Genomic DNA, 144,179 nt, shown 5'->3' on the forward strand with positions numbered 1-144,179 from the left:
TTAAATGTTTACTGCAGACTCCGGCTCTCAGCAGGCTCGCAATCAAGCTCCTTGCCTGCATGTGTATTTATATAGTCCCCAATGTTCCCCTAAATACAGGGACACTGGAGGTGTTCAATACATGTGCACTGAATGGATTGTATACACTACAGCACTCATCAGATTGGTACAGTCATCAAATATTTGTGTTGGGAAATGAACACATTAAAAAGATGTATACAAGGTACTCTCTGTTCTCAAGCTGCCCCAAATTGGGAGTGTGTAGGAGAGAATTATATAAACAAAGAATTGCAATACAATGCCATTCGTGCTAGTATATACCAAATGCTGAGGCCATCGCGCCTTTCCACTGGCCCAAAAGGAGGAGTGTATTCTCAAGTGGATGTGAGGGGTGAAAGCGCGCCAGGGCAGGCACAGAAGAGCCTGCAGTGGTTTGGGTGGAGCACAGGGTGCCAGAGAGGGGTTTGATGGAAAGTGGAACTCATACGCTAAGGTGAGGTCAGACTGCATTTCATGTCAGTGCGTCTGGGCTTCATGTTTCTGGCTCTGAGGAGCTCCCAGAGGCTTTTGGCTGTAGAGTGTAATCAGTTTAATAGTTTAATAGTAACTTGATCAATTTGTTTACCAGAAAGGAAACACTGGTATGAGATGGAGGGATTGCATGGGATAGGGTGCAGGAGAAGAGACTGGCAGAACCTAAACTGGCGGTTAATTCAGTGATCATCTTTAACTTTCAAAAATACAAAACCTACTGAAGCCCTTTCTTCAGTAAGGTCCTGAGACTCTAACAGTTTAATATCCTTTATAAAAGAACGTGTCTGCCCTGAAAGACAGCAAAGCAGGGATTTCCTATATTTTGATGCACAGTGTGACCTAGCTAGTGCTTGAGCTGATTAGCACTAGAAAGGGGAAAACAGAGGGCAGTGGCCTGGGTCCCAAGGATTCTCTGGATTGTAGCAGAAACAAAAGTCTGGAACAGCACCTTCCCAGGGCTGGCTTGAGGCAGGGGGGCGTGGATTCCTTTCTAACTAGGAAAGTTCCAGGCGTCTAAGAGGAAGGAGGAAAAGATACTTAGTTCTGAATTAACAAGTGGAACTCCTTTTCTTATAGAAACAATGTTGTAAGAAGTGGTTAGGTTAATGGCTGGCCTCTTTAATAAGCAGCACCAGTACTGGGCAGCCAGATGGCTCAGTTGGTTGGAGCGCCAGCTCTGAACAACAGGGTTGCCACATGGGATGGTGGGCTGCGCCCCCTGCAACTAAAGTTTGAAAACTGCGACTGGACTTGGAACTGAGCTGTTCCAAGTCCACAACTAGACTGAAGGACGATGACTTGGAGCTGATGGGCCCTGGAGAAGCACAGTTCCCCAATATTCCCCCTCCCCCCCCAAAAAAGCAGCACCAGTGCCTGAAATTCAGTCCATTTGCAACTTCATTGTCTTATGGATATTTCAGTAACAACTAGACTTTTGGAACAGAAAATGACCTGTGAATAAAGTGGAGATTACCTGTGGTTAAGAGTGTATAAAGATATTAGTTCATCAGATATAAATTCAAGATTGTGTTGAGAATTCCATGTTGCTACAAAAGACTAGGATAGAAGGTATCACCCATCATAGTAGCTTGGAGACATTTCTATTTGAAATAAATTACAGTTTTCTTTAAAATTAGAACTTTATTTGTGGCATCAAGATTTTTTTAAATTTCATACTTTAAAGTATTCAATAAATTTTGATACATTAATCTTGATATATATTTACCATATCAGAAGATTTTAAAAAACAAGGTCAAATGTCTTATAATCAAAATGAATTGTTTAACTTGATAATTACATGAAATAATTTCAGCATTATAAATAAAAAATGAAAACATACCATTTAAAATTGAGTTAGGATGAAATGCATTTGTAGTACAATTTTATGTCTATGTTAAAATTTGATTACAGAGAAAATATAGGCTAAAATTATATGCTTATAATTTCTAGAAAAATATGATGTCCTTTAAGAAAACAACCTTACTTACTTTCCAGCCCCAGAATACATTTGAGATACTTTTCTATCTGGGGTGAGGGGCTGTGTTGCTTGATCCAGATTTCTTCCAGACTGTCAGCCCACATCTGAGAGACAGCGTGGAAGATGGTCTGTGGCTGGGGGCTGGTGGGTGGAAGTCTGGCCTCATTTACACCCGTTTTATCTGAGTCACCAAATGGGGATCATCCAAATAATATCAGTCAGATGAGAAGCAAGCTTTCTATTTTCTCAAGCTCTGATATATGCTTTGGTATACCACAGAAGTGATATTTAAACAATCACATGATAAAATCCCGTTTCAACAAAAATAATTTTCACATTTTCTACATAATGAGGACAATCCAACATGCACTGGCCCGTTTTAATTACTTTGCTGATGTGGAGAAAATGAATTCTGATGGTAAGCTCCATGTATAGATAAGCTAATCTCCATATATATATATGTATATATATATATATATATACATATATATATAGTAAGCTCCATATATATATGTGTGTGTATATATATATATATATATATATATATATATATATATGTCTGTGTATTCAGTATCAGATATGTTCCTGCTTCCTTATTTATTAGCAGTCATTCTATTTTTAAATAATGAGATTTTTCTTTGGGAGTGTAGTTACTGTCCACACCTGATTTGACAAAATCTGATGGTGAGCACAAAGCATCTTTTGATTGTATGATACTTTACAGAACACCTCTCTGGAACAACAATCTTACATGATGATGAGAGGGGTCATGGTGATTCTTATTTGACAGATGAAGAAATAGGAGCCCAGAGAGGTTAAGTAAGTTGCTTCAGTTTAAACAGTAAGTGATAAAATTAGGAATACACCTGGTGGTCTTGCCTGAATGCTGGTTAGCACAGGTGGAGATAAAACACAGGTGCACTGATCTGAGTTCACTTCCGTAAGCTGAGCTGTTGACATGGTGTTTGGAAAGTGGTTTTGCTACTGTCACATCTGAGATCTCTACTAGGTACTGGCAGGTACCCATCATATTATATCCCAACCAACTTAAACCAATAGCCAGAGCACTTTTTACAACTCTCAGAGTGTATATACATATATGTATTTAAGAAGATTCATAACATATAATTATTTACAATTATTCCTAAATCACCAAGATACCATATTGAGAAATAGGTTTAACTGTTTGTAAGAACATTTTCTATATAACCATTCCAATACAGGTATGAAACATAAATACAGTCTTGGCACACTTTATCTTGGCAGGTACACTGGAACACTTTCCCTTTTGCCTTATTCTGCTCACCCCTATTTTGATTGTTTACAAATTCATTTACACACCTGTAAGTTCCTTGAGAATGAGAACTGAACTAGACTGTCTGGAAGCTGACAACTCTCCCCCCGGAGCCTAGCACAGTGCTATGTGTATAGCAAGCATTCAATAAATCTTTGTGGGATCTACATACATGGTTTTTATGTACTTCAATTTGATTAAAATAGGATTCTATCTGTAGCATTTTGCTGAAGAGATTTGGATTCATAGTAAAAACATCATTTTCATAGTAAACAGTATTTTTAAAAGCATAAGAAATATGGTAATAAATTTAATACAAATTATGCATTATAACTAGTCTTTGGTTATTTTTTAGCTAATTATTTGGTTTTTTTGACTAACGTAAAATACTAAAAATATAAAAAGGCCACTACAGAAATTAGCTTAAGGTGTAAACATAATAAACCCTGTAAACATATAGTTACTACATAATTGTGCAAGTGTGAAGAATGACTAGTAAAGGCAAGTACTATACATTTAACTAAGTTCTTCAAGGCATATTTAGAAATACTGCTTAGTGGAGCTTTAGTTTAACATTGAAAGAAGGAATTCTTTAAACTAAAACACGAGAGAGTGATGACTATACCAATGAACCATAAAGCTATACAGACAAGAGGATGGCGTTAATACTTTTCATCCTTTGCAAATCTGAATTTGCTTCACATGTCTTATACACCACTTTGTTTAGTAAAACCACATTTTAACAAAAACCAAATATTTCTAAAATGAAGAAGTAAACAATTTTTTTTGCCAGTGAGTCAGTTGACTAAAAATATAGTTAACACACTTTCCAAAATTTATCCAAAACTCTGGCCAGTAAGGTGCATTAGGCAGGTCTACAAAATAATAATAAATGCAGGCAGCACTAAATATAGTGTAGTTTACTCAGTATTAAAGTATTCTTTTCCAAATTTCAGTTTTCCTTCTCAAAAAGCATCAAACTTTTCACACATGACACTTGTCACAAATATTCACAGTTATAATTTCAGTAGTTTAAAAAAGGACTGCCTGGCAAATATTGCAAAAGAGGTAACTGTTAAAGACACAACTCACTATTTCAGGCACAGAGGACTTAGGTCCTGGATGTGAACTCTAAAGATAGAATGAAACAACTGTGTAAATGCAACACATTATTTTAAAGTGGATGAAATAATGGTCAAGTTGCGTTACTGTTTCTTCTAATGCTTTTATATGGTTTTCTCCAATATTTGGGAAGAATCAATGGCTAAGTTTTAATAGTTCCCTGGAAAACTTTAAGTCAAAATTTTGCTTATAAAAAAGTGGCAGTAAAACACCGTAAATTGTTATCTGTAATCTAATCAACTCCATCAAAACCCTGAGTGTTCTCAATTGCCATCTGAAGTTTATCCCATAATTCTTCAAATGATTCATAGGGTGGCAAGTCCAAGCGATTAAAGCTGAAAAACAGAAAGGAACTGGTTATGACAAAGCAAGTATCACCATGACAAACAGTTTAACGCAGCTATTCATGATGTTTTATCACTGGGGGAGAGGGAAGATACAGGACTGGACTCTAGGTATGGACTCTCCCCATGCCTTCTTGGTAGACACCTCTCGTCCCCACCTTGACCTCCAAATGTCTGGGTTCCACTGCCATTTTAACCTCCAAAAGGGAAAGTTCTAGCCCCTCTTGGGATGGCCTATCATTTATGTGATGGAGGCAACATATGGTCAACAGTTTAGATGGACCTCTCCAACGTGCAACTACCTGGATGTCAAGCCCAGTCTACCTGGTTAAGAAACACCTGTTCTTGGATTGTGTCACAGCTGCCACTGACACAGCACAGAGGAGTAGGCCTTCTGCACCTACACCGACTGTTAAACTTTGCTCTGAGAGCTTGTTCTCTCAGGGTCTAAGAAACTGCTCACCATGTATGGGCTCTTGGCAGCTTTTCAGGGGTACCCCACTGTTCAACTGTAAATGACTGTGGTCCATTTGAGCCTATAAGGAAGAAGAGTTGCTTTAGTTTCATTTACTCTTTACAAGAAACTCTAGGCATTTCACAACTCATTTTTTCTAATGGAGACCATATACAGAGAACTAATCTAGTTTCTTTAAACTCAAAAGAAGTGAAGGTTGTCCTGTGCTTGATGGTTTTCTTGTCCAGTCACGAAAGGAAGGCTCCTCTTCTATCTGTTCCTTTGTGACCACTATATCACTCTGTCCCCGAGGTGACATGTCCCAAGGTACTTTTGCTGTTTCCTAGCCCTGCAAGTCCTTATACCACCTCCTTCATAGGTACACAGAGAAAATGATCTTTTTCTTCTTTTTTTGAGTCCCACTGAAAAAAGCCTCATTTTTTTCTGATCAGATCTTACTGCACAAAATTGAAACAATAAATATACAATAAAGGATATATAATTACCTCAAAATTCCACTAATAAATCTGAGTTAACATCCTTTCATGAATGTTTTTGTGCATGTGTGTATACACAGAATTTTATGTGCATGTGATCCTATTGTACATGCTATGTTTTTCTTTAATTATGGACATTTTTTTAGAAACTCTTTTTTTCCTTTGGTGTTTTTCACTTAGCTCTTTCTTTTCCAATTCTCAACGTCCTCCAATTGCCCAGGTAATTAATGCTGCCAACCCAATGTGTAAACCACCTATACTTTTCTTCATGTCTTATTATTATATATAAATATATGCATTAAACTTATCACACAACACCCAGCACAATTATGTTCACAGTTAAGATTTCAATACTTTTGTCACTATTTGTTTTTTATAATATGAAATCATATCAATTTCCTTGCCTTTTGATTTTCTCACCTAAATTAACCATCAGGAAATCTCCCTCTAAGTCAATCGATATAAATTTAATATACATTTTATTGGCTAGATAATACTGCATTGTAATATTAACATTTTGAAGTAATTTTTACTTCTCTTTAGAAATACATAAGAATTTGAATATTCTAACACTAACAACTCTGGTTTCTTGTGTGGGATATTTCCGCCAAATTCCAAACAGTTTGTGACATCAGTGGATGGCTGTAGGCCTGAATCCATAAAAGAGGCAAGTGGAGCTAGAGCTGGAAAAAGGTGTTTGCCGTGCAGTGATTTTCTCTGTGAACTGGCTAAAGCATAAGAGAAGAGACTGGAAAGGGATTCAGGCAAAACCACTAGAAAGATAAATGCTAAGAAACATAATTAGGCAAGGAAAGAGCACATTGGTTAGTGGCAACCTCCTGTTCTCATTCTTCTCACTGAGAGTGGTTATTCTAGGTGGAGACGTGGCAGCTGCTTGACAAGTTCTGCAAACAAATATAAATAAAGCTCAACAAGAGGAGGAGGTAGAGGGGGTTGGCAATCCCATCAGACAGCAACAGTTTTCGATTTGCCTGAAAAACTCAGCGTAGCAGCTACCCAGGCAGCAGTCCCTGACTTCTAGTTCCCAGAACAATTCTAATCTTTGTTGCTCTGAGTAAAGCGCCAACCTTAGCTACACCTTCTCTGAAAGATTTGTTCTCTTTGTATCTTTAAAAGCAAGTAAGTCTCATTCCAATAAACAATATGTTAACAGACATGAGACAGCAACATGAGACACGTTGCTGTGATCTGTATCAGAAATAGAATTTTTTTTTCAAAACACACCTCTAGTGTTATGAGGTAAATCGACCAGAAAATAATTTGATAGGATATACAGAATTTCACTTGATGGAACACTTAATTAATAGTAACTATTCTGAATAGCAAGAGGTATGTGCGTTCTGACCCCCAGTCCGGCCATTTCCCACAAGACTGAGAAACAGTAGCCTTATGAGATTCTCTACCCTCCACACACAAGGATTTACACACACACATGATCAAATAAGTTTTGAAAACTCTGCTTCCCCCCCATAATAAAGGTTCTGAACAAGTCCCAAAGAAATATATTTAACTTCGCTTAGTCCAGTATTTCCGCATATGTATTCTACTATGATATTCTGTTGTTTGTTGTATACTTGTTGACATTATGTGGAACTTTACATGCTTCTCTAAACTCTCTCACTTCAGGCAATGCTTTTTCTGTAATGGAATGCGGAATTTAAAAATTCAAGAATGGCTTCAAATAAGTCAGGGGGATGTAATGTACAGCATGGGGAATACAGTCAATAATATTGTGATACAGTGGTATGGTGTCAGATGGTTGCTAGGCTTATCATGGTGATCACTTCTTTAGGAATAAAAATGTTGAATAACTATGGTGTACACCTGAAGCTAATATAATATTGTATGTTATATTTGCAATAAAAAAATAAAATTCAAGAACGGAAAGTAACCCAAGTGATTTCATGTTTCCTGTTTTCTCCTTTGCTATCTGATTATAGGGTGTCCATATATTTTGGACCTATATATTTTGACCTACTGTACTGTATCTAATTATATCATTTAAAAATCTTACTTATTTTTTATTAAGCTAAATGTCTATATAAATGATAGAGGCTTGAAGACTCAGCAGCCATGGAAAAGACAACTGGTATCACTCCATTTTTTAATATGTATGGAAAATGCTTACCATATAGTTCAGCAAATCCATTCATAGGCACGCGAGATGTGCCAGTGACAAACTGAAGTAATCTTATTCTTTTTTCTGAATCCATCATTAAAACAGCCTGAATAAGATCAAAACATAATGTTTTTGGAATTATCATTGGAAAAAAAGGTAATAAAAATATGCTGAAAAATATGCTATTAGAATGTGGTTAGAGCATTAATGATCACTTTTTAAATTTGCATGTTTCTTTCAAATGTTTATGGGTAATTTACAAAGTTCTTGAAAACTTCATTTCCATGGCTACATGGTAACTCTTTAGAATGGAATTATAGCCTAATGAAGTAACAAAAAAATGTCTTCTTAGATATGATTTATGGCTTTTAAAGAAATTATATTTATTGATATTGTTAGGTGGCATATACATTTCTCTATAAGATTGAAAATAACATTTAAAGGAGCCATGTAGGCGATCTAGAGAATACACAGCAGGTTATTAAAAGTTCTCTTGAAGAGTCTGTACTTTAGTAAGGAACTAAGTGCCTATCTCAGCTATCACTGCCATTGACTACATTCTGAACATTTTACTTACTAATCTATAAATGTGTGTGGGGTTGGGGCCATACCCAGAAGGTATATGAATACAATACAAAATCAAAGATAATTTTTACTGGGCTATATTTTGTCTCATTTATAAGAGAAGTTAACGAGTATAGTTAAATAGGATTGAATCTATCAAAAGTAATTCGTGAAAATAGAAGCTTTCAATTACCTTCCAAAACCACTGGATGACTTGATGATTGACATTGTAGCCATTTTTGTACTTGGTGTGTTCTCTCCAATCGTTCACATCGACATCTCCCAATCCGCACATAAGAAGCTATGTAATAAGAAATGTCAAACTGTAGACAAGAAAAACAAGTACAAAAGTCCCGTTTTAACATAAAAATAATGTTTCTTACCTCTAGTTCATTTTCATCAAAAATTTTGATGAGATCCTGTGGTATTAGTTCAAAAAATCCCTAAAAGAAAGAATGCATTTAAAAACCTGGTTAGCAGGGTCAATGGATAATCCTTTACGTTAGCTCCTGGGTGCTATTAGCAAAATTCCACATCCACATAGATTCCTACCATACACATTCGTGGGCTCTACACTCAACTGAGATTCAATATTGGCAAGAAAATATATATGTCTATAGTCTGTTTTCTCATTGATTCCTCAAAGTGGCAATTTTAAAACTTCCCCGTATTTTGCAAGCCTCCCCCTTGTCCATGTCACCTCTTCTTTATAGCAGATAAATTCTATTTGAGAGAGAAAATAGAGGTGACCAAGCAGGATGGAATTCACTCAACCTTCCGCTTCCCCATGTACCATCCAGCACCAACATCCATCATGGCCTCCATCCCATTGCAGTAGAGAGAGGTACCACTTCCTTTCTGTGCTTCATCTGCTTCCTCAAGGAGGTCATGTCACTAAATCTCCTTCTCTTTATTAGCTCACTCTTTATGCATTTAAATTTGTTCCAGCCATATCTACCTTAAAAACTAAAGAGCAAACACGTCTTTCTTCTCTTCACAGCCCAGTTCTTGACAGTGTTAAACGTTATGCAATCTACTTGCTCACCTCCTGTCTCTCCCTCAACCCACTGCAATCTGACCTCAATGCCACTGCTTCACTGAAAATATCCCAGGAAAAGTAAAAAACAACTTTGAGGCTAAATCTGATAAACACTTTCCAGTCTCATGTCTCATTTGACCTTTCTGCAGTATGGTATTGTTGAAAACACCTTTATTCTTGTAACTTTTCTGTTGATGAGTTTTCTCTTATGTCTCTGTCTGCCTTTGCTAATTTCCTCTGAAGTTTCCTTTTTACTGTCCATCCCTTAAATGTTGGGGTTCCCAGGTCTCTATGTATGGCCATTATGTATGGCCAAGAAGGTCCACTTTCACATTCTTGTTCTTTCGAATTTTTCATCTTACCTAATCCATACCTCCACTACATATCCACAGATGATTCCCAAATGTATACTAGCATCCCAAATACCTATCCTTTAAATAACCCTATGCTGTGGATCTCCCTCCTGAATACCACTAAAATGTGCACACAGCTCTCCTCCCAGCACCACTATCTTCGTTCTGTCTTTACCATTCTTCACCTGGATTACTGTAACATTTTCCCAACTAGCCTCTCCTGCTAGTCTTGCCCTCCTCTAATTCACTGCATATCACTTCCAGAATGATCTGACTAAAATGTAAATTGAATCCTGATGTTTTATTGTTTAATAGCCTTTAATGCTACCTTTCTTCCCCTCAGTGGACTTCTGAGAAAACTCTAACAAACAGGCCCTCCACATTCTGGTTTTGGTCAACTTTCCAGGCTTAGCTTTACCTCTTGCATGCTCTTATCCAGTACAGGAATTGCTTGCATTTCTTCTAACCTGTGCACAGTCTGTCTGTCATATTGCTAGACTTCACACATGCTGCTCCCTCTGCTTGGACCTGCCAATCCCTCTCGTCCTTCCTTGCCCCTTCTTCAACTCTCTCTGCTCTGGTTTCTTCCTCTCTTCTGTGCTTCCCTAGTACTTCAGGCTTGCCTCTGTCCGTTTTACTTTTTAGATTTTTCTGCTCCTTGAGAGTAAGACCTATGTCTTTTGCCTTATATAGCACCAGAGACATAATCAGTGTTCAATACTGAATAAATGAAAAAGTATGTGATAAATATTTCACAGAAGATTTTAAGTTAGCTTAAGAAATGAGTGCTCTGGGAATAGCCTAAATGTCCACCAATTGGGGAAGGTTAAATAACTTATGAATTCATATTATGAATAAAATACAGACAAAGAAAGGCAGCTACATATCTTGGCATGTAAGGATCTCTAATAAATATCTGACAAGAGAAGAAAGCAAGTCACAAACCAACATGTGTAGTGTGATCCTATTTAGGAAAAGAAATAAATGGTATATTCCACTATCCCTATAGCACTGGTTCCTTTGTTCACCTAATGTTACTTAAAGTAAGGGGTGTGAGACTGGGGAAAGGTGAGGGGCAGTGATAGGTGTGAAGGGCGACCATCAAGGTTTATTGCATGGACTTCTTTTTTCCTTTTTTTGCAATTATTTTTAACTTTATTTATTTATTTATTTATTTATTTTTATTAGTTTCAGGTACACAAGACAAAGTAATACTTAGACGTTTATCATTTATATCCTTCACACTGTGTGAACCTCCCTCCCCACATCCACTATTCCTCTGACATCGCACAGAGCCATTACATTTCCGCTCTCTCTATTCCTAATGCTGTACTCCGCTTCTTGTAAGTACATACATACATATATATATATACACACATATATATAAAATTATAGTTGGCATTCATTATTGTTCAGTGACTGAATTCTAACAGTGAATATGTATTCATTTAATATTTTCTTAATATAAAAATATATTTTAAATCGTTTTGAAAAGCATGTCACATACTAATTTTTCACTGATGTGATAAAGCCTAATATTGAAAACTTATGTATTGTACTTTGAAATTACAGAAGAGCAAATGAGACATGAGTACCTCTTTAAAAGCAGCCATTTGCTTCTGGATTCGGTTCACAAATCGCCATTGTATTACAAGACTAAAAGAAACAAAACATTTCATCTTTTTCACTTGAACCAAGAAAAAAATCTTAAGCTATATTGATTATGGTTAGAAACAAAAAAATAAAGGCTAGCTGAACCCAAGGGAAAAATTAAATATGAGTGGTAATAGGGCATTGTTTTAAGAAAAGAAAAAGAACATTGAGACTCTGGCTTTGGGGAAAGAGAAAGAAGGTACAGTCTTCGCAGAAAGAAGTACAAAACTATTTCCAGTAAAGTATTTACTAAATACGGTAAAATAGTGACTAACAAAATACTTACTAAATATATTCCTTTTTGTTCTTATTGGTGACAACTATTTCCGATCCACCAATTTTCAACTCATGTTGATGTGTCTAAAATTAAGCATGATACCTTGATATGTTATTTTAGTGAAAAAAATAAAGTGTACATATTATAGTTATACCAGAAACCTGGTGTTTTAAATTAAATCCATTCAAAAGCTAAGAAAACTTAAAATATTAGTTTTACTAAAATAAATATGAACTAAGTCAAATGTCAAAGAAAGAAGAAATTCTTGCTGAGACAGCTTTTGTTAATGGAAAATAAATTTTAAAATAGAGCACAGAAGTATGTTGAGTATATGCATAATTTCACATCTAAATTTAAGTTATAACATTTGTTTCACAATTTATGTACCATTTTAATTAATCAAAATTTACAAACCTGCCCAAAAAGTTCTTCATCTATGACAAACCTAAGGTCCAACTCTGTTGGATCATTTTCAAGAATCCATCTTAATGAATTGTAATATTCACTATCCTAGACGGGAAAAAAATTGCATATTTAAAAATTGTGTATAAAAAGAAGATACCTGAATCTGCAAAGAAAGTATGTTGAGGGTCTGAATAATTGGACAAAAGATGAAAAATTCATTGAACATTTTTTTCATACAAACAAAAGTATTATAAAAAAAGATGGGTGACTAGTAAATGTGAGAGTAAAAATGCATAAATCAATAGAGTGGTATCTGCTTAAAAGTTTAAAAATCTATCTCTGTGTGGAAGCAGTAGAGGTACAGATTTTATTATCCAGTTAAAGGTCAATAAAGCAGTTTTCAGATGAATCCTAACTTCCATAGATACCCAGGAGCACCTAGCACCTTTCTCATATGGCCTATAAGACTGTGTGCGAAATGTTGAAATAGCTATGAAGAAACTGTTATTTACCTGGCCCAAGTTAGAGAAAAATCTCAAACACAGAATCTCAACCAACCAACTCAAATAACCTCAATCTTATGATTTATAAAGAATTATACTATTCACACTGATTGCACGTCACAAGAAAGGGCATAAAAAAAATGAACTTGGAACCAAGGAAGAGATCTTGGAATCTAAGTTTGAGGATACTCAGCATAGGTTATAATCACAGATTTAATCCTTGTATATCTGTTTCTTTGCCGTGGCCTAATCTCAAGGCTTGTCTTTGAACTACTATTTTGAAAACATGCTGTACATCATTAAAGATCACAATTCAAATATTGATGCAAGAAATACATAAAAATGTTGTATAGCATGCTGAAGTATTTAGGGAGAAGTTTACTGATATCTACAACTTTCTTTGAAATGCATCAAAAAATAAAATGTTTTGATGGACAGAGGGGTGGACAGGTGAACAAGTACGTGATCAAGTAAGTACAGATTAAAAAGCCTACTGTGGGATCTGGGTGGTGGATATACATATGTCCATAGTAACAATTTTTAAATTTTATTATATGTTAGAAATTTTTCATAATAAAATGTTGAGGGAAAACGTTCATTTGTATTTTGGAACATTATAATTTATTAATTTCTTCATCATTAAAAGCTAATTCTTTAAATAAAAGAGTCATTAAAACATTCAGTTGCCTGTTAAATAGTCTGTCTATATCATAAGTGAGAAACACATACCACTGATTCCATATCATGAAGAGTTATTGGTTTGTGTAGCATCATCTTGTAAAATGGGCGGATGAAAAAACCTTGCAAAAAAACAAATGTATTTAAAATGATTACCAAGTGAAAGAATTCAGATAATTATAATTACATTATATAATTATATAGAATTACACATATAATTACATTATAATATAATTATATTTAATATAAAAAAGTTTTAAGCTTAATACTAACCATCCAGGAGTTTGCCATGATAAACTGCCATTCCAGCTACCCGGCCAATAAATTTGAAGTAGGAGAGGTGATCTTCATTACACAATCCAGAGTTTGGATTTATCTGTAGGGTATAATTATCCCTGTAAAGACAACCACATTTAAATGCTCCTCTCTAAATTTCATATAAAAATTTTAATATGACAAATAATTATAAATTATCTCCCTCTTTTTGCATTCTTTACTTCCATTAGAACCATATAAAACCACTAGATTGAATGGTTTTAAAAACAGTGATTTCTGTCAAACGGTAGAAACAACCCAAACGTTCATTGAAAAATGAATGGAAAAACAAAATGTGGTATATACACATAATGGGATATTATTCAGCCTTCAAAAAGAAGGAACTTCTGGGGGCGGCTGGATGGCTCGGTTGGTTAGCCGTGTGAGCGCTCAACAACAAGGTTGCCAGTTCAATTCCTGCATGGGATGGTGAGCTGCACCCTCTGCAACTAAAGATTGAAAACAGTGACTGGACTTGGAGTTGAGCTGCGCCCTCCACAACTAGATTGAAGGACAACGACTTGGACCTGATGGGCCCTGGAGGAGCACACTGTTCCCCATTATTCCCAATGAAAATTAAAAAAAAAAAGAAGGAACTTCTGATGCATGCTATGACATGGATGAACCTTGAGGACATTATGCTAATGAATTAAGTCAGTCACAAAAGGACAATACTGTATGATTCCACATATGTGAGGTACCTAGCGTATGTGAGGTACGTAGGGTAGTCAAATTCATAGAGATCGAAAGTAGAATGGTTGTTGCTAGGGATTGAAAGAGTTATGTTTAATGGGTACAGAGTTTCAGTTTAGGATGATGGAAGAGTTCTGGAGATGGGTGGTGGTGACGGTTGCACAATGTGAAAGTACTTAATTCTACTGAACTGTACACTCACTTTAAAATGGTTAAAATGGTAAATTTTATGTTAGATATATTTTACCACAATTAAAAAAAAGTTATTTTGAAACAACATTAGTTATACTCTTGCTTTTCTGGTGCATTGTATGAATAACATACATTTTTCTTGCATCACACAACTCTGTTACTTTCAAAACAGTGATTTTTTTTCTCTCTCTGTAGTCATTGTAAAGGTACTTACGTAGCAGAATATTCAAACAACCCATAGTAAGGGTTAAACATCTCCTTTGAGATCAGGAAGAACCATTCTCTGGCGACTCCTCCATAATCTAATCCCTTTTCACCATCAAACTCAATCCACAGTCGAGCCTTGAGAAAGTCTGCTCTCTTGACACCCATGATTCTCCTGTAAGAGTCCTCAAGAACAGTTGCACGGCGAAGTTTCATTTCTAATTTGTTTGGAATGTCATTCTGAAAACCAAGAGAAGAAAGACCTATGATTTAAATCCATTCAACATGACAGTAAATTTATCTCTCATGAAAGTTATCAAATTCATTGTATTCTACCTTGTGCCCCAGACCCGTTTTCAGGTAAAACATGACTAGGAATATTGCCTATATTTCCTCTGTAGTATGAAAGAATTTATGCGTTTTCTCTAATCACTTAATAATATAGACTTCTGATTTTTATATCTGAAGAAGCAGTTACTGATGGTGGTAATAATGTAATAATGCTCGTGTGAAGGTGTTTCATGAACAGTCCTTTCCATATCGCGTTCCAGTGAAGTCCATTTTGTGACCTGTAGTCTAGCCAACTGCCTGCTACTTGTTGCTCACCCATCAGTTCAAGTTTTTCCCTACTTCCACCTTTCCTCCTTAGAGCCTATCGTGCTTCACGCATTAATAAGTGTTTACATTTACAGACTGTGCGGCCCAGCATTTTAATGGGTTAACTCATTTACTCCTCATAATAACAACAGGATGAAGCTACTATTATCTCCATTTTATGGATGAAGAAACTGAAGACAGAAGCTAAGAAAGGCTTAGTTCCTGAGTCTCTGCTCTTAATGAATGCGCTACATAGTTAAAGATAAGACAGAGGGAAAGGTTAAAGATAGCTCAAGACTTTGCAGCATTGGTTTTTAGTATTTTTATCTCCGTCTTGGTCTTCTGCTCTCTTATTATGATGTGTCCAGACATGAATGTTATTTTTTAAATCCTGCCTGAAACTTTTTGTTAAACTGAGGATTCAGATTCTCAGCCTCTTCTCCCATACTCGAGTCTCTCCCTCTGGAATGACTCCTTGTCTCTTTCTTTCATGTTTTTATTTCTTAATGTACCTTTGTTGCATTCTGGGTAATTTCCTCACAAATTCTCTCTCGATCACCAATATGATATGTTGTGATGGTTAAGAACATGTACTCTGGAGCTATACCACTTGGTTTGTATGTGGCTTTGCCACTAATAACCATGGGACTTGATCACATTGTTTAATCTCTCTGTACCTCAGTTTCCTAACCTGTAAAATATGATAATAACAGTCCTATCCTTATATAGTTATTGTAGAGATTATATGAATTAATATATATAACTTGATAAGAAGAATGCCTGGAATGTAGTGAGAGCTCAATGAATATTATTACTTTCATTATAATTTTTGTGTTCTGTGATCTGCTTATAGAGGCCTTGTTCCTGCTGCTTGGAAGACATCTACAGCTAGATACTGTAACATGTTTATAAGTATTCAGAATGACAAACGGAGGAGTTAGGACTTCTATTCCACCAGCATTTTTTCATTGAGAGTTAAAATATTTACCAGACCAATAACTCAACAAAGACTTAAAATCCCCAAAAATTCTAAGCAGAAAACAAATTTCCAGAACAATTTTAACATACAGTTACTGAAGATGAGTAAAAAGTTGCTGATGTTTTAGGACTTTAATTAGGCATAAAATGTTTGCACTAAACAACTATTATATTTCATTTTTGTTAAATTTTGAATGAAAAAAAATTGGGCGAGCAGGGGAAGAAAGAAGGGAGCGGAGAGGAAACGCGCGGTCGCGCGGTGGAATCAAGCCGGCGGCGGCGGCTGGCGGTAAACTGCAGCTCTAAAGACACAGGGAGATATAGAACACGCAGAACAGCGGGGAGACTCGTGGAGGAATTTGCCTGAAGGTGTGCGCGGATTACAAGCAGGGGAGGAGGCGGGACAGCGAAGTGGAAGCGCGCCCCCCCACCCCCACCCACGCGGAGCCGAGGCCGGCGGCGCCGGGACTACGGAACGCAGACTCCTGGAAGCGGAGCACAGGCCGTGCAGCGTTGCTGCGCGGCTCCCAGGTCGGACGGAGGCTCGTGGAAAGTTTGCTTTGAGGTGCACTAGGTGGGCGAGCGGGGGGGAGGAGCGTGCTCACAGAAAAAGTGGAGGGCAGCACCCGGGGCTCTAGAGTCCCACGGGAGCCCAGGGTGTGGCGGAGAGCGTAGGGTCCAGGAGGTGAGCTCTTTCCCTGCGTCCCACAGTTGATCGCTCCCGCCGGGGCGGGCAGCTCGTGGGCCCTAGGGCAGACAAAGAACTGAGACGCCACACCTGGGCCCCTCACCGCGCTTTTCGAATCCTCCCCCCGCCCTTCCAGAGACTCAAACTACCCCTAACTGAGAAACAGTGTCAGATTACAGAGAGGCGTCTGCGCTCAGGCGCTGGGAAGATTGGCAGCCGGCTCTGACCATCGGAAGAGGCTGGGAGGAGGGGATTTTCGCTGGACGAGGAGAGAGGAGACTCCCACACCCCCAGCCACCACCTTTTCAGGCCTGCGGGAGGAGTGTGAGTGGCTGGCCTGGGAGGGAGGAGACCCCTCCATCCCCAGGCCCCACCCTTTCTGGCTGGCCTGCGGCGGGGCAAGGGCAACCGCGGAAGCAATCCCTGAGTTCAGCAGTAAGCGGCAGTCGCAGCTCCCGGCTTTCAGCAGTTTAGAGATCTCCCGCCCGCCCCCTCCCACTCATCCTTGGAAGGAGGGCCCTAAGACTCAGGAGTACTGGGCACAGGGCTGTTGGAGCTACTCTCAGCGTGCATTTGTGCAGGAAAGGACAGAAACTGCATGGTCTCTCTGAAAACTGTCATCCAGACCCCTCAGCCCCTCGCATTTAAATCTACACTCCCAAATTCACTCTGGGCACCAGGTGACTAGCGATGCCTGCGCACTAGGCAGGGAACTCTTTGGCACAGCAGAGGACAACCTGGAGATCACCTGGTGGGCTTAAGCCAAGACTGGTGCTGCTTTCTGTTTTGCTTTGCTTGGTGGTCTTTATTTTTATTTATTTTTTTATTTTTATTTTTTATTTTTTATTTTTATTTTATTTTATTTTATTTTTTTTTTCTTTCTTTCTCTTCTTTTTTTTTTCTTTTTTCTGCTTGTTGTGATTTGCTTTGTTCTGTCTTTATTTCTTTGATATCTTTGCCTATGTAGAGTGGGGATTGTCGGTTGTATTTTATTTGTGAATGTACTTGATTTGTTTTCTTTGTTGTTGTTGTTGTTGTTGTACTTGCTAACTTTATTTGTGCTGAAACTGCCCTACCAGGGCCCAGCTTAAGAGGCACAAGATTCAACATATCCAGAAGCCAACTCTGGACCAAACCAGAGTACTACCGGGTTTGACCTACAAGTCACCCACGGAAGGAGGGCCCTAAGACTCAGGAGTACTGGGCACAGGGCTGGTGGAGCTACTCTCAGTGTGCATTTGTGCAGGAAAGAACAGAAACTGCATGGTCTCTCTGAAAACTGTCATCCAGATCCCTCAGCCCCTCGCATTTAAATCTACACTCCCAAATTCACTCTGGGCACCAGGTGACTAGCGCTGCCTGTGCACTAGGCAGGGAACTCTTTGGCACAGCGGAGGACAACCCGGAGATTACCTGGTGGGCTTAAGCCAAGACTGGTGCTGCTTTCTGTTTTGCTTTGCTTGGTGATTTTTTTTTTTTTTTGTTTGTTTGTTTGTTTTGTTTTGCTTTTTTGTTTTTTTGCTTTTGTTTTTGTTTTGTTTTGTGTTGTTTTGCTTTGTTCTTCTCTTTTTTCCTTTCTTTTCTTTTTCTTTTTTTTCTTTCTTTCTCTTCTTTTTTTTTCTTTTCCTTGCTTGTTGTGATTTGCTTTGTTCTGTCTTTATTTCTTTGATATCTTTGCCTATGTTGAGTGGGGATTGTCGGTTGTATTTTACATGCGAATGTACTTGATTTGTTTTCCTTGTTATTGTTGTTGTTGTACTTGGTAACTTTATTTGTGCTGAAACTGCCCTACCAGGGCCCAGATTAAGAGGCACAAGATTCAACATATCCAGAAGCCAACTCTGGACCAAACCAGAGTACTACCGGGTTTGACCTACAAGTCACCCATGGAAGGAGGGCCCTAAGACTCAGGAATACTGACCACAGGGCTGGTGGAGCTACTCTCAGCGTGCATTTGTGCAGGAAAGGACAGAAACTGCATGGTCTCTCTGAAAACTGTCATCCAGACCCCTCAGCCCCTCGCATTTAAATCTACACTCCCAAATTCACTCTGGGCACCAGGTGACCAGCGCTGCCTGCGCAATAGGCAGGGAACTCTTTGGCACAGCAGAGGACAACCTGGAGATTACCTGGTGGGCTTAAGCCAAGACTGGTTCTGCTTTCTGTTTTGCTTTGCTTGGTACTTCCTTTTTTTTTTTTTTTTTTTTTTTTCTGCTTGTAGTGATTTGCTTTGTTCTGTCATTATTGCTTTGATATCTTTGCCTATGTTGAGGGGGGATTGTCGGTTGTATTTTATTTGTGAATGTACTTGATTTGTTTTCTTTGTTGTTGTTGTTGTTGTACTTGGTAACTTGATTTGTGCTGAAACTGCCCTACCAGGGCCCAGCTTAAGAGGCACAAGATTCAACATTTTCCAGAAGCCAACTCTGGACCAAACCAGAGTACTACCGAGTTTGACCTACAAGTCACACACCCAGAGGGAATTCTCTGAAGGCACAAGAGCCCATAGAGGCCAAACCTCATTTAAGTGGCCAACCCTCACCCAGCAGAACACCCTGTGGTGAGCAGAGCCAAGTTTCACAACTAGACGGCCTAGGAGTTAAGCCCACCTACTCACAAGCAAAAAGCAATCAAAGTTCTTCTTGAACAGGACGATATACTAAACACACGAGCCTCCTGTGGAACACATGCAGAGAAGAACGAAGTAGTCCAAGTCAAATATAAAAGACACATACTACATAAGATAACCCAGCAAGAACTAAGAGCTCTAGGGGATCTTCCTAATACATCAAAGCAAACACAGAGAGTCAGTCAGAATGGGGAGACAAAGAAACATGTCCCAAATAAAAGAACAGAAGAAACCTCCACAACTGGAACCAAATGAAGCAGAGGTAACCAACATGTCAGAGACAGAGTTCAGAACACTGGTGATAAGAATGTTTAAGGAGCTTAGAGAAGACATAAAGAAGGATATAGAAATCATAAAGAACAACCAGTTAGAGCTAAAAAAGGATGTAGAAATCTTAACGAACAACCAGCTAGAACTAAAAAACACAATTACCGAAATTAAGAACTCACTTGAAGGAATGACCAGCAGGTTAGATGAAGCAGAGGATCGAATCAGCGACTTAGAAGACAAGTTAGCAGAGATCACTCAAACTGAACAACAGAAAGAAAAAAGAATAAAAAACAATGAAGATGGGTTAAGAGACCTCTGGGATAACATCAAGCGCAACAACATGCGCATCATAGGAATACCAGAAGGCGAAGAGAAGAAGCAAGGGATTGAGAACATATTTGAGGTAATAATGTCAGAAAACTTCCCTAACCTGATGAAGGAAACCAACATACAAGCCCAGGAAGTGCAGAGAGTTCCAACCAGGATAAACCCAAACAGGCCCACACCAAGACACATTATAGTTAAAATGGCAAAGCTTAAAGACAAAGAGAGAATCTTGAAAGCAGCAAGAGAAAGGCAGAAGGTTACATACAAGGGAACTCCCATAAGACTATCAAATGACTTTTCTACAGAAACATTGAAGGCAAGGAGGGAGTGGCAGGAGATACTCAAAGTGATGAAACACAAAGGCCTACAACCTAGATTGCTTTATCCAGCAAGGCTATCATTTAAAGTTGATGGAGAGATAAAGAGCTTCCCAGAAAAGAACAAACTGAAAGAATTTATGACAACCAAGCCAGCATTGCAAGAAATACTAAAAGGACTTCTGTAAATAGAAGAAAGATGAAAACAATTTACTACAAATCTAAAAATGGCAATAACTATGTACCTATCAATAATCACTTTAAATGTAAATGGATTAAATGCTCCAATCAAGAGACATAGGGTGGCTGAGTGGATAAGGAAACAAGACCCTTGTATATGCTGTATACAAGAGACTCATTTCAGATCAAAAGACACACACAGGCTGAAAGTGAAGGGTTGGAGTAACATATTTCATGCAAATGGAAGCAAAAAAAAAGCTGGAGTTGCAATACTTATATCTGACAAAATAGACTTTAAAATGAAAAAAATATTAAAAGACAAAGATGGGCACTATATAATAATAAAGGGATCAATCCGACAAGAGGACATAACCCTAGTAAACATCTATGCACCTAACATAGGAGCACCTAAATATATAAAACAGGTACTGATGGACATAAAGACAGAGATCAACAGCAACACTATCATAGTAGGGGACTTCAACACACCTCTGACAACAAGGGACAGGTCCTCCAGACAGAAAATCAATATGGAAACAACAGCCTTAAATGATACTTTGGAGCAGTTGGACTTAATTGATATTTTCAGAGCATTTCACCCCAATGCTGCAGAATACACGTTCTTCTCAAGTGCTCATGGAACATTTTCTAAAATAGATCATATGTTAGGACACAAGACAAGCCTCGATAAATTTAAGAAAATTGAAATCATACCAATTGTCTTCTCTGACCACAGTGCTATGAAATTAGAAATGAACTACAGGGGAAAAAAACCAGGAAGATACACCAATTCATGGAGGCTGAATAACATGTTGCTAAATAATGAATGGGTCAAGCAGCAGATCAAAGAAGAAATCAAAAGATATCTTGAGACAAATGAGAATGAGAACACGACGACCCAAAATCTATGGGATGCTGCGAAAGCAGTCCTAAGAGGGAAGTTCATAGCACTGCAGGCCTACCTAAAGAAACAAGAAACATCACTAATTGACAGTTTATCTTCACACTTAAGGGATCTGGAAAAAGAACAGCAAAATAAACCCAAAGGGAGCACAAGGAAGGAGATAATAAGGATCAGAGCAGAAATAAATGAAATAGAAACCAGAAAAACAATACAAAAGATCAATGAATCCAAGAGTTGGTTCTTAGAGAAGATAAACAAAATTGACAAACCTTTAGCCAGACTCATTAAAAAAAGGAGAGAGAGGACCCAAATTAATAAAATCAGAAATGAAAGAGGAGAAGTGACAACAGACACCACAGAAATACAAAAAATTGTAAGAAATTACTATGAGCAACTATATGCCAACAAATTTGACAACCTTGAAGAAATGGACAATTTTCTAGAGGCGCACAACCTTCCAAAGCTAACTCAAGAAGAAACAGAAAGCCTGAACAGTCTGATTACCACCAGGGAAATTGAATCAGTAATCAATAATCTCCCAACAAACAAAAGCCCTGGACCAGATGGCTTTACAGGTGAATTTTTCAAAACGTTCAAAAAAGAATTATCACCTATTCTCCTCAAGCTCTTCCAAAAAATCCAGAAGGAAGGAAGACTCCCAAACACTTTTTACGAAGCCACTATCACCCTGATCCCAAAAGCAGACAAAGACACCACAAAGAAAGAAAACTACAGGCCGATATCTCTAATGAACATAGATGCAAAAATTCTCAACAAATTATTAGCAAACAGAATTCAGCAATACATTAAAAAGATCATACACCATGATCAAGTGGGATTCATCCCTGGTATGCAGGGGTGGTTCAACATCCGCAAATCAATTAATGTGATACACCACATTAACAAAATGAAAAATAAAAATCACATGATCATATCAATAGATGCAGAAAAAGCATTTGATAAAATACAGCAACCTTTTATGATAAAAACCCTTAAGAAAGTGGGAATAGAGGGATCATATCTTAACATAATAAAGGCCATATATGACAAACCCACAGCTAACATCATACTCAATGGGGAAAAGCTAAAACCATTCCCCCTAAGATCAGGAACAAGACAAGGTTGCCCACTTTCTCCACTTCTATTCAACATAGTGCTGGAAGTTCTAGCCACAGCAATCAGACAAGAGAAAGAAATAAAAGGCATCCAAATTGGTAAGGAGGAAGTAAAATTATCATTATATGCAGATGATATGATACTATATATAGAGAACCCTAAAGACTCCACCAAGAAACTATTAGAACTGATAGATGAATTTAGTAAAGTAGCAGGATATAAAATTAATATTCGGAAATCAGTTGCATTTGTATATACCAATGATAAAATAGCAGAAGGAGAAATTAAAAAAACAATTCCATTTACAATTGCTCCAAAGACTATAAAATATCTGGGAATAAATCTAACCAAAGATGTAAAGGATCTGTACTCAGAAAATTATACAACACTGAAGAAAGAAATGAAAGAAGACATAAATAGATGGAAACACATTCCATGTTCATGGATAGGAAGAATTAATATAATTAAAATGTCCATACTGCCTAAGGCAATATACATATTCAACGCAATTCCTATCAAACTACCAACGACGTTTTTCACAGAAATAGAACATATAATCCTAAAATTTATATGGGACCATAAAAGACCCCGGATAGCCTCAGCAATCTTGAGAAATAAGAACAAAGTGGGAGGTATAACGATACCTGATTTCAAACTATACTACAAGGCTACAGTAATCAAAACAACATGGTACTGGCATAAAAATAGATACATAGATCAATGGAACAGAATAGAGAGTCCAGACATAAATCCATGCCTATATGCCCATCTAATCTACGACAATGGAAGCAAGAATGTACGATGGGGTAAAGATAGTCTGTTCAATAAGTGGTGTTGGGAAACCTGGACGGACACATGCAAGAAAATGAAGCTGGACCACCTCCTTACTCCATATACAAAAACAAATTCAAAATGGCTTAAAGACTTAAATGTAAGATCTGAAACCATAAAATATCTAGAAGAAAATATAGGAAGAAACTTCATGGACATTACCCGGAGTAAGATTTTCACTGATATATCCCCTCGCGCGAGCGAAGTAAGAGAAAAAATAAACATGTGGGATTACATCAAACTAAAAAGTTTTTTCACAGCAAAGGAAACCATCAATAAAACAAAAAGGGATCCTACTGTATGGGAAAAGATATTTGCCAATGATATATCTGATAAGGGATTAATATCACAAATCTATAAAAAACTTACTCAACTCAACTCTAAAAAAACAAACAACCCAATTAAAAAATGGGCAGAGGACTTGGGGAGACATTTCTCTAAGAAGGACATACAGAAGGCAAGAAGACATATGAAGAAATGCTCAACCTCACTAACCATCAGAGAAATGCAAATAAAAACCACAATGAGATACCACCTCACTCCAGTCAAAATGGCTATTATCAATAAATCAACAAACAACAAATGCTGGCGCGGATGTGGAGAAAAGGGAACGCTAGTGCACTGTTGGTGGGACTGCAGATTAGTGCAGCCACTATGGAAAACAGTATGGAGGTATCTCAGGAATCTGAAAATGGAACTACCCTATGATCCAGTAATTCCACTCCTAGGCATCTACCCGGAGAAATCCAAAACTCCAATTCAAAAATCTGTATGCACTCCTATGTTTATTGCAGCACTTTACACAATAGCCAAGATATGGAAACAACCAAAATGCCCATCGGTAGATGACTGGATTAAGAAGCTGTGGTACATTTATACAATGGAGTATTACGCAGCCATAAAGAAGAAAGAAATCTTATCATTTGCAGCAACATGGATGGATCTAGAGAGCATTATGTTAAGTGAAATAAGTCAGAAAGAGAAAGACAAGTACCATATGATCTCACTTATATATGGAATCTAAAGAAAAGACTATGTGAATGAACTAATCAGAGTCAGTTTTGGGGACGCAGAGAAAAAACCGAGAGTGGTTAGATGGGTGTGTGGGAGGGGGTTGGGGATAAGGGGAAAGGTGAAGGGATTTGGAAGCAGCTGGTAACCACAAGATGGCCTCAGGGTTTTTCTTTTGAAAATTAATTTGGGGAAGGTATTCTATAATGTTGTAAAGATTTTGTTGGGTATCCGATGGACATGCGTCCTATTTGGGAGACCACCTCAGGGATACTGTGGATACCTGATCATGGCATTGTACATCAGAAGCTAAACATTAATGAATGCCAACTATAATTTTATATATATAATGTGATGGTTCAGTGTGAGGTCGGAGGGATAGTGGATGGGGGGAGAGGGGTTCACAGTATGAGGGATATAAATGATGAACGTCTAAGTATTACCTTGTTTTGTACACCTGAAACTAATAAATAAATTAATTAATAAAAAAAAAAAAAAAATTTTGAATGAAAAAAAATGTGTGGTAGCAGACCCACCATCTTGAATCTTTGGAAAAGCAGGCTTCTAGTTTAGAAGGCCAGAAAGTGTAACCCAATATAGCCACCTACTGGTAGTATTCCTAAACTGCATGGAAAGGGGAAAAGGATGAGCAAATTAGAAAGGCATTAAAAAATGGTGATCACCCACCGAAATGAAGTAGATAGGTTAATGATAGTTTAGTTCCAAACGTACTGAATTTATGGTGATGGATAAAAAGTGTAGTGAATATGTCTGATAAGCAACAAGAGCACTGTTTCAATTACCGTTGTAGTTTCAAATTATACAGAGATATTTGAAGCTGTAGAGAATGACTACCACTGGAAAACAATGGTCATAGCAGAAAAAGAACCCAGAGTCCACCTATACAATCAAAGACTAGGCCAGGAGATAATCTTCTGAGCGACTCTTGCTCAGATTCTACCAAGCCCAAGCTCTAGAAGCCCCACTAAGAAACTAGGTGAGAGCTCTTTAAAAGCAAACTTTTAATACTATTTTTCTAGGTTACAGGGTATCTTGAAAATTCAATAAAGAAAGACATAAAGTAATTGTGGTCTCTAAAGATATACCAAAAAATAAGCAGCTCTTCCCTCTAAAAAACTGCTTAAAGTTGTTACAAATATAAAGTTTCTATTACTGTTTTTTTTTTTTTTGGACCCCTTTCACCCATTTTAAAATGCGTTTACCATTACTTTCTGTGTATATAACATTCATTCCTAAGAACTCATTATAAGTATCACTGACCTGCTTCTTCAACTTTCTTCGGAAGAACTCATACTTTCTTTTGTAATCCCTGGAGTAGGGCACTGCCTTGAGTTGAAAATTTTGGAAAAACAAAGAGGGTTTAGGTTGTTTTATTTTGGAACAATTTTTAAAAGTACCCCTCTGGGTATTTTATGAACAGAAGTTAAAGGCATTAAAAGAGGATATTTGGAAAGAAAAGTTTAATTCAAAGAAAAACAAATACAAAACTTTAAAATTTTAATTTCTCTGTTTAAGGTAAAACTGTACTCAGCAATTCTTACGGCTGTAATTTTCATCATTCAATATTCTTGAAATACAACATGCCAGAAACAGGAAATTTCTTCCAAGTAGAGAAATATTAGAAATGAAAATTTCCATTTCTAAAGAGACTTTCAAAGTGATTTCTCCATTAAAGGGAACAATTTGAAAAATGTACTTTTTCCTTGAACTCTGAGGAGTTGCCTTTTTTATCCATTATTTTAGAAGACTAAACATGAAGACTAAAGAGTAATCTAAAAGAATTGTATCTCCAATTTTACTTATTTTTGTGAATTAGAAAACAATTAAAATCTGAAAAACTAAAAATGGAAAGAATAAATATATAAAAGAGGATAATGATTTTCTATCATTAATCTGACTCAAGAGTCGTATAAACATCATGCATGGTAATATTTGTACTTAAATATGAGTGTGTCATATATGAGTGTGTCATATACAAGGTCTGACAATTAAGTTTGCAAACTTGTTGCAACGATATTGCTAACCTTTTTTGATATCAGAGGGCTTATTCATTATGAATTTGTACCAACTGGACAAACAGTTAACGAAGATTACTATTTGGAAGTGCTGAAAAGGCTGTGTGAAAAAGTTAGACGAAAATAACCTGAACTTTTCGCCAACAATTCATGGCACTTGCATCATGATAATGCAACAGCTCATACAGCACTGTGTGTGAGGCAGTTTTTAGCCAGTAAACAAATAACTGTATTGGAACACCCTCCCTACTCACCTGATTTGGCCCCCAGTGACTTCTTTCTTTACCTAACGGTAAAGGAAATATTGAAAGGAAGACATTTTGATGACATTCAGGACATCAAGGGTAATACGACGACAGCTCTGATGGCCATTCCAGAAAAAGAGTTCCAAAATTGCTTTGAAGGGTGAACCAGGTGCTGGCACTGGTGCATAGCTTCGCAAGGGGAGTACATCCAAGGTGACTGTAGTGATATTCAGCAATGAGGTGTGTAGTGCTTTTTCTAGAATGAGTTTGCGAACTTAATTGTCCAACTTCGTATATGTGTATCATGTATATATGTGTATATATATGTATATATAAGATATGACATATACATGTATATGCATGACGTATATGTGTATATACATATATATGCCATATCTTGTATCTTACATATACAATGATTTCTAACAAAAAGTTCAAGACACAACCCTGGAGTGGATAGGGCGCTGTCCACTTCCTCATCTGCTATCCCCTTGCCTCCTCTCTGCTCTGCTGTGGGTTGCCAGCATTCTTTTTTAGACAATGGCAAGTAGCAGCCTGACTACAGCAGCCTGCCTTAGCATTTTGACTAGCTCATTAGTCTCCTAAAGCTGTTGTGTAGGATAAGGATAATGACCTTAGATGCTCTTTTCAAATAACTGAGACCTGGAGTGGGGGTGGTGACAGGAGAAAATTGCAAATGTGCTTTTCTCTCAGTGCCTGTAGTATGATGCCCTTGACTATTTACCCTTGAAGAGACAGGTGAGAGGACAACTCCATGAAAACATACAAAGATACTTACTGGTCCAGTTATTGCTACATTCTGCAACCGAGGATCTTCCCATTGTGTTCTTTTTATATCTGAAGAGAGAGAGAGAGAGAGATGTTTTTCATTCTTATGCACAAAATTCAATATTATAAAAAATAATGAAAAATCATGCTGCACGTACTGTGATTTATGTAGAAGATTCTTCCATCTGTGTGAGTTCTTTCTTCCCATCCTGGCTACAGTAAAGAATGTATTTCAATTATCTTAGTAAAGGATTTTAGATGTTTGGGTAGAAAACTAGCATTGGTTATATGGTTAATTTAATTTGCATATTTCATTCTTAGTAGAAGGCATCAACACTTTAATAATATTAATTGCAGTTGTTAAAGAACTGCTATATTGCAAAATACAAAATGTTTGAGACAGCCAAGTTCAATTGGTGGCAGTTCTATAAACTTACAGGTAAAGGCCCTAGATCATTGGAAGAATCAAGTGATGTCTTTCCTCTCAGGTGAGTTGGAATTTTCAATCTTGGATCTTCCTTTTTTGGTAAATAAAGAAAAAAATACACACATACAAAATTTTAAATCGTTAAAGTTAATCTCTTACTATGTTTTCTAACATCGATGGATATTTAAAATATTCTCTTTTAAAAGTCTACTTTTATTTGATTTGCTTAATCTGTAAAATAATAGTTTCTCTGTAAAAACCTATCATTCTCAGGCTATAAAACCTATCATTCTCAGATCTCAGAACACGATCAGTGTTTACTCATCATCTCTTTCACAGAAACCATTCAGAGTATTTTGCCCACTCTTTAGGGATTGTGTCACTACGTAGGACCCTTCTCTGAATAGAAACTGGTGAAAGAGTGAGACAGTAGACGGAACCACATGTTATATCTGAGGCCCTGAACATGTTTTTTGGCACCTATTAACAGATTTATTGATTTGTTAACATTTTTGAAAGTCAGGAAAGAAAGCTCAAAAATGTTATTAAAGTCAATCAAATTGTTGAAAAAGAATAAAATTCAATTATTAGGGTTAATTTATATATGGTATTATTTTAATATTATTTATTCAATAATTTATTAAACTATTTTCGTTTTATTTAGGTACATTGGTCTTTGAAATAAATTAATTAATCCAAATCTATTCATCCGCTGCTGATTTTCAGTAAATTTTCTATTAGTGGTGAACCAATAGCTAAACAAATTTAAAGCCTTATCTTAAAATAAAAATACTTATTCTATCAAGTCTCACAAAGTTTTTGGATATTAAATAGGACATGGATACCAAAGTACTTTGGAACTATAAAGCGTCATATAAAGGTAAAAGACTATTACTAAATATCTTCCTAAGCATTTATGACTAGCGAGTTAAAAACTAGAAATGCAAAGTAAATGTATCTACATGACACAAAATGTTAAAAATAGGCATAAACATATCTTAAACAGAAATAATACTATTAAGAATCCAACATATTTTGAAATGCATACTAGGAAATGTGGGTTATACTAATGTATACTTAAAAGATTACAAAGAACTACATATAAGCGGTTATTATTGTTGTTATAAATTTAAGCTGGAGAATATTAAAGTTACCCAGGTGGTAGTTTTGGTGTTGTGGTCAATAAAGAAAGCCCTCCCATTTGGTGCGTGCCGGACTTCCCAGCCTTTAGGAAGGAATCCTTGCTCCATTTCAGATGGCTGGGTCACCTGTTGTACTGAAACACCTGTGGAGACCTGTGGTTGAGGGCTTGCAGAACTCTGGCCTGATGGCAGCTGACTGGTCTCCAGTGTGGCCTAGCACATTAATTAAATCGTGTTATAATGTTTTGTAAAGAACAAACAAATAGCAGTAGTTACAAAGGTAACCTAACTTGCAGACAGAATACACACTTATAAATAATCCTAAACATTGAAGGCTCATTTTTTCTAATAACATATTTTGTCAAACTTAAAAAAAAAAAAAGTTTATAATTTCTCAGCTAATTCTTGAGCACGAAGATGCTGGTTAACAAAGTTGCTGAGGGTGCATGTGACTGAGGAAGCTAGGTCGGTGGGTCTGTCCACTAGCTGCAAGGGAAGCCATAGTGCTGACGACAGGAGGTTGTCTTTGCTCACCCAAAATACTCAAAGAGCAGGGAATTCCCCATATATAGAAACGGGTTCAAATGAAGGATAGACAAAATGAATGGCAAATACCCACTATAGAAATGGGTAACTGAAACGTAATATATTCATCTGATAAAATATTAGGCAGTAGTAAAAAGAAATACAGTGGATCTATATATATACGTTTAAAAAAACATGGGTGTTTTTAAAACCATGTTGAGTAAAAAAAAGATTTAGAATTATACAACATAACATCTTTCCAAAATTTGAAACACACTGACATAAACAATATTTTCCATTGTTTAGCTCTCTATGTAAGTACATAAAAATAGGTTAGAAGAATACCCAACAAACTCAAGATGCTGGTTTCCTGTGGGGAGGGGGCAAAGTGCCTGGCTAAAAGGGATTTTTGTTTTATCTGTAAGATTTTATTTTTAAAAATAAAATATCTAGAAACGAATATGGTAATTTGTTAATGGTAGTAAATTCTGGGTGTTAAATGGGTATTTGCTATATTATCCTATCTTCTTTTCAGCGTTAAAAAATTTCTCAATAAGAGAAATGGTGATAAGATAAAATAAACATTTTCTTTAAGACTTACATGGAAATATTACAAAAGTACTGACTGTTGCCAAGGACAAAGGATCATCAACACAAGTTAATATATATGAATCACTAAGATTAGCTTTTAGCAAACTAATCTTTTTAACCATTCATTACAGAATTACTCAATGTACTAGATCATTTACATTGTCCTCTTATTCCCAATTGGACTTGTTTTACATAATAACAAGTGGTAATTCATACATATTAGAGATCCACAGGATATAGTAGGTATAGCACCAGTGTCAGAAAATAATTAGTAGCATCCAGTATGTACCACAAAGTGATGTAATAGCTTCCACAGAAATATGATGATTTAAATTATGTAAGAAAACAAGTTAATGGATAGATTGCAGGGTACCTCTACAGTGGGCTTTGTCCATGTAGTAGTTCTGGAATTGTGATCTACGTAATATGATCTTCCTCTTTCATCTTGTTTTTCTTCCCAACCTGGTGGTAATCCAGATGAAGTAGGTAAAAGCTAAAGTGAAGAATAACAGGAGAATTAAATAGTAGTAAGAATTCTTTTAAAAGGACAACATCCCCTTTTCACTGCTAGCTCTGTTAAAATTAAACATGTTTTAAATCATATTTTAAAGTGTATAAAATAAAGTATACAGCAGTTCCCTTAAAAAACAACAGTAGAACAGATAACAATGATAAGAGTGATAACAACACTAATAAAACATGACAGTAATAACAACCACACACGAAGTGCTATATAACATTAACAAATATAACATGTCATTTAACCTCCACACAACTTGTCATGAGATAATTGCTATTATTGGCCCTTTTTACTTACAAGGACACTCAGGCTTAGAAAACTGAATGAATTTCTTAATGGATACATTGCTAGTGTGGAGCTGAGAGTTGAACCCAGGTCATCTAACTGGAGAAATTATCACCCACACGTGCCAAGTCAAAAGTTACCCCTGCCTTCTTTCTGTAAGATCCAGGGAGATGCTGTTTATTGATAATGAATAAAGAGGTTTAGTTATCTCCAGGTTTACTTAAAATAGTCCAGGTCTGGCCCTTCTTTTGCCTTTTGAACCAGATTAGACTCTTCAAGGACTGGCCTGGTTCCCTAATGTGCCTTGCCGTAAGAACTATCACCACTGGTCTGCTTACTAGACACATGGTTCCCTAGATACGCAGTAGGTAGGTGTACATTGCTGACAGTTATGAAGAGCTGTTAGCCTGCAAAATAATGGAACTCAAAGTTGCCCAGCTTAACAAACGTCCAACAGCTGGCATGTAGATAAATGAAATCCAGTACATATATCTACACAGTGGAATATTGTGAACTAAAACATACAACATGGATAAATCTCAAAAACATCACGTTAAGTGAAATGGGCTGGACATGTAAGACTACATACTGTATGATTCCACTTATATGAAATTTCTAGAAAAGGCAAAACTGTAGCAACAGGAGAGTGGTTACCTGGGGCTGAGAATAGGTGATGGGATTGAGAGAATTTGGGGGGGTGGGTGACAAAAGGGTTCTTAAACTTGATTGTGGTGATATTTTTGCAACTGTATAAATTTACTAAAACTCCTTTATTCACACACTTAAAACCGGGTAGATTTTATGGTACATAAATTATACCTGAAGAAAGCTGAAGACAAAAAAGTCATAGAAATAGCTTTTTCAGTATATAAAATATAAACGGTATCTAGATTCTGCTGCTCATCTGGTTAACTTAAAATTGTTTCTTGGGGGCCGGCCTGGTGGCTCAGGCAGTTGGAGCTCTGTGCTCCTGACTCTGAAGGCTACCAGTTCAATTCCCACATAGGCCAGTGGGCTCTCAACCACAAGGTTGCCAGTTCAACTCCTCGAGTCCCGCAAGGGATGGTGGGCTCTGCCCCCTGCAACTAAGATTGAACACGGCACCTTGAGCTGAGTTGCCGCTGAGCTCCCGGATGGCTCAGTTGGTTGGAGCGCGTCCTCTCAACCACAAGGTTTCCGGTTGACTCCCGAAAGGGATGGGGGGCTGCGCCCCCTGCAACTAGCAACTGGCAACTGGACCTGGAGCTGAGCTGCGCCCTCCACAAATAAGACTGAAAGGACAACTTGAAGCTGAACAGCACCCTCCACAACTAAGATCGAAGGACAACAACTTGACTTGGAAAAAGTCCTGGAAGTACACACTGTTCCCCAATAAAAGTCCTGTTCCCCTTCCCCAATAAAATCTTTAAATAAAAATTGTTTCTTGTATGAATGTCTGTCAATCTGAAATTCAACATTTTCATTGTATGGAGGGCTTTACAAAGGGCAGTGGGAGAAATACCATGGGTCTCTGTCTTAAGCAGGCTCCAGTCTAATGCAGGAGGCCAGGTAAGTGGCAATAAGTGAGAGAAAGGCTGGTGAGGGCAGTCTTTTGGTGGCATCTTCTCTGTTGTTGATGGTCAATATTGACGGGCCAATTGCACAGGTGGGTGCCCCACTCCTTCCTCTACACAGGAACTGTGTCTCTCTGTGCAGGGACACCTTTTTAGACGGACGAGTCACTCTTGGGTTGTGGAATTTTGAGCCTCTGCATTCCTGTGCTGGATCTTCCATAAAAGTGAAAACAATCCCACTTTTCAAAATTAATATATAGACTGCCATTCAATATTACACATGGTCGGTGGAAAAAAGTAAAGAGGCTATTCCAAGTGGGGAAATGGAAAGCACACAGACCAGCAAGAGGGAGAGAATTAGGACATGGGAACAATGACTGGAAGGAAGAGCACAGACAGGAATGATGGAAGCAGGAGGCGTCTGTGGGCAGATAAAGAGAAGGGTAGGCTGAAGGGGCTGGGAGCCTGGGAGTTTTCATTTGGTTTTGAAAAACAAGTGGGAGCCATGTAAGAAAGAGACAAACTCAAAGTAATGAGAGTTGAGTCGGGAAGAGGATGCAGGCTGGGAGACCAAAAGGGAGTCAACGGTCCAGACACGAAGTGGTTAAGGTCTAAGCTCTAGTCAAGGCCATGCCTGGGAAGGCTACTAAGGAGGAAGTGGAAGGCCTTGGTTGGGTGGCGGATGTGAGACTGAAGGGAAAAGAGAAAGGGGGGGACTAATAAACTCTGACCTGTCCACTGAGTCTGCTGATACTAGTGTGCACCTGTCCTAACCCTGACATGACTCCTCATGTACGGGCCAGAAATGGCTGCTACATGCCATGGGCCGTGTACAGAGCAAAGGCAGCTGGACACCATAAGCCTGGATTGTATGCTGCCTGCCGCAGACCACCCCTAGCCAGTCCAGCCCTTCAACTGACAAGCCCAGATATCACCTACTGTCACCAGCACTCAGAGACTTGGCTTTCTTATTATGGGAGAGATGAGACCGTTCTCCTGGTTTTGTCTTTTTAACAACACACTTGGGCCTACCTAACCAATTTCCCCTCCCTTGCACCTCATCCCCAGAGCCTAGATTCTGTGCTGGATAGGTACTCTGCTAGGCACTCAAATGTCAGTGGTTTTTGTTTTGTTTTGTTTTGTTTTTGACAGTTGCAAAGTTTTCTATTTTTATTGATGATTGAGGGAAGAGGATAAAACTCACCACAGGAAGTGTAGGCTGTTCCTCAAAAGTATAGGCTTGTAAGCTGCCTCTTCTGCTGGAATGATTCTTATTTAAAAAAAAAAAATAAGAGTGATAATAACTTTAGGTCTTGAATTTGTCTTTGAATGGCAGATAGTATAGTGTGGGTGGGGATGATGGAGCAGAAGAAAGAACGCTGGCCAGGACATGACCATAGAGACTCTGTAAGTGAAAGCGCTCAGCTGCTCTCAACACCACTCACGTGGTGCTTTCCAACTTCCAGCTCACACCTCTCCCCCCAATCCTAGACTGCCTCCTGGGCACTTTCTCTTGAATGTCTAACAGATACCCGCTCATTGTGCCCCAAACAGGATATGGTTTTTCCATGTTCACACCCAACATTCTCCAGCATTCCTCATTTTCACTGGGCAGCATGTGTATCCAGCCGTTCCCCAAGTCAGAAATCAGACACCCGACTTCTAGATTTCCCTGCTTTGAGTCTTATTTCCTTAAATTCTCCTTAAACTCTCCATACTTATTTCCTTACACTCTCCATACTGCATGCTGTGGACAGAAACTGTTCTAGTGTGATCCAGTCCTATCATCTCTAGCTCAGAGCCTTTCCATCATTTCTGACACTCACTAGGATAAAATCTGTAACACAGAATACAAGGCTTAGTGCGCTCCCTGACCTGGCTCTTCCTGGTGGCTCCAGTACTTCCCACCTCACAACCTACCAGATCTCTTGTTTCCTAGAAATCCCATATTCTTTCTTTCCTTGTCTTTTTATATGCATGCTATTGTCGCTATCTGAAATATCTTAGTTTTGCTATTTAATGACATCAAAATTTATAACACACATATAAGTTAACTCAGAATATCCAGTGTAAGATTGTTTCTAACAACAAATAACTGTAAACAATCTAAAATCTATCAACAGGAGACTGGTACAATATCTTAAGGTTTACTTGCACATTGGCATATGCCAAAGTTTGATGATTTCTTTGGTTGTTGGTTTTAAAAGGAGTAAGTCCATATTCACTGAAATGGTTCAATGTCTACTATACAGCAAGCAAAAAAAGTAAGTTATGAAAAGGTGTGCATGAGAGGATCTCAGGTTAAAAAATTACACAGAAATATATGTGTGTGCATGCATATTTATAAATCTATACAAAATGTTCAGGACAATATATGGCAAACCATAATATTAGGTTGGTGCAAAAGCAATTGCAGTTTTTGCAATTATTTTTAACCTTTTAAACCATCATTACGTTTGCACCAATCTAATAGAAACTGAGGTAGCATGTGTTAGACATAAGATGGAAGATTTAATTTTCATTTTATATACCTTAATACTATTTCAATTTTTAACCATGACCATGCAACATTTGTTAAATAATAAATTATTTTTTAGTAAGTACCACATACATGTGGCATGAAATTTGAAGGCCTGCTCAACCTGTTCCTCCTTCCAGAGCTCAGCAATATTACCAGTTTCCTGTTTAGTCTTCAAGAAATGGTATACACATATTTTTATTCTCTGTCTTTTAAATGATTTATATAAATAATAGTACATTTAACACACTGTTCTGCACCCTGCTATATTTCACTGACCAATACATCTTAGGGATTGTTCCATACAACACATACATTCAAAGCCATCTCATTCTTTTCAATGCTGCATAGTATTTCATTACATGGATGCCATATATCACTTTTAAAATTAAAAAACAAAAATAACAGGAGGAAAGGGAACAGGATCATATGTGATTTATCACCAGAAAATCAAAATAGCTTATTCTTTAAATCTTTGACTGACTTTTCCCATTCCTCTGACAAAAAAATAAAATGAATGGAAGACAGAATAGACAGGTGGAAGAAAAGAGGGAAAGGGAGCAGGTGATCTGCTCTTGGGTATTCATTCACACAGGTATCCACAGAGAACTGTCTACTTAGAAGTTTCTTGGAGAAGGTATTAAAATAGAAATCAGCAAACTTCTGTTAAGGTCCAGAAAGAAAATATTTTTTAGGGGGCCACACAGTTTCTAGTATAACTACTCAACTCTGTCAATGTAGTGTGAAAGCAGCCATAGGTAATACTTAAAACATATGGGTATGGCTATATTCCAATGATACATTAGCATATTGTACCTTGCTTATTGTCAGCTCTCAATAAATATCTACTAATTGAATGAAAAGCAGCGGAACTCCAACTAGAAATGACCATAGCATCCTCAGAGAATAATCTTTGTCTTCCACTGGATGATTTGCCTTGATGATACAGATTAGAGAGCTAGCAATGAAGCCAAGATCACGGCAGTGGATACTGGAATACTTGCTCTGGACCCCACGAACAGTCATTTTTATAGCAGTTGCTGGAGTGAGATGTCATCTAACTTTTTGTTTAGTCAAAGTATAATACTTATTCACGCACATGTGTTGGTAACATCTGTGGTATAATTAGGAAGAGAAAAGCAGCCCCTGACGTCCAGGACCAGGCCTCGTACTCATCAGTAGGTTCAAGACAAAATCAAGACCACTCTCTAATCGTCTCTGAACACAGACAAAACATGAACATTTTCCAAGCCACAAAATACCAAATAGCTCCTTATCCTGGCAAACATAACTGCTGCTTCTTTGCTAATTATAATTATAGCTTTAGCCTCGCTATAGAGAAGATTTGAGACACCCAATCATAGAATTACCCTCTCTGTCTAACAACATCCAATGAACAGCAAAATCCTGCTTTCTTAAACCCTCCCTAAACTGCCTCACATGAGCCTAAATCCAATAAATCTTTTCTAATGTACGCTTACTGAGACACTCATGGTGTGTGTTCTCCCTTGCTGAAATGAGTAGTAAACCCACTTCTTCAATTACAGGTATGTTCCTGGTGGTTGCTAGCTGAGGGGCATGGACATCATGGACATTTGGATTCCAATGACCATTTGGATTATCCAAGACTCTGCTCTACACTATTACTGGGAATATTTGAAAAATGGCCATGATGTAAAGTCCCAAAGTCCCTAACATTATTACATGCCATTCAAGACAAAATTTTTCTCATCACAAGAAAAAAAAGTGTAAATATGTGAGGTGATGGATGTTAACTGAACTTATTGTGGTGATCATTTTGCAATATATACATATAATAAATCATTATGTTTGTGTACCTTTAACAATGTTGTATGTCAATTATATCTCAATAAAACTGGCGGAAAAGAAAATTTTATGTAGGAGTTACATAATGAATGGAATAATATATATATCATATTATATACATATATTATATATATTACATATAATATATAAATATGTATATATTATATATATGTATATATATAATATATTATATATATATTATATATATTATATATATATATATATATATATATATATATATATATATGATATAAAATCCTGAAGCTACAACAAAATCTAAGAGCATCTTACTGAGCTGGATACTGGCTGGCCGGTGGCTGAATTTCCACAAATAGCGGGTAAGGCATTCAATTCTTCTGCAAGTTGAGCATGAACATCCATGTTATTTGATGGTGGAGATGATGGGAAAGCCTGATTGCTATACATGGTGCCTTCATCTTCTCTTATAATTTCCCAGTTCTAAATGAACAGAATAACCTTAAGCCACTGAACAGAATAACCTTAAGCCACACATACTTTAATCTACTACTATAACATGTGTCTATCTAAGAAAAAGAAATTATTTCTACCTCGGAAGACTCTCGGTTGTCAACACTTTCTGTTTCCTCAGATATCTGCCGCCTCGTGGTAAATGCTCGTTGTGCTTGCAGTTGAATGTTACCATTTTCAGCATCTGTTAGATTGTCCCTATATTAGAAGTATAAAAGCTATCACCCATGTCTGAAGAAAGTTAAACTGATAGTCAAATATTCTGTGATCATTTAAGAAAAATACCTATATTAGATCAGAATTTATTGTTCCTGGCCAAAGGCTATTTCAGCATGCAAAAATTAAGTTGTGGGCACACTGGTAACTTCAGAGTACCTTATGGAGTTAACATTTTTGTGAAATTGTGCAACATGTCTGACTTAGCTATTTTTGTTCATCCCTGTGCCTACAATGGTGGCTGACATGTATGGGCACTCAAAAATATTTGTTGAATGAATGCATATCTGAGGCTTTCACAAATAATTTCATTATATTATTATTTTGCCATCTTATTACAAGAGTAAAATCTAAAGTAGCTCTTGAAAGTTCATAGAAAAGAAGCTCTAAGAGTTGCATATACATCTCCATGAATCAGACAGTAACATTTTCTAGAACTGATCTTAAGCTAAGAGTAGAGTTACCCATGCATGAATAGAGAGGGTAGAATGAATGAAAGACAGTGTAAGGACACTACAATTAAAAACTTACTATATCACAAACTAACTGGTATCAATTTTTGATCATATATATTAATAGTAATGGTTGTGGTCTAAAAAAGGGTAATAATAAAGGCATGTCTGGGTTTAGGAAAGGTACAAGGGTACCATACTGAGGGGTTGGTTTTCTCCGCTGTACCTTTCCTAAATTACCCCAGTCACTTATTACCTATGTTATTCTAGCTAGTATTTGCATTTATTATAACCAAATCATCAGATCAAGAATTTTGTACAAATGTTTAATAACAAAATTATTGTTAATTCATTTAATGCCATATAAGCCCAGGATAGTCAGAAGACCAGTTCTTATTTTACTGTTGCTGGAGAAAACGTAATTTGGACAGATGATTCCACAAAGGCTTCAGACTTTTTTCCCCCCTAAACACTTGATTTTGGCTAGCTGAAAACAATATCAACTATAGTGAAAAAAATGTGGTTCTACTCAGTATTAAGTCAGGCTTGCCATAATACTGAGGTATGCAATACAACAAATTTGGAGAATTTTATAGTGTCCCAGTTTTGCAGTCTGTATGTTATTTCTACAGAAAGCTCAATGCCTCTGTGCCATATATCACTGATTTGCTTTGGGAGGATTTGAGAACAAAAAACACCTATGAAAGTGCTTGGGCTATATCAGATAGAAAATATCAAAACCAAAAATCAGAACATTAATGAACAAATATGAAAAATTTTAAGTTTGTGTCAAAAAGCGGAAGACTAAAGAAAGACTTCTTAAGATTAAGGAAAGAGAAGTGGAAGGATATTTGATAATAAATTTGAATAATGGGAGAATTTGTAAATATATATTCACAAATACAAAGTCTGATGGTAATAAAAGAAAAATGTCACTGAGGAGAAGTAAATTAGAATACCTTGAAGGTCATTCTGTCCTTGATCTGTGTATGTTGGCAATTATGTATCCATTGACCAGATTGGCAAATGGGTGTTTAACAAAAGACCCTTGTTATTGAAGCCTTTATATTTTACAAATAATTTATATTTTTAAAATAGTGCACTGTAGAAATTAACATTTTATAGTGTTTTACTAAGAAACTACAAAAAAATCTCCAAGATTTTCTAAATCAGTCTGAAGGAAAAAAATGTACCCTTTGTGACTGCATAATATTAAAAAACATACTGACTGACAATTTACCAAAATAAAGAACCAATTAGAAGGGTAGTATTTGTACCTCAAATAATTTTGAATATTATCAAATTATTTTTAAAAAGAAACAGCTACGATAGCATTTTTAAAGCCCTGGGCCATAAAAATCCTGGTATTCTTACAGTTCATGGATCCCTATATTACTATGAATCCATTTGAGACATGACCTCAAAAAGAAAATCAGTGGTTAAAATGTATTCAGATTACAAACGTGAGAGTCATCAACACATACTGAAGAGTTGGTCTTTTCCACTGTGTTCTTCTAGATTCATGGTTTACATAGTAGGTCCTCCCGAGAATGTCCTGTCTCTCTTCCCATCCTGGAGGTAGAGGAGAAGGTTCCTGTTGCTGCTGCAAATGGCAGGCAGCATCTGGTTGGTCCAAAACAACCCAGCCAGGCTGCGAAAAACAATGGGAACAATCATGTTCAGGCCTGATTTTTTAACCTTATAAATTATGCTAGAGGAAATTGAAAAAGTGATTTATTAATAGCATATCCAGTTCCAGAAATTATACAAAGGTGGAATAAGCACATTGTCAACTTTTGACACCATACTATGAATGTTTTATGATAATGAAGATTTTTTTTTTTGCAAAATGATGGCATTTAAACTTTGCTTAAAATAAAAATTTTCGAAAGTTTTAAAACATACCTGACAGACAAAAAAAGGACAGAAAAAAATTTAAAGAAACAATTATGGAAAGCACTGAGAAATTGAGAAACAATAGCTTAAACCAGGGTAATCTTAGGGAATTCTCTAAATTTTAAGCTAGTGAATGAAGGGCAGGGATAGTGTCCTGTTGTACTGGGCACTGCCTTCCCACTGACAAAGCACCTTGTCCAAGGTGGAAATCAATTAACTATCTAAGATCTAAAAAAAATCATTAGATGAAGGTGAAATACGAGTATGTAGAGGAATGATAGGAAAGGGCAAATGATTTAGAAATAATTGCAATGGTGAACTCTCCCGTGATTGAAAAATCATGGTGATTCTCTGGTCTGACTTTTCTTTTTCTCCTCTTGACCAACGGAAAGCATTTTGGTCAAGCCAGGAAGCAGCCAAACAAAGGATTTGTTTTGTTTTGTTTTAAATGCCAAGAAGGCACTAGAAATTTCCTCTGAGTCTAGGGAGGAGGTAAATATTATAAAACCTTAAGCTAGGTAGATAGAGCAAGGAATTAATGGAACCGGGTAAAAGGCAGTACATAAAAGTTTCTACTAAATACTAGAATGGTTAGGAAAGCATAACTACACTAGTCCAGAAAATTTTAAAATTCTCCTGAAGGGACAGAAAAGAAGACCTGAATGAATGAAAAGACTGAATATGATCTTGACTTGACTAGGAGACTCAATTTCACAAAGGTATCAATTCTGCCCAGGTTAATTTATAAAGTTTCCAAGATTCTGATAAAAATACATTATAGGTTTATTAAAATAATGAGACATGACAAATCTCAAATTCAAATGGAAACACAAACAAGCAATAATAATCAAAATTCTATAAAAGAAGAACAAGGCATAGAGACAAACTCTACCAGATAAAACGTATTGTACACCATAATGATTCGAGCTGTGTGGCACTGGAGCATGAACAGATGGACAGCTCAACAGAATGGATTAGAAAGCCCAGGAAGAGACTTAAAATCTAGTACTTGATGAAGACATTACAAATTTGTGCGAAAATAGGCAAATTACCTAGAACATAGGAAAAATGTAACTTAGATTGCTACCTCATACCTGATACCAGGATGTTACAGATGGAGCAATATTTAAGTATTAAAGTCAAACCAAGATGTTTTAGAACAAACCTGGGGAGATTTAAAAAATATACTCTGAAAGTGGGAAAGCCAATAAGTATGATACCAAACCCAGAAGGCATAAAAGAGAAGACTGATAAATTTCATTATAAAACCCCCAAATTTGTACATGGCAAAAACCAAAAAAAAAAAAAAAAAAAAGAGACAAACTGGCCAACATATTTGGTACTATGATAATAGACAAAAAAAATAATTTCCTTAATAACTACAGAGCTTTTTTCCTAGGCACTGGGAATCTTGCACTGAAAGACTGTTGTTGAGGCAGCCAGTTGATGGCTTAGAATATGGAAAAGAATTCTTCTATACTGAAAGGCTAGATCTGAAAATGAAGATCAGGGAGAAGAACTAGGAAGGAAAGGAATATATTCTGGCAGCAGGAGTTTCTACAGCAAGGTTGATCTGTTCTGGCTAGCTCTCCTGGGAGGGTTACAGCCTGAGGCAGAACAGAAGGTAAGGAATAGGGAGAGAGGAAGACAGAATTATTCTGGAAAAGGGATGTGGATGGGGAGTAACACTGATTCACTTTCTTTCTTACTCTTCATTTTTTCCTTTTCTATTGGAAATGACATCTCTTTAATTTTATTGTTTTTGATGCCCAAACTCCATTCTGTTCTTTCCTTCTATCCTCTTACTTTTTCTCCCCATCTATATTTACTTTCCTTCTCTCTCTCTCCTTTCCTTTAAATGATCATAATATAGGATCGACATACCTAAAAATGAGTATTATCTATATTAAATCAGATTTTATTTCTCCAGTTTCAATTTCAAAAGCATGTAAATTGAATTTTTATATCTCACCCTTGAAAAAAGACTAACAAGTATTTTTTTGTTGAGTATGGTCATTGATTAATTTTCTGCAGATGAATGAAATTTATTAATAAAGGGGTACTCACTACTGCTTTAAAGGACAATAATAATATCCAGAGCTAGAAATATGGTCCCTGAAAATATTTCTTTAAAATCTTAAAGATTTCTCTCTTAAAGGTCTGCTTTTTTAATTTATTGCTCAAGTAAATCCAAGAAGGGAGAAAAATTAATTTAATTAAGAACCTTTTAAAAAACCTGTTTCAAGTTTGAAGTACAGTTGTGCATTTTAACATTGTTCAGAAAGACTGAGTTTTCATTTTTTTGTACATAATGCCTTCCTATTAAACATGTATTCCCTAATATTCTTCATAGAATAATTTTCTAAGTATCAATGAATGTTACTTAATTACTAATCCTAAAGCTAATATGCAAGTGCCCTCAACTTAATGGAGTCAAAGAAAGCATTCAAAGCAACAAGTGTTATGTTAATCTTGTAAAATACATGCAACTAAATCTAAAGTTGCAAGGGGTACAACAATCAAATGTTACACAATTATCTATTATAGCCATACTCTATTGTACTAACGAATACAAACTGCCTAAGAGTGAGCCTCTAATGAAAATTACAACTGTTTTCTTTACATACAATTGTGTATATTCAGTCACGAACTAGATGTCAAAGGCAAGACTTCCCTGGTCATTAGCTACACAGAATATAAATAAGCACAGATTCATGTGTTTGAATTCCTAGGACCTTTCATAAATAAACTCCTACATGCTTACATCCACTGAAATTATAAGGTGCATTCTGAGGGAATTCAAACACTGAGACATGAGACCACAAAATAAAGAGAAGTAGGTCTACCCACAGAAACTGAACTGTGAATAAGGTACCTGTGATACGTGCGTGTGGGCAAACCTTGGAGCAGGTTACTAAATAATAAAATGCTGTTAATTTTTTTTAAGTTACTAAATAAAGAATTTTCTTTATTTATAGCAGACATCCTTCATTTCAAACAGAATTTCATTATGCAAGATGCCAGGTAGAGAAACTTCCACCTAATAAATATGTAAAACAAATTTTAAGTGATTATTGTATGATAAATCAGAGAAAAGCTGAAAAGAAAAAAGAGAAGTCAAATAAGCTAATAAAGACTTAAGAGAGGATCCAAGTTCTTTGATGGCCAAACTAAGGGCTAATTATATTCTATGATTCAAAGAAAAAAGTTCTTTCCTTCTATTATTATAGATTCCCCCACAAAGTAAAATCTCATTAGTGCATATAAAAAATTCCCAGAAAGTCCTGTTGCAAAAGCACTGCTTGTTCTCAAGCTTTCTTTCTCAAGGCATGGGGGTTTGTGAAGTAGAGTCCAGCCGTTGGGGGGCTCCTCACCTTTACAGTTCTTCTGGAGACCTAACCAGATCCTCAAAGATGAGGGAGGCGCGTGCGCGCGCGCGCACACACACACACACACACACACACACACACACCTCCAAAGCAAATTGGTGCCAATGCACTGTGTGCTTTCAGTAAATCTTGTTGAGTAAGATGCTATCTTTTGATGATAATATTCCTTTTGATTATAACCTCAAAGGGCCAGTATTTTTTTGTCCCCTTTTCAAATCATGAATTTTTCTTCTGAAAGAAACCCTAGAGCTCATCTGGCACAACCTGTCACCCTGTAAATGCAGAACCTGAGGTTCAGAGACGTTCAGAGACTCACACAGTCATTCTGCTGGCTAGCAGCAGAGGTGGCGACTAGGATTACAGTTTCCAAATCCCCATTCAATCCTATCCCTAACACATGTTCTCTGCCTCTTCACTCATCCCAGAAGCATGTAGTTTTGCCCAAATAATTGATTTGGACTTCCTTTATCCTGTCACCCATGAAAGGTGTTCAATTCTATTTGTCCCCAAATAAATGTAGCTTTTTGTTAGATTACTTGAATTCTCTCCCTCTCTCTCCTATTCCCCTCCTTTCCTATGAGCCCCATGATAGGAAAAGTAACAGGAATTACACTTCATAAGGGCTCCTAATTAGTAGAGTCTCCTCAAAATTTCCATGTATTTAACTCACAAATACTAAATTGTGTTCTTTAATCATGGGGAACATGACATGGTTTTAGAAAACTGAAAAACTAGCAACAGTTAATGACTGAACCACAATAAGAGTTTTCACTTATAAATATTGTATTCTCTATTCCCTAACCTTTAAGAATGCCATTAATAATGGCTATTCATTCTATGGAAATATCGTTCAAGGAAAGAAATATTTAATAAATACTTGGGTAAAATAAATAAATAGCTAGGTAAATAATTTTTATTGTGCCCATTCACTTAATTGAGTAAAGTCATTTTTTTCTTCAGAGTATAGTAAAATAAGAGATCAGATATATTTTCTTTTAGTTTAAACAAATGTTTATAAAAATCTTACCTCTAATTCCTCAGCCTGCTCTGCATTATCTTCTTCTGAGCCACTGGTTTTAGGTAAGTAAGTCATTTTTAATCTCAGATAACCTTTAACTCTTGATTTGTGACTATAGAAAAGAAAAAAAAATTATTCACAAAACTTTAACACTAGAAAGAAAAGCATTCATTTAATTAGAGTTTACTGAACTTCTCCTGACTATTAGAGGAGAGTCAAAGACAAGTTTCAGTGCAGAAGATATCAAGGAAAAGGAATAGATGGTGGAGAAAACGGCATATATATAAATAAATAATTGTCGCGAGATAAATAAGACACTAAGGAAGTTTAAGTGAAAGATCAAAGAGAATTTGAACGAGAAGCTGGCATTTGAGTTGGGGAGGATTTTATCTGTGGCAGTGAAGGGAAAGGCATATGAATAAAGGAAGGAGCAAAAACAAGGAAATTGATGGGCAGCCTAGGGTGCAATTAAGGAAATGGCAATAGTTGATTTTGGCTAGATTACAGGGTACATAAAGGAGGCGGGGATAGTCTAGATGATGAGGTCCAGGTGAAACAAGGGAATTTGAGAAGGGAATCACTGGCCAGAGCATTTTGGGGATAGAGATGGGAAAGGCATCCTCAGAAATGTGCTTTCAGAATACTAATCTAACCGTATTGTATAGGATGATAGAAACGTGGAGAGCAAAATCTGTTAACGATCTGATATCTACTATTTTCCTTTAACAGCTGGTTGAATCTGTCATACATTAATTTGTCTCTTCCATTAGCATATTGTATTACCTCTTTGAATAATGAGTTATCTAAGCTAATGGTTGCTGCCCACTATATTAACATTTAATTTTTTAAACCTGTCTTTCTTAAGCTTCTAACTTAAGACTTAATTCTGCCTATTACCCCCATCAATTTTAGCATCCTATTTACTTAAAAATTCCTTGCTTATCCCACATATGTGTGTGTGTGTGTGTGTGTGTGTATATCTATATATACGTACGCACTCATATACACGCATATATACTTGTTTGTTCATTTTGGTGTTCTTATAGAAATCAGTTATGTAACCAATTAGCCCTTGTCTTTCTAGACCAGAGTCCTAAACCTTTCATTCTGTCTTCAAGAAATACGCCCCACCCCCATGTTTTCCTTAATCTTTTAAATTGATTTCCTGTGTACAGTTCTCATGGATTTAGAAAAGATACCTTTCCTGAGTGGTCAATAAAAATCCCTGAAGCTTATTTCCAAAGCCACTAGCAATGGCCCGTCTCCATATTTAAGGGGGTGTGAATACTCTGACTTGTTGCTATAAAAGATAACTACAGAAAGCTTGCTCTGATAATGTTTTATAGAAGAGTTTCTCCACATGTTTCATGTCTTTCCAACTAGATAATAAGCATGTGGTTTTGGATTTAATGGAGCTAGAAAAAAATCTAGGAATGTAATACATTTTCAATCTGAATAAAGTTCTGCATTTGCAATAATATCTAGTGCAGACAGAAAATGTAAATTGTTATAGTTTTTAAAGATAAAGATACTAAAAAGCATTTGATAAATTGAAAAGCAGGCTACTAGTAGGGCAATCAAATAAGAGAAGAAGTATTTATTTAGTTATTCTTGGTATGCAGATGTCTCAATCAGCCCAAGATTAATGGAAGAAAAGAGATTTATATTCCAAGACTTCTATAGAAATTAAATATGTGACTGTTAGAGAAAGTAAATATTAACAGTCAGAGAGCACTGTCACTTTTGTTTTGTTTTAATAGTTATATTACAAAGAGTAATTTCTTAAAATAATTTTTAAGTGAAAAAAACTTGCTAGTTCCCATAGTATGTTTTCAAATGCATTTTCTAGTTTTAAGAACAAGACAAATACTGTTTTCACAGATGTCCTTCCTCTGCTTTACTTTGACCTTTTTGACAGTAAATCCACACACATGTCTTGACTAGATTTTTCTTAACCATGTGGTGCAGAGAAGATCAAAAGGAGTTCTATTTATGGCTTAAACTTTAGAATTTTGACAAAAATCAAGTAATTCAGTTTAGAAAAATGAAATTATGAGTTTTAAATTCCAGTCTTCACTCATGTGATTTTCTCTAAATATTTGAGTTTTCTGAAATACCTTTCTTTATTCAAGTATGCAAAATGCAGTTAGGTTTTTCTAAAGTTGGTTTTGTGCATGTCAAGTTAGATATCAAGTTGTACACGAACTGCCATTTGTGATTTTTTTTAAAGCATAGTATGACAAAGTTACATACACTTTAAGATATAAAATCAATACAAAATGACAAATTTCAGTCTTCCAGTCTGATAAATGTTAAGGTGACAAATCTTTCTTTCCCAAAGGCGTGTAATCACTTTTCTGTATTTTCAAAATTTTTTTGTACGGTGCATCCATTACTTTATAATTAGACCTAACAATAAAGCTTTTAAAAAATAACGTAATATTCAGAAGTAGCTTGTTAACAAAGGTTTAAACTTCGAATTTCCAAAGCAGCTACTATAAAGTATAATGAAATTAAAAAACCCTTCATATGTTATTATTTTATATTTACTGACCTTCTTGGGTGAAGAACAAAATCCTTAAATGTATATGGTCTCTCCATTCTTGGATTTTCTGTCTAGAATAAAACAGTGGGTTTTCAAGATATATATCTAACACCAAAAATATGTACTTTTCAAGAATATTCATGAATTATGATCTCAGGCATAATAACTGAAGTTAGAAGTGAGGAAAAAAAGTAGCTTTAGATTAAATGCTTACAATTGACAATGCTTTCACTTTCCTGCACCACAGGAATTGTGACCAGCATCACACTCAGTCTAAAACTAGCTGAGCAGGTATGTTGTGGGGCCAAAAGTAAAGTAGGAAGTGAAAAAACAGTAGAGTGGTCAGCAGAATATGAACAATGTCAGCAGGTTGGCATGGGTAGAGCATAGAGACAATTCCAGGAGAATGGAAAAGTAAACAGCCTGGAAAGTAAGACTGGATTAAATATGTTATTAAAAGCTTGTAATTTCTGAAGACTATAGAGAGCCAACAAATATCTCAAAGGACTGATATAGTAAAGAAGTATTACTTCTCTTTCTTAATCAAGTTCAGCAGCCTTCTGTTTTTGTTACTGTTTATTTCTCTGTTGCATTTTGCTTTGTTAACTACCCATTCAGTCATGAAACTCTTAAATTCTCATGACATTATTTTACTGGGTTCTTTTCTCAGCTCTCTTTGTCTGTCTTTCTCCTCTAAGAGACCCACAATGACTAAGGTTCAACGTTTGGCCTTCAGTGCTTTCATCTCTCTTATTTGGACAGCCCGTCATTCTCAGAGATTCTGCTGTTACCTTGATACTAACAAGTCAGTCCTTCCAGTCTCTTTTCTCTACACAATTTATTTTCATATTTCTGTCAGCGACCTGCTTTAGGCTTTCATTTTTCCCATTTTCTAGTGAAATTCAATATAACAAAAATAAATTTATCATTATTTCAAAACAAAAGGCCTTTTCCTTTTAATTTTATCACTTGAGTCACCACCTTTATCTCCTAAGTTCAACCTTTACTTTTTGCTTATATATTTTTTGATTCCCATGTAAGAAACCTGGTCCAATATACCGTAGTTTTATTATGTTTCCTGAATCTGCCTGTTTTCCTCCATTGCTATATGCTTGGTCCAGATTCAGTTTCATACTTATATTGTTATATACTGTCTCAGTTTCCTTCTGTGAGCCTAGGCTCTGCCCATCTAATTATTCAGTAGAATATTTCCAAATTGGTCTTTCTCGAGTAATGCTTTCATTACATGAACAAACTTTAGTGGCTCTACTTCTTATGGGGTTAATGTCAGGGGATCTTGAAGACCAAATTAAAATGGAAAATTGAGATGCGTTTCAGAAAATAATATACTCAAGAAATAACAGCAGTATATATTTTAAACATCAAACATTTATATTAACTATACTGTGTATTTGTAAATATTTGTTAAAATAAAAAGAATAAACAAAAAGTAAAATGAACATCTATACTAACCGGTAACGGATAAAGAGGAACATCCACTTGACCTAGGAAATCATCTCTTGTCTATAAGAGAAAGAAGAAAAAAAATAATTAGTAACAGGCTCAATCATTTTAGAAAATTTTGATGAGCTACTGCCATCATTCACAACACAATGTAGAAGTTTTATTTGTTTAATCCTATACAATATCACTAGAAAATAAAGAGTAATATGGCATAACTTCTGGTAATTGCAGGATAGAGTATATTAAGTTGATCATTTTGCAGATAATAATTATATACTCTGAAAAAATATAAAACTAACTATTTGAAACTAGCATAGTGACCAAAAGCAAGCAGAAACGGGAAGAGAGTCGATCTTGAAAGAAGGAACTGTACTGGGTAGGATTCATATTTATACAGCTTTTCACCTGATAGCACTCCATAGTTCATACATGAAGTGGTTAGGACTTAAACAGAATCTGAAATCATACTTGTCTGAGGAGTCAGAAGACTGAATTTGAAGTTAACAGTATAACTGGAAAGTAAGGGGGACAATCCCTAAAAGAAAGAAGCCCCAAGAGTCCTTCTAAATCTCTATATAAACCCTATCCCAATTCCCAGCTGATTCTAAAACTGCGTATGTGAAAGGCAACAGCTGGAAGGCTGAAAGGACTGAGCATAGGTTGAAGTTGATGTTCACCTTTGGGGAGATAGCATTTGGAGTTCAACTAAGTTAACAACTTGCTAGAACAAAAATCAATACTCTTCAGGGAAAGATAAACTTCATTGTCTCCATCATGTACCACGTATAATGAACAAATGTATGGAGATTCTCAGCAGTGAAACAGAAACTTAAAAATGAATCAACTGTACCAGGGGTGCAAAAAAAATGTCCACAGATTTTAAGACGTTATCTGTATCACTTTTCGAAGTTGAATTGAATTACGGTAGCAATGTGTAGTGTGACTTGAGCTCAAAAGGTGGCATTAATGAAATGAATGCTGGCGTCACCATGCGACAGGCAGAATAGTCAAAGAAAATGGCGGAAGCACAGTTGTCGTTTGAGGAGTGCAAGACCATTTGGAAGTGGTATCTGAAATTCGAGAACGTTGTGGAAGTACGACGGCAATGAGTATGCAACAGAACATCCAACATGCCTAACAACTGTATGCATTCGTGATAAGTTTGAGATGCATGGTACTGTGTGTGATGTGCACAAGGGAAGATTCAGGAGGCCTCGCATAGCAACAAGTCCTGGTTCTTCTGCTGTGGTGCTGGAACAGTTTAGACGCTCACCACAGAACAATGTTCACTGTAATCAGAAGTGTTTGGGTGCTTATGGCAATCACTTTGAACATCTCTTGTAATTGCAGAAGTCAAACGTGACTTGTATTCATCTTTTGTTATCGGTATATATTAGTAAAATTTTAATACAGTTTTTTCCTTTCTTAAAATGTGCATACATTGTTTTGGCATCCTCTGTATATTTTAGGACTGAAAAATATAATATTTGAATTAAAGATCAGTGGGTGGGCTTAACATATAATTGAAGATGACAGGAGAAAATGTATGCAAACTTGAAGATATATTAATAGAAGTTATCTAATATGAAAAATAAAGAGCACTTACAATTAATATCAAGTAGACTAATAAATATATGTGTAACTGAATTCCCAGAAAGAGAGGGAGAATAGGGCAGAAAAATATTTGAAGAAAAAAGCAGCTATCTTCCTCAAATAGTAACAACTTATATAACTATAGCATAATGATCAAAACCAGGAATACTATTACTTAACCTACAGACCTTACTCAAATTTTGCTAATTGTCCCACTAATTTTGTTCCAGGGTCCAATTCAGGATTACACATTAAATTTTGTTGTCATGTCTCCTTAGTTTCCTTTAACCTGGAAAGTACCTCAGTCTTTGTCTTTCATAATCTTGACAGAATATCCCAGTTTGGGTTTGTCTAATGTTCCTTCATGGTTGAATTTAAGTTATACACTTTGGGGGCAGGAATACTACAGAAGCGATGTTTGTCCTTTTCTTAGTACATCATTATCAGGAGGAAATGAACATTGGAATCTCATGTTATGGATAGTTAAGGACCACTAAATATTTGAGAAAAGTCACTTGAAAAACAGAGATCTAACCCAAAAGGCAAACAGAAAGAAGGGAGTCAGATGAGTAAGAATCAAGTCAGACATAGAAATACTTCAGAAAAAATATATTAATATTCTCAGAGATGAATCATTTGTCAATCAGACTTGGAGGCTATGAAGAAGAAGCAATTAGGGAACAAGAAAGAGCTCTTGGAAATTAAAAATATAACTTAAATTAAAAGTTTAAGATAGAATTGAAAGATTTTGTTACAAAAATTTCTCAGAAAGAACTAAAAAACACTATTTGTAAAATTTCTAAAAGACTATAGGATTCCCCAAATAAGAAAACTACAGGATACATTTTGAAAGTCAACATCTAAATAATAGGCATTCAGAAAGAAAAAAGGAAAGGGAGGAAACTGTCGAAGAACCATTTTTAAGAAGCTTTCCTTTAACTCAAGGAAATGAATTCTGAGAGTAAAAGGCCCCACTGAGTGTAGGCAAAATGCATGAGAAAAAGACCACAACAAGGCACATATGTAGTAATTGTGATATGTCATAATTGTGACATTTCAGAGCACCAGAGATAAAGTAATTCTAAACGTTTTTGAGAGACACAAATCAGATTGTACCCAAAACTGAAAGACACAAAGACATAATGCCTCCAAAACTGTGAGAGAAAAATATTTGCTGCATAGAATTTTATACCCAGCCAAACTATCTTTTTCAATAATTGAGGTAGAATAAAGACATTTTTAGACATTGGTGTCCTTAGGAAGGTAATGGAGGATATACTTCACCAAAATAAGGGAGTACACCATGGTAAGGGCAGATGTAGGGGATTCAAAACAGGAGAAAAGCAAAGAGGATTCCCAGAATGATGGGGGGAGGAAACTCTCAGAATAACAGTAATGTAAGACACACAGAACAGCCAGTGCTTACTGGAGCATGAATATAAACAGCTTTAAGAGGGATGCTTCCAGAAGAATAGGAATAATCATATCTATCTAATACAATTTTGTGAGAACTAAATGATATAGTATATATAAAGTGCTTTGCATAATTCCCAGCATACAGTAAGCATTCAATAAATGTTAGCTATTATATATGAAATGCTGGATTCCATAATGAACACCCTGCTCCCTTTCCTCTGGACCAGCCTGCAGAAATTTCAAACAGGCACATACAATAAAAGGAGCACAGCTAGAGATGGAAGCCCAGTAAATTAGCTTACTTTAAGGCCACCCACATTCCTATTCTAGTACATAAGGTGATGATAATTTTTGAAATGGATAAGTTAGCGTTTAATTATTCCTTCAAGGCTGTCCTATGGTATGCTTTTTTATTCCTGCATTTATTGTGAATAGATGTTATACTCCAAAAATCTGATCTTTAAGAAGCTTTAAGTAAGGAAGTAAAATACAACAAAATACAGTAAAATCTCAACCACGATGATTGAGGAATAAAATATTTTGGTTGAATTACCTACTTAGGTTTAGGATTAACCAGATAAAAACATAAAACACCTTATTTTGGGTTCGGTCTTATTGAATAGGCTTGCCCTTGGTAAATAATGACTATAATGAACATCTATTTGTGCTCCAAAAACATAGCTGTGATAAACTATCACTTGAGTAACACAGGTGCAGACAGGGTTTTTCAACTTGGATACTACTGACAATTTTAGCCAGATAATTCTTTTGTTGTGAGGGCTGTCCCAAACATTGAAGGATGTTTAGTGACATCCCTGCACTCTACCCACTAGATGCCAGTAGCACTCCTCCTCCAGTTGTGACAACCAAAAATGTCTCCTGGTATTGCCAATGTTTTCTGGGTGGCAAAATTGTGCCTGGTTGAGAACCACTGGTAAAGAAGATATAAAACAGAATGTCTCAACTAGTTAGCAAAACACTCCCTCTCTGCCTTTAAAAACAACAGCTTTATTGAGATACAATTCACATGTATAGAATTTACCCACTTCGAGTGTCCAATCAAGTTTAGAACATTTTCATGCCCCAAAAAGAAAATCTATACCTATTGGCAGTTAACCCCCATTTCCTCCTTCTCTCCTAAGCCTTAGGCAACCATCAGTCTACTTTTTGTCTCTATGGATTTGCCTATTCTGGACATTTCATATAAATGGAATCATATAATATGCATAATATTCCTTTATGACTGGCTCCTTTTACTTACTGTAATGTTTTCAAGGTTCATTCATGTTGCAGTATCAGTACTTCACTTCTTTTTTTTTTAATCACTGAATATTATACTACATGGATATACCACATTTTATTTATTCATTTATCTGTTGATTGACTTTGAGGTTGTTTTCATATTTTTGACTATTATAAATAATGCTGTTATGAACATTTCAGTACAAGTTTTTGTGCCAACATATATTTTCATTTCTCTTGAGTATATACTTAGGAGTGGAATTGCTGGGTCATATGGTAACTGTTTAATCTTTTGAGGAACTGCCACACCTACCAAAGTGGCTGCACAATTTTACATTTCCACCAGGACTGTATGAGTGTTTTAATTTCTCCATATCCTTGCCAATATTAATTACTACCTATGTTTTTAATACAGCCCTCCTAGTGGGTGTTGAAGTGGTATCTCATTGTGGTTTTATTTGCATTTCCATCATGACCAATGATATTAAATATCTTTTCCTGTACTTATTGTGCTCCTTATTTCTTAAAAACTCTTAACTTATAAATCTTCCCTAGAGATTCAGTCTCCATTGCAGAAGCAGTGCCTGGTCACTGCGGGGCAGAAAGAAAACATTTCATCCATATATTGCTCCAGAGACCTTGTTCATAGATTGCATTTTGTGAACAAAAGCACAGAACAAGAATCCCATATGATGAAAATTTCCTTGTTTCAAGTAACTTTGATATATAAAAGTATATTTTAAAAATTTCTTGCAACACATCTTCCTTAGTCTTCCTTCTTTGAAACACGTGCTCTGAAATGCATTTCTTAACTTCTACTTAAAATAAAATGATCCCAAGAACTATATTTCTAATATTAGAAGAATGAACAAATTTTCCAAACTAAAAATCAATACGCCTGGTCTGAGGAGATGGAGAATATGAAACGAAGAACTATCCTGGAAAGTCTGGGACAAATGGTTGCTATAAATATGGACAATTAGAGGTTCTTTTTCCATTTACAAAGAAACAGTGATAGTTTTAAATTCATTCCTATGAAAATAAGTCAAGTCTGTGATGGTCATTAATGTTTCCTTAGCCAACCAATTGTTCCAAATTCTGAATATCAAGCATTTCTTTGCAAGAGTTATTTCCTATATTTTAACTGCATGCCACTTACTTCATAAAACAAATTTGCATTTGGCAAAATATAAGTAAGTTAAGAATGCCTGAATATCTACCAAAGAATTCAGAACAGCAGGTGATTTTAAACTGTAGTGAGCACAGTTTATAGTCAGTAAATAACACTTTTTCTGATATTTTAAAGATACGAATTTCAGTTTCTTAAAACAATTTTTAGAACATGAAAAAAGAAAAAAATCCAAATTGCTGTTTTTTCAAAACTTCAATTAGAACTATAGATGGCTCTAAGTTTAGGAGGACAAACTGTTATCAATTTTGAGAAGGCTGAAAATTGAGTGGCTCAATGTTCCGTTTTAAGAGAACCCAATGTTACAAAAAAATCTGAATTTTAAAAATGTTAAGTTAAAGTGTCATAGCTATGAAGAATACTTGGCTATAAAACGAGTTTCCATTAAATCTGAGTTACAAATAATTTCCCAGGGTAAATCTACAGTATAAAACAAAATATTAAAGGAAGAATCAGTTCGTCATTACTAGAGACAAATAACATAGCCCAAGTTTTCTGCTGTAACATCCAACTTTTAATTTTAATCATGCTTTTTAATCAGTACAAATGCATTTTATACATGAATATTATATACAGTATAGTTCCGGTTTCAGACTTAGCTATCAGCACTTTTCTAATCAAGATGATTTTAAAAAGTAATTTAAAAACACAGGTTACACATACACTGGGTACAAAATTAAGAGGGAAAATAGAATTTCTAGCCTCCAGTTATCTAACTCCTCCCACTGTCTTTCCAAAAGGCATGAACAGTCATTTTTTTTTTGAGTTTTGATAACCCTTCAGATTTTTCTTTGACATACTGTCATGCAGCTTGCTTTTTTACCCTTCAACAATATCTCTAGGACCTTGTCCAATATCAGTCCATGTGGAGGTGCTTTACATCTTTGATGGTTGATAGTATGCCATTGCATGGAATACGAAAATTTACTTAGTTCCCTATCAAGAGGTTGTTTGTAATTTTTTGCCATTACAAACAATGACTCAATGGATAAACTTGCATTTATCATTTTGCATTTATACCCAAGGTAAGTTTTATTTTGTAAAACAGTTAGGACTACAGTAGACTAATCTGAACTTATCTGAAATGGAAACAGATCTCAATGACTAATTCGATGTTACTGAAGGAAATAGTGTCCTGAGTAACCCAAAAGGCACAAGTTTTCAAAGACAAAATCAAGATGAAAGATTCAAGATCAAGAAGTTTGCATCTGAATTAATATCCTACTCAGTGCCAATAACTACTGTCTTCACACAGTTGTATTCAAATTTTCTATGTGCAAAGTCATGATTCTTCTGTACAGATCACTAATTCTAAAAAAAAGTGAATTGGGGCAAGCAGTAAAAAAGACACTGACTAAATTCATAGCTATAAAAATGTTCAAGCCATCGTTAATCGTATTATTTAAATTAAGTCAAGAGATACTTCAGCGATCTTAAAAGACTAAGGAGAGTTGAAAGCTCTGAAGCTGAGACACTAAAAGTGAATTTTTCTGAAAACCTCTTTGTGTAAAGTAGAATTTAAACTCTCATTCTATTTATGAGTTAAGAGGTTAAACATTTTCTTGATTAGAACATGTGAAAAGTCAATATTTTGATAGAGGATATTAGCACATGTGAATCTGAGAAAAATAAGCAGAACTTATATGAATGGACTCATTTATAGTATTTTTAAACATAAGGAACCACATATTTTCTGCTTCCAAAATTCTATAAATACTATTATTTTTAATGAACATCCTTCCTCTCAAAATCTATACCACATGGATTCATACTACATCCTAGACATAAATAGAAAAAAAAGATTATGAAAATGACTCTAAATTTAGCTTAACTATTTTCTAATGTATGCACATTCTTATTATTATTTCATTTGCATAACTTCTACCTTCCTACTTATATATAGACTTACTATATACTATGATCTGCTTATTTTAAACGTTTTTTTAGAAGTTCAAGATTTATTGATTCAATCTTTTTAGTATGTTGAGGGGAAAATGGTGTTAGCTAAATAAATAAACAGTATAATCTGATCTATGCTATAAAATCATAGTGCTATGGAAACCGGATGTCTTTGCTTAAACCAAACATTCAACATCCCAAGCTTGTGATTTGCTCAGCCAGCCAGACCGTCTGGTAGATTTAACTGTAAGACACAAACTGTACTTGTTCTTTGAAAAAAGCTTCATACTGCTTAAAAATGTGGGTACATGTGTTCTACAGTTCTTAGCAACCTTCACATTTTAAAAGGGATTTTTACCTAGTAGATGGGGGTGGGGAAGGATTCAGGATAAAACCTCCGTCTAAATCACTTTCAGTTTGAGTTCTCTGAATTTCAATTTCTTTGGAGGTCTTCACTTGATACAAGCATCACTAACTTGTGAAAACTGGCGATTTACCTTGACAAGTTTCTCTATCTTTATATGCTTTAAAGTTAAATTTATAATTTACTGTGAGGGTTTTCAAATATAAACCATATTTTTAATATGCTACAGAAAAGAAGGAATCTAAAGCAGATGAGGAGTAATAAGAATCAGGTTGTGCTGTATCAACATGAATAGGATTTTATAATTATTTTCAAAATTTAAATTTAGTATATCCAACATACTTTTACAAGCAATTTGTATTGTATGCCCCTCAGCTAGAGGACTGTAAAAGGTGAGAAGAAAGTTTTGTGTTTATTACAACTTTCCTCCCCCGCTCAAATCATGGGAGGGGCTCATCAACTTTTCCCATTGTTTCAAGTTTGTATTCCAAACAAAGGAAAATGATAAGAGGACTAATGTATAAAATTATAATTTAATCAGGAAATACCCACAGCTAGGTAACTGATAAAAGGGATAAGGCTCTTCCTCTCAGAGAGAAAAATACTCATTCTTGATTGAAAATAAACAGATACAGAGATTCACTCTCCTGAGTGCCACTTAATTATGATACTACGTTTTTTTCTTTTCAGGAATGTCTGCCAAGCTACCAGTTATGAGGAAAAGAAAAAGGTAAACTTTTGAAGCGATGGAAGCTAATACTCTCTGGGAAATTATATCTATAGTCTAAATGACAAACTGATTTAGCAGAGGGCTGCCACTGCTGAGAAAGATAGTGACTTTAATTCTAAGAAACCAAAGAGCTGTGTAAAATCTCAGATATTTAATCTAAAAGCAAGTAAGTGTGAGAAGATGAACCAAAATCATCACTTTAAAATGAATAAACAGAAGCTGTGGCAAGAAGCAGTCTACAGAGGCTTCTGATCCCAAACTAATCTAGAATTTCAGATTTAGGTTAGTCTACTCAAGTGGTTTTCAAACTTTTGTGTGTGTCAGAATCATCTGAGGGGCTTTTTAAAAGACAGATCACTGGGCCTTACCCCCACAATTTCTTTTTCCGTAGGTTTGGAATGGGGCCTGAAAATCTGCAACTCTTACAAGTTCTCGGGTGATATTCATGTATCTGATCTGGTAGACACACTTTGAGAACCATATCTCTATTCAATCCTTGGAGCAAACCATTATTGATAACAGTGGAAGATGAGTGAGCAGGGCATCTAAATTTATCAACTTGTATCCTGCCAGAAGTATTTCCAAATGGACTTGGTCTCTTTAAGATAACACACAATGTAAATTAAGAGAGTTGAAGATAACGAAGAACAGAATCCCTTTAAAAGAAGCAAAGGAGTCAGGCACCTATGCATTTGCTTTTCTTTCTAGCTTAAGTTGTAAAAATAGAAACATGTAGCCTAATTATGGCAATACTCTTTTCAAAACTTTTGCAGACTTGCTAGTCCATAAATATTGTTTCCCAAGTGTGTTCTAAGGAATAATAGATTTGCTAGATAGTAAAAGAATTCAGAGGTGGTCACATATTTGAGAAACATTTGGTTAAATGAAGTTCAAAAATCTACTTTCTGTTTAGAGACTTTACTAGTGTACATCGTGCCGTTCCAAGAAATATAGCATATGGTATTATACAAAATTATTTGTAAATGGGATGGATTTTATATGAAGTATCATACAGACTGATGAGGAATACATTTCAAAAATATTGGTCCAGAGGAAAAACTATTAATGTAAATTCCTTAGCAAGGGATTCTAGACCCTCTACATTTGTTTTTCCAATCTCCCCTACAGCCTTATCTATTAATGTAAACGTCTCCGATAGAGTAGTACTATGCCTTTGCTCTCAAACTCACTTCTACTTCCTGGAAAGTTTCTTTCTCTCTCTGCCTGTGTAAATCCTATCCACTTGTGAGTCCCAGCTCAATGTCATTTTAATGAAAAAATTTTCCTGATGAGACTAAATTGCTACTTTCTTCCTCTGTAACTCTACTGCACCTTGTATCTTTTAACATCTGTTGTTATAGTTCTCTTCCATTGCAATGAGACTATAAATTCAGTGAGTCAACAAATGTTACTGACTGGCTTTCTACAGACAGATTCTGTACTAAGTGCGGGAGAATGTTCCTGATATCATGGAATGTGCAGTCCTGCATGGTTGACAAATATGCACATATTATTAAAGTGTGTGTTAAAAACTGAAGGAAAGTACAGAATTCTATGGATGTATACAGTTAAAGGGTTAAGGAAAACTTTTAGTTTTCATTATATCCCAATGTGCCCTGCCTTTGTGGATATCTAATATCTAGAGGTAAACTCTAAATTATTAGGTTTTTTTAAAAATTGCAATGGCCTGACTTACTAGAAAATTATATCCTTATATCAATGAGTCCCTCCTTTGTAAAAGCTAGCAATTTAGACCTAAGAAGTACGCTGATATGGAGAGAACGTACCAGAAAGAAAACAGTAATAGTTCCTCCAGCATTATGAAACCAAACTAGCAATGTGACAGGAAATAATATAATAACAAAAGAAGATAGTTATCACATTTCCCTTGCCTATTCAGGCACTAGACTCAAGTCCTGCTTGTCCATTTCAAGAGGTTCAGTATGTTGAACAGCGTTGGAGAAATAATGGAAAGCGTTAAATGACCTGCTCCACTCCCTATAATCAGACTGCCTTCTTCAACCTGGACTTGAATTTAGATCTCTGTCAGAACTTTGATAACCTGGTAATGTTTGTGCTCCAGATGCTTTGTTGATTCCCTGACCATGTCATCACTGCTTTGACTATGGCTTTTGTTCCTGTATCATTTACCGGCTTTCCTACCCAAGGGGCTGAACTGTATTTTCTTGAGTTGTGAGAGGCTGTCTTCCCTAGGAAGGAGTGATTCGAGCTATTCCACACCTTTCTCCCCAGGCTTCCCCATCTGTCCCTGACCTTTTCTGCCCTCTAGTGACCATGAGCCAGTCTCTCATCCTTGGCGTATGGGATCCACTTGGAATCTGCACATTGTTGGCAGCTTGACAGACTTTTTTGCACGAATCTCTATTATTCAAGTCGCATGAGTTACAATCCTGATATCCTATCGATACTACACACAAATTTTTAAAAAATACATCCATGAGGGGTAAAATCCACAGCTCACAGACTTAGATTCAGATAAAACTACCCCATTTGTTGATTTAAGTATAATCTAAGAATGTTTAAACAACATTTAAATGGAAGGTTAAAAATAATTCCTAAGTTTTGCCATATCGTTCAGGACCTAGCAATGACTTGCACATACCATGTTTCCCCGATAATAAGACCTAACCAGAAAATAAGCCCTAGAATGATTTTTCAGGATGACATCCCCTGAACACAAGCCTTAATGCGTCTTTTGGAGCAAAACTTAATATAAGACCCGGTCTTATTTTCGGGGAAACACGGTAGTTAAGAAGTCATTATTTGGCTCATGATTAGGTTAATTGTTAAATTAATCGATCCAGATTCCAGTTTAATCATCTTTAAAGGTAACTGAATCTGAAGTTTATAAACCACTGAATGTTTCTTCAGTGTATTAAACAGCAGCATTAGTGGGTCTGGAGAACACTGCTGACAAATCAAAGTTTTCAGTCTACAGACTACTTTAATGAGGTAACCCTCCTGCAAACTTGAGGCAAGCAGTCTGGGAGCTACTACAATCGTTTCAACGCTCCAATCCTTCCATAATTAACTTCAAACTATTTTATATATGTTCTTTGCCTTCTTTGTTTAGGCTGCCCCATCAAAAGTTGGGACAATGTCTGCTACTCTTTTGTATTTTATAACAAAAGGTAGTTAAAAAGCAAAATCTGCTTGTTGGAGTTTCAATAGTATTGTTCCTAGTCATCAACAAATAGTATTAAGCACAAATGGTATACAATGATTGGCAAATACATTCAAAGATTTATTGTGAGTAAAATGAGCTCATTGGCAGAGTACCAGAAGGGAAGAGCCAAAAAGTACCTCTAAACAACAACCAACAACTGTCACCCCAATAAATTAAAAAACAAACAAACAAAAAAACCAACCACCAAAATAATTGATTCCCAAAGCGGTCTTTCTTCCTTCTATTTTTAAATTTCTCTCTTCTTTTTTGTAAACCTTGGTACAAGACTACTTATGTAACGGTAGAATGAAATGTTTTCTCTAACAATTTTTACTTTTTAAAATGAATCTTTTCTCAGATTAAAAAAAAATATTTCAGAAATAGAAACCGATTGTTCTTGTAATTTTATTACCTGATTATCTGATCAAATATGAGTTTAGTTGATCTATAAACAGTTTTTAAAGTTTCTCCCCGGGTTGGAGACTCATAACTTTTATTGAAGAATATAATGTATCAATGAAAACAGGAAAATAAAGGGGGGGTGGTGTGGGTTACTGTTGTTTAAGAAAATAAGACTCAAAGGATTCCTTTGAAACCAAGTTTTTCTTGCTTCAACAGCAAGACAGGTACCAGTGGAGCAAAATAGGCCATTGGATACGCCTCCACTCCTTCAGCCATCACAGCTACCAAGCACTGTAGATTTAGGAGCCTTCCTCAATACACTGGAGCATTCATTGTCAAAGTTACAGGGATACCAACACTTTTGTGGCTCAAATGTAATGTTCTAGAGGAACCCTGTCATAGAGCTTTCAACAATTGTGGGATATTCTGTACATGGGCTGTCCAGTGCAATAACCACATGTGACTACTGAGCACTGGAAATGTGTCTAATGCAAAAGCGGTTTGGAATTTTAAATATGATTTCATTTAAAATAATTAAAATCTCAATAGCTACGTGTGGTTACTGGCCACTGTATTAGACAGGTGGAGTTCTAGACCAGTCCTAAACCAGAAACAGTACTTTCTGGTTTCAAGATTTTATTTTCAGTTCTTGCCCTGGGACTCATACAGGTTCCCCAGGCTGACTGATTTCCCCAGGCTACTGTATTCTGAATTATGACTTGATTTCTTCTTTTATAAACTAGGTTGGCTTATCATACCTAAGGAAAGGTTGAGTTAAATTTTTTAAAGAATGCTCCTGAGAAAGAAGTCACCCAAAGGGAAATAAAAAGGAGAGAAGATGAATGACATGATTGCGAAAATGCTGCTAACTGTTAAAACTGGGGCTCTTTAGGGCATACATGGGAGCTCAATGCATTAAACTTTCTACTTTTGTGTGTGTTTGAAATTTTCCATAATAAAAACTTTTAAAATGTTTGCAAAAAAAATAGGTAGTTTATAATGATTTAGGTAGCTTATAATAGTTATTGAAGACAAAGAATATAAGTGTTATACCATGTTTCCTCAAAACTAAGACCTAGCCAGACAATCAGCTCTAGTACGTCTTTTGGAGCAAAAATTAATATAAGACCTTGTATTATATTACATTATTATTATATTACAGTATAAGACCTGGTCTTATATTACAGTAAAATAAGACTAGGTCTTATATTAATTTTTGCTCCAAAAGACGCATTAGAGTTGATTGTCCGGCTAGGTCTTATTTTTGGGGAAACAAGGTAGGAGGTAGATAACTCATATACAGTATGTGTTATTTTATCAATAAAAACTAATCAGAAAGAACAAAGTATTTATAAATGTTGGGTCACAAGTCAGAAGAATAGAAAAGATATTTGAAAAATAAACTGGTTCTCTAGTAATAATGTGCTTAAAGAATAATCTCTGGGATGGTTGGTTAGCTCAGTTGGTTAGAGCATGATGCTAATAACGTCAAGGGCCAGTTCGATCCCTGCATTGGCCATTGTGAGCTGCGCTCTCCTTATGAGAGAGACAGACAGAGAGAGAGAGAAACAGAGAGAGAGAGACAGAGAGAGAGACTAGTGTCCCTCCATCTCCATAAAGAAAAAAAAAAATCTCTGAAGTTTTCACTCAACAGTGGTAAAAAGAAAGTATTAGATCTATGCAGCCCGGGCTGTACCATCTTTTGCTCAGCCCGATATACTTTTCTCTCTTACAATAAAACTTTCTTAACTTGCCTGACCATGCACGTTCCTTTACCGGCCGGCCTATCAGAAAGGACTTGACCTGGACTTGCTGTTCTACAGAGTGTAAAAGTTAATCATCAGATTGTACTCAGTTCAGGTGGAAATTTTCCTTTACTGAACTCATTTTTTTTTCCTTCTTTCTGATGGTATTTTTACTAGAATCACCTTCCCCACGAAGCTATATCTTGTAGATTTCTCCTACTGTGGGGTAGGATGAAAGTCCTCTTGCTTAGAGATGTCATAGAAGTGCTTTAGGGTACATAACAGAGCTGAGTTTGGGCCCAAATATAACAATTTACTATATTTATGATATTGAATAAGTCACTTTAACTTTTCTAAGCTTGTTTCCTAACTTCTAATATGGAGATAATCTCAGAGAGCTTTCTGAAATGTGGTATACAATATGATATATTAACTGATTTAAAGTTTTACAGACACACATATAGGGTTAAGAGTTTTAAAAACAATATATCAGGATTTTCTCCAAGTTAAAAAAAATCATAGTTGAGGTTTCAAGTTCTAGTGACGGTGAACATCCAATATTGCACTCGTTGGTTAGAGCGTGGTGCTACTAATACTAACACCAAGGTTGCTGGTTCAATCCCCTCATTGGGCCACTTTGAACTATGCCCTTCTTAAAAAAAAAAAAAAAACAAAGGGAAGGCAATATTGCACTCCATTAGAGGGCCTCCTCTTCTTGTCCTACACCCAAACCCATTTTTAATAGGTCTATTCTCTTCCTCAGAGTGACAGGCAGGCACATTTACATCTAAATGTATTGCCAAGAAGGTTGGGAAATATGCTAAGCAAATCACATAGTCTGTCATAAAGAATGTTTAGTCTTTCTAGTAGTATTTTAGAATATACACAAAGTATTTCAGACAACAGGTATGAAAATCAGTCCCCTTACTTAATGTAAATTAATTAAATTATCATCAGACCTTAAGATTTTGGTAAGTAAATATTACTTTTAAGGCATATTTTACCTAAATTAACTCAGTGTCAGAACTTATAGAAAGAAATAACCTTCATCGCTAGCATATCACTAACCACTGCTATAAAATATAGCTAGGCAATCACTGGAAGTTTCTTCTCTGGAGACACAAACTGGCCTCTGGAAAAGACCTACAGACATTAGAGGTCTCCCAACAATGACGCCACCCAGTTAAAAAGTCCCCTCCAGGTCATTTCATAGTGACTGTCAAATATGAACGGACAGCAAGGTTCACAAGATGCCTGGAGAAAAATTTCCAGTAACAACAAGAAGCAAACAACAATAACAACAAAGTAACTCACAGGAACCAGAGACAATGCAGGACCCATAATAAAACTTAAAAACAAACAAACAAATAAAAAAACCCTGAAGTAAAATATTCTCAGAGAATTAAGAGATTATATTTATAAAATAAGAATAGAGAATCATCAGAAAACAAGATAAAACTTAGAAAGTAAATAACGAAAATTTTAAAATTAAAGAGGACTTGAAATTTGGGGGAATCTTCCAGAAAGTAGGATAAAGAAAGCAAAGAGATAGAAAGAAGGATAGAAAGCAAGCTCAATCCAAGGGGTGTAAACTTTAGCTAATAGGAAATTCTAACAGAGAATACAGAGAAAATGGCAGAAAGGAAATCTTCAAAGAAGTAACACCTGATTTTTAAAATAGGCACATGTGTTATCTTGATAATAATTAAAATTGGTTAAAAATTATATATGCAATCACATATCCCAGGACTTAGGTGTCCACCTGCCTGAAGTAGGTATAGATATTACCATATATTAAACTGTATCACTCTCTGGTTGTTTCCATGGCTTATGCTGTCTTCTCATCTAAATTATAAACTCTTCAACACCAGGAATAATATTTGCCACTTATAGCAGGCACATATTCTATTTCTGATAAATACTTGTTAAACTCATTTGCTTTGAAGATGACTTGAGTTTCCATTAAACTCTGTGACTCTTTCAGAGGGTTCAGTCTTTCAGCCTCGGTACAAAAGGTAAAGGTCACTCTTAGCTAAAAGTTACTTGAAACTCCAGGAACAACTCTGAGAATCCAGCTCTCATATCAAGCCTGGAATGAAGTCTTTTCATTAAACAATGATAAATTTAAAGCTAGTCAAGTGGTCTTTGTTTAAATACCCTTAAAAGTTTCGACCCATTTCATCTCTTTTTTTTTTTAGAAAACTTGATCTGAGTCTCTATCCAGACATGTAGTTCCATGGTACCAGTTAGTGGAATATGTAGGCTATGAATCAGACTCTGCTGTGGAAACTAATCCTTGAGTCACAATCATAATATTCCATTGGCATCCTCCCCGAGGGACAAGGTATTCATTTAAGAGTGCACTCTTTCATGCAAAGGATAAAGCATCAAGCAGCTCCCACTCATCATTACAGTCATCATTTAAACATCCTAGTTTGGTGATCTGTTTGTGTAGGGCCGTCTGGTCACCGTCACCCATCAGGATTCTACAGTCACTTTCAACTCCATTCCAAAGGATCCCTTGGCTTCATTCATTAATTTAATAAATATTTATTGAGTATCTATTTTGAGCTAGGCACTTTTCCAGTCTTGGTGATGATACAGCAGTAAATAAGAGAGAAAGTCCCTGATTTTAGTAAATTAGGGAATTGCATTTTAGTAAATTAGAAACCAGAAAAGATTATCTATTTGCTTAATCCCTTTTCTAGAATTCTTTTCTGATCAATTCTAGGAAATACTGATCTGCCTGCCTGCTGCCTTGCCTATCTATTTCTATCTCCCTGTCTTTAACTTTTCTCTTGCTATGCCTCCTTTTTCTCATTTCTTATCTGAAATGTTTGATATCATATGATATCCCTGACAGTAGGCTAAGCCAGTGACAGCCACAAACACTATAAAAAACCTAGCCACCAATAAGATTTCTTAAACTGCTCGAACAAAAGAACAGTTCATAAGACTTTCACATGCTGATTAATGCTAGAGAAGTAATATATAATTTTACGAAGTGCTAAAGTTATATATAAAGGATTTTTAAACTTTCTCCTTATAGAGCTATCCAAAGGACAGTTAGTTCATAACTAAGCATTCATGATATATGTTGTTTCAATTCATTACATAAGCCAATGTAAGACTTAAACATTCTTCGCAGTACTCTACCTGGCACTGCTACTAGAAAGTATTCAAAAGATTGAAAATGTTCACAAAGAGGAAGATAGATGATATTGCTTGAATAAACCAGAATAATGAAAAAATATATAACATTTCAATTGTTATTTTTCAAATCTCACAGTGAGAGGGCAAAAAATTAATATAGGCAACAATTTTAAAAACAATATAAACCAGAATAACAGCCATAATGAATTCAAAAGATTTCTTTAAGTAGAACTGCATGCCTTACAGACCAATATTTTTAAATCTTAAATGAAACTAAAATGAAATCCTGGAAAATGTAACAGTCAAAATTCTGGAGGAGTCATACTAAAGTTCTTTTATGAGGTAGGTAGGCAACCTCTCCTGTATCACATGGTCTCAGTCAATAACCAGTTTAAATGTCTAAGTGGATGTGAAATGCTTTGCAAATTATTTGGCCCTGGCCACTGTATACCTTTAGCTCTTCTTTATGTAAAAGTTGGACAGGGACTCATTGGATACTTCAACTATGAACTTGTTATTATTCTCATAAAAGAATGGTCTTAGCCTTGCTTCTCAACGTGTGTTTGGGGTAAACAGCAGCCTTGGTAGGACCTGGGAGCTTGTTAGAAACACAGAACTCTCAGATGGAAACTCAGGTCCCACCGCAGACCTACTGAACCAGAATCTGCATTTAACAACTGACAACTTATTAAACCATTCTTTAAAGCATTACAAGGCAATACCTACCAACAAAAATTTGAGAGAAAATGAAAAGAAAAAGGAAGTAGTCCGGGATATTATTTTAGCTATATTGTAAAATGTTGTACTCTCGGTTTTGGGAAGAGGGATAAAAGATTAAAATTCTGTTAAAATTATTTCTTTACTTAATGAATAACTGAGTTTAAAGACATTGTATGCCATGCTACCAATATCCTTGATGTAAATTTTGCTCGGTAATTTTTTTTCTTTTAAGGTGAAGCACAAAACGTTTCATAGTGTTATGGTTTTGTAATACATCCACGTCAAGAGAAGACCTGATCTTCACGCCCGCACCCCATACAGATACCCTAGACTCTAAACAGAGATGTCATAGATTCTCTTGGTCAAGGTATGCTTTTATTTTTTATTTTTTTATTAGTTTCAGGTGTACAAAACAATGTAATAGTTAGACATTTACACCCCTCACAAAGTGATAATCTCCCTCCCCCAATTTACTATCCCTCTGGCATCATATATTGCTGCTCAAGGTATTCTTCACTTGACTTGCCCATGAAATGAGCAACAAGGTACACAGACATGCTAGCTGCTTGCCCTTCCAAGTTCTCAGATCTACTCTAATTACATCTAAGCAGTTTAGGTAAATCTCAGCGAAGGTGAAATTGCTTTTCAACAACTACTCCCATGTTGAGAGTCTTCCCCCAAATACCTCACTGAATGGGGATAAATTTGTCCACCTCTTGTTCTGAGAGGCGTTCTTATACATCTAGGTGTCTGTCTTCATCTGACCATAGTCTTCCAATCTCACCCATGAGCAAACAAATACTGAATCACACGCTTGAGCAATACTTCAGGTATTTCCTGGGTATGCTAACATCATTGGTTCTCTTCCTCGGCAGCACTCACTTGCTCCTTCTGCTAACCACCTCCTGACCTCAACACATTGGCTGGCCACACCCAGGGACTCTGCCAAGCCCCTTCTGCCTAAATAGGCTCCTGCTCCTGGCTTTTCGTTGTCTATCCTGTTCCACTGTCACCCATAACATAAAGGGAGAGTGGGTTTAGAAGGGTGAGGAATTAACAGCTAGGACACGATGGGTTCCATATGCTCAAAGAAACCAGTGACAGAAAGACAGAGGGGCCTATTCTCCAAGCAGTTTTTAGGAATAGGCCTTAAACCCTGACTTGTTTTCTGCATGACAGCTCTTTTTTTTTTTTTTTTGTCTTATTTTGGGTGGTAGGGAGAAGACTGAGAAAGAGTAACGATGTTCAAAATGAGTTATAACTGTTCAAAGGCAGTCTCAAGTTTTCACTCCTATGCCTATTTCCTTCGTTTCTTATTGCTGAATCTCCATTTTGGTTCTCACTGTGTATACTCATGTATTCTAAATTTCTAAAATGAAAAAACAGAGGTACAGCCTTTGTTCCCCTAGAAAATAGACTTCAATGGTCTTGTACACAGAATCTGTCTCATGCATCTTTTGTCCACCTAATATTACATCTTCTATTTAGCAGCCACTAAATATATACGCACTTGCCTATATTCTCACGAGTATTTGATGACACTTAGCAAGCAATCAATGCTTGCTGTTTTGCTTCCTTCCTGTTTCATTTCTACCTCAGCCGGGCTTTTACACTATTCTCCTGAAACTACTCTTGCGAAAGTCACTAAGGGCCTCCTAACTGCCACATTCAATGGATACATAAATCTGTGGCATTGTACGCTGCCCCCCTAGAATTTTCCCTTCCCTGGACTTGCATGCCTCCACGCTATCCTAGCCTCTCTGCCCCTCCGGCGGCTTCTTCTTCGTCTCCTCTTCTTCCACTATCTCCGCAAAGCTGGTGGTCGCCAAATTCTGATTTATTCCCACTCCACCCACCACCTGTCTCACTTTCCTGCTTTTCAGTTCATATTTACCTAAGGCTACAACTCTACTTATAACTCCCAAGCTGCATTTCCAGCTCTCATTTCTCGCCCGAGCCCTCGCCCTGTATCTTTAACTGCCTTACTTGACAGCAGTCCTATCAGGACAGTCTGTCAGTACACAAATTTAACAAAGCATGATTTCTTCTTCACTCTCTCAATCTGGCCCCTTCACACTGAATTCCCTATCTTAGTTCATGACATTACCATTCACCCAGGAATCTAAGTCAAGAAAACTTTGATACATTTGTCATCCATGGTGACATAAAAAAAATCATCAAAAAACATAAAAGCACATTATGCTCTCAAATAAAGACTTCCATTGCTAACTATTGTCTGTTAACAGAAGACACATTGCTTTCTCTTCAGCCCTGGCTACTGTATACCCAGTGGGACTCCAACCCACTGCTAGTTTACCATCATATTCACACACATTCCTGGAGTCCCTAAGCTTGAGTCACACTGAACTATTTACAGTGGGATTCTTTCACACAACCAGCCTTGCATGTGCAGCTGCTTCTGCCTAGAACAATGTTTCTCAACAGAGGTCAATTTTGCCCCTACGGGACACCTGACAATGTCTGGAGACATTTTTTGATTGTCATAACTTGGGGAGAGGGGTGCTACTAGCATCCAAAGGGTGGAGGTCAGAGATGCTGTGAAACAGGTCAGCCCCCCCTGAACAAAAAGTATCCAGCCCTAAAAGTCAGTAGTGCTGAGGTTGCCAATCACTGCCCTAGAATATCCTCCATGATTTCTCTGCCTGGTGAACTCCAACTTACCTACTAAGACTCAGCTCAAATGTCAGCTCCTCTGTGAAGCCTTCCACTACCCACCAGGTCTTCTTCTCCAGACAAATATTGTTGTAGCTTTCCCACTTTCTCACACATACCTCTAATTTTAGTACATCACACTTTAAACTGAAAATTTGTTTTTGTTTACCAGTGTGTCTCTATTACTAGAATGGGAGTTCCCCCAAGCAGAGACTGCACGTTATTATCTTCTATTCCCAGGGCTTGGGTCAGTACCTGGCAAATAGTAGGGACTCAAATGTGTGCTAAATGAATGAATTAAAGACAACACATCTACAGAGAAATGCAAAGTGCTTCTGAAGTAAATAATTCAAATCCCTGAATAATCACTCTGAAAATAATATTATAGTTTCACAGTTCTAAGAAATATACATACACAAGCATACATTTCTCACTAAATTTCCAAAACTGGTCATTAACATTGTTGCATCACAGTTTGAGAGTCAATATTTATAAAACATAATGGTTTTTATATAAAAGATTAAGTGTTGTTCAAAATAAATTTAACCAAATGTCTCAAAATATGCTGCTAAAGTTAATAAATTAAGAACTGAGAAAATAACGTAACATACAAATAAGTATAAATTTAGGACACTTATTTTAGGAAGAATAAATTACTGAAATATATAATCTTGATATTAATGTTAAAGGCTTTTGAAATAATTGAGACATAGTTTTTTTAAGTTCTACTACACTAAGCTTAAGCAATTTACCTACCAAGGATTAAGTAACAGAAAATGAACAAAAACTTTTATAACAAAAGAAAAACTGTAAAGCCAAGCTTTCTGATTAAAATATGTATACACCGGAAGAATGGAAGACATGCACAAGCTTGGGCAAAATGCTAAGGGATTTTAAACAATAGGGTAATGAAATCTCTGAGCATCCTAACATATAAGAGATTTAGGAAACAACAGGGAAAAATAAAATAATAACAAAATGTTACACAGATTTTAGAAGTATGAATAGTAATTTTTCATAACTGGATAAAAACTACCTTAGCTCCTTAATCTATTTCATGAACGAGCTGACAAAAGATTACACACAATGTTAAAACATCAAATATCTATTTTCAGATCAAAAGTCATTATGCAACCATTACAAAAGTAATATTATATTTCAGAAAGTATATATAATAAACATATCACTTATTGTTATGTTCTCTGACAGCAAACAAATAAAATAAATACTATCAAGAAGACTACAAGGTCCCATCTTCATTCTCTGTTGTAAACACAGAACAGAGCCCTGTGGCAGATACAGGTAAAAGTTCTCACTGGCTTTAAAATATTAGCCATTAATGAGCTGTTGATTATAGAGAGGTAGAAACTGGATACTATACTGCTAGAGACTGGTAGCTAAACACATAAGAAAAGAATCTGTAGTCCTCTCAGTGCTTCAGAAACAAGGGTCCCTGACCAAAGCAGTGATTTAATTTCACGGCTGCGCGGTACAGATAGCTGACATTACTAAATGCTACTCTAATATCAACTTGTTAAATGTGAATCCAGACTCAGCATATCAAAATACTAACCCAGACTAACTGGAGTCATGGGAAATATTTTGGGAGCTGTTTATTTATAAATGAGTTACAATATACCACTATATTTAGATTAATATATAATTATTGATAAACACAGGATTATTTCTGAAATCCCACTATTGTTGCCACTGCTATGTTTAGAAAAAAAATTAATATTTTCCTCTTAAAACAAGCCATTGATTTACCACTAATCATTTAGATCAATTTACATCTAGTATGTTGAATTTAATGGTCACTATATTGTTTATAATACTTTTATAGAGTTGTTTAATAAACATTTAAAAAGGGAACAATTTAAAGTTCTCTAGCAAATTATATGCTTCTGAACTATTTTATAATCCAATAATCTACCCCAAAAAATAGAATCTGCACAAAGCTACGCATTTGGCTGTCACAGAAAAAATATTTGTGAGCTTACCTAAGTTTAAATAAAACCAATAAAAGTGTATATTTTTAGCCATGCAAAAGGTATTTAATCACACTTTATTAAAAAACATTAAAAATACCATTTTCAAAAGCATCAACAACAAACTATATTACTACCACAAAATCAACTTATTTTAAGGATATTTCTATAAATATTTCTAGGTTAATTATTCCTTGCAGATTAATTATTTCATTAAATGTAAAATAAACTTACAAGGTACATGTAAATTCAATTAGCAAACTATTAATGTTTCTTCTTAGTATCACTTCATTGCTTTCTTTAGGGGGCAAAACAGTTGAATGGATTATAATGGCCTAAAGCTGGTTTTTAAACAGTTTTGTAAATGGAGTTAATTCTAAAAGATAGATCAGAATATGAAATCTGATCTTTATTCATCCTTGGTAAAGTAGTTGCTTATATTAACATCTGGGCATTGGGTAACAATGATTATATTTACTGGATTTCAAAAGACAGAAAACAAATTAGCAATTATTTCATATTTTATTTACCTTAAGCTACCTCTCCAGAAGTTTAAAAAAAAATCTTTAGTATATTGAGTGTCATGTTGAGTGACTAAACACAGACAAACAGATAAGTTTTTCCTCCAATAATGTCATCTAGAATTGGTTTAGTCAGAAAAAAAAATTAATTTCCTGGTATTTAAAATGTTTTAATATCCTGGCAAGACCTTCCAAATACAGAAAGTTTAAAAAATCTATTTAAGGTCAAAACACTTAACATACTTTGGAAAGGCCACATTACATAAAGAACTGTTTTAGTTAAGATTCATTAGAGTTAAATTACTAATATAATAAATCAAAATTATCAAATAACAAATGAATAAGATAACTAAAAAATTATGGGAAATACCTAACAATTGAAACCAAATTCAAAAATACAAAATTTAGATTTCAATATTGTTGAAAGAGTAAGTTACATTTCAGAAGGCAGTCTCACCTGGTAGCTAAAGAAAAATACCGTGGAAACAAAATTCCTGTGGTTAAGGCATATACAAATGAAAATGTCATTTATTTTTCCTCTGCTTTAAACATACAGCATAATAGTTTTTAACAATGATCTAATAAATACATGTATTTTAAAAAAACATTTTTCTCTATGCTCATTTCTAACAAGATTTTCACATTTTTACATACACTTTTTATTGCTTAATAGTTTAAATGAGCATTCTATATTTTACTTTATTTCACAATGATTAAGGAGAGGAGACTAATAAATGAGCATTTTTGTAAGTAGGAATAAAATATGGAGTTAGACATTAAAATACTACGCCACTTGAGGGGAGGGAAAAATACATCAAGGTAAAGTGTTGTAAAATAAATTATTATTTAAAGCTTGTTTTTATGTTACAGAAATGTTTTATGGCTTAAATCACTTCAGAAAGTTTTTTTTTAAATGAATATTTTCTACATTGGTAAAAATAACAAATATAGTGAAAAACTATTGGGGGTTCATCAGATTTACAAATATAAAGTTCATGACTACAAAATGCTTGCTAAGTAAAGACCAGGAAAGTATATAAAACTGCTAAATTATAAGCAAATATTTCATAAAGCGATTCTAATATAAATTAACATTTACCAAGACCAAAGGAAACTTACCTTACAAGAATGCTTCAAAGAATTAGATAGTTCATTTGTGAAATCTCTCTTGCTGTCTCTTGATAATTTATCAACTTTACCTTCATTTCCAGATGCAAACTTTATTAGTAATTGAGATGGTCCCCCTTTGGAACAATTGTGCTTAAGGCTGGATAAACAGGAAACATTTGGATAAGTCCCTCCCAGTGAAATACTTCTTTGTAAAATAGCACGGTTTTTGTTTATCTGTAAATTTGGTCTTTCCAACTGTCCATTAATATTTATTTGATAATCCACGTTTTGGGAGTATGGTAAACACGCAGAGGTCCTATGCATAAGCTTAATATACTCTGAATCAGAATTAAGCTTCCGTTCTGACATCTCTGGTCTACAATCACTATTCGCTGCTTCACAATCTACTGTAGTTGCTTTTTGTTGGGTGAAATGTACTGAAACACAAGAATATCCATCAGGTGACTTTTCAAAGACAGTCTGACTTGGACTATTATTCGCAATAACAATTTTCTTTTGTGATAAGCCCTTCCCCTGAAGTGGTCGTATGTCTCTTACTTCTCCAGTAGCACAGATTGTTTTAGATAACCGAAGTCCATTGACAGCTGTTGAAAGAAATCCCTTAGCACTAGTACCATCTTCACTGTGGGCAATTTCACTAGGAGAAATAATAAATTGGTGTGAGGTCTGATAGGATCCTTTGCTTGGAAGAATACCTGTATTTGTCGGAGAAGTTGGTGGCGTATTTGAAGGACTCCTGGGAAAAATGACTAAGGATGAGCAACGTTTTAGTGGAATTTTCGAGTTCTTGCTCACTGGCAATTTCATAATCTCTAGTCCATGCTCCAAGTCATCCTGGACAAAAGGAATTGTACTTGTACATCTTGAAAAAATTTCACATGGAGTAGTATTCCTGTTTGGCACATTTCTATAGGAGGTGCTGTCAGAAGATAAATTTCCGCCCAGAAAAGTATCATCAGTTGATGGAAAAGTATAGCCGCTGCTGTCACTGATGATACTGTTGGTGTAGGAACCTCCACTTGTGATACTTGTGCATGACCCATAATCACTACCGTTGCTGTTGTAAGACCCGTTCTCACTGGTTGAAAAGTTACTAAAGCTACCACTGCAAATGGCAGAACTGCTTAAAAGGTTTCCATCGTTCACAGCATTTAGTTCATTATCAACCACCGCACTGCTGTAAATGCCATCCTTCAAGACACAGGTAAATGAAGCATCGTCAGCATCAGCTAAGACACTGCTAGACTGAAGATATCCACTGTACCTTGTTGGCTGTAGTGAAATCTGTAGACAGCTGCTCTTTTTATTAACATTCTCAGGTGAAGGAACAGATGAGCTCTCCTGAGACGTAACGTTTTCCTTTATTAACGGAGCTAGTGCAGTCTGTCTGGGAGTCAGCTTCATTTGAACAACGTTAGACGCTGAAATCCGTGTTGGTCTTTTGAAGCACATGTGAACATTGCTATCCGAGTCATCTCCGGAGGTTTCTGACAAAGGATAAGTATTGCTTCTTCTGGCTGCAAAGTGCAATCGTAAGCTTTGTGCCATTTGTTCTCATTTCCAAACATGTTAAGGGCTGAAAGTCATAACAAAGATCTCTGTCGGTAGACAGGCTAGAAGCAGCTGCACTGCGTCGAAAGAAAAAATCATTTGTGGTGCCTAAAAGAGCTCTTAAGTAGTAGTCTTTATCCAAAGGAAAACACTAGATACCAGATATCTCAGAAAGAAAAAGACGACCCATTCCTGAGACTGACGTTTCCAAAATGTCTTGAATTGCTTGTAGTCAAAATGCCTTCACTTACAAAGCACTTGATTTCCAGCGACCTTTAAAGCTGAGCTCAGCTGCAGCTCACTGCCTCAAACACTGCCAACCTTGTTTCAATTATACCTTCTCCAATTTGCATGAATGAGTAACACAAGAACAACAATCTTCTAGCATTTCAAGTTGAAACAGTATTTTTTTCACTCCAGCTCTACTAAATGAACATTTAACTGTGTGAATCACCGTGCCTATACTTTTTCCAGCAGAGTTTGACCACTAATATTTTTACCCATAGGGATAAAATTACAGGAAGTTGGTAGGAATGAAACCCCATGTAATTGAGTATCAAATCGAGGATTGAATTTCCAAATAGTGGCCACACTAGGAATCTAGTCAAGTTAGTTAATGTAGAAAGGAATATAGACTGTTAAAATTTTTACAGATAACTTCAAACAGTTATGCAATTTGGACACACCAAAAGTGTGGGGTAAATTAAAAATTTAGCATTCGATCAAATAGGTAAGTATTTTAAATTCCAAAACACTTCTCATACAAAATGAAAGCTTAAGGAAAGAAATACAAAATGAGCCTATTAATACTATTGCAAAAAATGAGTATATGTCTGAGAAAAAATAAAGTTTAAGAGAAGCTGTCACCAAGCATTTTCTCCTATAATTTTAAGGCCTTTTACAGCCAAGTAGTACAGTCTTTAAATGATGCCATTTATATTTTGACTATTAAAACTCTGCCAAGAAATAGCCTAAGCAAACATTCCATTAAAAATATATGCAGATTAGACAGAAAAACTATACCCCAATATAGTTTGAGCACACAAGATATTTTATTCCACTGTCTTTGCAATTCATTCACTTAAGAGAGTGTTGTGGTAAGTAAAGAAGTCTAAAAAGGATTTAACACATCAAATAAACATATCTCAATGCCAATTCTGTTCTGAAAAACTCCAAGAGCTCTTTGCTGGCCCCTACTGGTGCACTGAAACAATCCATTTAGCTGTTTCATATCTATAAAGAAATACAAACCATGCTGCATATTTCTTTATATAAACAAAGTACATACTTGTTTACATTTTTGAGTACTAGCACTGCCCTAGAGGTGGAATTACTTACTACTGCTGATAAAGCTCCTCCAGTAGAGAACAGTACACGGTTTGTCCTTTTAGGCGTTGTGATTTTGTATATATATATTTTTTCTGCTTTGTATTTATTTAACCTTTACTTTATTTTCAGTTTACTAGGTAATAAAAGTTTAATATTTTAATTTCTGCCCCAAATGTCATAGACCAAGGTTGGTACTCTATTTGAAAGAAATAAATTTATTTTTAAATAATACTCTAGGGTGTATTTAAACCCCTTACCTGAATTTTATAGCTGGAACTCCAGTAATAAATATATACTGGCTCATTCATAGGAAAGTAAAAAGTAAAATAGTTCAGTTGTTTACACCACATGGTACTACACCCAAGTTGTATTTTTTTAAGTAAGGTGTGTTTTTTTTCTCTAAGTAAAAGCAAATATGTAAAATACATACTTGCACTTTGTTTAAAAAAGAAAACCCCATAAGACAGATCTGTTCTCAATCACGATTTTCTAAACAGTATTTTAAATCCATTAAGAAAAAATAGAAATATGGTATCAATTAAATTATATTTCTGACTAGAATGATATTTCTGACTCGAATGAGACAGTACTATGTTTTAGAATGTGTGCAATAATTGTAAACTTAGTAATAAAATTATTATGCTATTTTGGTTTTGTATAATCTCCTTAATGATTTTACAGATGTCAGTAAACAGTCCCGTATCATGCCTTTTCTTTATAGAAGAAACAGTCCTAATCTTTTCACTTTGCCTTCAAATGACTTCTGCTTTCTGTCTTAAATTAAGGGTCTGATAATTCAAAGAATGGATCACTACTAATAGGCTAATCAATGAGATCTAACTGCTCGTGCCTGCGGCCTGAAACTTTCAGTTAATAAGCAAAGCTCCTCTAGTTCTTAATATAAAATAACGAACCTCAAGAATTTGGCCAGATAAATGTTTTCTCTTTGGTAAGCTTCCCTATAAGCATCAGTTTCATGTTAGTTAAAACTCTAACTAGATTTTAAGCTTCCAGCGTGTGAGGGCCATAACTAAACATTTCTTCTGATGCCTCGAGCTCCTGCTGGGAACAAGAAAGCACTAAGTAACACCAGAGAGGAGACTGCCTCATGATTTCTTTTAGGGTTTTAAAAAGAAGTTGATCCAGTTACTACTTCTAAAGAAATGTCAAAAAGCACTGCAGCTGGACAAGGAGGAATGATGCTTGAAAAATTTGCAAAGAGGAAAAGTAAGGTAAGAGAATCATCTGCCCTTCCTAGCTCGCTCTCCAGTCTGCGTTTAATTCTCGAGAGGCTGAACAGTTTGCATTGCTGACACTGGTCTGGGACCACAGGACTCTGTACTGCTGTCACAGCAGTCATGTGCAGAGCCTGGGGAACCTGGGGTAAAATGTAGCCCCTTAGTCAAACAGATGTCAAAAGAGGAGCCTTATCCCAAGGGGAGCAGAGGTAGAGTGAGGGCAACCCTCATTGGGGAGGAATCTATGCCAGTCCTATAGATTTTCATATTCTGAAGTGACACAGATAACGTCTTAGGATTAGACTTAAGCTCAGGACCCCACATTCTGACATGTTTGGTGATTGATTATCTACACAGAAAATAATGTGATTATTGACATGCTATGGCTAGGCTCTGGATAACCCGAATCATTGACTAGAACTTTGAAGTCTAAAGTCCAGGGTGATGATAACATTGTACGTGTCACTTGGCGGGGTTGTTTTGCCCAGTTGTTTGGTCAAACACTAGTCTAGGTGCTGCTGTGAAGCTATTTTTGAGATGTGATCGACATTTCAATCACTAGATTTTGAGTAAAGCCGATTACCTTCCATAAGATGGTAGGCGTCATCCAATCAGTTAAAGGCCTTAAAAGCAAAGACAGGTTTCCCACAAGAAGCAATTCTGCCTCAAGACTACAACACAGAAACCCTGCCTGAGTTTCCTGCTTGTTGGCCTTCCCTGCAGATTTCAGCCTCAAGACTGTAACATCAACTCTTCCCTCAGTCTTCAACAAGCCATCCCTTGTTGTAATAATCTGTAATATCCCGATCAATGCATTCTTTTGTGTTTGCTTTTAGCTTTAAAGGTTTTTTTTTGTTTGTTTTTAATGTTTATACATCATGTTTATAACCCTAGAAATATCCCATTGTTAATATCAGATGCAATGCTTTTTCCTTTTGACATATCATGACACCATGTATAGTACTCTACATATGCTCAAGGAGTGTTAATGCACCAGAGTATGAGAAATATCCATTTTGGCAACGAAGAAAGACTTACACCACGCTGAAGTTACAGGCAAAAAAGACTAGACAACTATGGTGAAAAGTGCAAACATGAGCTATCCCGCCTTGTGGACAACATTACAAATAACTCACATAAAATAATTCACCAATGAAGCACCCAAGAATCAGGGAGAAATTCACATTGGTGTCAGTAACAACAGGAAAAATAACACCATAATACCATGACCCAGCAATTTAACCCCAAAATAAGAATCTTAACAGATACACACATGTGCATCAGGAAACATGGCAAGAAGGTTTATCAACTGGTAACAGCAAAAACCTGGAAAGAACACTGGTATCTATTAAGGAGGATAAATACACAAATTAGGATTTTATGGCATTTGCAGATGATGGAAAATTATGCATCAGTGAAAATGTGTTATGGATCAAACAGCATGTCACAGAGGCATGCATTCAGAGTGATACTATTTTGGTAAATTGAAAAACATGCAAAAGGAAACTGTTTTTTTTAGGGATACATATATACATGATAAAAATATTTTTAAAAAGGAAAGAAATGATAAACAATTTTCAGGATGGTGGCTGCTACTTGTAAGCAGAAGAAAAGGAAATGATGTTGGGAAGGCTAAAGGGGGTTTTGAAGAGTTTGGTAATGTTATAGTCCTTAAGTTGCGTAATAAAGTACACAGATATTTATCTTAGTATTTAAAATAAAGATTCATATTATATCTACTTTTTGTATATATATTTCATTGTTGAAAAAACACCAACACTAAATTTCAACTTGTCCCATCTAGAAGGAAAACAGCTCTGTAAAGACAGAGGGGGGAAATAAAAAAAAATTCTTATTCTACAGTAAAAGTAAAAGCAAAAATACAAACAGAAAAAAAAAATCAAATCATCATTTGTCACTCAGCTTTAAAAAGTTAGATTGCCAGTTAGTGAGGAAGTCTCCTTTGGCAGCAGAAAAGCATCTTTGCTAATTAATAGATTTTGTTTGCAATACCTTCAGTTCCTAGTATAGCTGTCATTTCTTGAGGGGAAAAAGAAAACATGTTATGAGGTCTAACGCTAAAAACAGATTTTTAAAAATAAAAAAATCCAGTGTCTTTGTTAGCTATAAAAATGAATAAAACTGTTCAACTTTTTTGGTACTTCTGTTTAATCACTGATCAACTTTGAACACATAACACTGTTCTTGTACCTTCATGTTCAAATCTTAACAGGTTGAAAATACAAGTGTAAGATGCTAAGGAGGTTTGAAATAGGATCCCAAAGAGACAAAATTAGAAAAAGGATAGGATTTGAAGATAGTCTTAAGTAAATCAGAAATCAAAACTACCGGTATCATTTAAAAAAAAAAAATCAGGTTTAACTTTGCCTTTTGCCTATATAAGAGCTGGCAATCCTTTATTTTATCAGTGCAAAGAAGATAGTTTTTCTTTGTAAAAGAATGGGGATAAGAGATTGGATGGGACGTTGCAACCCCCCAGAATCCACTGGAGTGAGGAGGTACAATTCAAAACACTGTGGACCACCAACCAGGGTACAAGGATGAGAGTAGATGGAGGCAAGACCAAGAGGCTAGCTTTCCTGTCATTTCCTGAGTAAGACCTTATAATCTGTTTAGAAATGACAACCAGGAGAGGCGCCTACTAGGAGAATGGAAGGGTAGAGTGTAGCACCAGGAAGGAGAAAAAAAATTATATCTACCTAACCATATTGCCCAAAGTCTCCATAACCACCCCAAATCATTCTCTCACATCACTGATTCCCAAACCACTTTTCCTTGCTGCTTTTTAAAAAATATACACTTGCTTCATATTTTACACAACTATAGTGTAACTTACCAATCTATTTTCATCAAATACTTCAAAAAGAAGCCGGTGCTGCTGTGGATGGACCTAAGTAAGACAAACACAAGCTTTCTTTAGAAACAAGTGAACATCAACCTACAGAGACTGAGAAATAAATGCTTGAAAATGTTGCCATTTCCTAACTCCTGTTATTTACAAGATATTTTAAAGTACATGAGATACTTAAGACAAAAGCATACCAGTCACATGTCACCCATTGTCTAATAGTTTTACAATAACAACAATGTGAATTTGGTGGCTTATTTTTCCAATTTGTGTAAAATAGAATGAAAAGAAGTAAAATAAAATTTCAAAAAAATTATTTAAATGTCAGCACTTAAAAATATAGGCTAGATTTTAACTCCTTATTATCAATTTTATTTACTCACTTTTTATTTATCAGGTTAGAACTACCCAAAGTGGATGTTGATTTTACGGGAACTAGTGTTCTGAATTTTTTAGTACTAACTTGATAAAGGAATCTGTTGCTTCTACTATAAAAAGTACACGAGCAGTCAGAAAGTATAAACTGAGTTTTCACTTACTGTTTATATTTCATATGAGTAAAAATTAACATGCAGTATTTTATTTTTCAAAGCTGGTATTTCAACACCACGTTAAAAATCTACTTAATATCTGAAATAAGTCAGAGAAAGGCAAACACCATGTTATTTCACTTATATGTGGAGTCTAAAAAACAAAATAAACAAACACAACAGAAACAAATTCATAGATACAGAGAACAAATTGATGGTTGCGGCAGAGGGGAGAGGGTGGGGGAGGGTTGGGAAGCTGGGTGAAAAAGGTGAAGGGGTTGAGAAGTACAAATTGGTAGTTATAAAATAGGCACAGGGATGTAAAGTACAGCATAAGGAATATAGTCAATAATATTGTAATAATTGTGTATGAGGTCAAATGGGTAACAGACTTACCAGGGTAATCACTTCAAAAGTTGTATAAATGTCTAATCACTATGTTGTACACCTAATATAATATTGTATGTCAACTGTAACTGAAAACTTTAAAAATTATTTTAAAAACTAATATCAAACATAAAGAATCTTTAATAATTTTTTATACTAGAGGTTAAAATGTATGAGATAATAGAAAATATATATATAAATATGTATATATATATATATATATATTTTGGTCTCTTGCCCCAGTGTCTGGCACAGAGCTTCTGAAACCCTTGTAATTGCCTGGGTGACAGGAGTGTCTTTTGTTCAATGAGGTGACTCTGGGTGAGCTCTAGGATGAGGACTGGTCATGGGAAAGAACAAGCCATGACTAGAAGCTCGGAATTTTCAGCCCCAACCCCCATTCTCTTGAGAAGGAAGGAGGTTTGAAAATGGAGTTAATGATCAATCATGCCTATGTGACGAAGCCTCCATAAAAGTCCCAAAAGTACAGAGTTCAGAGAGCTTTTGGGTGGGTGAACACCTCCCTATAGAGGGAGGGGGAAGCACCCCAAGTCTACGGGGACAGAAGATGCTGCACTCAGGAACCTCCCCGACCTTAACCTATGTATCCCTTCACCTGAATGTTCGTCTTTATCCTTTAGTATATCCTTTAACAAACTGGTAAGCATAAGTGTTTCTCTGAGTTCTGAGCGCTGCTCCAGCAAATTAATGGAACCTGAGGAGGGGGTCATGGAACCTCCAACTTGTAGTCAGGTCAGACGAAGCTGGGGGTAACCTGAGAATCCACTACTTTGGACTGGTGTCTGCAGTGAGGTTAGTCTTATCGGACTGAGCCCTTAATCTGTGGGGTCTGATGCTAACTACAGGTAGATAGTGCCAGAACTGAGTTAAAATGCAGGACATCTGGCTAGTGCTGCACATAATTGCCGTGTGTGGCAGGAAAGCCCTCCACACATTTAGTGACCAGAAGTGTCAGAAGTGAAGGGTTCTCAGAGAGTAGTAAAGGAAAAACACAGGAGGTGGGAAACTAGAATTATTTTCCTAACGATAAATATGTTCCCCATTCAGGCTAATACAAGATAATCTATAAAAATTCTCACATTTAGGGTGATTTTTTCCCCCCTATGAGAAATGTTACATTGAACACTGCGATAATTTAAGACTTTGCTTAACATGTCAAAAGCATTGATAGCCTTCAGAAAAATGTCCTGTAAGTGTGACAAAGATATTTAAATATCAAACCCAATGTCCACTCTCACTGCTTTCTGAGAACATAATCTTAATTTTACCTGCAGCAATGCATCCAGAGTCACCACACAGCACAACTCTGGGGGATAATTTGTTTTATTTGAACTATAACATATATTCAGTAAAGTGTAATGTATACTAACCTTAAATAGATAGCTTGATGACTTTTTATATATGTATACTGTGTCATCATCACCCAAATCAAAATATCAAACAGTCCATTCTTTATTATATGTTGTTTTCCATGTGAATAGTGCCCTCTGGACTTGTTCAATAGTGAGAATCTAAATATGTCTATCTAAAAATGACTCCCTTCCACCTAAGGGCGATGAAAGAGACCAATCTAATGGCAGTCACTGGATGAGACTTCTGGGAGAGCTCTTTACATGGGGCTGTCTCAACTGGGAGAGATGTTCCTCTTGCCCTTTGCATTTCTCTTTCTTGCCTGGAACTTAGTTGGGAAGGCTGGCACTCCTGCAGCCACGTTGTAACCACGAAGCAACTCTGAGGATGGAAGCCCCAATTAAGGGCTCGACAGTATAGGGAGAATGCAAGGCAATCATCTTTTCTAAGAAGACGTAAAGGAAGTTTTGGGGAGGAGATAAAAGTTTAGCAGAGACATGAAGGATGGGAAGAATTTGAATAAGAAAGTATAGAGCACATTCACAGCAAGGAGATGACATGAGGAAAGGCCTGGGAGCAGAATGAGCATGTGTTAAGGAGAGCAAATGGATAAGAATATTTTTGTATTTGAAAGTGGCAAGAAAAATTTGGTTAGTGAGGGTAGAGCTAGGCTGAAGTCATTAAAATCCTGAAAAGGTGTTAAGATTTGATTGGTAGGGAAGAAAATGAAGCTTTTAAAGGAAAACAAATGACATGATGTAGGTCATATGTAAATATTGTTTTTGTTAGTGATACCCAAAACGAATTGGACTAGAGAGAGACCGTGGAGTCCATAGGGACTGTGGTCCTAGTAACTCTGGCATGAAGTGATGAGAGTTCTGCCTGGGATTGTCCCAGTGAGAACAGGGATGGAGACGAGGCCATGAAAATCATTCGGAGGGAAAAAATCAGAAGTCTCGGTGTCTGCCAAAATACCTTGACAGACACTGTAGACATTCAATATCAACAATGAATATTCTAAGAAAATAAGAATAATATCTGATCTGATCAGGCCTCTGCCGTCTTACTTCAGGCCACAATTAATAGCTTCTTAACAGGATTCTCTACTTCAATGGTCTTCTTTTTTTAATCTGTCTTTCCTACTATAACTGGAGTGACTTACCCTAAAAGACATCTTTACTGCCCTACTCAAAAGTTGCTCTTAAGGGCCTAAAGAATAAAATCCAAAACTGAGCATGGACCAGTGCTTCATGATCTGAGTCCGATTTGCGTTTCCAGCCTTGTCTCCTAACTGTCTCCCTGGCCACCCAAATACACTAGAAACAGACTACTCACTGCTTACTGAGCACATTCGATGGAAGAATTAAGTTCATTAGACCTAAATCCGAGGTTAAGCAAACTATGGCTTCTGGGCCAAACCCAGCCACCTGCTTTTTTTTTTTTTTATTCTTACAGCCCAAGAGATGAGAATGTTTTTTATATTTTTAAATGGCTATATTTTAAATAGATACATAAATACCTACATAAATAGCCTCAATTTTGGCCTCCGGGCCCATGACACCTAAAATATTTACTATTTGGCCCTTTAAGAAAATGTTTGCTGATCCCAGTCATAAGACATTCACTGTATATTATCTATTAATTTCTCTCCTATGTATCTGAAATAAAAATGGTACTCGATAAAACCATCCTTGGAAGATGTGAGAAAAGAGTCACTCAAACCACTTTCTGTGTTCTGTGGTTCACATGAGGAGTTCTGCTTGAGAAAGACAGAATCAGTCTGGGGAACCTTGCATCCAACTAGTTGGAACCCCCAAATGATAATGCAAACAAAGGGAAGGAAATTATTAAAGAAACTAGTCACAGAAAATTTTTCAGAGCTGAAGGGAAACAGTTGTCTTGAAACTGAAACGCTTAGCAAAGACCCAGCACAATGAATTTTTAAAACTATACACACAAGGCATATCATTGTGAAATTTTAAAACACTAGGATAAAGATAATTATCAAATTTTTCAGAAAGAGAGAGGAGAATCATCCTCAAAGGAACAAGAATCAAACTTTGAAAAGAATCAAACTTTTCAACAGCAACACAACGTTCAACGATAATTAACGCAATGCCTTTAAGTTTCTCAGGAAAAATTACTTTCAACCTAGAATCTTGTGAGGGGCAAAACTATTGACCAAACATAAGTTGACTATTTATTCTTCTATCATACCTGGAAGTCAATTTGGGACATGGATGTATGAGTTATTCAGCAATATGGAAATAATGACAAGAATAACAAACAGAAACAGTTAAAAAGCAGTTCCTTCTGGGAAGCGGGAACAGGAGGATAAAGGATAGGGCACTAGAGGTAGCTGCTTTTCATCATAAGCCCCTTTATACTATATCATTTTTAAGCTATGAGTGAATTCTATGATGAGATGATTTTTTTAAAAAAATTTAAAACAGGAGTAGATCTATGGTTACAAAAAAGAGTTTACAGAGTCAATTTATAGGAAAGGTGAAACAAAAATAAAAGTACTGGTAACAGGTTGTCAGAGGAGTAACCAAATTTTCAAAGAACAAAAATATTTTAAATGTCAGTTTATTCTACTGGTGTTCATAAAGAGCCTGAAGTCAGTTCCTGGAAATTTAGCTGGTAGATTCAGGAATAAACAATGTAGGCATATTTTTAGAAATCTCTTCATTGAGATATGTAATTCATATACCACACAATTGACCCAATGAAAGTATACAATTCAATGATTTTTAGTATATTCATAGAGTGTGCAACCACCATCACAATTTTAAAACGTTTTCATCACCTCAAAAAGAAACCCCAAGCCCTTTAGCAGTCACTCCTAATTTCTTCTCAACTTCCCCAGTCTGAGGCCACCTCTAGTCTTTCTGTCTCTACAGATTTGCCTATTTGACAGTTAATATAAGTGGACTCAAACAATATGTGGTCTTTTGTACTTGGCTTCTTTCACTTCGCATCCTGTTTCTGAGGTTCACCCATGTGGTAGCAGGTGTCAGCACTTCATTCCTTTTTATGGCTGAATAACATCCCACATACATTTTGTTTATCCATTCACTTGATGAACATTTGGGTTGTTTCTACTTTTTGACTATAACGAATAATGATGCTGCGAACATTCATGTACAAGTTTTTGTGTGGAAATATGTTGTAAGTGAATTTAAAAACTGTAAAATGTTAAATGAATTAGATAAGCTTTTGGGGGGGGGTTAACAGTGTTTTTTTCCAGGACCCATTAACTCTAAGTTAAGTCATTGTCCTTCAATCTAGTTGTGGAGGGCGCAGCTCAGCTCCAAGTCCAGTCACCGTTTTTAATCTTAGCTGCAGAGGGCACAGCCCACCATCCCATGTGGGAATTGAACCAGCAACCTTGTTGTTGAGAGCTCACACTCTAACCAACTGAGTCATTTCAGAGCTTTCTAACCCTCTGAAAACTCTGTGGCAGCTCGTTGTCTTCAGTCTAGCTGTGAAGGGCGCAGCTCACTGGCATTGAACCAGCAACCATGCTGTTAAGAGCTCCCGCTCTAAACAACTGAGCCATCCGGCCATCCTAGATAAGTAGTTTTATAAGCATAAAGCATTATATTAAGTATCTTGGCATTTTTATTTACATGTTTTATGTCTTCCTACTTTGTTTCTCTGTACAGTTAATTATTTATAATCAACAAATATAAAAATAAATTATAGATACACAGCTATGGGGGGGGTAAACAGTAAAGAAGAAATATAGTGAATTATAAATCTATTATTGTTGTCCCACTCTCAGAGAAAATACTGGAAGTAGTTTCTTAGGTCCATCCAGAAGTATTTTCTGCAAATACCAGCATATGAGAGGTCATTTGTTTTTCTTTTTTTATACAAAAAGATGTATCATATACACAATGTTCTCCACCTTTGTTCTTTTAATATATTTTGAAACTAATGCTCTATCAATTCATATACGTCTGTCTCTTTTTAAACAGCTGATGTGGATTTCATCATATGGATGTGCCACCATGTACTTAGTGATTTATTAATAATGGAATGCCTCCTCTTCTTTCTAGCCAACAGAATTCTGATTTTATTCAAATACTGGATGACAATATGGGTCAGGTATAGACAGCCACTCCCCACCCCCAGGAGCTTAATCTTGATTGTTCTAAGTCTTGGGGTAATTCCATTCTCCTCTCCAATGACCGGGTTAGAAATATACATAGGACAATTCTGGTTCAAGAGATACTAATCAAAGTCTCCTGGAGGAAATTTTGGAAAAGTTTTGAGGCACGTGAGGGAAAAGTCTCCCTTTTCTGCCTCTGGACATCATCATGTGAGGCTATGACATTTGTAATTGCTGCAAGCATTTTGTGACCATGGACAGAAAGCCGAGAGCTCCAGAGAGCCTGGGTCACACATGACTGTCTTTGGCCGCTGCAGTCACCAACCTTCCTCTATGTTTGCTTCTTGTGATTCAAGATAATAAGTGTGTTTATTGTTTAAGCCAGTATTAACTGTTACTTCAAGTCTATTACTTGAAGCTTAAAACATCCCAAGTAATTTACCTCCTCAGAGGGCCCTTCCTCAATTCCCTAGATTTAGGAAATCCCCTAAATTTCCCCCTGCTATCCACTCCCTAGTGCCTGGTTTTCCCTTTCATAATGCTCAGCACAGGGAATTATTTTGAGAAACGTGTTCGTCCAGGTCCACAGAAGACAGAATGCTTCGTTGAGGGTGGGGACTGTGGCCATCTCAAGAACCAGTATTAGCAAAGTGCCTGGGAAACAAGCATAGGAAAATATCACACCAATTTTGTGTGAGTGTGTGGAGGTGGAGGTGGAGGTAAATATGTGGATATAATTACCAAATGATCACACAATCAGTGATGGTTTTATTAAGAGTAAATTACAGCTGATTTTTATTTCTCTTTATAAAAATATCTATCATGTACAAGTGACACTGTCACATGATATATATATATATATATATATATATATACACATATACACATTATGTAAATATGAGTATGAATATTAAAGAATATTAAAGCACCACGGGAATATAGGGAATGGAGTGGGGCTGTCTTTTTCAGATGCTCATGCAGTAAGCTTATGCCCAGAATACATATGTGTATGTTGCACCTAATATGACTTTTTTCCCCTCCTGCAACTTGCCTCCCTTGGTCTCTTCTGAGAAACTATAAGTGTAGATCTGACTATAATTTGCTTTTGAGCACTAACTTCAATTTGGAGTGTCCCCTGCTTGTTAACCTACCAATAACAGTTCTCCACAAAAACTTTCTCGGAACTTCATGTTTTCTCAAAGATATAAAGGCTCCCTTCAACTTCTGGCCACAATTTCCACTTGGCTAAATGGCCAATAACCAAGTTTTTACTGTAGCATATTATCTCAATCACATTTTTATGTGAATACATTCAATAGAAAACATTTTGTGCAACGTATAAATAATGACATAAATGACAAAGAGGAAAGTAAGGGCCCACATTATAATATCCGTTGTACAGAAAGTACTAAATCACCATGTGTTTTCAGTTCTCTAGCTGTGATGAATTAGCATTCATCCACACAAATTTATCTAGTTATCCTTGCAATATATTTACAAATTTCTGATTGAAATAAATGTGCTGCCCGTGATCCCAGAATAAAGTAATGCTGGCTAGAACATCTGGTAATAGTGAAATTATGGTTAAAGAAACAAGGAGTAAAAAGCAGTACAGTCCTGAGCCTGGTTTATCATTTACAAATGTCCTTCTTTCTTAATTTTGTGGTAACATCTTTAATTCAAAAGTAGTACTGACTTGGGCAGCCGGATGGCTCAGCTGGTTAGAACGCAAGCTCTGAATAACAGGATTGCTGGTTCGATTCCCACATGGGCCAATGAGTTGTGCCCTCCACAACTAGACTGAAGACAACGAGCTGCCACTGAGCTTCTGGAGGGGCAGCCGGATGGCTCAGTTGGTCAGAGCAGAAGCTCTCAACAACAAGGTTGCTGGTTCAATTCCCACATGGGATGGTGGGCTGTGCCTCCTGCAACTAAAGACTGAAAAGAGCAAACTGGACTTGGAGCTGAGCTGCGCCCTCCACAACTAGATTGAAGGACAACGACTTGGAGCTCATGGGCCCTGGAGAAAGACACTGGTCCCCAATATTCCCCAATAAAATTTATTTTATTTAAAAAAAATGGTAGCAATGACTTTCAAGCACCCTTCCTAATCAGAAATCAAGATCATCAAAAATAATAGGAAGATTTTTAGTTATAATTTTAAATTAAATATTTATTTTAAATTTTAATTACTCTAACCCATATTTCTTAATTCTATTCATACTGGTTTTGCTATATTTTGGGTCTTTAAAGAAGTCTTCCATTTTAGCTAAGTTGTTAAAATTATTGCCATAAAGTTGTCCATAGTGTTACCTTATTTGTTTTTTTGTCTGTAGGATGTTCCTTTCATTCCTGATATTGGTCATTTGAGTTTTCTTTCCCTCTCTCTTATTTGTGCTAGGTATAGCTATATCAATTTTATTAATCTTTTCAAATAACCACCTTTGGTTTCATTTACTTTCTCTACTTTTTAAACACTTTCCATTTCATTGATTTCCATTATTTCCTCCCTTCTACTTTCTTTCTTTTTTTGGCTTAAGATAGAAACTTAGATCATTGATTTTAAACCATTTTTCTTTTGTATATACTCATAAGTATATGAAGTGTAAATTTTTCTCTCAAAGCACTGAATTAGCTCATCCCATATTTTGTATGTTATGCTTTATCAACTCGTTAAAATATTTTCTAATTTTTCTTACGATTTCCTTTTTGAGCCATGACTTATTTAAAATATGTTGCTTAATTCCCAAATATTTGTGGCTTTCCAGATATATCTGAGTTGCTGAATTCTACTTTAAGTCTTTTGTAGTCAGAGAACATATTCTGTTGAATCTCAACCCTTTTAAATATAGGCAGACTTGTTTTAGGGCCCAATATACGGTCTACCTTGGTGAATGTTCCATGAGCATATAAAAAGAATGTATATTCTTCAAATATTAGATGTAATGTTCTATATATGCCAAATAGATCAAGTTGACTAATAGTGTTTTTCAAATCTTTTATGTACTTACTTTTTTTTTTTTTTTTTGGTCTAGTTGTTCTATTAATTATAATAAAATCTTCAATATTCTGGATTGATTTATTTCTCTATTTAGTTCTGTCAAATTTGCTTCATAATTTTGAAGCTCTTTTATTAGGTGCATACAAATTTAGGATTGTATGTCTTTTTGATAAATAAGCTCTGCCCTTTTATTATCGTGAAATGTCCCTCTTTATCTCTGGTAATAGTCTTCATCCTAAAGTCTACTTGATCTAATGTTAATACAGCCACATCAGGGTTTTGTTTGGGGCTTTTTTGCTTAATGTTTGCACGGTATATCTTTTTCTCTACTTTTAACCGGTTTGTGTATTTATACTCAAATTGTATCTCCTACAAACAGTATATGGCTGAATCTTGCTTCTTTTTAAATTATCGAGATGGTTGACTTTATGACTCTCATCCTTCTGTTTCTTTTCTATTTGTCTTTATTCCTCTTTTTGTTTTTTAAAAAAATTATTAATCGAGTATTTCTTGGTATTCCATTTCCTTTATTGAATTTTACTTAAAATTTTGTTTTAATTTCTTAAAGGCTGCTCTAAGGATTACAATGTGCATCCTTAAATATCACAATTGTAACAGCCAGAGTTGAGCCACTAGATCTCTTTCAAGAGAACCTGTATAGTTGATTGACAGTCCCCAGCTAACGATGCGCCTTTGAATCTACTCTTTGTGTTCTCCTTGCTTGCTCCCCAAAACTGGATACAATGAGGGTTCTAGAGCCTGGCCATTCTTGCCCAACACAGAACTTCCCTAATATACAACCTTTGCTTGGAAACTGTCCATCAGCCTGGATGAGACTTTCTCAAAATGGTGCCGCCAAGTAAGGCTCTTCCTACCCAGTCCTTTCGCCCCTCTCCTTGCACAGGTGTTAGGCCTGCATCATGATGAGAAGGCTCTCCCCATTTGTACATCATCCATCTTTGACCTTCACAGGTGCTTCCCCAATAAACTTCTGGCATATCTAATCTCATCTTGGCGTGTGTTTCTTAGATGGCCCAAGCCAACACAGATGGTATGAGTAGTGAGGCTTTAGGACCACCCCACATTCACCTGGCAGGCAAGGAGCTCCCCATCCTGAATTGAATGTGGGATACATAAAGTCCCCGGCATAAGGTGTCCCAATTCCTAAAGAGTTCTCCGTGGTGTCCTGGAGAAATGTCATGGTGGAGGGGAACACCCTTCCCAGCGTGATGTGTAAGGCACTTGAAAGATAAGGGAAGAACAATGCCTCCAAAAACAACAATGGAGTTGGCTAGTTATTACTATGCTGTATTGAAGACTTACAGAGAGATAATGAGAAAATAAGGGCGATTAAATAGCTAGTTAAACTTGAGACACAGGGCCTCTTTGGTAGCTTATAAAGAGGTCTGCATCTCTTGGAGTAGAAAAGACGACACAACTGGGGAGCAGGCTCAAAGTGGACAGAGTTGCAGAGCTCAGAAGCATTTAAATGCTCAGCCACCTCAGGTCTGCTATGTTCAAATCAGGGCCCTACTGGGGCCCTCATGTGTGGGATAGGAGGATCTGGGTGGATGCTCCTGAGATTTTGATCGTGCAGGTCCCTGAACTCTCAGAACTTGCAGAGTAGCCCACCCCTCTGTAATAAGAGCACTTCTTCCGTGCAGGAAGACACTGCAGAGGCTTCTCCCTGACAAGGAAAAGGGTTCTTTCCTCGGAAGTTTCTCTAACTTCTCCCCTGGCTACCAAGATAATAACTAGTGTTAACTTCCAGCATAACCCAGCTGGGCCTGATATAAGATGAAAGAGATTACATCTGGAAGCAGCTTCAAGAATTAAATAGCATGTACTGGTAGGAGCCAGAGAAATACCCCTGGGACTATGATACTTGATCAAAGGAGCAGAAACATAAGACTGGATAAGCAAGATTTCATTTACTTGAGATTTAACATCCTGTCAAGGTCCCCATGAGATGAGGCAAATTTGCTTCTACAGTGGCCCCTAGAAGCCTGAAAAAATAATGAGCCAAGTGGAAATCCCTGAGTTGCCCTGGCAGATGGCAGGGGCAGGAGGAAAAAGGCCAATGAAAGTGGAGATGCTGGAATGAAAAATAAGTATACATATATATTGCATGAAGCCAAAATACCTATCAGATTCTTGTCGCATGGCAGGGCCCAGAAGACACACAGTGACCTCAGTCATCAGGAGTGTGCTGGTGAGAGGGGCAGCAGCATCACCAAGAAGTGCGGTGGTGGCTCTCTTCTGCGTGCTAGGACTGATGGCAGGAGCAGGGGTCACACAGCTGGGCTCCTTAATAGGTTTGCAAGGGGATGATCCCCCCCTTTTCCAGTAATACAGACTAGCTAGTGGCATTTCACTGCCAGAATCAAGGGGGCTACAATTATTGTAATGACTGGTCAGGTTGAAGGGGCAGTAAAGCAGACTTGACCTGCAGAGTGTAGAACATGGCACCCCTAGGGGCAAAACAGGCAGGTGTCCAACAAAGGTGCTGCTTAACATGTACAATCATGAGACGGCAATAATGGAGAAGCAGGTGGCTAAGGGCAGGTGAATCAATTGAAAAAAAAAAAATCATAATCTTTGTCTAGCTCCCCAACCTGAGCCAACTTTCTGATCCAAAGCCCACTGATGGAAGAAGTGACCTAGTCCTTAGAAGGAAGGATTCTGTATCACTGCAAGAAGTATATATTGTAACGACTCCTCCTTCCCTCCAAAAGAACTATGGCCATTTATGTGGCTGACTGTATAGTGGGGGCAATGAATACTCAAACATATTGAGGACTATTGGAAACAGGGTCTGTGCTGATACCTAGAAACTCAAAGCATCATCTTGGCTTCCCTATTGGAGCACGGATTTACAGGGACCAGACAATAAATGGGGTCCTGCCTAATGTTCAATTTATACTGAGTCTACTGGTTCTGTGGATCCACCCAGTAGTCATTTCCCTGGTTTTCCAGTGTAAATTGGGATTGACATACTGGAAGCTGTATCTCCTCCCCACCACCACCACCACACTGACTGTGTGGCGTATGGGATAAGAGCTCATAGTGAGAAGGCCAAGTAGAAGACTCTATAACTGTCCTCCTTCTGGTCAAGATAGTAATCTGAAACAATATTGATTAGAATTGACAACAGCACAAGCAACAAAAGATAAAAATAGATACACTGAATATCATCAAAATTTAAAAATTTTGTGCTTCAAACAATACCATTAATGTCAAAAGATAGCCCAGAGAAGGGGAAAACATTTTTGCAAATCATGTGTCTCACAAGGAACTTGTAATCTAGAAATCTAAAGAACTATGACAACTCAATAACAAAAAAACAAATAACCCAATTACAAAATGGGCAAAGGATTTGAACACCCCTTTCTCTAAAGAAGATAAAAAAACTGGTCAATATACACATGAAAAGATGTTCAACATACTTACACATCAGGGAACTGCGAATCAAAACTATAATTAGTTATCACTTCGCACCCATTAGGAGGACTATAATAAAAACACAGATAATGGCAAGTATTGTCGAAGATATAGAAAAATCAGAACACACATACACTGTTGGTGGGAATATAAAAAGGTACAGCCACTTGGGAAAACAGTTTGGCAGCCCTTCATATGATCCAGCAATCCCGCTTCTAGGTACATAACCCCTCAAATGAAAATCTATGTCCACACAAAAACTTGTACACAAATGTTCATAGCACCATTATTCATAATAGTTAAAAAGTGGAAAGAACCCAGATGGCCATCAACTGATGCATGGATCAATAAAGTGTGGTTATCCAAACAATGAAATATTATTTGGAAACAAAAGGAAATAAAGTACTGATATATGATCTAATGCAATTGAACCTTGAAAACATTATGCTAAGTGAAAAAATGCAGACACAAAGACCACATATTGCATACCATTTGTATGAAATGTCTAAAACAGACAATTCTAAGAGACCGAAAGTAGTTTGGTGGTTGCCTGGGGAGAGAGGCAGGTGTTAGGAGAAAACGGGAAGTGACAGCTAGTGGGTATGGGTTTCTTTTTGGGGTGACGAAAACGTTCAAAAAATAATTTTGTGATGGGTTGCACAACTCTGAATATACTAAAGAACACTGAATTGTACACTTTGAGTGGGTGAATTACATGTTATGTGAATTATATCTCAGTAAAGCTGTTTAAAATACATATTGCAACCTCGTGGGAATGTCAGATATTAATACCACCACTAAAGACATAAAGGATACAAGGGTGGCTCCTATAATATGTTCATTTAATTCTTCAGTCTGGTCCCTACAGAATGCAGATAGACCCTGGAGAATGTCTATATATGCAAGCTCAACGTAATGGCCCCAATCGCCTGCTGGGTTCTGGACACAAGGAGTCCAGAGTACTCAGGTGGCAGCTGTAGACCGGTTTGATGGGACCTGTGCTATGTGCCCTAGAAAGAGCATGGTCCCTTTGAGGACACAGACGTATAATTCAGCAGAGCCCAGAGTTCCAGGGATGAGAAGCATGCAGTCCCCCACTGGGTCTTTGGGGATGATGGTAAGTGGGGCCACTCCTACTGTACTTCGTTGTTCCTGAGTCCATGTATACTTTCTGTTGCGAACACAGCCTCAAATTGAGGTCTCTGGTTTAATAAATAAATTGGCACCTCATCTTTGCACAGTATGGCGTCCATATTAGTGCTTGGCTATTATTTTTTCAAATATTTTTTTCCACCAATATCTTTATCCTCTTCTGAGACTTCAATGATGCAAATATTAGACTGTTTTTATGTGGTTCACAGGTCACTCAGGCTCTAAGTTTCTTTCAATCCTTATTTTCTGTTCTTCAGATTAATTTCTATTGATTATCTTCAAGTTCACTATTCTTTTTACTGTTACTCTATTCTGTTATTGAACTCATACAGTGATTTTTAAATTTCAGATGTTGTATTCTTAAGTTGTAATATTTCTATTTCATTCTTTTTTATGGTTTCAATTTCTCTGCTGAGAACGTCTATCTTCCCATTCATTATAAGAGTGTTTATGTCATGGAGCATGGTTACAGTAGTTAAAAAGCTGCTTTACAAGGTTTTACTAATAATTCCAAAGACTGGGTCATCTTGGGACTGGCATTTATTGATTGTCTTTTATTTTAAGAATTGGTCATGTTTTCATAGTTTGTTGTATGTAAAATAATTTTGGATACATTTTGAAGATTATGCTTTGAAACTAGATCCTGCGAAACTCCTTAATAGCTTTACAGTTGTTTATAGCATCCGGTTAAGTTCAATGCCCTATTACAGCATCATGGCTAAAATTTGAAGTGTCAATATTTTTCTTTTAAAGTCTTCAAAAAAAATAACAATAGCTGAATACCTTTTTAATGCGATAAAAAATGAAAAGCTATGTTTAATGGAGAAAAGCTATATCTACTTTCCCATTAAAATTAGGAACAAGACAAATAAATATTCATCCCTATAATGACTAAACATTATTTGAAATGTGCAAGGCAATGACATTAGAAAAGAGAAAAGAGTAGGAGGTACAAAAAAAACTTCAATACATTGAAAACATATATTTCTAAGAAAAATGCAATAAAATATGTAAAATAATAATAAAAGTGTTAATAAATAAAAAAACTCAACCACTCGGGAATTGTAAAACTCTCACCTAAGCAATAACTTGTGCCAAAGAAGCAATCAAAACCAGAGGTTATCAAGTCTGGAATTTACTCTAGCGAAAGTAAACCAGAAATTTAGCTTCATTATTCTCCATATGATTATTCAGTCGACTCAATACCATTTCCTTAAGAATAGAAAATTTCCAACTGATTTAAAACGCAATTTTTATGCCATACTAAACACAGTGGGGAAGATCGTTCTCTAAACAAGAAAAACCAGAAGCATTCTAGTTGGTGCTGTTGGCTGGATCTTCAGTAACAGCTTCTCAGATATTCGCTTTAGCAATTTTTTTCTCTTCTAATTAATTTTATTAAAACAAAACAAAAAAACAACAAAATAAATTCCTTCAAAAGTGGAATATGGAAGAGTAGCTTTTATTTTCCTGACTGAAATTAAGTGTGGCACCATAGAGGCTGGTGATTCAGTAACAGGCAGCTATTCATACGTCAAATGCTGCTAAAAGCACTAATAAGATGAGATTAGATGAACATGGTACCATGGAGGTCACTGGTGACCTTAGCAAGAGCAGTTTCGTTCGCATGATAAAGGTGTGAGTTAGATTAGAGGGGGTTAAGGAATGTATCAGAGAAGCAGAAACAATGAGGACAGGCAACTCTTTCAAGAATGTTGGTTATTCAGGTGAGTAGAGAAATGAGTCAACAGCAAAAGGGGAATATGAGGTCAAGGAAGAATGTTTTAAGGATGGAATACAAATGGGAGTACTGGTATGTATCAGTATTACTGATATGTATCTCTTCCACCGCTGGTAGGGTGTTGACTCTGGCCTCAGTAAGAACTCTGACAGATAGGCACAAGATGTTCTCAGTTTGAGGGGCCTGAAATAACTGCTGATTGGAGTTTGCACTTATGGTATAGTGAGACAGTGTGAGAAGAAAAGCAGGAATGTATCCACTTATTGGTAGGCACATATCATCTCTTGCCTGGATTAGTTAATAAATGACTGGAGACACACAAATATTGCATCCTCTTTAAGGGAAAACACCAAAATCTGCTAAATTGGAATAAGACTACCATATAGTCTCCAAATCAAAATTAAATTAGAATAAGATAATTCCAGAGTTACAATCACATTTTACCTCTTCATTAACTTACACATTTTTCATAGCAAGATAAATGGTTATCTTGGAGATACCTAGACTTAACTCTTTATAAATTTTTTTAAATGCTGACAAATTCTTATAAGATACATTTTAGAATATTATAAGTGAGAACTTATCATTCTAACCTACTGAGAAAAAATTTTTGATGTTTTAATGAAATAAAATGCATACTTACTCTGAATAATATTTCTTCATTCCATTTTGGATTCAAAGTCTAAAAAACAATAAACATGGTATCACTAATTTTTAATATTTTGTCACATATACACAATATATTTTAAAATTTTTTGAATATTTCTAAGTCTAACCTTCTTAATGGTTTTCGTTTGCACACTTGTTAAAACTCCATTCACTGGGTCATATAACGTCACTCTCACATAAGGATCACTGTTAGAATTAAAAAAGAAAATTAATTGTTGCTTATTCCCAAACTCAGATTACTCAAACTATAAAAATCACAGAATTTTCCTTGTTAACAATTTCTACAATTATTTCCTACACTAAGAAGTAAGAGTTCCTTAGGCAGGGGTAAGTAATTATAGTAATTTTTGCATCTTGTTAAAAAGCCCAAGTACCATGTTATTGAAATAGAAAAAGAACTAGAAAGAAAACCTTTCAGTCACATTTTAAATGATTTCTAACCTTTTTATATTTTTAAAATTTTGTTTGATTTTTTAATATATTCTTTCTTCTTTTGGGTTAAGATGGTTAATTCAATGATTTTCAAGAATTAACTTTGCAAGACCTCAGGTTGTTCCCAGTTATTTCATGGATATAAATGCTTTTCACAAAATATAGGCAAAATGCTTTCAGTTCAAAATCATTATCTGTCATAAAACATCTTCTACAAAGAGACCTGGAGAAGAAAAGTCAAGATTTTTGCCCATTTTGAATTGGCCTTTTATTGTATTATTACTGAGTTGGAAGAGGTCTTTATATAAAGTGGATTAAAGGCCTTTGTCAGATACATGTTTTGAAAATATTTCCTCCCCTTTTGTGGCTTGCCTTTTCCTTTTCTTAACTGCATCTTTCAAACAACAGACATTTTTAATTCTGATATAGTCCAATTTAACATTTTTCTTTCTTTTCTGGTTCATACTTTTGGAGTCCTATTCAAGAAATCTTTGTGTAACCCAGTAGAGTAAAGATTTTCTTCTAGGCGTTCTTCTAGAAGTTTTATAATTTTAGCTTTTACTAATTTTCTATATGATGTGATAAGGAACGAGGTTCTTTTTGTTCCATACAACCAGTTCCAGTATCACGTACTGAAAAGATTATCCTTTCTCTTGAATTACCTTAACGCTTTTTGTCAAAAACCAACTGACCATATATGTATGTATTATGTGTGTGTGTGTATTTCTACACTTTATTCTATTCTATTGAATAATACCTTTATCTATTCTTATGCCAAAGCCACTGTCTTGATTACTATAGCTGTATAGTAAGTCTTAAAATTAGATAGCATAAGTTCTACAATTTTGTTCTTTCTTTTGGCTATTCCGTGTCCTTTCACTTTCTGTAAGAATATTGAAATTTGCAAATATCTTCTCCCATTCAGTTGGTTGCCCCTTTATTTTACTGATGGTTTCTTTTGCTGTGCAGAAGCTATTTAGTTTGATGTAGTCCCATTTATTTTAGCTGTCCAAAATATATGAGGAACTCATACAACTCAACAACAAAAACCAAACAATTCAACTAAAAAATGGGCAGAGGACCTGAAGAGACATTTCTCCAAAGAGGCCATACAAATGGCAAATAGACATATGAAAAGATGCTCAACATCACTAATCATCAGAGAAATGCAAATAAAAATCACAATGAGATACCACCTCACACTGGTTAGAATAGCTATCATCAGCAAGACAAATAATAATAAGTGTTGGAGAGGCTGTGGAGAAAAAGGAACCCTCATACACTATTGGTGGGAATGCAGACTGGTGCAACCCCTATGGAAGGCAGTGTGGAGGTTCCTCAAAAAATTATAAATACAATTACCATATGACCCAGAAATCCCTCTCCTGGGTATCTGTCCAAAAAATCTGAAAACATTTATCTGTAAAGATATATGTGCTCCAATGTTCTTTGAAGCTTTATTTATGGTGGCCAAGCCATGGAAACAACCAAAGTGTCCTTTGAAAATGATTGGATAAAGAAGATGTGGTATATATACACAATGGAATACTACTCTGCCGTTAAGAAAAGATGAAATAGTGCCATTTGCGACAACATGGATGGATCTTGGGATTATTATGCTAAGCGAAATAAGTCAGACAGAAAAAGTCGAGAACTATATGACCTCACTAATATGTGGGATATAAAACTGAAAGCAACAAAGGAACAAGACAAATAAACAAAAACTCATAGACACAGACAATAGTTTAGTGGTTACCAGAGGGTAAGGGGGGGTAGAAAAGGGTAAAAGGGATCAAATATACGGTGATGGAAGGAGAACTGACTCTGGGTGGTGAACACACAATGTGATATACAGATGATGTATTACAGAATTGTACACTTGAAACCTATGTAATTTTACTAACCATTGTCAATAAATTTTAATTTCAAAAATCCCAATAAATTTTAATTAAAAAAATATTGAAATTAGCTTATCAATTTTCTCCAAAAGAGCACACTGGGATTTTGATTGGGATTGTACCAAATCTAGTCAATTTGGAGAGAAATTACCACTCTAACAACATTGAATCTTCCAATCTATGAACATGGCATATTTATCCATTGACTTTGATCTTCAATTTCCCTCAGCAATGTTTTCTAGTTTTCAGTGTACACTTCTTGCAAATCTTTTGTTAAACATATTTCTAAGTTTTTTTATTTTTATGCTATGGAGCTATGTTAATGGAGATTTTAAAAATTTATTTTCCAATTATTTATTGATAGGATATAAAAACATTTTGGTATAATGACTGTATCTTGGGGCCTTGTATTTTATTAGTTCTAGCACCTTTTTTGTAGATTCCTTAGGGTTTCCTATGTACATGATCATGTCTGCAAGTAAGTTTTCTTCCTTTTCAGTCTATATTACTTTTATTTCTTTTCCTTGCCATATTACATCACTTGGACGTTCAGAGCAGTGCTGAACTGAATATGAGAGCAGACAACTTTGTCTTATTCCTGAGTTTAAGTAGAAAGCACTCAGACTGTCACCACTGATGTTAGCTATAGGTTTTTTCACAGATAATCTTAATCAGGTTTAGAACATTCCCAAATGTCCCTAGTTTGCAACGAGTTTCTATTATGAATGTGTGTTAAATTGGGTCAGATGTTTGTTTTGCTTTTATTAAAATGATCATGTATTTTTCTTTTATTCTATTAATATAGTGATCTACATTGATTAACTTTTCAAATGTTAACCCAATCTTGCATTTTATTCCTATCTTGCTGAGAGTTTTTATCATAAACTGGTGTTTTGGATTTCATCAAATGCATTTTTTTCACCCACTGAAATATTTTTTTCTTCTGCACTATATTAAAATGATGAATTAAATTGATTTTTTTTTTTTTAATGTTGAACTTTGAATTCTTAGGAAAACTCCCACCTGGTCATATATTGTTATATGTTATTCAACAAAAGGTTTTTAAAGTTTTCTATTTCTTCTGTGCTTCCTTTTGGTGATTTGTGTCTTTCAAGGATTTTTGTACTTCATCTAAATTGTGCATGATTCTTTGTTAGTATGAAGTTGTGCATAATGATCTCTTTTTGTCTTTTTCATTTCCATAGTATCTATAGCAAGGGCGTTCAAACTTTTTTCAACGTTTTTTACCAAGGGCCATATGCAGTAAAATACACAAACAGCCGGGCCACTCACTCAAGGTGAAGTACGTATTGCCTCACCTGGTTCATTTAAGTAAACTAAATATATTTTTGGAATTTGCTGCGGGGCAATTAAAAATGGATTGCAGGCCGCAGTTTGGACACCCCTGATCTATAGCAATGACCCTGCTTTCATTCCCACTATGGTCATTTGTTTCTCTCTTTTGTTCTTGGTAAATCTAGCTAGAAGTTTAAAATTTTTATTGATCCCTTCAAAGAGCAACTATTGATTTCGATGATGTTTATTTATTTCTTTCTATTTTCTAGTTCACTAATTTCTGCCTTTATCTTTCTTATTTTCTTCCATCTACTTACTTTGGAATTAATATGCTTTCCTTTTTCTAATTTGTTAAGATCAGAATTCAAATCATTCATTTAGACCTTGCTCCTTTTCTAAGTTAAACATTTTAAAACTCTAAATTTCCCTCCAAATATTACTTAAGTTGCACCGTACAAATTTTGATATTGCAGTATTTTCATTTTCCTTCTGTTCAACGTATTTTCTAATTTCTCTTGTGATTTCATCTTGAGCCTATAGATTATTTAGAAGTGTATTGTTTTATTTCCAAATATTTGGGTTTTTCTAGATATCTTAATGTTATTGGTTTCTAACTTAATTCCATTGTTATCAGAGAACAGCCTGTATATAGTTTCAATCTTTTCAAAATTCCTGAGACTTGTTCTATGGCTCTACGTATGGTTTATGTTGGTGAATGTATGATGTGAACTTGAAAAGAATGTGAATTTTGCAGTTGTTTTGAGTTATTGTTTTATGGCCCAACATATTATGGCAGACAGACTCTAGGGTAGCTCCTATTATCCCCACCTCCTAATGTTCATGCCCTTTGTGTTACGCTCCTCTTAAATGTGGGAAGGACCTATGAATTCTAACCAATACATTATGACAAAAGTGACAAATGTATGTGATAGCATCACATACGAGTAAGATTGTAACCCATCTTTCTAGGAGACTCTCTCCTTTGCTAGCTCTGAAGAACCAGGCTGCTAGCTTGTGAGCTGCAATATGAAGAAGGCCACATGGCAAGGAACTTAGGGTGGCTCTGACTGACAGCCAGCAAGAAACTGACGCCCTCAGTCTGGCAGCCTGCAAGGAACTGAATGCTGTGAACAACCACAACCACATGAGTTGGGAAGTGGATCCTTCCCCAAACAAGTCTCAGATGAGGCCATAGCCCTGGCCAATACTTCGACTGAAACTTTGTGAGATATGGAAACAGAGGACCTACCTGAACCATACAGGGTCTTCAGACCCATAAAACATATGAGATAATAAATGTGCATTCTTTTAAGCTGCTAAGTTTGTGGTCATAATTGTGCAGCAATAGGTAAATAATACATGTATGGGTTATGCTGGTGAATACATCATGTGCACTTGAAAAGAATGTGTATTTTGCAGTTAGAAATAGTGTTCTTCAGGTCAAAGCTGTTTATAATAGTGTTCAAATTCATGTTTTTGTTGATTTTTTTTTTAAATCTAGTTGTTTCATCAATTGCTGAGAGAGGTGTTAATGTCTCCAACTATGATTGTGGACTTTTTTCAATTGTTCCTTTAATTTTGTCCAGTTTTTTTCCATGTATTTTCAAGTTCTGTTAACAGGCACAGACAAATTTATGTTTGTTATATCTTCCTGATGAGTTTATTTTATTGTTACAAAATGTCTGTAAATAATTGTTTGTGTTGAAATCTATTGTATCAGATATTAATGTATTCACTTCAATCTTTTTAAGCTTACTGTCAGCATGGCACATTTCTTTGCATCTATTTTATTTCAACTTAGCTATAACTTCATATTTTAAGTGCGTCTTTTGTAGACAGCATGTAATTGGGTCTTGTTTTACAATTCATTCTAACCACATCTGCATTATCTTTACCTTAGTCCATTAATGTTTAATATAACATTAGGTCTACCTAATCATTACATTAGGTCTACCAATTTATTATTTGTTTTCTCTTTTTTCCCCTTCCTCCCCACCACCCTTTTTTTGGATAATTTGTTCTTCCTTTCCTGGCCTTCTGTTTATTTCACTTTTTCAGGGATTTCATTTAAAAATGACTATTGGTTTTTTAATCTATAATTCTTTACATTATTTTTAGTAGTTATGTTTGTCTAGGTATTACAATATATACCCTTAATTTTTTTATTCCACTTACACTTAATATTGTGGCACTCTACTAAACAGGTCCATAATCCACACCACCTCTGTACTTTACACTATAGTTGTAATATACCGTGTTTCCCTGAAAATGAGACCTAGCCGGACAATCAGCTCTAATGCGTCTTTTGTAGCAGAAATTAATATAAGACCCAGTCTTATTTTACTATAAGACCAGGTATGATTATAATATAATTAATATAATATAATATAATGTAATGTAATGTAATGCAATATAATGTAATATAATAAATACCAGGTCTTATATTAATTTTTGCTCCAAAAGACGCATTAGAGCTGATTGTCCAACTAGGTCTTACTTTCAGGGAAACACGGTATATTCTATCGATATATAATATAAATCCTGCAAGATAATGTTTAAGTTGTGATTTAAACAGGCATAAGTTAAGATGAAAACAACAAAGTCTTTTGTATATTCCCAGATATTTACCATTTCTGATGCTCTTTATTCCTTTCTAAGGATCTAAGTTTCTACATTATCTATTCTTTTTAACAGGAGGAACTTCCTTTAGCTTTTCTTATAGTGCAGGTCTGCTGATAACAACGTCTCATAGTTTTGTTTTATCTGAAAATGTCATTATTTTGTCATCATTATAAAGGATATTTTCACTCAATATAGAATTCTGGATTGAGTCGTTATTCTATTGCTCCATTTTCTTTTGACCTCCATAGTGTCTTATGAGGTCAGTCCTTAACTGAATTATAGTTCCCAAGGATGTGATACGTCATTTTCTTCTCTTTCTTCAGGGAAGATTTTTCTTTATACTTGATTTTCAGCAGTCTGACTACTATGTGCCTCAGTATGTTCAGATTAGTGTTTATCCTACTTGGTATTTTTGGATACTACAGAGTTGTAACTTTCATCATTTTGAAAAAAACTGGCAATTATTTCTTCAAAAAATGTTTTGCCTCATTCTTTCTTCTCTATTTCTAGCATTCTAATTACATTTATATTAGACTGTCTGATATTATCAAACAAATCCCTTAGGCTCTGCTCATCTTTTAAAATTTTTCAATCTTTGTCTCATTTTCTGATTGGGAAATAACTTCTATTGATCCATATTTAAGTTCAACTAATCTTTCCTCTTCATTTCCATTCTGCTGTTAATTCCACCCCAGAATTTTAATTTGAAATATTACATTCTTTAGTTCTAGAATATTCATTTTTTGTGGTTTCTATTTCATTCCAGAGATTTCCAACCTTTTGATTTATTGTGAGTATATTTTCTTTTCTTTCTTTTTTTAATTTTTACTGGGGAATATTGGGGGAAAATGTGTTTTTCAGCTCCAAGTCAAGTCATTGTTTTCAATTAGTTGTGGTGGGCACTGCTCAGCTCCAAGTCAAGTCATTGTTTTCAATCTAGTTGTGGAGGGCACAGCTCACTGGCCCGTGTGAGAATTGAAACAGCGACCTTGGTGTTGTGAGCACTGTGCTCTAACCAACTGAGCTAATTGGCCACCCATCAGCATATTTTCTTTTCTCTATTGAGAATGTGTTCCATCTTCCTGGTTTTTAAAGATCTTAAAATATTGTATTATATCCTGAACATTATAAATGTTAATTGTGGATACTGGATTATGCAATTTTTCTCTGATGAGTATTTGTCTGTATGTTTTATTTTATCATTCAATTAATTATCTCATTTGGACAAGAACAAAAAACGCTGTTTCTTGGGCAGTAACTCTGATCTCTGTTCATATCTTTTGTCTTTAGCTGAGTTGCTCTGAATCTGCTATCACATGTGTGATTCAGGGTCAGCAACAGATGTCAGGAGACTAGTTTGGGAATCTACTCTCCAGTTCTGTTTCTTCCCCACCATTGCCATATTTTTTTCAGATTAAGTTTTCTGGTGTCTGAGACCATGAAGACTATAATTTTTCCACTTGGCCTCACACTAATTCATAAAATTGGGAACTCAGTACATTCCCAACCTCCACACACGGACTCCCCACTCGACTTTGCCTGCTCTATTCATTCTCCACTGCCATCAGGTTGCTGCTTTTTAGATTATGTTCAGAGTTTATGGTTGTTATCTGCTAAAGGATTGGTCTGTTAGAATTTTATCAATGCCAAGAAGCAGAACACATAAATGTATCTCATAACTACCACTCCGAGATGTACCTTTGTTTGTCTAATTTCACAAGTTCAGTAATTCAGGTATCAAGAAATTTAATACACCACCAACTGGAAATATTATTGTTCTACTCTGTACAACAATTTACTAATAATATTACTCAATTTTCCATCCAACCAAAATTTAGAAAAAAATCATTAAGAAGTGCAAAGTTTTAAAATTACAACCCAAATTAATATACTTACCTAGCTCCCAAGATATCCTTCTTGGCAAGGCCTATTCCAGCTATAACTTTCACCCTCACAATTCGAGAATTTTCCTAAAATACAAAAATGTGTATTTTATTTTCATGTAATTTACAGCTTATCTAAGACACATACCTTTAAGTATATATATCAAATAAAGTAATCGGGATATTAAAATTAACTGGAGGAATCTTTTTCAAGAATTAATTTAATTAAGGGAATCCCTGCCTATCCTGGAAGCTTGATGGATCACCAGTGTGGCACACCTGGGAAAGCTCAACAAAGAGCAGATTCACAACACTGGTGCATGCCAGCCCTGAGAAGGCGGAGCAGCTTCAGGGACCCGCAGGGCTGTGTCTGGGTCCCAACACACCAGGAGCAGCAGGAGCCTCTCATAAGTGGCACACCATTTCAACTGAAAATATAGGGTATGGGACTTCTGATCAAGATGGAAGAGTAGGTAAATGCCATGCTCACCTCCTCCCACAACATCAAAATTACAATTAAATTACAGAACATTCATCCTTGGAAACTACCTGAAGACTAGCTAAACAGAACTCCTATAACTAAGGATACAGAGAAGCAGCCACGTCGAGACTGGTAGAAAGAACAGAGATAAGAAATGGGCTGGCCCCTTAGCTATATGTGGCAGTTAAGAATCAGGAGAGATATCTTGGCTGCATGGCTGTGGAGGTCCCCACTGAGGAGCAACGAGTCCCAGCCCCACACTGGGCTCCCCAGAACACCAGTGCCAGGAAGAGGAGTTCCCACAACATCTGGATGTGAAAATCAGTGGGGCTTGGGATTGCGTCTGGTGAGACAGAGGGCTGCTACAGACCCAGGCATCTTCTTAAAAGTCCTGAGCACAGACTCACTCACTCACAAACACTCGCCCCAAGCTCCAGAGAAGGAACAGCAGTTAAAAAAGCACCAGGGATATAAGGGGAAGAACTGAATTGTCTGGCTTCAGGGCAAGGGCTGGAGGGGGTCAGCCCTGGGACTAAAGTGCCAGCAGGCACCACTGTTCCTTTGTTGACCCCTTCCAACCACAGCCTGCATGCAGGCACCAAACCTGACTCTGCCTTAACCTGGCTAACACAGCTCTCAACCCACCCTGGTGATTCCCTGAGACCCCACCCCACCCAATTCACACACCCAACCCATACCTGTTTCAGAGGCTAATCCACATAAGCAGCTGGCCCACATTACGGACTTTCCTAAAATTTCTCAAAGGTTCACAAACCCTAAACAGAAGCTGACCTCGGCACACTCCATACATCTTGCCAAGCAGCCCTCCACCCGGCACTCAGTGACAACTGACCTCAGTTTATAGCATCATCTCCCCCAGGCACCTCCAAATCCAGCACAGGGAACAACCAACAGCAGATCAGTTTGACCCAGACAGGCATAGGCAGGAACTGACTTTGACCTGCACCAGAGCCCCTCCACAGAGGCCCCAGAACCAACATACCTGGTGACTCGCTTTCAACCACACCAGAGTACCACCCAGTTAGAACCACAAATGACACACCCAAAGAGTGCACTCAGCATGCACCAGAGCCTTGCTAAAGTGAATCCCACTTCCTGGGGTCAGCCCTGCTCCCACAGCCCTGCTTGTCCACTGTAGTCATGACCAGTCCTCACAGCCAGTCAGCCTGAGGGTCAATCCCACCCACTAACATGTCAACAGCAATCAAGGCTCAACCACAACAGGACAGCACACACAACCCACACAAGGGACACTCCTGGAGCATCTGGCTCAGGTGACCAAGGAGATTGTGCCACTGGGCCCCAAAGGACACATAATACATAAAGCCACTCTGCCAAGACTGGGAGATGTAGCAGCCCTACCTAATACATAGAAACAAACACAGAGAGGCAGCCAAATGGAAGAGAGAAAGAAACATGTCACAAATGAAAGAACAAGACAAAACTCCAGAAAAAGAACTAAACAAAATGAAGGCAAGCACTCTACCAGATGCAGAATTCAAAACACTTGTTATAAAGATGATCAAAGAACTTAGGGGAAGAATAGGTGAACTCAGTGAGAACCTTAACAAAGAGATAGGAAACATAAAAAGGGAGATAGAAAACAAAAGAAAGAACCATCAGAAATGAAGAATACAATAACTGAAATGAAGACTACATTAGATGGCATGGAATCAACATCAGATTAGATAAAGCAGAGGATCAAATCAGCAATTTGGAAAACAAAGTAGTAGAAAACACCCAAACAGAATAGCAAAAAGAAAAAAGAATTCAAAGAAATGAGGATACTTTAAGGGACCTCTGGAACAACAAGTGTACCAACATTCACATCATAGGGGTACCAGGAGAAGACAGAGACCAAGGAATTGAAAACCTATTTGAAGAAATAATGACAGAAAACATCCCTAACCTGGTGAAGGAAACAGACATACACGTATAAGCCCAGGTTGCACAGGGAGTCCCAAATAGGATGAACCCAAAGAGGCCCATACCAAGACACATCATAATTAAAATGACAAAGGTAAAGACAAAGAAAGCATCTTAAAAATAGCAAGAGAAAAGCAGTTAGTTACCTACAAGGGAGCTCCCATAAGACTTTCAGCTGATTTCTAAACAGAAACTTTGCAGGCCAGAAGGTACTGGCACAAAATATTCAAAGTGATGAAAAGCAAGGGCCTACAACCAGGATTACTCTACCCAGCAAAGTTATTATTTAGAATCAAAGGACAGATAAAGAGCTTCCCAAACAAGAAAAAGCTAAAGGAGTTCATCAACACAACAGTATTAAAGAAATGTTAAAGGGACTTCTTTAAGACAAAGAAAAAAAGACCAAAAATATGAATAATAAAATGGCAATAACTACATATTTACCAACAATTACTTTAAATGTAAATGGATTTAATGCTCCAATCAAAAAATGAATGGATAAAGAAGATGTGGTACATACATGAGTATACAATGGAATATTATTCAGCCTTTAAAAAGAATGAAATCTTTCCATTTGTGACAACATGGATGGACCTAGAGGGAGTTATGCTAAGTGAAATAAATCAGACTGAGAAAGACAAATACCATATGATTTCACTTATATGTGGAATCTAAAAAATAAAACAAACAAGCCAGAACAAACACATAGATACAGAGAAAAAAACTGATGGCTGTCAAATGGGAGGAGGGTGTGGAGGTAAAACAGGCTAAGGGATTAAACACAAACTGGCAGTTACAAAACAGTCACGGGGATGTAAAGTACAGTATAAGGAATATAGTCAATAATATATATATATACAGTAATAACTATATATGGTGTCTGTCAGGTGAGTACAAGACCTACCGGGAGAATCACTTTGTAAGTTACATAAATGTCTAACTACTATGCTGTATACCTAAAACTAAAATAATATTGAATGTCAACTGTAATTGAAAAAAATTTTTTAATATTTTTAAGAGCCAAAAAAAGAGGCTATTGGTCTCCATTGTATTTTTAAACTGTTATTTTTGTATATATTAAAACTAATGACCCTATATTAAAAAAGAATTAATTTGATTAAAATCTATATAAAAAAATGAAAACTATATTACTTGTAGATGACTTGATTTCCACAAAGTATAAAAAAACTCAGATTATTACATTGAGTAAGAATTTATCATTTCTTTATTTTTGTATGTATTAAAATATTTTTGTATATATTATTTTTGTACATATTAAAACTAATGATCCTATATTAAAGAATTAGATTAAAATCTATATAAGAAAAAATAAAAACTATATTGTTATTTGTAGATGACTTGATTTCTACAAAGTGAAAAAAAAAAGATTATTACATTAAGAATTTATCATTTCTTCCAAGAAAATCTACAGCCAAGTTATTAGAAGTAATATGAATCTGTTATTATTGTTATGTACATAATAACACAAAATCAAAAGTTCATAATCATTTGTAATAATTATTTAGGAAGGTAATTATTTTTTAAATCCTATTCAATAGATTACATATTAAATAAAACTATAATGTATTGATATTATAATGTATCAAATATTAAATTTCTTGGGTGTCATAATAGTATTATGAGGTTTTATATAAAAGTGTCTCAGTTTTAAAAGATACATGTTGAAATATTTAGGGATAAAGTGTGGTAACTCTTCCACTTACTCTTAAATGGCTCAGCAAATAAAAAAGTTGAGTGTGTGTGTATGTGTGTTTGTGTATGTCAATAAAAGGAATGAGCAAAATGTTACCAATTTGTGGATCTAGCTTATGGGTATACAGGTGATTATTATATTAATTTTTTAAAAAATATTTTTATTAGTTTCAGGTGTACAGAACAACACAGTGATCAGACATTTACATAACTCACAGTGATGACCCCAACAAGTCTGACCCTACCAGACACTGTACATAGTTATTAAAACATTAATGACTATATTACCCATGCTGCACTACTCATCCCTGTGACTATTTTTTAAAATTATAGTTCACATTCAATATTATTTTATATTAGTTTCAGGTTTACAGCATAGTGGTTGGACAGCTATATAATTTATGAAGTGATCCCCCCAAAATCTACCACCCATCTGACACCATACATAATGTTTGCAATACTATGGATTATATTCCCCATACTGTATTTTACATCCTCATGACTCTCCTGTAACTATTAATGAGCATGTCTTAATCACTTCACTTTTCTCACCCAGCCTCCTAACCCCTCTCCCACCTAGTAACCATCAGTTTGTTCTCTGTATCTATGGGTCTGTTTCTGTTTTGTTTGTTCATTTATTTTTGTTCATTAGATACCACATATAAGTTAAATATTATCGTATTTCTCAGTCTGACTTATTTCACTAAGCATAATACTCTCTAGATCAGTCCATGTCACACATTATACTGCTTTTTTAACTGTCCTATAGATTTGAAATTTTCAAAATTAAAAGGTAGGTAAGAAAATATAATACAGAATGCTTATTTTAAAAAATTCCCACATAAGCAAAACTCTTAGACACAGAGAAACAAAATTAATAAAATATATTTAAAAACCTTTATGGATAAAATTGTAAAAATTATTGAAGAACATGAAGACTTAAATGAAGAAAGTCACTATGTTCATATATGGAAATAAAACTATTGTCTGTTTTTCCAATGTAACCTATAAATTAAATTAAATTCCAACTCCCCCCTAGAATTTTTTCATGGATCTTAACAAACGATTCTGAAATTCATACGGACGAGTAAAGAAGTAAATAATAGTATTCAATCACTATCTTATACTACATATAAAAACAAATGCCAGATTCATTAAAGTCTAAAAGTGAAAAAGAAAACTTTTAAAGTTTTATAAGAAATTTAAGAATATTTCTATGACATTGGGGTAGGAAAAGGTTAAAAATATAAACCCCAATTCAAAAAGTTGTTAGATTTGACATTAAAATTATATACCTTTTGTATGAGAAAAGATGCCATGAGCAAAATGAAAAGTCAAGGGGACAGACAGGGTGAAAGTATCTAAAATATGTACCACTGACAAATTATAATTATCCAGAATATATAAAGAACTCCTAAAAACCAAGAAGTGAAATATGAACAACCTAAAACAAGGAATCAATAGAACACGGCCAATAAACACATGAAAAGATCCTCAATCTCACCAGTAATCAGAGAGAACTCTAATCCACTGCTGGTGGAATTGTAAATCAAAGAATCATTTTGAAGAGATATTTGGCAATATCTATTAAAGTTTGAAATCAATAACCCAGGAATTTCACTTTTAGATATATTCCCCAGATAAAGTCTCACTCATGTATTCAAGGAGATAAGCACAAGAGAATTCACAGTAGCATTTATAAGATCAAAAATATGAAATAAATGTTGCCCAACAATATCAACTTAACTGATTCTATTCTAAAATTATCCCACCTCAAATGGTCACATTCCCTTCTGAGGAAGTCTGGTTGGAGAAAATATACATATCATAGAGTATTTATTCATTCTTCTTCCACTTCTCTATATGTATAACCACCCTCGTTCCTGGAGGTTTCACCTAATAAATATGATAATTGAAATATTGTATTAGCCCCAAAATTCAGATGATAAATTCAGGCAACACAAAAATCAGTGACTAGAGATGCTAGATAAAATAAAACTTTCCTCCACCACCAAATAAAACTAAATACATAGGTGATTTTGCAAGAAAGAAGGGAAGTCCTCAGGTATCAAAAATAAAGTCAGAATTGAAAACCAGAAAGGAAAACAAATAAACTGAAATTTCAGTTTTTTGCGGGGACTGAGTCCCAAAAATCTGAAGAGATTTACAGATTACATTTTTTTCCTGGAAAGTTACTGAATAAATAGACCCATTAAAATATTCTATTGGGGAAAAAACAATTCTTTGGCCCCAACAGCCAAATTCTCACTATACCAGTTGACTGGGAAGTGGCTATACTTTATTAAACAGGTACTGATCTCCAAGACTGCATTGTGAAAATTAGAAATCTTTTCTGCGATGACTTAATTAATAACACAAACTTTTTCAAGTGATAAAGTGTAATCAAAAGTGCTATCGGCAAATAATAAATGTTATTTGATACTCTTACCTTTTCTAAACACAGACAAATTTTTATAATTTGTATACAAATTTAACTGAGGAAAGAGATTATCATACCCCTTTAAGAAAATTAATACATATGTACGGAGCCTCTATGAAAACTATCCCCCAGAAGTCTCCTGGAGAAAAATGTAACAAGCATTAATTAAAAACAATTCCAGGAAATGATAAATTACCCACTGGTACAGACAAATTTAATTTTTTCCATGTATTTCCCCCAAATCGAAACTAGTTATATTAGATGCTGTGGTTAACTGATGTGAAGCTATATTGATTTAAGATTTTTAAAATAAGATTAAATAAGAAATGCTATTTATTTTCATATTTGCATTCATTTAACTTTATTTTATAAATTTATGCTAGAAAATCGTCAAAACTGGTCTTTTAATCACATCCATATGCAGAGGTCACATCTCATATCATCTTTGACAACGAAGATGAGCGTTAGGAATAGAGACAGTGGAAATGTAAGGGCTGTATGCGATGTCAGAGGGGTAGTAGATGGGGGCAGGGGAGTTGTCACTGTGTGAGGGATATAAATGATAAATGTCTAACTATTACATTGTTTTGTACACCTGAAACTAATTAAAAGAAAGAAAGAAAATGAAGAGGAGCATAAAAGCTCCAACTACAGACCAGACTCTTCAATAATTTTAGAGTTATGATACTAAAAGTACTATTAAGAGACATCTGGACAGTGCTCAAATGAGTAAAAAAGAAACAAAAATTAAACATCTTTTCCTTACTCAAAACAAGGACAGTAACCTCAAATAGATCATGGCTCTTTACTAAAGCTGGAATCTTCCCCTTTCCCTCATAAGATAGCTTTATTGATTTCTGAAAAGTGAAATGGAAAAGTTGCAAATTATAGGCAAAGATATGTGGCTTTCCTCAATGACAGGAAAGAACAAACTGCTAATGCATCATCTATATTGGAGACTTTAGTAATTAAAAGCAGCTTCCTAGGGTTGAAATTTTCTCCACAATTCATAAACAGCTACTTACTGCTCCTCAATCTTCTATCAAACTCCCCACCACTTCCGCCCCTCCACCCCTCAAAAAAACCAGGAACAGGAAATGTAGAGCTTAGGTCTTTCCATCTCTCACAGGTCTTGGGAGACTTTGTGACTCTTTTCACCCTTCTCCCATCTTGCACCCCTCACTTGTATCCCTGTTTACTTACCCCGGAGTTTTTATACAAGCTAGCTTCCCTCTGCCTGAGATATTCTTCCCCAGCCCCTAACCACTTCATTGTTAAAGTCCTATATCATCTAAGCAGGTTCCTTTGAAACCATTAAAAATGTAATTGTTAATATTATTTAATGACAGAAAATAATTAGAATGTTAATTGGAAAAATCAGGATGCAAAATGATATCTATTCTGTGATGACTGTAAAAGCATGTATGCAGATGGATAAAGATTAGAAGGAAATATGCAACAATGAAAATAGCCGTTAAAATAATGACATGATGGTTTTTGTTTTACTTTTAAAACTTTTTATAAATTTTAAATTACATTTTTTTCTTTAAAAAAGTTCTGTGATTTCTTTAAAGTCCAAATACCATCTTTTCTAAAAGCCTTAACGTGAATCTTCCCTTCTCATTGTTACAGGCTCATTTACATAGCATCTATCACATACAGTCTTGTAGCTGAGGCAATGAACTATGTCTTTCTCCGCTATTAAAATTGTGAGATTTTTGAAGCAAAGAAACCTTAGCTTTTTTATTATCTCTGTATTCTCTATAGAACCCAGCAGAACACCTAAAACATAGTAGAGACTGACAAACTCTTGATTAACCACAAAACTTTCTGAAACTCCTGAAAGTAAGAATAAGGCATCTTATCAAAAGCAAGGAAAAGTTTGCACAAACAGTAAGTCAAGAACACTGGCTGCTAGATCTACATCCATCAGAGAATTGGAAGACTTCTCTCTGAGGAAACTGAGTGGTCCAAGGTAGGGGGAAAAACCAACGTTATACATACTTATATGTGAGAGTCCCACAGTGAAATGGTGGGTTCAGACAACTGAAATATTCCAGTCAGTAGGACATGCCTGTTCATACAGAGGATCTATGTCAGCAAATGAGGGAATCAATAAGGAAAGAAGAAAACAAGAGATTAAAGAAACAGTGGATATAACACAGAAAAGAGATCAAGAGAATTCTCACAATGATGGCAAGTGAAAGCCCGCAGATTGCTATCCAACAGTGAAGAGTGCAAGCGGTTCAGATGGAATGCCACATAGCCAGGGGCTGTCTCCAACAAGAATAAGGAAAAAGGAATGGATAGCATTTGAGAGAGATATATTTATATATTTATATATATTTTTTATGACATTGAATGATTTTAAAACTCCGTCAGTTTGCAACTAATTTGTGATAAGTGTACAGAAAACTAAAGCAAAAAAGTACAATAAATAACTATAAACGTGGTACAATGGGTCAAATGTGAACAAGTACTAATATATATACATAGTGTAATAACATAAACACTGAATATTTACTTAACAGAAAAATTGCAATGGTGGGAGGGATGTGTATGTCTCTACCTTTTTTTTTTGCAACACATGCTATATAATTTCTGGTGACCATATTTTCCAAAGTAAAAATTGGAACCTATAGTATGACAGTAGTTTTCTTGAAAACTACTTGAAGTTACTTGAAAACTTTTATAAAAATATAAATACTATGTCACCTTTATTGAAAAATAAATGAAATCAGAACAGTCCTAGCAAAGGTAGAGTATACGATTGCTATATACTTGCTAATCATGGTCAAAGCTCGTCAGGAGTTTTTGACAGTAATAATCATGATAAACTAAGATACTCAGAATCCTTAGATTTAGGAGACAGCAGTGGTTCTCAAAGTGTATTCCCCGGACCAGTAGTACAAGCATCACATGGGAATTTATCAGAAGCACAAATTTTCAGGCCCTGTGCCTACTGACTCAGACACTCTGTGGTGGGGGCCGGTAGTCTGGGTTTTAGCAAACTGTCCTAGTGATTCCGATGGACACTAAAGTTGAGAATCACAGGTAAAGAGCGTGAAGGTAAGAAAGGGAAGGGCTGTACTTAATGCAGTTGCAGGAGTATTCCTTACTTAGAAAGGTGGAAGAGCCCAAGGAAACATTCTGGAATGATGGAAATATTCTATACCTTACCTGGGTTGTTAGTTATACATCTTGGAAAGCACTGTACATCAAATTGTACATTTAAGATCTACGCATTTCACTATTTGTAAAGTTTACTCCTTCCCATCTCTCCCCTAAATAGAAGAAAAGCAAAATAAAGACATTTTCAGACAAAAACAAAAACTGAGAAAGTTCATTACCAGCAAATACTCACTGAAAGAAATTGTAGAGGATGTACTTCAGGCAGAAAAAAAGTGATCCCAAATGGAAAGCTAGAGATTCAAGAAGAAACGAAGAAATAACAAGCAAAGACAATGTTAAATCCATGATAAACGAACATTATAAAGAAACAATGTCGATGATGACAATGTGTACGTATGCCTTTTAGTTGTGTTTCCATGCCACTTGGGATCCAAACTAACATTTAGTTGTGTTTCTATGCCACTTGGGATCCAATTTAAAATCCTTAATAACTGGCCTTCCGGCCTTGACCAGGCTTTGCTCTCCTCGCCTCTCCAGATTCATCTCCTAACACCGCCCCTCTTGCTCTACCACCCTAGCCTTCTTTATGTTCTTCTTCATCTCATCTTTTACATGAACAGTTCTATTTATCTGGAAAGCCTTTTGCCCCTTCTTCACCTGGATAATTCCTATTCATCCTCAGTTTCAGTTCAAAGGTGACTTCCTCAGCCTTTCCTCATACTCTTTCCCCTTCTCTATACAAGAGTAATTCATTTTTTTCTTTCATCTTACACTCCTTTTCCTTCACAACATTTATAAAACATTGGTGTCTGATTATACATTTAATATCCCTCTCTCCCTCTAGGCTATTAGTAAAGTTTGTTGTCCATCATTATAACGTTATGGCTTGACCCAGATGCCTTACACAGAGAGTGTTCAACAAATATTTGTTGAGCAAATACAGAATTCAATTACTTCAGAAATCCACCTAAAATCTATAAAATAAAAAAAAAAGCAAAACAAACAAAAAATCCAGAAGATATGGAAGTAAAAACATAAAAACAGCTACAAGTTTAAGTTTGTACATGTTCATCATCTTCCTAAGAAAAAATCTCTTCTGTTAGCTGGAGAAACCACTTATCAAATACTGCAAGACCGTTGCAATAATTGCAGCTAAAATTTGGGAACACATAACCTGCCGCCTGGCATATAGCAGGCCTTCAGTTAAAGGCAGCTGTGATGTATTTAGGTTGAGTCTTTTATCCCGAAGGGGAATGTTTTTATTCAAGCATCTTTATGCACTGACATGATTGTTTGTTCATATTACTCTCTTTATTGACCCAACATATTTCACATTGGTGGAAGCCATACATTTGGGTCAGGTGCTGTGAGGTTATAAGGTTGGGCTACGACATTTTTATTTCTCAAGACTTTCAGAAAAGTCTTATCAAAACCTTTTCATTTGTTTGTACTGTGTCTTTCTCCCTGAATTTATCTCCAGACTTTTCCTACCCTCTCCATTCATTTATCCTCTTAAAACTGTGATAAGATCAGCAAGGGAGCTGGACTAAACAGAAGCTTCAAGGAGGGAGAGATCAGTAACACCGATTGCCATAGAACTCAGTAGATCAGTGGGGTGTGTGATTCAAAGCAGCAATCTTACATGTCTCCAAGCACTGTAGAATATTCCGAATACCAAATATACCGAGCTAGTAGATGGGAAAATTAGCTGATTTAAATATCCTGTTCTGACAGATGTCAAATACCTACGTCAGATGAGTGACATAGGACCAGAATTCTTCAGCAAGTGACAGGACCAGAATTCCAACCTAGTCAAATTCCATTTTCTATACCCCTGCTTATACTAAATGATTTATGTAGCGCCTTCAAGATTCTATTTCTATGTGATATAGGAATTCCTAATAGTTAATAGTTAACTGTAATATATATATGTATACATATATGTATATAAAATATATACAAAATATATATTATATATATGTGTGTGTGTATATATATATATATATATATATACATATATATATATATATATATGTATATATAAAATCCCTCCTCATCTTCTCTTGGGGGTGCAGAGGAGTCGATGGCAAGCCCATCTGAGGCAGAGCTTAGGGGCAAGGGGCAGTTTCCTGGAGGTGCATGGCCAGCGTACTCACCAGCATGGGACACAGAAGAGCGGAGATGCAATAGCAAGTACCACCAGTGTAGCTGAAAGTGGGGTGCACAAGTGGCAGACAAAGGAGATCTCGCCTGCATGGTTAGAAAATTAGTGACGCCAAAAACATAAGTAAATGGATTAAGGCACATAAGTAAACTTAATGAGGTTAGTGAAAGTCAGGATTTTCACTGTTAGAGGAGGTACTTATGGCTAGAAAGAACCCTGAGATTAGATTTGGAGAAACCAATATGAATTACTGATTTTAAAATATCTGTACAGAGATTGATATAGAAATAGCTGTATATGTGTGTACTTACATATGTATATGTGTGCCGTACACACACTCACACACACACACACACACACACACACACTCTGTTTCCTGAGATGGTTGAAGAACTATGACATGCAGTAGCAATGAGCACACTGAACACGCAGATCTTGGCTTCTAAAATATTTTCTACTAAATGGAACCAGTGTTCCTAAAAGAAATGGCTGATTCAAGACAGCGCTGGGCCAGGCAAAATACAAGAGGATATTAGAATATCTTCTGCCAGAAAGTAACGCAGTATTCAAAGAATGATGGGGACTTGTCACAATGACCTAGGAACCTCCTTGAAAGGATGGCCTCTGGCCAAACTGGGATAATTTGAGCAACAAAATATTTAATGATAGTAATTAATTATAACCCACTGAATATGGTGGGATTCTACAAGTCCATGCTGATATAAGTAATCAAATGGATAAAAAAATGAAGGATAAAGGGAAAGCTCTTCTTATATAGAATGCCAATTGATAAAGATGAAAGTAAAAAACAGTGGTGTTTAATTCTGGTGGAAGTCATCAATGGATGCTAAAACAAGTGGATAGAGATCTGATGAATGAGGGATAGAACACTGGCATAATCTCTGAATATGTCACCACAAAATACTAACCAATGGGTCAAATACACAGTGAAGGAAGGAGAAGTGACTCTGGGTGGGGAACACATAACGTGAGGTATAGGTGATGTATTACAGAATTGTACACCCGAAACCTATGTAACTTTATTAACAATTGTCACCCCAATAAACTTTAATTAAAAAAATACAACAACAAAAATACTAACCGATTATCAAGGGGAAAATGGTGACATTACAAAGAAGAAACCCGGCAGACACCAAAACGACAAGTGATCAAGGTTATCATCAACAAATCCACATCCTCAACGAGACAAGCCAACATCATGAACCCCCTGATGTGAGTGATGCACTGCAAAGACCACAGTATCATCTCTGTGATTCCTGCCGACAACGCATGACCTTGACATGGTCAGGAGGAAACAGTAAACACACCCCCGTTGAGGAACATCCTACAGCTTGTACAGACTGTACTCCTTAAAACTGCCAAGGTTAAGAAAGACTGAGGAACTCACACAGATAAACTGCAAGGACATGACAAGTACCATATGCTCCTAAATGGGATTTGGGACCAGAAACGAAAAAGAGAATTAGACCATTTGTCAAAGACTGAATGGGACCTATGGAGTAGATGGTAGTATTGCATCAATGTCGATTGTCTGGTTTGGATGGTTGGATGGCTGCTTTGGAGGAAAGTGTTCTTGTTTTAGGTAAATATATTAGAGTATTTAGAGATGATGGGGCATTGTATCTGCCGCTTGCCTTCAAATGGTTCAGAAAAAGATTAATGAAAATGACAAAAAAAAAAGGGGGAGTAATGGAGCAACTGTGAAATGTCAGCAATTGGAGAATCTGAATGAGGAGGATTTGGAAGTGCTTCAGATTGCACTTCCAAATTTTATGTTGGTTTGAAATAATGAAAGATCAATTAAAAAATAAACTATTTATCCACTTCTTTGGTCTCATGGAAATTATGAAAAATACTTTAGAATGATGCTGAAATTAAAGAGTTGCAAAAAAAAGCAGTAACGGCAAAAGTAATTCGTGAAAGATTGGGCTAAATTATACTAACGCAGCTGCTGCTTAAACTGTACTTCTCCTCCTTTGTGTGCAGTAAATAAAGGTTTGGGAATGTTGTTCCCAGGCTCAGTATAGTACCAGGGCAGGCAGGGTCTGCTTCTGCTCAGCATTAGTGGGCCTAGAATTGTCAGGACATACAGTTCTTAGCTATCCTGTTGCTTATGCATTGTCGTAGTTGACACCATCAAAGACACCCACTCTTCTGTACAGGCAAATTGTGGAGTGAAGACTCTCAGCTTACCTCTTTGTTTCTTTCTCTCTTTTCCTTATTTCAGTTATAGGAAATAGAAATCAATCAATGTTTTAGGAAGAAAGAAGTTAATACAGGGAACTAGGTGCTTACAAAATCGTTGGAAGAGCTGGAGGGGCAGGCTGTAGGCTGGGCCATAAGAGGGGCTGAAAACACGGCAGTTCTGGCCCACCTAGGAAACTGCCACCTCTTCCCATTAGAAAGGTAGGTAATCAGAAGCTACTACGAGACCTGTTGACTTTAAAACATACACAATGGAGACATCAGGAAGCCACCTCCCCAACTACTACTTGCAACTGCCTATCAATACCCACAAGTTACCAGATACTGGAAGACTTTTGCAGAAAAACTCGGTGTCTACAAGACTATGCTTATCAGCAGAAAAAAGCCAAAGAAACAAGAAGTTACGCTCTATTCATTTCCACCTTCCAAATCTCAAGTAACTGCACCTAATTGGGAAACCTATTTCACAACCCAGTTCCAGAATGCTAAGTGCAAAACAGTTTGGGAAACACGGTTTAGCTTTCCAGCCTCTGCATAACAGGGAAGTCCACTGAAATGAAGCTGTAAGGGTTGCTGACTTCCAGTCTCCACATCTACCACAATCCTCCTCAACAAAGAAGGAGTTATTTTCTACTGTTAATCCTAGGAGACTGTCAGAGCAAATTTGGTATAAATTATATTATGCTATTTGCTTAGTTTGTTATGCTTTAGGGCAAAATTCTGCACATGGAGCCAGAACCACCTCTTACTGACAGACACTCACATGTGAAAGAAGAGCTAAAACTCACTGCAAAGTGTGTGTGTGGGGGGTATTACGATCTAATTGTCGGTATACTTCAATACTGATGTGCTCATACAGTGAGAGGCAGTGGCTGTCCGGTATATACTGGTTAAGTTACAATTTTCTATCTTCCATCCCATGTCCATTCATCTTTCAATTTCAAATTTAAAAGAATCATCTTTTTGTGCTGTAATAAAAAAAAAAAAGGTACCTTACTTTTAATCAACAGCAGAGGGCTGCCTATTCCCAGACTAGTCTGAGTTTTAGAAATGACATAGCTGCAATGTTTTTCTTTTTTAAAAAATAGGGAGAGGGAAGCGTTTATAAGCCCTCTTTTACTTTTGTGATGGACCAGAATATAAATGACAAATGAGTGATGAGATGGCAACTTCAACCAGATTTTTGTCTTTCCCAACAGATTGTGGGCTCCTCATAAAACAGGTGAAGACTGTTTTTTCTCTCTGTATCCCTGGTGCCTAGCATACCACGTGAAACAGAACAGTTAATAAATGTTGAATGAATAACCTAAATTACAATGGAAGAAGCAGAAGACAACACTTCATCATCATGTCGCTTATCTTCCTGTCTCACTCTCTTTCTCAATGTGGACAAAGTAGACGAAGGGAACTAGAAGGAAATTTGAGTCATCGGACTGACAAGCAGACCCGCAACATGTGAACAGAGTGGGCCCCATGCCATTAAACTTCCCAGAAGTACAAGTCCTTCAGCAAATTCAGGAAAACCTCATTTCAAAGGGTGAAGTTTCTGGCCTTTAGCCCAGCTGCTTAATGACCACCCACTAACAGCCATAAGTTGTTTCATTTCAGCTGGGCAGAGGGGTGATGTGAGAAGCAGATAACTGAAAACACAGATCCTGTACCAAGAGGGAGAGAACAGACAGTGAATAATACCTTTGGCAACCTTCTATGATCAATTGGCTCTGCTGGAAGGTAGAGAGATGAGAATTCTGGAATAGCAGGGCCTACCCCCGAGTAACAATTAACAACAACAACAACAACAACGACGACATAGAAAGAAAGTCCAAGGCCAGCCTGATGAGGTTGGATGCCAGCTTGAGGTTATCTGTGTTGGGTAGCTTATTGCAGCAAGGAGATTTGACTAATAAGAAAACTATAAAGCTATCATTGGTTCAACACTGCATTCCTTTCCTCTGATCTCTTCTACAGAACATTAGCTGGATATTATCTTTAGCTATAATATATTGACTGCTGTTTCCAAGCGACTACCAAGCTGCCACCATGTGTCTGTACACCACCACTTTGCTTCTCTTCTGGTAGCAATAACTAAGAAATTTAAGTCTAATCGTATCGCATAATCATTCTCAAAACACTGTCAGATAACTTGCCTGTATGAACAAGTTTGCCCACTGTTTATAAACAAAAAACTTGCATGAGAAATGTAAGACTTTTTTTTTTTTTTTTTGCAAAAGATGTTTTAAGATACCAAGTTACTAAGAGAAGGCACTATTACAATACTGTTAGAAGATACCTAAGCAATTAGGATAAAGGATTTACAGTTAAGTGGATCCAATCTTGATAACAGATACATGTGACAGCTTATCAACAGTATTTAAATTTGATGTTTTTTCTCCAAACAGAACTAGTTACTGTTAGACTAGATAGCCTTTCCATCTCCCACCCACTCCCATTTTTCAGACCATCACCGAGAACATAGGGAATCCGCATCTCATTTAAAACAGAACAACTCTTTCCAAATGGCCTTATTTTTTAACAAGCATAAGGCATAACCAGCCTAAATTATTTAACTGAGAAGAGTTCTGCCTCTCAAATCACAGAAGTTAATTTTCAAAGTGAACAGCTGTGGGAAGTTCTTTAAAGCATTTATACTTTTTCAGCTTTATTTTTTAAATATCAATATACACCAGTGAAACATAGCACGAATTTTCCACACTTGATACTTGTTGCTAAATATGAGGAGGAAAATCTATCTGCCTGCTTTCCCATCCCCGTCTCCAGTTAGGGAGTTACAAAGGATTGCATATAGAAAAGAAAAAAATCTAAACAGCTAATGACAATTCACTTGGAAGTCTTTAGGTCGAAGTCTATCAAGACGAGTCCAGCGGGCCTGTGGCAGAGCAGGCTAATCCGCTGGGATGCTGAGCTCCAGGGAAATTCACCCCACCCCTGCAGAGCTCACGCACACTTGGCCGGGGGTGGCAGGAAGGGGATGGCGGGATGATGCGCGTCCCTCCGTGCACTCACACCGCTCGCTGCCTAGCCTCCTCCCTAACACTTCCTGGAGGAAACTGATAAGGCGGCGGCGGCTCAGGGAGGTGAGGGACGTGGAGGCAACTGGTTTACGAAGAAAAAGCGGCTCCCGAAAGCAAGCCCCACCCCAGCCCGCGCGCGTCGGATCGCCCCCGCGGCGCCTCGCGCGCTCCCGGGGCTCGCGCCGAGGCGGGAGGGGGCTGACAGCCGACCCCCTGGCCGCCGCCGCCTCCTCTCGTTCGGCTGATGGGCAGCACAATGGGAAGCCCGGCCCGCAGCCCCGTGGTCCCCGCACCTCGTCCTCCGGGAGCCCGAACACCTCCACCGCGCAAGTTGCCATTTCTGAACGGTTCCAGCACACCGGACGCGCTCACCCGCCCAGGGAGTGGGAACTGGAGTGAGGAAGAGGAGACGAGGGAGGAGGCGGGAGGAGTTGGAGGAAGAGGAGGCGGTGCTCCACCCGCTGCCGCAGCGCCTCCCCCGGCCAGTGGGCGATAGTGGACGAGGAAACGCGGCGGGAACCGGCCAGCTGCGCGTCGGCCGGCGGCGCGCGTGGCGGGGCTCGGGGCTTGGGGAGCGCGCGTGGCGGGAGCGCGCGCCGTGGGGGCACGCCTCCCGTCCCAGCGCCGGGAGGTTTGGTGGCTGACGGGCCCGCCTCCGGGAGTCGCGCAGTCCCAGGGCATTGCACCGAGCGAGCGGCGGAGGCCCGCAGAACGTCAGCCCTTCCCCTGGGAAACAACGCTGCGGTTTGCCTCAGCAACAAGTCACGCTGAGATCCGCCCAGAACTCAGCCTCTAGCTAGAGACACCTGGGATCAGGAGTGCTTCATGCTGGCCTCACTGCAAGCTGAAAAGCAGATGCTTCCTTGTAGTTTAGGGCTGCGATTTCAATAGATACTCCCAGGGCAAGCCCAGCCTGAGCGCAGCAGCCTGAAGGGGTCTCAACAGTCCTGCACTCAGGATCTGAAAATTCTCTCCCTGTGATTTGGAAACACTGCCGATTCATCAGCTGTTTCCTGTCATATGTTCTATCTTTAAAGCCTACCAATAACATCCAGCCTCCAGACTTACCCCACTAAACCTGCTTAGCTAAGCCTTGACTTGCAACACCACTGGTAGGTAGCAAAGAAGGAGGAAAAATAAAATGAACGGGGACCTCCTGGGCCTTGGAATCATTATGCTTGTTTTGTAGTCATGTCTAATGGGGTTTATATTTCCATAATCACAGGAGGACCCCCACCAAATAAGCATCCATAAAAGAGAACAGGGAAAATTATAAGCACTCAGTTATAATATTGTCATTTTTTTTACAGTTGCAGAAATTTGTAGAACTCTAGGAATCTCAAAGTCTAACTAATTTAAATTTTCCTTAAGGAATCAGAATAAAGAGTTTAAAGTGCTGAAAGGTGGGAACAAGACTAGCCCATATTATTGATTTGTTATGTAAGATTTTGTCATCCTTTAATTATGTTTGGCAGGATCTACTTCATTCATATTATGTATCAGAATTCTGTTAATATAATCCAAATTATATCATCTGTATTAGAACGAGATAGCAATTAAGTAAACAGTAGTGCAAAATTCCAGAATGGCCAGGAATTATTGGCTTAACTAAGTTTAAAAAAGCTATTAATACATTAATTCCTTTGTTTTGTAAACTCACATACCTGTGTTTTTAAGTGGGTTAGTAGTAAAATAATCTGAAAATATTCGGTATGTCCTTTTATTTGGGAATAATACTTTTTCCTAACCTCTCTTTCTGATACACATTTTATATTTAATTTTAAGTAGGACATTAGTGTTATTTCAAGGCTGAGTAACAAAACAGGTACAGAAACAGCTTGCATTAATGCTATTAAAATTTAATGAATGGACAAGAAATAGACACATACCCTAAAACTGGTAGTAAAATGAACCAGAAATCCCAGGGGTTTGAAAAGTAAAGTATCAGCTGATGTAGCTGAAGATAACTCCAAATGCCAATGATTTGACTTGCGATTTCTTGTTATTCTTTCATTCTGATACCCATAATGAATTAAGCAGGCAGCCACTGATACATGATGAAGTAGAGTAATTACTATTTCTAAGCCAAAAGCCAGGAGAGGCCTTATGCAGCTGGGGAATGAAGAGGAAGTTCAAAAGAAAAGTAGTGTCAGCTGGTGGTCCAGTAACCAAGTAACCACCACTGCCGGAAAACCACCACTACCATCAAGAAAGCTGCATGGAATGGGAAACCCCTCTTCTCTTTGACATGCTCAGCTGCATGGAATGCTCAGGAAGGTTTTCTACCCACCTAAACTGCTTTCAATTAAGTTCAATTATGTTGATTGGATTTGAATAACTAAGTGTGTCACAGAGTAAGAGGCCTGTATGAAGAATATGATACTATGCATAGTCACTTGTTCCAAGCCTCACACTCCTGCTAGGGATTGCCCCAAGTAAAAGCCTAGGGAATTCTAGCATCAACATGCTATCCTTTGTTCTTGAACCTACAGTCCCTTCAAATCTTCTTTTACATGAACCTCCAAACTGATAAAAGAGCAGTAAATGAATTAAATTCATTTAACTTTCTCTAGAACTTCCAGTAATCTATGTACCTAAACATTTATATCTGCCTATAGTTATGATACAGAAGTAGAAGTTTTTTTCTTTTTAAATATGACACCTTGGGATAAAAATTTTGGTGTTGAATAACTGCTCTAACAAGGGTAACAATAGGAAGGTTACTTTACCACTGGTTTTCCTCTAAGGAATACACAAAAAAGTCTTGTTTGAAAGTGCTCCTTTAATTCTCACTCATCTGCTAGCTACCTCTCTTCTGTCTCACACTATGTGTCTGAGATCTTTAAGACTTGTTTTTTATTGCTCTTCTTCCACTGTAAACTCCCTGGACCTCAGCCATTGCCATTGCCATGGTTTCCGCTATAAACTTTGTAGAGCCCATCTCACACCTAGAGCTCAATAGTGCAAGAAATGTTATTCTTTAGTTTTCTATAACTGAACTTAGTTTCTGCCTCAAGCTTCCTGTCTGTCCAGTGGCAGAAACCTTAGTTTTAATCGACCCTCTTTTCGCTAAGGTTGCTTCTAAGTTCTAGCAAGCTATTGTAGTGCTACATCATCTCAGCAATGGAGGGCATGGCAAGGTCCTCATTGTTCTACACTGGCAGTGGTAGATGCGTCCCTGTTCCCCCTGGACATCTGTACCAGTTAGAATGACCTTTGCTGGTTAGTAATAGTGACCAAAACTAATAAGATTTGAAGATAGATGTTATATTATTTTCTCCTATAAAAGTCCAGAGGTACGCAAGCCAGGGTAAATATAGCTACTTTGCAACTCAAAGGCGTCACTAATTCAGGCACTTCACATCTGGCTGCTTTCCCATTTGGAGCTGAGGCCCTACAAATTGTAGGTGAGGTTCAAGCTCCAACCATTGTATCCATGTTTCAGATAACAAGGCAGAGGGAGGAATAAAGAAGGGCGTTCTGGTCTCATGCTTGTCTTTTTTTTTTTTAATTTTTTTTTTTAATGTTAGTTTCAGATGTATCATGCTTGCCTTTTAAGAAAGGTGTACAGAGCCTTCTACTTAAGCTCATAGAACAGAAATGAGTCACATTGCTGTATCTAAATACAAACTTTTTTCTAAGGCTTGTTGGAGTTCTACTACTAGGGAGGAAAGGGAGAATGGGGTAGAATTAGCAGTCACTGCCCTAGCATCTTTGCCCTTTGACATCCATGGAGAATTCAGACTCCAATCTGTGTCTGATCTTCAGGCCATGGGATCTTAGGCTCAAACATGAGCATCCCTTCAGGTTGTCCGATCTCTCTTCTCCACTCCTGGCCCTTCTGTATCATTCTGTAGTTGTGAGACTGAGGGCCTGTCTCCAGTTGGCTCTGGATACTCAAGCTTTGCAGCATTCTTTATTATTGCTGCCATTCCACTCCGGTATGTGGTAGAGATGGTGGGCTCTTCTGCAAAGCTTTCCATGCAAGATTGTACACAGGACATAGGTCATCTCTGCCCTTGGATTCCCACCGATCTAACTGGGGGTTCTGTCATTCTCCTACTTTGAGGGAAAACACAAGTGCTAAGAGGCTCAGACCCTCTTCTTGGAGACAGTCAATGTGTCCAGTATTGACCAATAAAACTGCAATAAGGGAAATCTGTATCTGTACTGCCATTATGCCACTAGCTCACAAGGCTATTGAGTAGTACTTGAATGTGACTAGTACAAATAAGGAATAATTGTATAGTTAATTTCAATGTAAATAGTTCACTATGGTTAGTGACTGCCATGTTGGACAACACAGAAACTAACGTCCCAAATTGTAGACACTTTTTCAAAAATTAAGTCTTTGTACATATAAAGGATTAATATGGAAGGTATAAAGAATTACAATGAAATGAACACTAACATATCTATCGCTTACTGTAAGAAAAAGAATATTACCAACAACTTTTTTGCTTCCTTTATATCCCCCTAGTCCATCCCTTTCTTCCCCCACACCAAGAAATAACTACTATTCTGAATTCTATGTTTACCATTTTCTTGGGTTTTTAAAACTGTTTAACCAGATGTATATGTATTCCTAAATAATACATTGTTCATTTTTGCTTCTTTGAACTTTATATAAGTGGAATCAAAAGTGACTTACATTTTTCACTCACCACTCTATTTGTGAGATTGAGTCATGTGGATGTGATTATAGTAGTTAACTTATTTTCACTGCTGTGTGATATTCCATTGAATGACTACCACAATTAATCATTCTACTGCTGTTGGACATGGAAGTGTTTGCAGGGTTGTTTTTAATTTGTAAAGGCCTTTTATTATATGATTTAGCTGTTTCAAATATTTGTGGCACATTGTTTAGATAAATTACAATGGTGTCTCTGAAATTTAATGATGGTTTAGAATTCGTATCAATTGAGATAAATGAGACACCAGTGAGATTACTAAGCTTTTCCCAAAGGTGCATTACATTCAAAACCAAAAAAAAAAGCAGTTTGCAATTATGGTGTTAAAAGACTGATCCCATTATACTTTTTTAAAAAAATGAAGTAAATTCTAAGTTTTTCCCCACTGTAATCCAAGTAAGCACAGTTCTTGTTTTAACTTTCTCTTCCATGCCATGTTAAGAAGTTTGGACTTGACACTTCAGCAATAAGAGGCAATGTTTTCTTTTCTTTTGACAATTTTTTCTATTATTATTTTGTTTTGCGATTACAAATACTGCTGTTATAAACAGCCTTCTTTATAAAATCTTTTTATGAAACATTTTTTTTTATGCCAGAAAGCAATAAAATGATGGGGACATATTAAAAGGACCCATGAACAAGCTGGAAGAAGCTCCCACTGGCCAAATATAGACTAACTTGAGTACCAAATAAATTATGATAAGAACAGATTACAATCCAATGAATAAATCCAGTACTGTAAATTTATACTAATGTAAATTATAACAAATGAGTAAATTCAATGTTAGGCAAATGAGATTTTTACAGAGTTTGACCTATCTTTCTACAAAATATTTATTAACTATACAGGGGAAAAGCTGAAAGACACCACCATGATCAAACTATCAAAGTGAATATCAATAATGGGACAAATCGAAATCTTTAACCTGATGGGATGCAGTGAGAAGAGCAGAGCATGACTTCAGTGCTACTCTTGCCTAACCTGAGTCTAATTATGGGAAAACATCAAATAAATCCAACGTACAGGACATACTACACAATAACTGGCCTGTGGTCTTCAAAAGTGTCAAGGACATGAAAGTAAAAGAAGTCTGGGGAACTGCTGCAGACTGACAGAAATTAAAGAGACTGTATTAGTCAAGGTTCTCCAGAGAAACAGAACCAATAGGATATGTATATACAATAAAATAATTTATTATAAGGAATTGGCTGATGTGATTTTGAGGTTGGCAGGTCCCAAATCTGAAGTGTGGGCCAGCAGCCTGAAAACCCAGGAGAGCTGATGGTATAGGTGAACTCCAAAGGCTGTCTGCTGGGGAATTCCTCTTGATCTGGGGAGACCAATCTTTTTGTTTTATTCAGGCCTTCCACTGATTAGATGAGGCCCACCTATATTATGAAGAGCAATCTGCTTTACCCAAAGTTTACAAATTTAAATGTTAATCTCATCCAAAAACACCCTCCAAGCAGACACGCAAAATTAAGCATCACAGAGACATGACAAATAAAGGCACCCCATGATTCTGAACCTTATTGCTATAAAAGACATTACTAGGGCATTTGCTGAAACATAAATGTATCTGAGGATTAGACAGTTAAAAGGTATGAATGTCAGTTGCCAGATTTTGATGATTATATTGTGGTTGTATAAATGAGAGTGATCTTGTTTGTAAGAAGTACATGCTAAAGTATTACATAATGGGATAGCAAGTCAGCAAAGTACTCTCAAATGGTACAAGAAAACAGTTTTTTTAAGCTATAGTTTCAACTTTTCTGTAAGTTTGAGATTGTTTCAAATTAAAAAAAAAAAGAAATGAAGTTGTTCTTGTTTAAAATAAATGTCTCCAGCATAAGAAACCATTTCCTCTTTGGAGAAATGGCTGATTCTAGGACCAGAGTAGGAAATTCACAAGATGAGCCTGGAGCATCTTGTAGTGTCAGAAAGGAAGGAAGTGCTTTAAAAAGAAAAAAACCTACAATGATGGGGGTATGTCAAAAATCTCCCAACAGTCAAAGCTAGAAGAATTTGAGCAACAAAATGAAGTAGTATTAGATTATTACCCAAAGTATAAAATTAGTATACATGAGTTAATACTGATATAAATGAATGACTAAATAAATGAGGGAGAAGAGACAAGTCTTTGTATAGAATTCCAAATCATGTATGTAGATACTCCATCCTCAGGAGGGGGAACATAACTCCCCACTGCTACATGTGGGCTCAGCATAGTGACTTTTCCCCAAAGAGGACAGCATGGAAAGAGGGTCACAAAGAGTAACTCTACAATGGAAAAACCTGAAAAAAACTGCCTCAGCCAGGTGATCAAGGTCAACATCAATAGTGAGGGCATGTTGATAGTATGTATCCTTGAAATGATGTGATAAAATGGCACTTTACCTCTGTGAGCCCAAAAACCTATAACCCCAGTCTAATCATGAGAAAAACATCAGATAAATCCCAATAGAGAATTCATCTACAAAATACCTGATCAGTAGTCCTCAAAACGGTCAAGGTCCATCGAAAACAAGGAAAGTCACAGCCGCGAGGAGCCTAAAGAGACATGATGACTAAATGTAATAATGTAATGTGGCCTCCTGGGTGGGATCCTGGAACAGAAACAGACATTAGGTAAAAACTAAGAAAATCTGAATAAAGTATAAATTCTAGTTAATAATTACACATCAATATTTGTTTATTAATGGTAACAAATGTACCATACTAATATTAGATGTTAATAATGGGAAATTGGGTCTGGGATATATAGGAATTATCAATATTATCTTGACAATTTTTCTGTAAATCTCAACTCTTCTTAAAAATAAAGTTTATTTAAAAAAATAAGTGAACAAATAAATAAATAGATCTGAATGTTTTTCAAAAAGTTTTACTGTAATTTTCTCCACTATGGTCTTACACATTTTGCTATCTTTATTCCAACATACTTTTTTTCCTATTGTAAATGTGTTATCTTTTTCATTTACATATCCTAGCAGCTTATTGCCAGTATACGGAAATACAACTGAGTTCTGTATATTTATTTTGGTATTCAACAAACTTCCTGAACTTCATTATGTCTAAAGTAATTCTTTTCACTTTCATGTTGACATTCATTAACATCTTTGAATGATAATTTTGTTGCCTCCTTTCCAGTCCTCTCAACTTGCATTTCTTCTTATCTTATCTGTCTAACACTTAAATAGGCACATTGATAACTTGCATAATTGTCATGTTCCTGGCTTTGAAGAGAGTGATATTTGCTGTAGGGTTTTGTTTGTTTTCATTTTGGGTTTTTTCCCCTATTCTTTATTTCATTAAGAAGTTCACTTTGTTCCTAGCTCATTAAGATTATGGATTATAAGCAGACATTGAATTTTATTTAACAATGTCTTCTGTATCTCTTGAGATGATCTTTTTTCTTTTAATCTTATAGTATGGTAAATTTGGGTAAGTTATGGTAATTAGTTACAATAAATTTTAAGTGTCATCCCAGATTTTCCCAGTCTTTTAGGTTTTAACTTAATCAAAATATATTATTTTTCATTTCTCCTCATAGTCCCATGAATGGTCATAGTGATGGAAGATGGTGTCTTTTTTCCCTGCTGTCCCTCTATATTGGAATACACATAGCTGTTGTCATTTTACCCATCTTTCTCTGGTTGTTGTCCCACCTGTAAAAGCTCTTCTGGCTCACTGACCCTCTCTCAGCCATTTTCCACCCTCTTTTAGGATTGTGGAAACTTCCACATGCAATCCACTGCTACTTTCGAGACAGAAATCTTGGGGGCTGGACTCGAACACACTGTCAAATCACACCATATTGTCATTTCTACTACGGCTATTGCCACTATACTCAACATCCAGGTTATTGAGACTCAAAAAAAAAAAAATCATTGTTTTCTCAGCTTATTTTTTCTGCTGAGAGATTCAAAGCTGTGTTTTAAAACTTATAAACTAAGCATTGACTCATCTTTTTCTTTTCATTTCTGTTTTAACAGCCCTCCCAGGAGGGCAGTAAATATAGAAAGTGCTCTCTGCTGCCTGGGTGGGGGGAAGGGAGGGAGGCAGAATATTCCAGAAATAATTAGTTATCTACAATAAAATTTCACAATAATATTGTGCAACAACTTCCACACCCTTAGCTCTTTCCTAAGCTTTGCACATATATTTCTTAATAGCTAATTCTGCCTGAATGTCATGAAAAAAAACCTCAAATTTAACAGATTCAAAACTGAATTCAGCATCATCTTATATTCTCTGTCTCTGGAAATGGCATTACTATCTAGCCAGTCTCAAATGTAGAAACTTCTGAGTATCTTCAAATCCGTAAGTCCCATCGACAATTTGTTATCCAATAGAAATTCTTCTCTCTCCAACCTCAGAATGTTGAATTTTATGGTTTTTTATCCCCATCTTACTGGTATCTGTGGCTAATGTCAGTGCACCCACCGTTCTCTGATTATTGGCCCAGACAGGTAGGTAACCCTTGGTCTTTCTTGAGCCACCCCATGTCTTCTGAGACAAAGGTTTGTACAAAGGTAATTATTTTGGGACATGCATTTATTTGGGGCAGTGGAACCAGCTCCTACTGACTTGTGAGGACCAGTTGTGTACATCTCTATCCAATTGTAGATTTGGTGATGTCTTGTTAGTAGCTTAAAATTATCCACAGAGTGAGTGTCTACACCACAGAAATTGACAAACACTACAAACCAGGGTAAGTTTTTTATTCTGGAGCGACAGTTTATTAAACATTTACTAATATACTACTGATCGTAGGAACATGAGTAAGGGCCTGAGAAGAGTACACAGGGAACAAGGTAAAACCAATGCAACAGTATTTGAATGATTGAGTTTAATCAATATTATTGAGATGATTTGGGGCTCTGTCTCACTAAAGACTTCAGAAGAGTCATGTGGAATGCACCTCTGAATTAACCTCCCAAGAAAGGAGTATTTATCCACTGGCTTCTATTCCTCATTGGACAGGGGTTGCCTCCTTGGGTGTTATCTCCCTTACGTTTCCAGATTTGCCTGCATGTGGAATGGCTGAAGAGTTGCCTTCGGCACCTCAAGCAGCAGCGACAGCAGCAGCAGCAGCAGCAGCAGCAGCAGCAGGGAAGACCAGGTGCAGAAAGTGAGGGCGACGCTGAACAACTGGAGTGCCTGCCTGATTACATCTCTACACACCTGGTGACTGCAGCAAGGACTAAAGTAAAGGTTAGCTGAGATGAGATAAGGCAGTGTGTAAGAGGAATCCGATACAAGGGTTTGTAGGATAAGCTGCAGTGCCCACTGCAGTAAGTGGTCTCAGGGTAGTAATTAAAATTCATCATCTCTCTCCTACATCACTCTGTCTAGCTTTCTCCCACCGTTGGCCAGCACTTAGGTAAGTCTGGGTTGTTGCCTGGTAGTGACCTAGATTTTTATTCCCAAGAGATATGAATCGTCAGTTGTATTAACCTTATTGGGCCTTAGTTTCTGTAATAGCCCATTTACAGTTACCATTGGACATGCGAGTTCTAAGATATGCCCCAGTGAATTCCCTGAGTTCCGCACATACTCATTCTTGTCTTTCTTGTGTAGCCCAAAACTAGTTCCTCATGATAATAAGAGTCAATCCCTGTGCCCTCCTACCAACACAGCAACTCTTTTATTTGTCTGTGGGTCCACTAGCATGAGAAACTCAAAATGATCAAATGATAGTCATAATTTCAGGTATGGTGGGACTCTTACAGCGTCTTCTAGAAGAAGCATTCCTGTCTCAGGAAGTAGAACTTCTAGTAAATCCTAAATTGTAAGAGCTGGAAGCACAAATTCCACAAATAAATCACTGAGATGATTGTGAGAAGAGTCTAACCTACTTCTACCCTTTGGGTCACAGATCTGAGAGTTTAGCTATTATAGACACAACACCATATGTCGATCATATTACTGTCCATTGTAGTAATAATGTCCATAGGCCTTTGCTATTCCAGAACACTAACCTCCTTATAAATATACTTTCATGACAATATCGACTATTGCTACCCCTGCCCTACAGGGAACAGCCAAAGAGCTTAAAGTTGTCAGTAGCCCCCTTATCAATGCATTCCCTATTGCTTTAGTCAAGTGTCCTCTTAGGGAACAGAGTTGGGTGGTGAGTTCTCTGGCCCCACATTATAAACCAATCTAATATTCTTCCCTCCTGAGCCTTCTTATTTTTTCCTCAATTATCCTGCCAAGGCAGTTCAGGCATCTCTACCTCATTTGCTCTATGCCACAGTCATGTCCAAACCTCAAGGAACAATCCCAGCAGCATATTAGAACTGGATTCAGGTATCCTTGCCAGGACTTTAAACCCTGAGTCAGGGGAGAATGTTCCCATGTAGATAAATTCTCCTCATCCAGCCCTTTGTAGTCAACACCTTCAAGATGGGCTCTTGCTTATGCTCTCTTGGTTTCAGCCACGATGGTGATTCTTAGGTGTGTATCATATTTCTTCCCAAGACAGGAACTATATTGCTTTGTTTAGGCTGTGCTGTGACCTGATCCCAGAATGTATCCATTATTTATCTGGAGGAATTGATGGGACAGGATCTTAAAGAGGACCCGCATCATCTTAAGATGCACTTGCCTAGTGTAACATCTCCAGGTGAGGGGGGCTACTCAGCTCCAGCGATGGCAAGGGAACCGCTTCTGCCAGTCCGGAGAGTTATGGGAAATCTGGGTATTTTTGTTTCCTAGAGCTGCCATAACAAATTACCACAAACTGGGTGGCTTAAACAACATAAATCTATTTTCTCACAGTTCTGGAGGCCAGAAGTCCAAAATCTAGGTGTTGCCAAGGCTGCACTCCCTCTGGAGGACAATCTAGTTCTCATTTCCTCCCGCTCCTGGCAGCATTCTTTGGCTCATGGCCACACCTCTCTCTGCTCGTCCTTACATTACCTCGTCCTCTGTGTTATCTCCCTCTGCCTCTCTCTTATAAGAACACTTGTGATGGTATTTAGGGTCCATCTGGATAATCCAGAGTAATCAATTTATCTCAAGAGCCTTAACTTAATCCCATCTGCAAAGACCCTTTTCCAAATAAGGTAACATTTACAAGTTCCAAAGTTAGGGCTTGATATGTTTGGTGGCCATTATTCAATTTACTACAGTAGGATTTCGAGATTCCCAGGCTCTTCCAATCAAATGTCCCCCTGTGAGGTTTCAGAGCCTGGTAATTTCCCCATCAAAGCCCTGACAGCGTGGCTAACCTGCCGAGGCCATGCACTCAGTCTCCTGCGTAAACCTTGCCAACGTTACCATTAAAGTTTGAGCCTTGTTTTCCGCACAGTCTGCCTAGGGCCAGCTGCAGGAGATACAGGTCTTTTTAAATGATGCAATGGGAGATTTCTGACTTTCATTATTCTATCACTTTGCCCATGCTGTCTTTCTGCCTGCAATGCCTTTTTGACTTACCTCTCTTTTACTGGAAGGCACTTACTAATTTTTTAAGATCCAGTTCAAGTGTCATCTACTCCCTGGTTTCTCACAATTCTCCCAGACAGACTTAATGGCTCTGTTTCACAGATTAAAAAAAAAAAAAGATAAAAAATTATCTTTAATCAGGTTTCATTCTTTTAAAAAATTATTCATACCTCTTTTACAGTACCTAATACGTTGCCTTATAAATTGTCTCATAGCACTCCCTGAATTAGTCTGCGGGTTCCTTGAATATAGGAATTGTATGTATTATGTTACCATAGTACCCAGTCAACAGTTATGTGTTTAATGAATGAAAGATGACACTTCCCAGCAATTGGGTAAAATGTAACACTCATATTTTCACCTCATAAAATTTTTATATTTATGGGTTTTATGTTGTTTTCTTGTTGCTCATGAGTCAATTCTACAATAGATAAGCCATATCTATACCATTAATATTACTCTGTAGCTCAAAACCTTTGGGCAAATACTGTTGTTTGTTTTCACTTTCAGATGTAAAATATACTTTAAAAGAACATTTAATTTTCATTATTAACCATTGTTTAGTGTAAAGCGAAAAAGCGGGATTAAGAAAAAATATGAATAATTACTACAATTTTATGGTCTTCTACAGTTATTTGTGGAACTTTTACCTAAAATGAATAGTAGTTAGGATTTTAAATATTTGCTTGAATTATTAAAAAGATAGAACAGTAACAATTTGAATTGCAAAATGCTTCATATTGTTTCGTGGAAGAATAAAAGACATTGTACTTGCAGGCTCTTTTACCCTAATTATTCTTAAATTTGAATTAGAGAAGCTATTTATAAAAGTGATTCTGAGTTAAACATTTAAGAAATTGCTTCTATTTTATTATAATATGTACAGTACAAGTATTACAGATGAGGATTTCTACACTGTCATTTGAAATGATTCAGACGTGTGAATAGCATTACCTTCAGATAAAACCAAGAAGACAATTTGGCAAACAATTAGAAACTCAATATTTTATTTAAAAAGTGAAAAATATCTGATAGGTAATGTGGTATGTGTGGTCTGTGTATGTGTGCATACGAGTGTAATTTTGTCTTCTTTCTTTACATGCCACGTTTCTGAGGCAAAGAAGTCATTTCTAAGTTACACGTGGCCTCGGATATCTAAGCCATTGAGAAAACTATCTTTAAGTTTTCATACCAAATATACGTTAACATTCCAGTTTTGTTATTAAGAGATGGTGAGTGATAAAACGGCTTGAGAATTTTGCAGGAAACTACCTACAAATTAAGTCAAAGGTCTTAGTCTACCTGTATGAACTTGTTTAGCTTTTGGTGAAGAGATTCAAATGCAGATATATAATTTCCAAGCAATTTGCTAAATACATGTGTTGCATTTGAATTCTTCCTTCTTCTCTTGACTCATTTCTGACGCCAAAAATAAAGTCACTTCTTCTAAGGAGATATTTTTGAGGTCAAAACACTGTACCTGTCTAGTGTACAGTGACAGTACAAAAATGAACTTGGCATTTCTTATTGGGAATACTTATAGAGTCACAGAATTGTAGAACAGCAGGGCACGTCCCTCATGGCATGTGCTAACTGATGCTGAAAGACTAAAGTGTTTATTGCAGAATAAATGAAAAAATGCTTCCGGCAAAAGTCATGTTCTTTTTTCCTTTGTGTTCTACATGGAGCTTTTTGGATCAGTCTTATGTATAGAGATATTTTTCCCTATTATGTGAAAAATTTATAGGAAATAATGGGAAATCTAAACAACCAAATTAATATAAATAGCTTAAATAAATTGTGGTATATTGATACTCTATAATTCCTTGAAGAGAAATGTACAAAATTGATGAGTATGCAACACCATAAGACAAAGTATTGCAGAAAAAAAACCAAGTTGCAGAACAATGTATACTGCTTCCTATCCACGTGAACTGTGCACACCAAACTTATAACAATAGTTACTTCTCGCTGGGGTGGAGGGTACTGGAATTTGGGGATTTGGTAAAAAAGGACTTTAACTTTATCTGTAATATATTAATTTCTTTAAAAAAAGAATTCTTAATCTACTTTTTGTATTATAAAGAATTAGTTAAAACACTATTAAGTACAAGAATGAATGAAAGCATTAACTATACAATGTTACATTAATATATGGTTTTAATAAGAAATATAAAAACATTAGTTAAGATTTGGTGTAAGGAGGAAAAGTTAAAGCATTTAACCAAAACGACTCCTGATACTTATTTGATAATAATATCACAAGGAAGTAATTTTAGAATTACTAAGAATCAGAGGACTTTTTAGGATACCTTAAAATTTCTATTCAAATGAGGACCCAAAATGCTGGTTTGTGATGGCTCCAGGACACTGTCACTTTAAAAAAAGGAAGCAAGCAATGAGTATTTAAATGAAAACTGTAGAGTATGTATCATTTGCTTTTGATTGCATAATGGATCTGCCTTTGGAAAGTTTCCATTATTCCCACTTCATATAATTTTGAAAAAAATGCCAATCACAAGTTCCCACACTTCTGACCACAGGGATGAGAAAGTGGTCCAGGCTAGGTCAATCGGACTCTCTCCTGGCAATTTAAGTTTTTGGTGTGAAATCTACCAGACACCTCAATAAAGAAAAGACAGCTCAATAAAATACTTAACTACTTCACAAAATATTTAAAATACTTAAATAGGTACTTCACAAAGGGGGGGTATCTAATTATTCAGCGAGCATATGAAAAGAAGGTGCTCACCATCATTAGCTATCAAGAAAATGCACACAATGAGATAGCACTACTCACCAGAGAGGATAATAATTTTTAAATGACACTACCAAATGTTGGCAAGGATGTGGAGCAATTGGAACTCTAATTCTCTACCGGTAAGAATGTAAATTGGCCCAGTTTCTTTGAAAAACCATTTGGCAATATTTACTAAACCCGAGTATACACTTACTTTATCACCCAGGAAATCCACTCTCAGAGAATGAATACATAGGTGAACCCAAGACATGTGCAAGAACCTTCCTTTGTAGCTTTGTTTACAATATCCAAATTGGAAATAGTCCCAATGTCTATTAAGAGGACAGTACTCACAGAATGAAGAGCTGCTGTGCTATGAGTAGGCAACAATAAGGATACATCTCACAGGCACCACCTTGAGCAGAAGAAGCCAGTCACCACATGCCTCCATTTACGTAAAGTTCACAACTAGGCAAAACAAATCCGAGTGATGAAATCAGGATACAAGATGCCTTTGAGGGGTAATGACCGGGAAGGAACATGAGGGCGACTTCTGGGTCACTGATGATGCCCTGTGTCTTGATCTGCGTGCTAGTCACATGAGTGTGTTCACTGGGTAAAAATTCATTGAGTTGTACACGTCAGATCTGTTTGCTTTATATACGTTATACTCCCGCTTAAACGGTTTATAAAATAAAATCTCGAGCAGAGACACAGAGATGGAAGGTAGGTGGAGCTGAGTTACCCCAAGGCTGGCCCCTAAAAGATGGTCAGTGAGGCCCCACCTCCACTTCTCAAGAATGGGTGGTTAAGTTCTTTTCTTGAGTCTCTGGAACCCTACAATAAATTCCTTTCCCTTTTTTTCTTAACACATTGAGAGTTGGTTTCTTACTGAGACCCAACTTGAGTTGCCAGGAAAAATGTTGGTATTATTCTTGAGCTAAATAGTAATTTTTTTAAAAAGGCAAATACCTTATAGGTGAAGCAGCCAAAAGAATTCTTATAAATGATAGAAGCCTGAGTGAGTGCATTGGAATGTTTGGCTGCAAGCAAGGACATTATAGGACTGGCGTCTGTAACTGTAAGAGGATGCCATCTAACTTCATAGCAATAAAATCCAGATCGGACAGCAGAATTAAAAGAATAATATCCATGTGGGGAAGAGCAGCTAGAGCTGGGAGTCTCCTGCCGATTGCTACTCCTCAGCACGCGGACTGGAACATAATTAGCTGATCCTTAATATTCCTTAGTGCAAACGGGAAGACTGGAATATTTAAACAGGAGTGTTTGAAATTGCTAACTTATAAAGACAATTCTGTTCTAAAGAGGGTGGCTTGTGTTACAAGAAAGTCGCTTTTGTCCTGCTGAATACCTGGATAGGTTTGGATATGCAAAGTGGGTCAAGAGCTAAAATTGGGATTGAAGAGTTGAATTGTTCTGCAGTTTAGAAACCAAAAAACAAAAAAAACAACAACAAAAAGTTACGGGTGTATTCACTGAGTGCAGGAGGGTTGAGGAAAGAAAGGAAAAGGATGGCAAGAACCAGGGGAGAAACCGGCAGGGGAAAAATAAATCCCACGGGTCGCACACCCTTTAAGAGTGTTGATCATTTCTTGAAATTGTTTGCCTCTTTGCAGTGTAAGCCTCATATCTATCCCCCAAAATATTCAATTATGGTTACTCAGCACATAAATGTTGTATGTATGTGTTTCTCTCTGTGTGTGTTTCAAACAAAGGAGTCGTGTTTCACAGAAAATTTGTATGGTATTTAACAAACAGTATAAAGCTCAACATACACTAGAGAATGATATGATCCATAAACTAAACCATTGCCAATGGTAGACATACGAACGTGAGAACATCTAGAATTCAGAGAAATCTAGAAGAGTGCTTTATATTTTTACAGATCCTGGAATAACAGGTTTAAGGTACTCTCCGCATAATCTCATGGGCAAGGAAACTCCAACTAGCACATGGCTTACACAAAACCTTACTAAAGCTAGGCAATTACAAAAGGGAAAAAAACACACCATTTAACACCAAACTAGACTGTCTGGTTATGATCTGCTCACCCTAACTCTCAGTCCTCTGTCCAGTTGAGTCCATGTTAGACTTATCGTTCAGGGACTATATCTGGACTTCTATTGTTTCAGGTAAGAGGCTTTCTACTCCAAATAACAGAAAACCAACTTCAAGCCTTAAATAATGAAGTTGGCTCACATACCCAGAAATCTACACATATTCAGGCTTCAGGTACAATATGATCAAGGTTCTTGCAGTTCTCTGAGCTCCATCCTCCTCCACGTTTAGGCTTTGTTCTCTGGCTGACTTCTTTCAAGGTCACAGAATGGCTGCCAGCAGCAATGAGGCAACAAGCTCCTTTGTCTACTTCAATATGGATGAGTGAGATTGACTTTCCCTCACCATCACTTAAATAAAAGGAAGAACTCTTCCTAAAAGCTTTCAATGACTCAAATTTCATTTGCCAAAAGTGGGGCCCATTCCCATTCCTAAACAATTGCTGGCCAGGGGCAGGATTACCATGAGTAGCTTACCTTAACCAGCCTCTACTTTGTGCTGAGGATGGAGTGAGCTTTCTCTGAGTCACAAAGGCTGTGTAAGATAAGGACCGGCACCAGAACAAACCTGAGATCAATGAGAAAAGAGGTTTGGCAAATGGATCATGGGCAGGCACCAAGAATATTCACGATGTATATTTTCTACCTTCTTCAAATTCTTGCACTACTCTTTCCTTTGTTGTTTGTAATAACACTGCATTGGCCTTCTTTGAGATCTTCAACATGCTTTTTGCGCATTCTCTCTCTAATGTCTTGGTTCAGGCTATTCCCACACACTGGAATTCTCTTCTCCCAGGCCCTTCCCTTGTTAAGTACTCATCTGACAACATTCCACTTAAAAGTCACTCCTTTGGTAATGCCTTCTCTCAGTCCCACAGTAGCTCACAAGATTCTTCTGCCAACTCAAACTAACTTAAGCCAAAAAAGAACAGGAACCTTCATACTGTTTTTTATAGTGGTTGTACCAATTTACATGCCCACAAATAGTGCCACGAATAGAACCAACAAGGATTCCCTTTTCTTCACACCCTTGAAAATACTTCTCTCTTGCTTTTTGGATAATAGTCATTCTAACAGGTGTGATGTGATACCTCACTGTGGTTTTGGTTCGCATTTCCCTGATGATCAGTGATGTCAACATCTTTTCATGTACCTGTTGATCATTTGTATGTCTTCTTTGGGAAAATGTCTGTTTCAATCCTTTGCCCATTTGTTTTTAATGGAATTTGGTGTTTTTTTTTTTCTGGTGGTTGTTTTGTTTTTGCTACTGAGTTGTATGAGTTCCTCATATATTTTGGATATGAACCTCTTATCAGATTGATGGTTTGCAAATACTTTCTCCCATTCTGTAGATTGCCTTTTTATTCTGCTGATCGATTTTGTCTTGTTAATTGTTGTGCAGAAGATTTTTAGTTTGATGTACTCCTGCTTTTTTTTTTTTTTTTTTTTTGCTTTTATTACTTGTGCTTTCCATATCATACCAAAAAGTCACTGCCAAAACCAATGTCAAGGAGACTTTTCTCTACATTTTCTCCTAGAAGTTTTATAGTTTCAGGTCTTACATAAATCTTTTTCATTTTTTTATTAGTATTTTTTAATTAAAAACATTTTTAAATTAAGGTTGACATACACTATTATATTAGTCACAACATAGTGACTAGACATTTATATAACTAATGAAGTGATCACACCAATAAGTTTAGAAATCATCTGACACCATACTTAGTTATTGCAATATTAATGACCATATTCCATATGCTGTACTTTACATCCCTTTGACTGTTTTTGTAATTTGTACATCTTAATCCCTTTCCCTTTTTCACCCATCCTCCAACTGCCTCCCATCTGGCAACCATCAATTTGTTCTTTGTATCTATGAGTTTGTTTGTTTCATTTGTTTATTTTGTTTTTTTAGATTCCACATATAAGTGAAATCATATGGCATTTGTCTTTCTCTGTCTGACTTACATCACTTAGCATAATAGCCTTGAGGTCCATCCATGTTGTTCTAATGGCAAGATTTCTTTTCTTTTTATGGCCAAGTAATATTACATTGCATATACAAGGACTGACAATTAAATTTGTGAACTTCTTGCAAAAATGTTGCTAACCTTTTTTGATATCAGAGGGATTATTCATTATGAATTTGTACAACTGAACAAATAGTTAACCAGGTTACTAATCGGAAGTGCTGAAAAGGCTGCGTGAGAAAGTTAGACAACCTGAACTTTTCGCCAACAATTCATGGCTCTTGCATCACGACAATGCACCATCTCACAGGGCACTGTCTGTGAGGGAGTTTTTAGCCAGTACACAAATAACTATTTTGGAACACCCTCTCTACTCACCTAATCTGGCCCCCAGTGACTTTCTTTACCCGAAGATAAAGGAAATATTGAAAGGAAGACATTTTGATGACATTCAGGACATCAAGGGTAATATGATGACAGCTCTGATGGCCATTCCAGAAAAAGAGTTTCAACATTGCTTTGAAGGGTGGACTAGGCACTGTCTTCCTAGGACTAGGGTGTCGGTGCATAGCTTCCCAAGGGGAGTACTTCGAAGGTGACTGTAGTGATATTCAGCAATGAGGTATGTAGCACTTCTTCTAGGATGAGTTCGCGAACTTAATTGTCTAATCTTGTGTATACTAACTCTTCTTTATCCAACCATCTATGGATGGATACTTAGGTTCTTCCATATTTTGGCTTTCGTAAATAATGCTGTAATTAATACAGGGGTGCTATGTCTTTTCAAATTAGTGCTTTGGATTTCTTCAGATAGATACCCAAGAGTGGAATTGCTGAGTCATAATGTAGTTCTATTTTTAATTCTCTGAGGAACCTCCATATATTTTCCCATAGTGGCTGCACCAATTTGCAATCCCACCAACAATACACATGGGTTCCCTTTTCTCCACATCCCAGTCAACACTTGTTATTTATTTATTTATTGATTATTTACTGATGATAGCCATTCTGACAGGTATGAGGTGATATTTCATTGTGGTTTTAATTTGCATTTCCCTGATGAGTAGTGATGTTGAGCATCTTTTCTAATGTCTATTGGCCATCTGTATGTCTTTTTCGGTGAAATTCAGGTCCTCTGCCCAGTTTTTTTTTTTTTTGGTGTTCAGGTGTATGAGTTCTTTATATATTTTGGATATTAAACCATTATCAGATGTATCATTGGCGAATATTTTCTCCCATTCAGTAGGCTGTTTTTCCATTTTGTTGATGGTTTCCTTTGCCGTGAAAAAACTCTTTAGTTTGATGTAGTCCCATTTGTTTACTTTTTATTTTGTTTCCCTTGCCTGAGGGGACATATTCAAAACAATATTAAGAGTTGATGTCAGAGTTTACTTCTATGTTTTCTTCTAGGAAGTTTTACAGTCTGAGGTCTTACATAAATGTTTAATCCATTATATTTATATATATATATGATATAACTATAGCAATTATCAATACATATAATGATATATATCATGATATCTATCTATCTATATCTATATCTATATCTATATCTATATCTATATCTATATATCATTTAGTCTTATAAGCCTGTATTTGTCTCTCTATCTCTCTCTGGCCCGCCTCCCTCTTTTTTGGTGGGGAGAGACTCATTTCAATCACCAGTTTGTACAGGACTAGTTTGCCAAAGAGCTGATTTCTATATGTCATATAAACTATACTATTTTTGCATTTAAAAATCAATTTAAACTCTCAGATAATTCATTATTTTCTTTTTCAGTTCTTTCTATCATATATCATCTTCCAGAATGATAAAGAGATTGAGGCTCTATTAACAATTAGGTCAGCTATCAGTAATGATTAAACATCCTCCTCATCCCCAGGAAGGGTGTGAACCAAACAGAGAACGACCATGCAAGTCAGGCTAGGGGTTTGCTCCATGATGCTACAATGCATCTTAACTCAGACAAGGAAAAGAGCATGGTTTTGTACTGAGATTACAGGATGGAGAAGGGGTACATTTTCTGGCTTCTCTGAGGTCAGTCTTCCAGCAAAAGTTATTTTTCTTGAAATTTTGTTTCCAAAACAATTAGATACTAATTCTCAAATGTAAAATTCTATACCCAAACGTCTTCAATGATGAGGGACTTTTTGAAACATTCTTCACAACTAGCTGAGCCTTTCTTTCCCTTTACTAGCATGGGTAATTTGGAGTTAACTATATAGTTAATACTTAGGAAATAAATCCCACAGAATTTGCAGGTTAAAAGTGGAAAAAAAAAAAGGAGAAAGGGAAATTCCTGTACCTTGATAAAATACTTTATTCCATCTGCAGAAGTAGCTGTAACTCACAGGAGTGACTCATGTTGGAACAGTAGGCTAATATAAAAAGAGCATCACATACTGGCAAACAGTGTGAGATGACAGGTCAGTTATCTCATTGGGCTGATGCAATCCTGGAATTCCTGAACTGAAATACAATGTAGAACCAGAGGAGAAGGAGAGGCCTTGGGATGTCTGGCCTTTAGCTAATTCTGCAACCCCCCCTCACCTTTTTTTTTTTTTAAAGCATTTGTTTGTTTCCTTCTTTTCTGATGTGTGAAGTGATAACTGCTAACAATTACATTACACCAGACACATCTAAAGGTTTTACTCTTTTAACATTCACAACACTCCAGTGAGGTAGGCATCCCATTTTACAGGTAAGGCAACTGCTATGCAAAAATCATATGTATTTAATTGCTTTAGGTCACACAGGAGAAAATGGAAGGCTCTTGGAGCGCTATATCTGAGGATCTCTGCCTTCAGAGCTCAGGTTGTATCTATCTCCTAGGAAGCCCGACTCTTGGAAAAACCATAGCCACTGTGCGCTATGACAAAGAAGTCATTGCCACTTCAGTAAACTAAGTGCTCTGATCATCTATTGTTATCTTGAAACTGGAGCTTTCTTTTAATTACATTAGAATTTTATTTTCCTACGTTTCTTTCAGGTTGTTTAATATTTTAAGGTTGTCTTTACTGTTTCATCAGAAAAGGATCACCACCTAAGATCTCCCCCAACATTTTTAGGATTTAAAGAGTGGGATTTATTTACTTAATTATTTGGGGTTTTAGGATTATTTTCAGATAAAAGCAGATGATCTAGTCTTAATAATCTTTTATAGCTCATTGTTTTGTTCTGGACTCAATACCAATATTTATATAAAAAAGAGATTAGAAAAAATATGCAAAGGATATGATGGTTCAATGATTACCCTCAGGTGTCACACAATTCAGAATCCATATGTCCTTCACTTCTTACTGTCATAAAAGAATGGAAGAAACTGTAAATGCCTAACAATCCTAGAGGCCATATTAATGATGGATTCCATGCAGCCTTGTCTATTTTTGTGTCACAGTTCCACCTGGCAGCCACACAAATCCCAACTACATATTCCTTCTGGCAACTTGCCAGGAAGGCAAGAAGCACAGCGTGAGTAGAGACTGATTGTCCAAACTTCCTACCTGGGTCCCGGGTGGCCAGGACAGGTGTGCTCCTGGACAGGGAAAGAATTAAATAAAATATTCAGAGTTAATCCTGGCCTGCGGCTCTTTTACTATTTCAGTGTATTCTTGAGACAGAGTACACCTCGTGTCCTCTCACTTGTTCCTGGAGTTACTAGAATGTTCCAAAGGTTAAAGTCAAGGTTCTTTGGCCTCAACTATAGTGCAGGGTCATTGTCCTGTGAGGGCCTCGAGGAAGTGCTACTTCGAGGTTCCTTTCTTATCTATCAAGACTTACCTCTGTTTAAAAGAAGACATGTCATACCTAAGGAATGCAGGATAGACAGAACTCTCCTAGTAGAACTCTTCGGTTAGAATATAAATCCTCACTAAATGGAAAGTAGTATGATTTTGAATCACATATATACAAAGAACCCCACACAACTGATGCTTTGATTATTGCTGGTTTGAAGACTAATTCCTCTCTCCCCCCACCTCGTGACATGTTAAGTGTAATCAGTAGACTTGTAATTTTAAGATAGAGGAGTAGCTATGGAGGGGGATACTGATGGGAAGTGAGCTGATTTGCCCCACAGAACTCTGGAAATGCTCAGGAATTAGAAGTGCTGAGGA

At 36.4% G+C, this 144,179-nt stretch overlaps 1 protein-coding gene across 5 annotated transcripts; it reads right to left on the reverse strand.

Moving 5' to 3' along the window:
• Positions 1-2,651: 2,651 nt before the first annotated feature.
• Positions 2,652-121,612, reverse strand: NEDD4 (NEDD4 E3 ubiquitin protein ligase). 5 transcript variants are annotated; one of them, XM_081048330.1, is made up of 30 exons: positions 121,422-121,481; positions 113,939-113,996; positions 104,007-104,080; positions 95,970-96,048; positions 95,837-95,875; positions 79,442-79,495; positions 48,523-48,573; positions 47,059-47,120; positions 44,514-44,616; positions 39,686-39,852; positions 37,614-37,731; positions 37,336-37,503; positions 33,904-33,969; positions 30,715-30,834; positions 29,238-29,438; positions 28,094-28,174; positions 27,815-27,869; positions 27,667-27,725; positions 25,868-25,933; positions 14,749-14,978; positions 13,608-13,729; positions 13,386-13,456; positions 12,163-12,258; positions 11,758-11,831; positions 11,414-11,474; positions 8,810-8,869; positions 8,620-8,727; positions 7,872-7,968; positions 5,235-5,307; positions 2,652-4,762 (listed from the first exon to the last, which is right to left on the reverse strand). In XM_081048330.1, exons 8-30 carry the CDS (start codon positions 47,103-47,105, stop codon positions 4,660-4,662), a joined length of 2,346 nt encoding a protein of 781 aa, XP_080904456.1. In that variant the 5' UTR covers positions 47,106-47,120; positions 48,523-48,573; positions 79,442-79,495; positions 95,837-95,875; positions 95,970-96,048; positions 104,007-104,080; positions 113,939-113,996; positions 121,422-121,481; the 3' UTR covers positions 2,652-4,659. The 5 variants fall into 5 exon arrangements, with proteins under 5 accessions (XP_080904456.1, XP_080904455.1, XP_080904452.1 ...); XM_081048329.1 differs by lacking the exon at positions 113,939-113,996 and having other exon boundaries at positions 121,422-121,612; XM_081048326.1 differs by lacking the exons at positions 79,442-79,495; positions 95,837-95,875; positions 95,970-96,048; ... (1 more) ...; positions 113,939-113,996; positions 121,422-121,481 and adding an exon at positions 72,455-74,480.
• Between the last annotated feature and the right edge of the window lie 22,567 nt (positions 121,613-144,179).

This window comes from Rhinolophus hipposideros (genome assembly GCF_964194185.1).
Source record: "Rhinolophus hipposideros genome assembly, chromosome: 5".
NCBI classification, from domain to species: Eukaryota; Metazoa; Chordata; class Mammalia; order Chiroptera; family Rhinolophidae; genus Rhinolophus; species Rhinolophus hipposideros.

What these genes read in the sequence shown, in the direction of transcription:
- NEDD4 (XM_081048326.1), bottom strand. Translation starts at nt 74,014, where the DNA reads ATGGCACAAAGCTTACGATTGCACTTTGCAGCCAGAAGAAGCAATACT. An exon ending in TCATCCAGTGGTTTTGGAAG is followed by an intron (nt 7,969 to 8,619) that starts GTAATTGAAAGC and finishes GATCTTATTCAG; the next exon opens with GCTGTTTTAATGATGGATTC. An exon ending in CTGCCAAGAGCCCATACATG is followed by an intron (nt 4,763 to 5,234) that starts GTGAGCAGTTTC and finishes TCTGTTTTTCAG; the next exon opens with CTTTAATCGCTTGGACTTGC.